The sequence below is a fragment of the Physella acuta genome, unplaced genomic scaffold (assembly GCF_028476545.2).
Source record: "Physella acuta isolate Inbredline_101_S28 unplaced genomic scaffold, ASM2847654v3 ptg001111l, whole genome shotgun sequence".
Lineage (NCBI taxonomy): Eukaryota > Metazoa > Mollusca > Gastropoda > Physidae > Physella > Physella acuta.
This window is the reverse complement of record NW_026732628.1, coordinates 104,627-242,847: the sequence shown is the minus strand read 5'-3', so window position 1 is coordinate 242,847 and position 138,221 is coordinate 104,627. Positions and strand designations below refer to the sequence as shown.

The following is a 138,221-nucleotide window of genomic DNA, read 5'->3' as shown; positions in this document are numbered from 1 at the left end:
GAGGAAGAAACAGCAGGTGTATCATGTTAACTCATTGAAAAAGTATTATGATGATTGTACCAATTTTCATTCCCCAGCTAAGGTTACTTTACCTGTATGTATATCAAATGTTTCTGATGATGTGATACATGACAAACTAAAGCCCCCAAAATTGTTGAACTCCTCGTTTTTGATCATTTAAATGACCACCTTATACATCTATCCACAGAGGAAAGCCAAAAATTGTCTCAGTTATTTGAGACCTTTCCCTCCATTTTTGGGGATGTTCCCAAAGAAGCAAAGGTACCCCCTCATGATGTTGATGTAGGTGATGCAAAAGCCGTAAAACAACACCCCTACAGAGTAAACCCAGAAAAAACTGTTTTGGTGAAAAATGAAATTGATTACATGATAAAAAATGATATCATTGAACCCAGTTTTGGCAATTGGAGTTCCCCCTGCCTTTTGGTCCCGAAAGACGGTGGATCTTTCAGATTTGTGACTGACTTTAGAAAAGTCAATGCACTCACCAAAGCTGATTCTTACCCATTACCTCGAATAGAGGATGTTATTGATAAAGTTGGTCAAGCAAAAATTATTTCCAAAATTGATTTGTTGTCAGGGTATTGGCAAATCCCCTTATCAGACCGTGCAAAATAAATCTCTGCTTTTGTAACCCCTAATGTTTTTTATAGATATAAACGTATGCCTTTTGGTATGCGAAATGCTGGGCAAACTTTCCAGCGTGTCATAAACTCTGTTTTTGCAGACATTGACAAATGTGAGGCCTACATAGATGATATAGTAGTATTTTCTGATTCCTTTAAAGAGCATATTGTTCAGTTGACTAACCTTTTCAGAAAATTGTCTGAAGTTAATTTCACTGTAAACCTGCATAAAAGTGATTTTTGTAAAGGTTCTATTACCTATTTGGGTTATCAAGTGGGAACTAACCAGGTTAGGCCCATTGAAGCTAAAGTAGATGCTATTGTGAAGTTGCCTCCTCCCAAAAATTGTAAGGAAATCAAAAAGTTCCTTGGGATGGCAGGTTACTACAGACGTTTTTGTAAGAATTTTTCAGATGTTGCTGAACCCCTGACTGCTTTATTAAAAAAGGGTGTTGATTTTGAATGGTCAACTAAATGTCATGAAGCTTTTTTGGACATTAAGTCATTTTTATCTAATGCCCTTGTTATGGCTGCACCAGATTTCAGCAAGCCTTTCAAACTTGCTATTGATGCAAGTAACTTAGCCATTGGCTCAGTCTTATTTCAGGAAGACAACCAAGGAATTGACCATCCTATCGCTTTTTTCTCTAGAAAGTTAAATGAGAACAAGAAAAATTACTCCACCTTTGAAAAGGAAGCCTTAGCTTTGGTTTTGTCCTTGCAACATTTTGAGGTTTATGTCACTTCTTCAATCAATCCAGTCATGGTATTTTCTGACCATGATCCTCTTAAATTCACCTCTAAGTTAGGACAAAAGCATAACAGAATTTTAAGATGGTGTTTATATATTTCCAAAACTTCAATCTGGTAATTTCCCATATTAAAGGAATTGATAATATTGTGGCTGACTGTTTGTCAAGAATGTAATTTTTTTGTACCCACATTGGACATGTGACATTTTTGTGGTTAGTTAGGACCATTTTGAAAGTAATTTGTTTGATTGTTCTACACTGTCTCATGAGTGTGAGCGGTCAGTGTTTGACATTTCATAATTACCATCTTGTTGGATATCCTTATTATTCTCAAATGAACCTTATTTAAAGGTGTTTTTCATTATATGTAATATTTTATGATAAAATGTCTCATATGACTCAGTTGATGTTGTAGCTAGTCATTGAAATAAAGGAATTACCCTGTCGGGTTTACCACTTATTTTATCCACATGGAAATATTGTATTACCATTGTCTGAGGGACTTTGATGTATTATTATTTTTTAAAAGGGTTATTCCCCTTTCACGAATTGTAAAAGATTGAATTACTTCCCTTTGATTTCCAAGGATGTTTTCACCTGGTATTGAAATTTTGGTTCGCTACATTTGTTGAACATTTTTTTTTACGCCAGATTGGTTCCTTATGTATGTTTTTCGTGGAACCTATCTGCCTCTTCAAAAGGGAGGGGATGTGACCTATTTAGGTCTTGTATTTTTTTAGTTTACATTTGTTATCCAACCATAAATGGCCTGTGGTGTAATCACCGGTATTTTTCCACTGTCTTAAGAAAGACTTATACCCAGTACTTTTCCATTGCGAAATTGTGTAATCCTTCTGTAATTATGATTGGTTGATTCGGACATCGGTGATGCCCCAACCAATAGCCTTATGATTTGAAGGTGACCTTCCATGTTGCCTAAGTCGATAAATAGTTTGCGCACACGTTTTTCTGGGCAGTCCCTTACCAGACATCTTTGAGAGAGTAAGCCGTGTGCATTGCCATTTTGCAGTTTATAAGTTTTAGAGCAGCATTTTCCTTCATTACTTGTGGTTTAAAGTAATACTGTATGCTTTAAGCAGTGTTGTATAAGCTGTGGTGATTTTTCTAAAGTGCTATATCCTGTGATAGTGTATCATAGTGTTTTTCCTACAACTTGTAAGTTGGGTTTTTGTTTATTCTGTAAATCTATTTTATTCTGTATAAATCTAGAATCCTGCCTTGAATTTGTACACTTATTAAAAGTTATATGTAGATTAAATGTGTTGTTGGCATCAGGAGTTTCTCGAGTGTATCCCCTAGATGTTAAGTACGAGTCCTCGTGAACTGTTGTGCCAGCTACCTTTTATTTGGGCGTTACGCCATCTGTGTATAACCATTTAAACGAACCCGGGTGCGTTCGCCAGCTCTGCAACTGTAGAGTGGTGTTCGTAACAAATTGACAAAAAATTAGCAACAATTAGTAATTAGTAAATCTAAATATTATTAATAAAGTCGAGTTTAGTAATTAATGTTTTTTTTAGAAACACAGAAAAAAAACCTGCAGAAGATTTGCGACCACTAGCTCTAGATTTCTAGTTTTTCTAGATCTAGTTCTGTTAGTAAAATAAGACGATTAGATTTACTAAAGTAAAAAGTAGTAAGAAGAACTAGAACGATGTTTAGTAGCAGCAATATTTAGCACATACACTTAAAATAATTAGTAATTAGAAATACAACATAATTAGCAACACACTATTTAAAATGCAACTAAAATCAATCCTTGCACATTTTAAAACATTTTGTATTAAAAATAATATGGCGGCAAATAAATAAGGGTTTACAGTATTTTCCGCGGTTTCCGGAACGGCTCGACAGACTACGCCATGTATTTACTGTTTTTTTTTTTTTTACTGCTGTACAGTTCCGGAATAATAACCGACGCTATATCGTGATTTTTCCCTTTTTTATGCAAACATTTATTTTATATTTAGGGCCTATAGATCTACTTTTACTTTAGCCTTAGTTTAGATAGGGGCCTAGGCTTTTCGATTCGTGAAGTCTCGGTCTCGCGGTTTCGTGGCCACCGTGTTTTGGGCGGACATATAAAATATCGAATAATTTCTTTCTCATGAAGTACATGATACTTATAAATAAGGATGGTATCGTAATTGGATAGATTCGTATCGAAACTGCCCATGTATTTACGGGGCGAATAATAATATAGCTTGTGCTTGAAGTCAAAATAAACTAAAGCAGGTGAGTATATATTTGACTTTTTTGTTTGTACATAATATTATAACATCTTCACTTTGATATAAAAATAGAATTGTATAATAAATCAACGGTCGAAACAAACCATTGCCCGTACAGATGACCAAATTAAAAGCCTCCTAGGACGCTTTTAGTATAATCTAAACGCCGATTCCGGAAACGATGTGTCTATTCACAGTTGACTGTGAATAGCCGTATTCGGGCTATTTACAGTCGTGACAGTTTTTGCTATACTTAATCAGTTAATGTTAAAAATAAAAAATACCCATCTTGGTATGAAGATATGTGGTCCAGTGGACATGCGGAGTGGCTATCTGGTCAGAAGTTGATGGTTCAAACCCATCAGATTGCTTGGTAATCTATCGTTTTGGGTACGTAAAATCGCCAGCGGCTATTAATCATATTAATGTACGAAAACGTTACCTCATTGTCAAGGCTTTAAATAGAATTGTATTGTCATATGTTTGTGTCGAATATTATAAATAAATAATAAACCTAAATCAATGGCTAAATATATCGATATAGGCCAGAAATTAACTTAAAACAGCAGTGTCTGAGAGCAAGATTTGCTATATAAACAGCAGCCATTTGTAAAATAGAGTGGCTTCCCCCTGAATCTAGCGCTATTAGCTTATAAAAATATAACTTAAACAAGATGGCTGCTATAGTAAATGAGAATGGTTGCATCTGTTGGAAACATCGCTAGTCTTCATTATGGAAAAGTTTTAATTCAATTGTTTAAAAACAGGTACATAAATGAAATAAGGAAACATTTTTGTATTTTAAAAAACATAAATCCTCCACAAAATGTGAAATATTTATTAAAATTTAAGGAGTCCCCTGTTTTTCACATTACAAGTCGCGGGCGATTTTACGTACCTAAAACGATAGATTACCGATTGCTTATTGCTTTACCTATGACTCTATTTGCCTTTAATTTTATAATAAAAAAATTAGTTTTTTATTATATTCATATTGTCTATCAGCTTGACAAAAAGCAAAAAAAAAAGGTGCTTTAATAATTTAAGTTTCTTCAAATATTGTTGCTGTTCTGCGGCCATCAATATGGCGGAAGATGTAAACATCACATGGTTTTGGTCATGTGTTCAACCTCTCTATTAGTTTGACCAGTTTGACCGAGAAAATTGTATACATTTCATAGTGTAGGTCTTGATAAGAAAATTTATAAAATCTAGATCTAAATCAAATTTGAATGAAAAAGTTCATTTCTTTATATTCTAAAACTGGAAGAGGACACCATTAGTATTGTGTTCTTTCGGTAGTTTAAAAAAGCTAAGCCACTTGAGTAGAGTAACAATAATGTCCCATAGCCTTCATTGCACTACCTGTAAACAAATTAATAAATCCATAAACACAAAACTTTATACATGCACATATATTAGTTCCCAGCCATAAGAATAAAATAGCATTGAAAGTTTTTACAATTGTTACATTATGGGAGCTGTTGATGATTTTTAAATCTTGAAGCTGCCATGTTTTTTTGTTATCAATATAAATCCTGTTCACAACAATTGATTTTGTTCCAATTTTTTTTATCTCTCCCCGGCTAACAGGACTTGAATTTAAGTGAGAGAGAAAAAGAACTTACAAGTCCTATTGTGTACAAATATTGTCACAAAACTAAAAAAAACATTAGTGCCAAGCTACCTGAAGAAAGCAAGTGTTTATTAAGTTGTTTATGACAGTTTAGACATGTAGTTAAAATTAATTTTAAAACTTTTATTACATATTTGGAAAAGATTAAGCACTTATTACTAACATATAAAGACTAACTAAAGCAAATCAAGTTTTGATTTTTTTGTTATTATTAATATCTTAGTATTTCTAATTTTTAAAATAATTTTTAAGAAACTGGTAGCTTAAGACATTAATCTGTTGTCATGATTGCTTTGCATTACTGGTTGTCTATTTTAAAATTACATCTAAGTAATCATTAGTAATCAGACTGACAAAAGTCTGGCATGTGTTACAAATTTTGCCATGTTGTTAGTAATAAGTTGTTTTGGTTATTTAATCACCAGTTTAACATTTATCTTTTTAAATCATCAGTTCATATCTAAGAAGCTGTTCAGCATGGAGTCGGAAACAGATGTGTTACCTGCAGTTTCATCTACTGTAGATATAAAGTCAAATGAGTTTTCATCTTCTGAAGATTTGAAACCAGATCTATCGACCATATTTTCATCTTCTGCTGGCATCAAAACAGAATTATTGTCATTTTTTAATTCTCAGAATATAAAACCTGACATGACATTTAAAACCACACTCAAGATGTTAAACCTGATGTTACACCAGACTTTTCTTCTTCTGCTGACATCAAAACAGAATTATTGACATTTATTAATTTCCAGGATATAAAACCTAACATGTCATTTAAAACTTCTCAAGATGTTAAACCTGATGTTAAATCAGAATTTTCTTCTTCTAATGACATAAAACCAGAATTATCATTTTTTAATGTTCAGGATATAAAACCTAACATGTCATTTTATACTTCTCCATATGTAAAACCTGAAATTACATGTTCAGTTGAAAAAAATAATAAGAAACCAGCAGCATCAGCAGTATTTTCAACATCTGAAAATTTAAAACCAGAATTATCATCTACTGAAAATTTAAAACAAGATTTCACAACAGAATTTTTATTTTTTGAGGATAAACAAGAAAATGGACTTGAAGAAAATCTACAATTGTCTAGGGACAACGAAAATAAAATTATTTATTATAACCAAACGTTTTCTCAAAGTTCTAAAAGTAATATGCAGAGAAATGTTCATTCTGAAGATAAGCCATATGAGTGTGAGGTTTCTCTTAAAAGGTTTTATCAAAGTTTTCATTTAAGAGAACATAAAATGGTTCATTCAGGAAAAAGGCCACATGATTGTGATGTTTTTCATAAAAACTTTGCAGATCAGAATGGTCTATTACGACATAAAATTGTTCATTTAGGAGATAAACCCCATGAATGTGATGTTTATCATAAATGGTTTTCTAAAAATTCTGATTTAAAAATACATAAACATGTTCATTCTGAAGATAAACCATATGAATGTGATGTTTGTCGTAAAAGGTTTTCTCAAAGTTCTGGTTTAAGTAGACACAAAAAAGTTCATTCTGGAGATAAACCATATGAATGTGATGTTTGTCGTAAAAGGTTTTCTCAAAGTTCTGGTTTAAGTAGACACAAAAAAGTTCATTCTGGAGATAAGCCATATGAATGTGATGTTTGTCATAAAAGGTTTTCAAATAGTTCTAACTTAAGTAAACATAAAAAGATTCATTCAGCTATTAAACCAGTAGAAAAGGCATATGATTGTGATATTTGTCATAAAATCTTTGCAGATAAGAATGGTCTATTGCGACATAAAATTGTTCACTCTGAATATGAATGTAATATTTGTCTTAAAAGATTTTTATATAGTTCTAAATTAAAAGAACATACAAAAGTTCATTCAGGAGATAAACCCCATGAATGTGATGTTTGTCATAAAAGGTTTTTTCAAGGTTCTCATTTAAGAGAACATAAAATGATTCATTCAGGAGAAAGGCCACATGAATGTGATGTTTGTCATAAAAGATTTTCTAGTTCTCAGTTAAGAGCACATAAAAAGATTCATTCAGGAGATAAACCCCATGAATGTGATGTTTGTCATAAAAGGTATTCTAGAAATTATGAATTAAAAATACATAAAAATGTTCATTCTGGAGATAAGCCATATGAATGTGATGTTTGTAATAAAAGATTTTCTCGAAGTTCTGGTTTAAGTAAACACAAATATGTTCATTCAGGAGATAAGCCATATGAATGTAATGTTTGTCATCACAAGTTTTCTGAAAGGTCTAACTTAAGTACACATAAAAAGAAGCATTCAGGAGTTAAGCCGTATGAATGTGATGTTTGTCATAAAAGGTTTTCTACAAATTCTTATTTAAAAAAACATAAAAAAGTGCATTCAGGAGATAAACCACATGAATGTGATGTTTGTCTGAAAAGATTTTCATATAGTTGTCATTTAAGAGAACATAAAAAGGTTCATTCAGGAGAAAGGCCACATGAACGTGATGTTTGTCATAAAAGGTTTTCTGAAAATTCTGATATAAAAAAACATAAAAAGACTCATTCAGATGAAAGGCCACCTGAATCACGATGAATGTGATGTTTGTCCTATTGGGTTTGATTGGAAGTGTGATTTATTAAGAGATATTTTGTTCTTTTGGGAAAAGAGCCATTTGAATTTGATGTTTGTCCTAAATGATTTACTTAGAATAGTTATTTTACTACACATAAAAACTTTGGCTATAAATGGTTTCTCAACATTCTTATTTAAGTGCACATAAAAAAGTTCGTTCAGAAGACAAGCTACATGAATGTGGTATTTGTCATTAAAGCTTTTCTAGAAGTCGTAGTCTAAATGATGTTTTTCTCGAAAGATTTTCTCAAATATCTAATTTAAATACTCTAAAAAATTCATTCTATAAGTAAGACAGAGGAATGCGATGTTGGTAAGGAAATGTTTTCTTTTCAATTTACTAATTATATTGTCAAAGAAAATCATTATGTAATTTCATTTTTTAACATAAGCAAACAATATCTATAGAAAATTATTATTACTAAATTTCTTATAATTTTTTCTCTGCACATAGCTTTAACTAGTGGTTAACCAATAGTGGGTCATAGTTAATACGTTTTTATATTTGTATTATAAAATGGTTCTTTTGTCAAAGAGTGTACCTCGACATTTATTATACATACTGTAAAAAAAGAAATTTATTCTATTATGTTACCTGCATGTGTACATTTTTTTCTTTTTTTATCCTACTTCTTTTTGTGTTATTTGTAAATATGTATGATAAAGAAGTAAGCTATCACTTTCGATACCCAGGGTTTTATTTTTATACCCGCATGGTTTTGTTCAGGCCACACAGTTAATTTGCCTGTTGTTTTCAAATTTTATAAAATTGACAATGCACATTCATTGGGACAAGGGAGTTTACCATTTCTGATCAAACCAATTACACATTAACAATAACAGAAGCTTACTAAAATAAAACACGCTGTTCAACTTCAATGTATTATTTACTAGATGTTTACAATATAAGTACTGTAATACAATTATCATTCATAACTTTACACATTTACACTACTCATAAACAGCTCAGTCATACATACAGCAACATGACAGAATATCAGGTTAACAGTTAATACAACCTCCATTAGACAAGTACAATAAACATCAGACCGGCAGTAACAAGGCCATCTAGCCAACAGGTACAGTGACATCAAAACTTCTGAGCAGACAATCTTTTGTTGTAAAAACTTTTTCATCTTTTGCTAAATGTCCTTAATCATTATATTTAGAGGTATAGAATCACAAATCATAGGATCAAACTCTACTGGATGCAATGTATAACTCAAACAGACCATATGTAAAAACTTCCTCTCCCTCCCCACTATTTACATGTCTTATGGAACTAACCCCAAGTTTCATGTTGCTCGAACCATTGCTAAAGCTTGTGGTTACTTCCTTATTTTTGCTAGATGTATTTTTTAGTTTATTTAAATGCATTTGTAATATGTTATATATAGATTTTTATCTTTCTTCACACCTTCTCAATATGAACTTTATGCTAAATCTCAGACTACTCTCTGCATGCTATTTGATTTAAAAGAGTATAAAATAATTTTCTTCACATATTCACATAGGCTATACAATTTAAAGATTAACCACACATTTCAATGTCGTAAAGTAACATTTTTTTTTACAAAAACAGCATAAAATAAACCGTGTGTGATCTCCCCTAAACTTTCTCGAATATTCTTATATAAAATAACAGGGGATGGGAACTCGGGCTATAGACATGATTTTTAATCCATTTTAAATACTTAAAGTTTTAAAAATAGAATAAAATCTCGTAGACAAATTAATTGCACACCAAGTGAACGCCAAATAAAAAAGCGCATAATAGTGCGCAATATTATTAGTACTTTTAAAATTTACATTAGTTTTTTGAGAAATCGGAAGTAGCGTAAAGTACTACTTCCAGTTAACGGAAATTACTCAAAATTTAACAGAAGGTAGATAATTAGATCTTTTACTTACATGTGAAATTTCATTTATCTATCTGAAATAGTACTCAAGTTATAGGCTTTTGAAAAATTCAAAGTAGGAAAAGTACCACTTCCGGTTATCGGAAATCGCTCAAAAGGATACGGATCTACGATTTTGATAAAATACTTATATATGAAATTTCATCAACCTAGCTGTAACGGTACTCAAGTTATCGTGTTTACACACGGACACACACACACACAGACAGACACACAGACATACGGAAAAGATTGCAAAATTATGTTTTTCCGTATCAGTGAGGTGTAAAACGTCGAGATTTGTAAAAATCTCGATTTTTTTTTGCACGATTACAAGACTTTCTCTATACTTCGTATATACGAGAAAGTAAAAAAAACGACAGAATTAAAAAAAAATGGCCTTCTGAAGTGATTGTGAACAACAACATGAGACCCAACCCATCGATTATAAAAGAAGGGCTTATGTTAAACATCTCAATCAGTATCTGTATGCTTCAACATTGTTTACTCTTCAATGAAGACTTCAACGGTTCTGAAAAAAATTATTGAGGGTACAACGTAAATTTATTTTATTGTTATCGCAGCTTGGCATTAAAGTACTAGACAGACCCTTGACATCATGTATTATATCATAATACGTGTTTAAACGCCAGCACACTTCAACCCCCCCCCCCCAATAGGTCTCCCAGTGGTCATTCCCAGACTCCCACTATCGCTACCAGCCTACCCACAAGTAAACAATACACCTATACAACCTACCAGCCTACCCACAAGTAAACAATACACCTGTACAACCTACCCACAAGTAAACAATACACCTATACAACCTATCCACAAGTAAACAATACACCTATACAACCTACCCACAAGTAAACAATACACTTATACAACCAGCCAACCCACCTACCCACAAGTAAACAATACACCTATACAACCTACCCACAAGTAAACAATACACCTATACAACCTACCCACAAGTAAACAATACACCTATACAACCTACCCACAAGTAAACAATACACCTATACAACCTACTCACAAGTAAACAATACACTTATACAACCAGCCAACCCACAAGTAAACAATACACCTATACAACCTACCCACTAGTAAATAATACACTTATACAACCAGCCAACCCACCTACCCACAAGTAAACAATACACCTATACAACCTACCCACTAGTAAATAATACACTTATACAACCAGCCAACCCATTTCCCTTTCTTTTGGTGTAATGCTTTTATTATGTAGATTTCTAAATGTATCTTTAATGTCTATTATATTGTGTTCCCTGGCCCAACTAATTCTCGTGTATAAGGGTGTCGCTTGTTGTTTGATTAGAATGTCGTATATTTTTTTTGTGTCTTCCCCAATAATGCTTTTGTTTCCTTGGAATGTTGCTAGCGTTTCTTTATAAAAGCTGCCTATGTCATTTCCCCCATAGTGTGGTGTTATGATGTTTAATTTTAAAATGCTCTTTATGTTTAACCCAATGTAGTATTGTGCTAATGGATGATAATGTGGTTCTATCCTTATTCTATCCAGGTGTTTTAATCGGAAGGTGTTTATTTTAGTTTGAATGTCGTGTAGCCCTATACCTCCATTTAATTTATTTTGTATTAAGGTTTTGTGGCTAATGTTTCTAATCGTATTTTTGAAAATGAACTCTCTAATGTGCTTGTTTGTTTTTTTAATAAATGAGTTGGGTATTGTAGAGTTCGTCGCTACGAAAATTATTTTTGGAATGATATGTCTGTTTACTAATGCAGCTCTGGCAAAAATGGTTGTATTGCAGTATTGGTATTTTTCCAGATTGTGATTTATTTTATTTTTCAGTGTGGTCCAGGTTTCTTGGTCGTTTATTGTGGGATCGCTAGTATAGGTTATTCCATAAATTTTGAGTTTGTCAGTTATTGTTATGTCTATGTGATAGTTATCTTTACCTTTCCATGTACCTATACCCATTACTTTTGATTTTTCTGCGTTTATTTTTCCCCCGCTCCCTTTCCCAAAGTTGTTGAATTTTTCTATTACAGTCTGTATTGCTTTTTCTGTTTGTACTAAGAAAGTAGTGTCGTCTGCGTATCTAAATCTTGTCTCTTTCCCCTCATCTTTCACACTGCAACCTTTTGAAAACTCAATGCGACCACTACAACACCCTTTCAACTAGTCAACTTAAGTTGTTTCCCTACATAGAAAATGCTTCACTGTCTCATTGACCCTCTCTGAAAAATTTCCTTTCCTCTCCCCACCCAGACTTCTGACACTTTCATTTGACCTTCACCTCTTTTACTGTCATCCTTTGCAATTTTTTTTTTATAATCAAATACATGACATCATGTAAATATTCATTATGTACATTTGCAAAACATTTCGTTTTCATTTGGTGTTCAAAATTATGTTACAAAATTTGATGTTGATGTACTTGTTTTAATTGCAAATAAAAGTATTTAAAAAAAAAAAAAAAAAAAAAAAAAGAAATATAAAAAAGTGGTTATAGCTAGTTGAAAACTATTCCCAATTCCCCGCACAGACGACCTTCATTGGTCGGCTCGTGCAATTTTAAACGGCTCTTACGGGAGCTTGATTTACTCAAATGAAACGTTTGGAAAGATCATAATAATATAAATCTAGAAGCTTGTTACAATATAGTAACAATAGTCCGTGGTTTAAACTATTTGACCTTCTCTAATGTAAATAGTGTTTTCTAAATCACACCGCAAACTACTTTATATAGAGTTTTTGGAAATAAAATACATAATAAAAAAAAACTTTAAAAGTTGAGTATTTAAGAGTTTTTCCTTGACAAGTTGAACCTGCGCTACTTTAAAGCTGTATAATGAGGTCATTTAAGAAGAGCAGTTGTTAATATCCGAGACAGTCTTATCAGTGGCGTAGCGAGGTCGGGTTTCACCCGGTACGGCACTTAATGGTGTCACCCCCCAGAGGCGTAGCGACCCTTCCCGGGACAAACTTTCAAACTTTCGGTTTGCACCCCCTTAAGTTTTTCTCTATATATTTTGCTATTTTTTTTTCTTGGTATCTGCCCCCTAAATGGTGTCACCCGGTGCGGTCCGCACCCCCCCCCCCCTCTGAGTCTTATGTTTCTTAATGCTTCAAACCGACATCGATATCTCCTCGACCGTAGAGATTGTTTTAACACATCAACGACTTTATTCAGCACACGTTGTGTTACTTGATGCTGTAAACCAGGGGTCTCCAAACTTTTCAGTCCGAGGGCCGCATTAACTATCAAATTTCAGTTCGAGGGCCAGTTTCTTCCAGGCATGTCGCGACTTTCTGAGCAAGTTCCTCAGCCAACTCCAACAAACGTTTTTTTCCGAGGACAAAAAGATCTCCGCGGGCCGGATGAGAGGACCTCGCGGGCCGCATCCGGCCCGCGGGCCGTAGTTTGGAGACCCCTGCTGTAAACTGAAGGGCATTCTCGTTAGCTCATTTACAGATCTACAACTCTACGGCTATTGGTTCACAGATAACCTTATCAGCAGTAATAAAGTTAAAGCTGTGTTTTATACCAGCATCTGTGTAGACATAGCTATTTAAACGAAAGTTTATGGTATGCGTGTATACATCGTAAGAATTCAACCTCTTCACCGGGTGTGGATCTGTAGCTTTGAGTTTAAAACAAAAATACAAGGTAATGCATGAGATTTATTTCTTCTTGGATTAAATCAACAACTTTCTCAGCGTTTGATTATTTTCACAAGTTAACTATCATACGCACATAGTTTATTTTTATGGTTTATACATAAAGTAGTAATTAGTCGTATTTTAAATGTGGATAGGATATAAAGTAAAGTACATACATATTTGTTAAGAAACGTTAAATACGTGCTATGCGATCAAGAAACATTACAATAGAATCAATAAAGTTACAATTTAAATAATGATGTTACTTTATGTTTTAGTATCTATGGAAAAGATACAATCACAATTAGAAACCGCTGAAATTACTGACGGAACAGATGGCACACGAGAAAAGAAAAACACTGAGATAGAAGAAAATGTCAACATATTCAATGATAAACTACACCGCGTAGAGCTAAAGATAACAGTGCAATCAAAACAACAAGAAAGACGGATAGAAGATATAGTGAAAAGCTCGGAGATGTTGAGAGTGAAACTAGACGGTCAAACTAAATTGATAACAGAACATTTAGACCAGATCAATCACATGATACATTCTGTAAAAGACATAAATATATCAGACTCTAAACGCAAAGAGCAGTTAGAGGAAGCGGATGTCATCGGTCAAGTTGTTGATAACATTTTTATCAAAGATAGTTCTGAGCAACGGCATACGGTGAGAAGTATTATTCTCTTGTCAATAATGGGAAATTGGGTCTTGCGTTGTTTAACACGTTGACGTATTTTATTTTGACAAAAATTCGGTTATGTTGATCAGAGGCGTAGCGACCCCTCCCGGCGCCCGGGGACAAAACTTTCGATTTGCACCTCCCCTCGAACTTTTCATGTGCACCCCCCACTTCAAACTTTCGATTTGCACCCCCCCCCCTCGTACTTTTCATTTCCACCACCCCCCTCAAACTTTCGATTTGCACCCCCCCCCCCCTCAAACTTTTCATTTGCACCCCCCCCCCCTCAAACTTTCAATTTGGCGCCCCCCCCCCCTAAGGTCGGCGCCCGGGGACATATGCCCCCCGCCCCCCCCTCCCCTCGCTAGAGAAACAAAAACAAAAACAAGAAACAACAGCTTATTTATTGAACAGCAGTTTTAATAGCACATCTTGTTTATTTATCTTTCAGTTTGCAGACAAATCGAGTCAAACAGGTTGGTACATAATTTTGTTTTAATTAATATAAAACATAAAGTAAAACTACAAACACAAAGTATATTCTATATAGATAAACACTTCTGCGCTTTAAGCTTTTAACTGTTTCATGACATAAAATAGCTGTACCCTGTATGTCTACTATTGTATTAAGATAGAACAACTATCCATATAGTGTTTCCGATTTGTACAACAGAGTCAATCCACATTTCACCAAACGTGGCGTTTAGCGTCAGGCTCAAAGACAACATAACAGTCAGCGCTGGGGACGTCATTACCCAGTTTGGGGGTGTGTTGTGTAACGTCGGCGGCCATTTTAATCCTGTTACTGGAACATTCACGGCGCCTGCCCACGGGATTTACAGCGTGAGCGTCACCCTTCACAAATATTCGAAAGAGTTAGTCACCGTTGGTGTTTGTCGCAGGCGTGGTGTCAAGAGATTGAAAGGCGTCGAGGGTGACTTGTCTTCCCATGTCGCGGATGAGTTGTCTTCCCATGTCGCGGATGAGTTGTCTTCCCATGTCACGGGTTACTTGTCATCCCATGTAGCGTGTGATTTGTCTTCCTATAGCATGGCTTGCGACTTCTCCGACGACGACGTCTGTGTAGCGGGTGTCGCTGTAGACACATCCGACACAAGTTCCTGCACGGCAGGTGCAACAGAGCTAAGCGCCGGTGACACTTTGAATTTATATGTGTATCACGGAGAACAAGTAAAATTGTCGGGGAATTCACTTTTTACATGCTTTAAGATTTAATTTTCCTTTATGTTTACTTGTTTTTATTTTTTTTTTTTTTTTAGATTTTTAATTAATATTGTAAGCTGTTTTTTTTAAATTCAGTTTTCAATTTTATATTTTGATTTTCAACGTCATGACTGGAACTAGACAAAATCTCTTAAGATAGTTGTATCTCCAAATACATTTTTTAAGTAGCTGGCCATGATTATCACCGATGTTAAAATAAAATGACAACCGATACTAATATATTATTATAAAATTATTTGCATTAGTTTGTAATACACTTATATTATATTCTATTCCTCGATTAATATTGTTAAAATTTTATCAGTACTCTTTGTCAGAAAATCTGTATATTTCAACTGTACATATAAGAAAATTATAAAACTGCCTTGCATTGTTTAATTATTTTCTTTTACTACAAGGCTTTTGTATGCTTATCCTTTTTATTTTTTAATTTTATTTTCTGTCGCTTTTGCCTGTCTCCTCGTGCCTTCTATATGTGAGCAAAAACAAACAAAAAAGTATTCTACATCCTATGCTATTCAGACCGGTAAAAGTTATCCTGCCTAACAAAACAATAATTTTTTTACTTATTTGATTCATAGACACTTTTCTTTTGACAATATATTCACCATTTTAAAACTGCATGATTATCTTTATAAACTTATTTTCAAATATGATTTTATGCACCAAGTCAAATTAAAAATAAAAATCAATTAATGTACGATCGAAATGTCTAGATCTACTTCAATAGTGCATGCATAGATTTCATTATTTAATATTTTTGTTTCTAACTTTCATAAGGATAAATTAAAAAAAACTTAAATTTCTATTTAGAACTACAAAATTATTCATTTACAAAATACACAATTTTAAGTTAACATCCATTCTAAGATATTTTTTTCATTTCTAATAAAGTGGTAGGAGACATAAATTACAGATACATTAAAAAATTGGACCTAATTTGCTACATTTTAACACTAGGCAAACAGCGTTTCTTTCAGACTTTTTCCTACTGGGGGACACTTGATATTTTTCGGGGGTGGGGGGGGGGGGGGGGGGGGGGGCGGTCAACAATTTCCGGGGGGGGGGGGGGGGCGGCTGGCGGACACTGGTAAAAGTATATGTTTTCTATATAAATTCCATTTCGTTCGGGGTGTGGGGAGTAGACTTTCTTCGGGTGGGGGTGGGGGGGGGGGGCAGAGCAAATATGTAGGCAAATATTTTTTCATCTTTCTTATAACACCCTCATCTCACAATGCATTAAAAATTAATACATTAGCCTAGAATGTTGCTATATATTTAAAAAATCAAGGGAGAGAACTATACTAATACTATAGCTATTTCCCTTGTTATAAACTAATTTGCTTATTTACAAGTGAATATACTTACAGAATTTAAAGAATAATGTATACAAACAGTAAAAATATATTTTCATAATGTGTTTTTTGTATGACCTTATGCTAAAATTTATCATATTACTTATTACCTTATAGAAAGTATTTACTAAATTATTACTTTTGACATCTGTTAACCATAAAGATCTATTAGATGTCATTACGCTGGGTGTAAAGTGTGCGCTTAATAAAGTTTTCTGCGCAATGGCGGTACCATTGCCAATGAGGTTTTATCGAGTTGATCATGTTCCAGAGTGTCTATTGGTTCCATCAGCTCCTTCTACGTTCTTAATAATAGAAAATAATTTAAAAAAACGTTTTTAAAAACTACGTTTTTCTTGTGGACTAAAAAGTAGAAAATAAATTTTTCTTTTGTGCTTCCTCGAGCTGTGAAGGTTCTTGTGATGACTGACAAAAAACGTGGGTACGTTCACCATCAAATTTCCCGACCCATCTGCCCGACCCACGTTTTTTTTGTCAGTCATCACAAGAACCTGCACAGCTCGAGGAAGCACAAAAGAAAAATTTATTTTCTACTTTTTAGTCCACAAGAAAAACGTGGTTTTTTTTAAAAGTTTTTTTTAATTATTTTATTTTCTCCTTTTTAGTCCGTTGCTACACATGAAAAACGTGGTTTTAAAAAAAGTTTTTTATATAGTTTATTTTCTACTTTATCTAATGACTTGATTAAGTATGACTTGACTAAGTGTTTATAAATACACGGACTAAAAAAATCTTGTGCGACCAGGATTCGAACCTGGGTTGTCGCGGCCACAACGCGAAGTACTAACCACTATACGATCACGGCCAGCGCGCTCACATCGATTGGGGCCGAAGTAACTGTGTCAATAGGCCTCCAGTCTTGTCGGTATCTTTAGAAATCATGTCCTCAATTTTATGGTCCTTGGGGCGTAATTAAATTAAGCTAATTACGGTCTCTAATTGCTAGTTTTTATGATTGCATCTGAAATTGTTAGGCGAAAGTAGCCTGTATGCCAAATTTCAGATCTCTAGAGCAATCAGAAGTGGGCTAATTTTCGATGTCAATTTTAACAACAAACAAATCCATCCACAAACGCGAAGCTGAGTTAAGAAAAACGTGTTTAAAAAAATCGAATTGATCGTGTAACTGGCTAATCTAGACTTTGGGCACATGTAACTCTCTAATCTAGACTTTGGGTACAAATACCAGCTAATCCACTCAACATCTCTCAAAGATCAACTCGATAAAACCTCATTGGCAATGGTACCGCCACTGATATCAAGACAACAATCACCATGGACCAGTCTGATGAAATAGCTCCTGAGCTTTTCGACTCGCCTACAGTAATTCAAGTCACCACCCAATCAACCAACCACCAGAGCATTCCTGGTCACCTCTTGCGCAATATCATTAGCCCACACCAGATCCTGCTACTCAACTATGGACAAGGGGATACCTGGTACTTCTCGCCCAATGAGTTTGATGCAGCGGATCTGGACGGCACCACCAAAACACACGGCCCATACACTTTGAATTTCGGCAGATACTACAAGGACAAAATCATCGGAACACTTAGATGGGTCCCGCCAGCCCTGATCAACGAAACACTGATTAAGGCACTGCAAACAGTCAGCAAATCTACACCTACAATAACCACAATCCCGCACACAAACAATCGCAGATTCACCATCCAGAACGACAATCCACAACACATCCCACACTACATCAAAATTACATACAAAGACACAACATGTAATATCCTCATCGCATTGCCAGGAAGACGCCAAGCCTGTCAGGTGTGCGGCTCGGACAGACACTGGACCAACCACTGCCAATCATCAACACCAGAGTCAACACCCAATGTTCACCTGTCAACAATACAGGAACCAACTCAACAACCATCCTCACAGACAATTTTAACAGAACCACCTAGAGCACCACCCACACCGCAGCAAACATTGGTAACCCCGAACCTGTCGAACCAAAAAACGATCCCAAGTACGTCTGCACCGAAGTCACCAACTACATCAACAAAAATCCAAATCACTGGAGAAACACAAAGCCCAGATTCAGAAATAGATGAAAAGAAAAAATGAAATCAGCCCCACAGAACAAGGAAAATTAACAAAAAAACTCGCGAATCAAATCTTCGATCGCCTGACAAACACATTAGAAACCCAGCCGCAACAAGAAACTACCACTGAACCAATTCAAATTCCCAAACCTGGAAAAGACAAGAGCTGCGGTTATTGCTTTCACAGTTTCAGTACTGCCAGCGAGTGTAAAACTCATATAAAAACTTCCCATCCTGATACGAGTAAATGCCCGCACTGTAACAATCTGATCAAAAGCAGAGGAGCAATAAAGCACCACGAACTAAAACACCCAGTGTGGATACTGCCTAACAAGTCTATACACCAAATACGACATAGAAAAACACCTCAACGACCAGCACCCCGACAACGACCTCTGCCACAATCAAATATTCTACATCCTCAACTCAGACAGATCCATTTCTTACATATATGCAGACGACAGAACATAAACAGCGAGAAGGACAACTCTTCAAATATGACACGCTGTACTCACCCCTTAAACGAGTTTTGTCAATCCCTCCTCATCCGGAATCCAACACCTTCATTTTACCTTAACCCTTTTTACTGCTTATCCCTTAAAATTTTGTATAATAACATATATAACAACATATACGATAACCATTTCACTTAATAAACAAGTTAATAAAAAGTCTAGTAACAATTTAAGCGCAATTTCCTTAATTTTTTTAAAAATGTGAAAAAATGATTAAGCCTAGCGAAACAAAACCTTGTAATTGTAACTCCCTATCACTCTCATATAAATTATAAATAAATTAATAGGGTACAAAAATAACGTTTGAATTAATAAGTAAAAAAAGACAACTATATTAACCTATATCAAAGGAAATAGTTTTATTTTAATGAGTAGGCCTACAAGATGCTCAGTTTAAAAAAGTAGTAAATATCATCCTAGGCCTACACGATGCTCAGTTTAAATGTTCTTAATTAATTTTTTGTGACCGAACGAAAGGATATTTTTGAAAACTTTCTTCGGCAATATTGGTTTAAATTATGGCAGGGATCGATTGGTAAATGTTTCAAGTCGCTAAGTGGTCTGGTTGCCGAGATATGGAGCAAAAACTGCATTTGTTCGAGGTTTTTTGGCTTTTCCGGGAAATCCAGGAAGGAATTCCGGGATTTTTTTGGCCCACAATCATCCTTGGAACTTGCTTAACATATTTGCTTTGGAACTAGTCCTCGATATTGCTTCGTTGTAGAGGAGATACGACTTAAAGGCTGCGGACACACATCCATACATCCAGAAATGACGAGTTAATAATCGCAATTGTCCGTACGGAAATTGCGCTAAAAAAAATTCGAGGCGTGGTTATTGCTAGTTGAAAACTACTCCCAATACCCCGCACAGGCGACCTTCACTGGTCGGCTCGTGCAAATTTTAACGGCTCTTTCGGAAGCTTGATATACTCAAATGAAATGACAGGAAAGAATGATTTGAATTAAATAATTATTGAGAAACATCAGTAATTTTTTTTATTTTTTTACGAAATCTATGTTATCATGGCTTCTTTTTGTTTAGTATTCTCAAGATAGTTACATGACATAACAAAGGTGGCTGTCACAAAGAAGAAAATTTACTACCTATATCCACTGAATGATGCTTTTTCTTTTCACCTACATCCATACAAATTGCAGTAATATACTCTTTTAGTGCATATTAATATAAGAGAGAGTGGGTAAGGAGGGAGGATGAGTGGGAGGGAGGATAACACCACAACGGATAAATAAACCAATCGATCTCGAATTTGTTACATAAAGAAATCAGTATTGCCTATGATTTCTTTCATTTGACGTCAAATCACATTATCTGCTTCCCCTTCATCATACATGATTACAAAATCCCTAACACTTCTCTCACTGCATGTGACGTCATTTATGTGCGACCCCCCCCCCCCCCTTAAGTGTAGGATAACCAATGTCTCGTCAGCTTAGAAGCCCTACAGTGCGGAACGGGAAAACCTGTAGCCGCTGTCCAGTGGACCGTTCACGCAGATTCGCACACAATAAAATAATACAAAATAAATCATCCATTCACCCGCTCACACTAACAAAATTAATATAGTCTGACACTGACCTTACCTAACTTGCAGGTACAGGCTTTGGAGCATCACAAGAGAGGAAAATACACCCCAGCATTCAAAACACATTGGCCTCATTGGAATTTACATACAGAAACTGTTGTTAGAAGAACAATAATAATAAAATTTGACACACTTTAGCCATTTTATTTCTTTAAATTTTCATGCTACAATTTCTAATGATTCATTACATTAGAATTTACATTACAAGGCTATTTTTTAATAGTAAGGAATACAAAATTAAATAATAACTAGCAAAAAATTACATTACGTTGAAACTAAGATACCAAAATGTAACAATTGCAGCTCTAGCCTTTCTTTTCTTCAAATTTATAATTTTATGCTGTTTTTGTAAAAAAAAATTAATGTTAATTTATGACATTGAAATGTTTGGTTAATCTTTAAATTGTATAGCCTTTTGTGAAGAAAATTATTTTATTATCTTTTCAATCACATAGTATGCAGAGAGGAGTCTGAGATTTGGCATAAAGTTCATATTGAGAAGGTGTAAAGAAAGATAAAATCTATATATAACATGTTACAAATGCATTTAATTTAATAAAATAAAAACATAGCAAAAATAAGGAAGTAACCATATTTTTCCCAAATAAACAAAATTGTCTCAATAATTCACACTAACAAGCAAACTTTATAGGACAAACATCACATTCATATGTGGCGTTTCATCTGAATGAATCTTTTTTTGTTCTTACATCAGAATATTGAGAAAACATTATATATAACATCACATTCATGTGGTTAATCTCCTGAATGAACCTTTTTATGTGTTCTTAAATGAGAACTATTTGACAATCTTTTCAGACAAACATCACATTCATATGGCTTATCTCCAGAATGAACATTTTAATGTTTTTTTAAATCAGAATTTCTAGAAAACCTTTTATGACAAACATCACATTCATGTGGTTTATCTCCTGAATGAACATTTTTATGTTCTCTTAAATGAGAACCTTGAGAAAACCTTTTATGACAGGACTTTCTCCTGAATGAAGCTTGTTATGTGTTCTTAAATTATCACTTAGAGAAAACTTTTTATGACAAACATCACATTCAAGCGGTTTATCCCCTGAATGAACTTTTGTATGTTCTTTTAACTTAGAACTATATAAATATCTTTTCAGACAAATATTACATTCATATTCAGAATGAACAATTTTGTGTCGCAATAGAACATTCTTATCTGCAAAGATTTTATGGCAAACATCACAATCATATGCATGTTCTACTGTATGAATCTTTTTATGTTGATTTAAGTTAGAACTTTGAGAAAACCTTTCATGACAAACATCACAGTCATATGGCTTATCTTCAGAATGAACATTTCTATGCATATAACTTTTAGAACTTTGAGAAAATGTTTGATTATAATAAACAATTTTATTTCCGTTGTCCCTAGACAATTGTAGATCTTCTTCAAGTCCATTTTCTTGTTTATCCTCAAAAAATAAAAATTCTGTTGTGAAATCTTGTTTTAAATTTTCAGTAGGTGATAATTCTGGTTTTAAATTTTCAGATGTTGAAAATACTGCTGATGCAGCTGGTTTCTTATTAATTTTTTCAATTAAAAATGTATTATCAGGTTTAACATCTTAATAAGTTTTAAATGACATGTTAGGTTTTATATCCTGAACATTAAAAAATGATAATTCTGGTTTTATTTTTATGTCATTAGAAGAAGAAAATTCTGGAAATTAATAAATGTCAATAATTCTGTTTTGATGTCAGCAGAAGAAGAAAAGTCTGGTGTAACATCAGGTTTAACATCTTGAGTGGTTTTAAATGTCATGTCAGGCTTTATATTCTGAGAATTATAAAATGACAATAATTCTGTCTTCATGCCAGCAAAAGAAGAAAATATGGCCGATAGATCTGGTTTCAAATCTTCAGAAGATGAAAATCCTGTTAATTCATTTGACTGTACATCTACAGTAGATGAAACTGCGGCTAACACATCTGTTTCCACCTCCATGCTGGACAGCTTCTTAGATATGAACTGATGATTTAAAAAATGTAAATGTTAAACTGGTGGTTAAATAACCAAAACAACTTATTACTAATAACATGGCAAAATTTGTAACACATGCCAGACTTTTGTCAGTCTGATTACTAATGATTACTCAGTCAGATGTAATATTAAAATGGACAACCAGTAATGCAAAGCAATCAGGACTGCAGATTAATATCTGAAGCTACATGTTTCTTAAAAATTGTTAAAAATAGAAATACTAAGATATTAATAACAAAAATCAAAACTTAATTTGCTTTTGTTAGTTTTTAAATGTATGTAATAAGTGCTTAATATTATCCAAATATGTAATAAAAGTGTTAAAATTAATGTTAATTACAGTTCTAAACTGTCATAAACTGCTTAATAAACACTTGATTTCTTCAGGCAGCTTGGCACTAATTTGCAGTTTTGTGACAATATTTGTACACAATAAGACTTGCAATTTCTTGCAACAATTGTAAAAACTTTCAATTTCAATGCTATTTTATTCGTATGGCTGGGAACTAATATATATGCATGCATAAAAGTTTTGTGTATACGGATTTATTAATTTATGTACAGGTAGTGCAAGGAAGGCTAGGGGACGATACTGTTACTCTGTTAAACTGGCTTAGCTATTTTAAACTACGGAATGAACACAACACCAAGGGTGTCCTCTTCCAGTTTTAGAATATAAAGAAATGAACTTTTTCATTCAAATTTAACTTAGATCTAGATTTTATAAATTTACTTATCAAGACCTACACTATGAAATGTATACAATTTTTTTTGGTCAAACTAATGGATAGATTGCACACACATGACCAAAACCACATGATGTTTACATCCACCGCCATGTTGATGCCCTAGCCTAGCACTGGACTTCTCTATGTATTTTATATTGCTAGTCCCTAAGTTTATTTTAAAAACTAGCCACCCACAGAACAGTAACAATATTTGAAGGAACTTAAATTATTCAGGAACCTATTTTTTTTTATTTTCGTCCTGCTGATAGACAATATGAATATAATAAATAACTGCCAAAATGTGAACATCTATCGGAATCTATCCAATCAAAAGTGAAAGCTACAACTCCAGAGAGTCAGCCTCAAGAATACCCAAGATTCTAGAAAGTTCGACCTCACAACAATTGTTGTGGTCTTGGATGCACACTATTAAGTATGAAAAGGTCTATTAGTCATTCATGTCAACTATATTGAAAAAAAAAGAAAAATTACTATACAGGCATAATATTAAAACAATATAAAATAACCGTAATAAACAACAAAATCAACACAACAGATATGCGAATAGACAATTTTTCAAGGGAAACTACTCTATTATTGTTTTTGAAACATGGCCACTGCTTGTATTTACTCATTGTTGTCTCGAACGGGGTAGTTTAAAGTTTATTCCAGGATATTTTTGGATGGTTTGGTCATAGATTGTGATTTGTTATTCAATTATCTGTTATATTATGTAAAATATGTCATAAATATGGCCAAACGAAAGAAATATTCATTAGTTACCTCCATCACACATTACTAGCTAGTAGCTACTTTGGATTTTATGATGCTAAACTAAGGTTTTACCGAGAAGAGTTATGATGACTATTATTGATTAATATTATTATTATTATGAGATCTCATCCAACTTTCTCAGCCATCGGCATAATTTTACCCCACTAAGTCAGTACTACTACTACTACATTAACTACACTACTTATACTACACTAAGTCACAATCCATTGATAATCCGGTTTTTAAATACTTAAATGTAAGCTCGAAAAACGTTTTTTTTTTTACTTTGGGGAAGTTTTTTATTATTAGTATTACTCAATCAATCAGTCCGTCAAAGCCCATCCCACCCTTTCACCTTTTCCGGAATCGGCGTTTAGATTATTATAAAATGGCGTCCTTGGAGATTTTATATGGTCGTCTGTACTGGCAATGGTTTGTTTCGAACGTTGATTTATTATATAATTCTATTTTTACTTTCTCATATATACGTAGTATAGAGAAAGTATTGTAATCGTGAAAAAAAAAACGTTTTACACCTCACTGATACGGAAAAACATAATTTTGCAATCTTGAACGTATGTCTGTGTGTGTGTAAACACGATTACGTGAGTACCGTTACAGCTAGGTTGATGAAATTTTATATATAAGTATTTTAACAAAATCGTAGATCCGTATCAACTTTTGAGCGATTTCCGATAACCGGAAGTGGTACTTTTTCTACTTTGAATTTTTCAAAAGGCTATAACTTGAGTACTATTTCAGATAGATAAATGAAATTTCACATGTAAGTAAAAGATCTAATTCTCTACCTTCTGTTAAATTTTGAGTAATTTCCGTTGACGGTAAGTACTAATTTACGCTATTTCCGATTTCTCAAAAACGCATCTAAATTTATAAAGTACTAATAATATTGCGCACCATTATGAACATCTTTATTCGGCGTTCGCTTGGTGTGCAATACTTTTTTCTATGAGATTCTATTTTATTTTAAATAGTTTATGTATTTAAAATGGATTAAAAATCATAACTATATCCCGAGTTCCCATCCCCTGTTGTTTTATATAAGAATATTCGAGAAAGTTTGGGGGAGATCACTCCCGGTTTATTATATCATAGTGAAGATGTTAGGCTTTAGTATTATGAACAAATAAAAAAGTCAATTATACACCTAATATTAATAAATTGTAATTCTAGTTCTAGATTTAGTTCTAGATTCTAGGAGGGCATTCTAAGGCAATATCTAGATCTAGAATCTAGTGCTAGGGAGGCCTACAACTAGATCTATTACTAATAGATCTAATACTTCTAGTGGACGTCCTACGAGTAGGAACCTTTATTTTATTACATTTACAGTACTATACAAAGAGGTTACAAAGGTCTTGTTTCATTTTCAAAATAGGGTAAGATCCGTTTCTAGTCACTTTTACTATTTTTGTAATCATTTAATTAATCATTTTTACTATTTTCGTAATCTAGATTTTTATGTACTTGGTCTAGGCCTAGCAGCTAGCTAGATCTAGATTTAATTAATTAATGGCCGCAAATCTGCTGCAAACCAAAAACGTTAAATTATTACATAAAGAATCAAAGATAGGCCTAACTTCATTATTTAATATTTATAGGCCTATTTAATTTATTAAATATAATAATATTAATAAATTTAGTATTTATTAGGCCTATCCTATATTTAATAAATTTAATATAGAGAATCTATAGTATTCTATAGGCCTATTTCTTTTCATTTTTAGATCTACTAATTTTAATCTACTATTCTATTATTCTTGTTTCCTTTTGTGACGCCTTTTGTCGATTAAACTTAATAAAATTAAAACATTAAAAAATTAATTTGCTACAATCGACTTTCACTTTATTTATATTTAATTAAATATATTTCAATGTTCAAATAAACCATGGTTTACCGTAACTCTAGTTACCGAAACTCAACAAACATCCGATAATTTCCGAAGCTAAACTAAGGTTTTACCGTTCCTAGATCTACGTCGTATCTAATCTAGATCTATACTTTATTACTTTATAGATTTGTAGATCTACTAGGGTTTTCGCTTCGTGAAGTCTCGTTCTCGCAGTTTCGTGGCCACCGTGTTTTGGGCGGACATATAAAATATCGAATCATTTCTTTCTGATTGTAATTTAATTGTATCGTAATCGGATAGATTTGTATTCGAAACTACCCATGTATTTACGTGGCTAATAATTAACATAATGATGCTAGCTTGACCTAATTTCTTTGTTTGTCTTTCACGAGGCCAACGAGAGAAAGTCACTCTTATACAGCTTGTGTTTGAAGTCAAAATAAACTAAAGCAGGTGCGTGTATAATTGACTTTTTTATTTGTACATAATATTATAACATCTTCACTATGATATAAAAATAGAATTATATAATAAATCAACGGTCGAAACAAACCATTGCCCGTACAGACGACCATATTAAACCTCCTAGGACGCCATTTTATAGGCCCTAATGGACACGAGCGAGAAAACTCTCAAACTCAAAGGTATTTGAGAGGTGTATAAATTAGTTTAAAAATCAGGCACGGCGTAGTTACAATTAATATGGTTATAAAATCCTGTCTGTCTGGTTTTTTTTGGACTTTACTAAAGATTGGATGTATTTGATGTTTATAATATTTTCGGTAACTAAATAAAAATTTTAAAAAAAGCAAAAACAATTTGGTTTTCACGTGTAATGGCGACATAAACAATGGCATCCTGCTATTGGATAGGCCGTCATTGATTTTATTGTACACATTGTAAGCTAAAAATAGAAAACTAGGTCATGGGTTTTTTAAATTTGCATTGTCATTTAAAAACTTGATCTGCAAAGTTTTGTAAACAAATAGTTATCGATCACTAAGTTACTGTACAGCCAATCAATATTTGTCTTACGAAAGTGAAACATCCGGTTATAACTTAGGCTTGATGAAAATAAATAGAAATGTAGCCTTAAACTCAACAAATTATTTTCAAGTTCTCTGGATTTGCAACTTTTATAGCATTTATTCTAAAAATATAAAATTTCTAAATTAATTTTAGGCTTAAGTTTTTATTTTTTATTTTTTTTTACGGTCTAAATCTAAAAAGCAAGTTTTTATTCCATATCAACAACATTATGGAAGGAATCTCGTCAACTCGCTCGTCTCCATTAATAATCTAAACGCTGATTCCGGGAAATGTGAAGGGGTGGGATGGGCTTTGACGGACTGGTTGATTGAGTAATAATAAAATACTTCCCCAGAGTAAAAAAAACATTTTTAGTAGTACTGACGTAGTGGGGGTAAATTTATGCCGATGGCTGAGAAAGTTAGATGAGAAGATCTCGGGTAATCTATCGTTTTGGCGTAAAATCGCCCGCGACTAGTAATGTGAAAAACAGGTGACTCCTTACATTTTAATAATTATTTCACGTTTTAAGGAGGATTTATGTTTTAAAAATACAAAAATGTTTCCTTGTTTCATTTATGTACCTGTTTTTAAACAATTGAATTAAAACTTTTCAGTAATAAATGAAGACTAGCGATATTTCCAACAGATGCAACCATGCTCATTTACTGACATTTACTGTAGCAGCCATCTTGTTAAAGTTTTATAGACTTATAGCGCAAGATTCAGGCGGAAGTCACTCTATTTTACAAATGGCTGCTGTTTATATAGCAAATCTTGCTTGCAGACACTGCTGTTTAAAGTTAATTTCTGGCCTATAGGCCTATTGATATATTTAGCCATTGATTTAGCTTTGTTATTCATTTATCTATAATATTTGATACAAACATATCACAATATACTTCTATTACAGCCTTGACAATGAGGTAACGTTTTCGTACATTAATAGCAGCGGGCGATTTTACGTACCCAAAACGATAGATTACCAGATCTCGTAATCCGTAATAGGTCTAATCTAATAATATTAAGGCCGCATTTGCGCCGTTCGCTCAGTGTTACGCGTAAGGCCATCTTTGCGCGGTTCGCTCCGCGTTACCCTTAACCCTTTGAGCCCGCCAGGCCGGTAAACCGGCTTCAACATTAGGCATATATGTCCGAAAAGCCGGTTTTCCGGGCCGATGATCTAGCGTCATATTCCTAGCGGCCGGTATACCTTCTAATTAAATATAATTAGCGGAAGACTGACTAAAACTGGGCATATGTATTTTTGTGCTGGATTATGATTCTAAAAATAGATTTTAGGAAAAGTGAAAGTGTTTATATTTCGTAGCGATGCCGCCGAAACGAAAAGCTGAGCCACAGCCATCGACTTCAGCACATAAAGTTGGTGCAAAAGATGAAGCAAAAGACCGAAATATCAACAAAAGAAGTGGAATGACTGCATCTCATCAATACAACTACTTATTGATTCTGATGAAGAAGATAATATTCCTGGTCTATAATGTGATGATAGTGACGTTGAATTTGAGACTGAACACAGTGACATTGAAATTGACAGTGACAATGAAACTGTTCGAGTACGTTCTAATGCACGTGGTGCCAAGGACAAAGACTTGCCGAAACGAAAAAAAAAAAACTGTTTACCTGTGCAAAACATGCGAAGTTTTTCTTTGCATCGGGTCCGGCAGTGATAGCTGTTTTGAAAGTTATCACACAAAAGTGGACTTCTGGCGATGAACTAGTGTGGCCAGGTATCAATAATAACAAAACATTTACTAAATGTAAATTGTTTTCTTCTATGTTCTATCAAAACAATAATTATGTGTTCGTTTAATATACATTGTTCTGTTCAAACATTGTAAAAAAATTTAAAGAATTTCAGAATCTTGCTGCATTGTTGTTTGATCCTGAGTCTGGATACCAAATTTGGCTTGATTATCTCAAACGGTTCAAAAGTTATAGGCAAAGTTAGAAGCAGATAAGTAAAAATTGGTTTGGCCCTGGGAGCTCAGGAAATGGGAGAAATTAGGCCAGGGAGGCCAGGGCTCAAAGGGTTAATCTTTACCCTAGGTGGCACGCGATCTAAAAAAACATTTCAGGACTGCCCGATTTTTTTTCCGTTGTAACAATTTAATGTTGACATAGATCTAGGTCGAGTTTTATATTATTTCAACACCTAAGAGTCTAGTACTAGTAAAAAAAAACAGTACAGTGTACTTGTAGTGTCAATAAGTGGGGCAAATGATAGTCCTAGATCTAGCAGCAATCTAGCTAGATCTAAATCAAACTGTCCTTTAATTTTTAGGCCTAGCTATCTAGCATGCGTGATAGTAGATCTAAGTCTATATTATTTATCCTATGTGAACTTAAAAAAAAATCAATTTGCTTGAGGAGGGGGGGGGGGGGTGGGAGGAAGAGAAGTAAAGACAGACGATCTCGTGAACTTGTGTTCATTCTATGACGTATGCTTTAGGCAGTAGCGTACGCAGGGGGGGAGCAGGGGGAGCGGCCGCTCTCCCTCTGGCCATTTTCAGAAAAGTGGCGCCTTTTTGGAAACTCAAAGTTTTAACCAATGATATTTGTTAAAAAAAATTTTGGTCGGCACATCTATGTAAATCACAAGATTTCTTTTTATGCAGAAATTAGCATTATTGTACTAGTCTAGTAGTGTCTACGTTTACAACACGTATTAACAGCTGCATCAGTTTGCCATTCTAAAAATAACCACTACGATGCATTGTAACGTTTAACAAAACCTCTACGGGTAGTACCACTTAGCAAGAGGGGTGTTAAGTTTAAGGCAACTGTATAATGTATTTGCTTACGAATAATTGAATTACAAAATGTTATACATAAAATTTCACACATAATTACTTTATATATACAGTTTGAATCGTGTGATTAATTAAAAAAAAATTACAATAGAGAAACAAATACAACTGATGTGGCACCTCTATTTAAATTTACTTATGAGCAAACTGCGTAGTGGTGGGGAAATTTTGACAAGGTCAACAACGTCATCACGATGAAGTAGTAGTATTCTTACAGTCTGGGCGACAGTGATTACGATTACAAAGTATATGAAACAGTTACAACCCCCCTCCCCCATGGACCCCTCTGTAAAAATAAACATTGTCATAATACCACTACTACTTATTTAAATCTATTTCTGTAATATATATTTGTGTAATATATATGTATGTTTAGAACAGTCATCTAAAAACTGACGCTATGTTCACTCTGAGTTGGTTATCTCCCCCCCCACCTCACCACCACAATTGTGTAGAGCGACATTAACGTCGCCCCGCTAAGTATACACTGGGTTGGATAACTGACCTAAAGTGACCGGACAGTGGTGAATGAAGTTGAACCCCCCCCCCCCCCCCAACCCACCCCGAACTGATCTGTTAAGTACATGTAGAAAAACGCGTAATGATGTACCAAAGTACCATGCCGCCAGAAAATAAGCTTTTTTGACGTAAAACTCTGAATATTGTTTTAGCAATTACCAGTAAAAAGGCGTGTGAGCAATACAGTGATCTAACCCATACCTATCACTATGTTAAAAAATGATCTTTAAAGAACACAAAGAAGCAGTAGTTAATTAAAAATGTATGATCTGAACTAAAAGACCGTTATTTAGTTAAATGTAGGCTGTTAAACTGTTATTCCGAATGTTTTTCTATTATATCGAAAAGCGTGATTTTATACAAACTCTGATTTTAAAAACTTTTATTATGCTGTATTACTTTAGCATTTATGATGACGATATATTAAATTCTGATTATAGACAAAAACATTTTATAAACACGAATAGTGTTAAATAATTTCATTATATTCTAAAGTAATTATTTATTTGTTTTGATATTTATAATTAAATGTGTAGATATATACATATTTATATTAAGAGAGTGATTATTTCCCCTTATTCACTTGTCTTAAATAATTTCCCAGGAATTATTATGTAAGAAATTTTTTTTACACGAATTACAAAACAGATTGTGTTACGTTCATTGTTTTTGGTTTTAGTGTGTGTATACATTTTTGTTTTTGTTTAGATTGATACAATTTATGGTTTGTCGGCCTACATTGCGTGTTTTTTCTTATTTCTTCGGAGTGCTACTTTCAATTTATTTTACATCATAGCGAAGTAATGACATACAGCTAGTAATTATATATATATATATAATACACGTATATAATACACATATATAGAACGTGTTAAAACTTCGGCGCCTTTTTGTTGCTCTTTTCGCTCCCCCTACAACGAAAACCTGGATACGCCTCTGGCTTTAGGCCTACTGAACTCAGTGACCTCGTGGGCAGTGGTGGGATTTTCCAGTCACGGTATAGTAAATGTAATGCAAGCAATCAATTACGCCAGTGACGATGTTTGACATTTTTTTTAAAAACAAAAGAATCATACGTCATATTTTCATTATGAAAAAAAAATGTAAAAAATAAAAAAAAAAACCAGTCGTGCTAACTGGGGTCTATGACTACAGTCTACAGCTGGCACACTGTTGACTCAACCACACAGCATGTGACGGAATAGTAAAAAGTAAGCATTTTCAATTACAAGATGGCAAATCCAACCTGCAAGACAAGTAGTCTATTCCTTAGGGGCCACGCTTTGCGAGACGCGTAGTCACTTCGTAATATTAATTATTATTAGTTCTAAGCATAATACTAATATTAATAAATCATAGTCATCATAACTCTTCTCTTAGCTAGTTAATTAATAATTATTAATTAGCCTACATACCACTTCCAACAGTTAGTGATACCCTAACCCTAGCCATAGGTCACTGCACATGTGCAGAGCTATCTTTTGCCGACTAAGTGGAGACATTGGGGAGAAAAATTAATCTTCTTCTGAGTAGTCACTTCGGAGAAAGTTAGATGAGAAGATCTCATAATATTAATAAATTATAGTCATCAATTCTTCTCTTAGCTAGTTAATGGACACAAGCGAGTTGGCGAGATTCCTTCCATAGTGTTGTTGACATGGAATTAAAAACGTGCTTTTTAGATTTAGACCGTAAAAAAAAATAAAAACTTAAGCCTAAAATTAATTTAGAAATTTTATATTTTTAGAATAAATGCTATAAAAGTTGCAAATCCAGAGAACTTGAAAATAATTTGTTGAGTTTAAGGCTACATTTCTATTTATTTTCATCAAGCCTAAGTTATAACCGGATGTTTCACTTTTGTAAGACAAATATTGATTGGCTGTACAGTAACTTAGTGATCGATAACTATTTGTTTACAAAACTTTGCAGATCAAGTTTTTAAATAACAATGCAAATTTAAAACCCCATGACCTAGTTTTCTATTTTTAGCTTACAATGTGTACAATAGAATATATGGCGGCCTATAGAATAACAGGATGCCATTGTTTATGTCGCCATTACACATGAAAACCAAATTGTTTTTGCTTTTTTTTTAATTTTTATTTAGTTACCGAAAACATTAAAAACATCAAATACGTCCAATCTTTAGTAAAGTCCGAAAAAAACCAGACAGGCAGGATTTTATAACCATATTAATTGTAAATACGCCGTGCATGATTTTTAAATTAATTTATACACCTCTCAAAAACCTTTGAGACTTTTCTCGCTGGTGTCCATTATTAATTACATACCACTTCCAACAGTTTTGTATTATTTTACAAAGTGACTACGCATCTCGCAGAGCGTGGTCCCTAAAGAATAGACAACGCGTCTCGCAAGTTCGATTTGCCATCTTGTAATTGAAAATGCTTACTTTTTACTTCTCTATTACATCCGATGTGGTTGAGTCAACAGTGTGGCAGCTGTAGTCTGACGTTCATAGACCCATAGTTCGAACCCGTGGTTAGCTCGGCCGGTACTAGTCTTTTTTTTTTTACTTTTTTTTCATATTGAAAATATGACATAGACTAGACCTATGATTATTTTTTTTTAATAAAATTTCCAAACATCGTCACTGTCGTGATTGCTTGCTTGCCTTACGTTTACTATCCAGTGAGTGGAAAATCCCACCACGGTCGGCTAGGTCACTGAGAGTTCAGCAGGCCTAAAGCATACGCCTTAGTCGTTCACATGAGATCGTCTGTCTTCACTTCTCTCTTCCTCCCAACCCCTCACTCTTCAAGCAAATTGAATTTTTTTTTTTAAATTCACACAGGATAAATAATTTAGACTTAGATCTACTATCACCCATGCTAGATAGCTAGGCCTAAAGGTTAAAGGACAGTTTGATTTAGCTAGGTTACTGCTAGATATAGGACTATCATATGACCTCACAAATTTTCCTTGACACTACACTGTACTCTGTACTGTTTTTTTTACAAGTACGAGACTCTTAGGTGTTGAAATAATATCAATACACTTAAACTCGATCTAGATCTATGTCAACATTTAATTGTTACCATGGAAAAAAAATCGGGCAGACCTGAAATCTGTTTTTTTATAGATTGCGTGCCACCTAGGGTAAAGATTAAGCGTAACGCGGAGCGAACTGCGCAAAGGCGGCCATTATTTTATTACTTCTGGAGTAATTCTTACCTGAATTAATAATTTGCTAATTTAAATAGCATCCAGAAGAGGGTATTACAATAAATCTTCTGGAAGGGGGTGGGCTGGGTGCTTAAGAAATGTCACATTCATAGTATGTTATTTTGTCTTTCTTTTGGGGAAATTGTGATTTTTGTAATGGGGGGGTGGGACATAGTGAGAATTTGGGTGGTGGCTTTTTATGACATTGGTGTTTAGTGAGAATAACTAGTAATATGTCAGCTACCTTTTTGTTTGCTGTAGCTTGTTGATTATACTAGACTAACATTGAGTACCCGTTTCACTAGAATTATAGGCCTATATATTTTTACTGTTATACTAATTTGGAAAAAATATTGTATAAAATAGTTACTGGTCAAAACATTATGTACATTACTACTTGTTGAAAGATATTAGTGAAAGAGCAAAGAAATAGCTAAAAAATTTGACACATTTAAAATAACATGGCTACCAATACCTATAAGAAAAATTAAAACAAAATTGTATACATTATTAGTCAACACAACACCATATTAAATGCACACATTTAAATTATTCCATCCCGAGTATCACGAGATTTGAACTGGGCATATGCCTATCCAATCGGTAGTCTCGCTTCGTCTTGTGATCTGCCCATCACGCATACCTACATGGTACATCTACTGCTATGCTAGCTTAGGGCTAGGCCTTAGGGTTATTCAATATTGGCATGACGTCATTTTTTTTTTCAGGATTGGCTTAAAATTTAGTTTAGTCAACACGTGATTTTTTTTTTGGCTCATTTGAACTCGCCGTGTAGTCTAGAGATAGGCCTAAATAAACTTTATTAAAGGACTAGGATCGGGTGCGAGTAGTCTTATTTAATATTATCATCTATTTTAAGGATAACCGTTCTAGCAGAATGTTTCATGGTTATCCAGCGATACTGAATTAGGGAGAAACACAGATTTAAAAAAATTAATTTGCGAAAACCAGCATTTCTTGCTGGGGAAAAAAAGGCCAGTGACGTCACCAACAATCGCATAATGGTTGGTATACATAACAATTGTCTTCACCATATCCACTGTAAAGTACAGCTTGACGAAATGACACAGGGCTCAGGGATTCACTATTTTAATTTATTTTATATTTAATAAATAATATAAATACTTCATATTATATCGATATTTCCAGAACAGGCTGGTGTAATTAATATGAGTGTTTGTTATAATGATTAATTTCATAGTGGGGCAATTTAATTAAACATGTTCAGTCTTATTCTTAACATTGAAAAAAAAAGTTGTCAACTCACCGCTTCATGTCCCTATGTTGTGTTGAGTTATTAACTGAGATATTTCCCAAATCATCGTTTGAATCTTCGAATTCTGTTTCCACAATATCTTCATCAGACAATTCATCACAAAATCTCATATCACTTGCGGTGTTAAACATTTTATTTTCATTTAATTCAAAGAGTCTGTCTCAAATCGACTTCACTAAAAATCCGAAATGGCGTAAGCAAGGCATGCTCGGTTCAAGCGTTTTCTTTCGCTTTTTTCATAATAAGAAAATAAGTTTCGCATTTTATGTGTGTTTTTTATAAATGCTAAAACAATTAGGAAAATAATGCAATTTTAAAAAAATAAAAAAGCTTAGGGATTATTATTAAAAAATACACATTTCTGCGTCGATCTTATAAGAACGATAGCTAAGGGAGAGAATTGAAAAGAGTTAATAAATGACTGTAGTACCCCAACTTATTCATAGTCTTTTGCGCTCATTTAAACGAACGCGCCCGTTTCAATTTAATTAATGAACAATTATAATACTCCAAGCTTATCCGTAAAATACCTACAACATTTGCACTTGATCAATCCCCGCTAATTATGTAATTATATTTTTTTCCAACACCAAAACAAAGTAATAAAAAGTAAATTCTTTTCCACTAATGCAATGTTTTTTATAAAGGGAAGTAATTGTGTTTTCCTAATTTATCAAAGGGAAGTAAGTGCTAAAGGACTAAATAAAGACATATTTGAAATTTTTTTAAAAGATGATATTTTTTAAAACTTGTGTTTAATGAACATGCCGACAATTATTACTTTCAGTTTGAAAAATGAAAATTATTTCCCAACACTTTCAATATTAATTTTTTAACTCATAAATTTAGACCATAAGGACTTTAAGAATTTAACACTTGAAGTATCTACGACAAACTTTTTACACTTTACATATTACATGTTACATACAGAATTGAGCTTTATATATTAGATTACTAGATCCTTAATTAAATTTAAAATATATTTGGCCTTCAGAAATACTAAGAGAGAAAAAGTAATGATAAAATTTTAATTTAATTAGGCTTAGGCCTATGAGTCTAACTTTAACTAAACTATTACTGGTGAAGTATACTAACTATCAACTATCAATATACTCTAGGTTCTAATTGTTAATTAAGTAATTATAGTCTAATACTCATAAACTATACAATTAAATAATTGTATTTACTATATAATTTAGTGATAGCAATCAAGAATAATGTATTGGTTGAATGACTGGTTACATTAACATTAGGCTAGAGTCTAGCAGATATACAGAAATACTATGACATAGATTTAATTAATCTAATTAAATTTAAAGTAGCTAGGCCTACTTTAGCCTAGTCTTGGCCTATATTTTTTTAATTAGTATTAGCTTCTTCTAGATTTTAATAGGTAAAGAAGAGCAAGTAGTAAAATATCTTTTTTTTTTACATTTGTATCTCATACATAGTCAATCTTTATTTAATGTGAACTACTACTAGATCTAGTAATTAGGCTACTAAAAGTGCCTTTAGCATGATTAAATATTAGTAGTACTTCTAGATCTAGTCAGTCAATATTACAAGTAAGCACATTATTGTAAAATGTAGTATGTTTTAATTGTCATATTTCTGCTATTCAACTAAGCCAGGTAAACCCACTATTCATATCTTATCTTTATTTATTTTGAATTTCATTTATCAAAGTAGACTTGAAAAATTTCACAGTTGAAAACAAGCATCAACTTGGCTCTCACTCTTTTTCTTAGACATAATCATATTACTTTGCAAAAAGTAATCAGTTGAAAAACACACACATATATTACAAAGATGAGCAAAGAAAAACGTTAACGAAGAAGCGGAGGTCCTTTAGGTACAATTGTTGGCTGAATAACCAAATATCAAGTGCAGCTGTAATCAGGCAATCAAGACTACCCCATTGAATATGGGTGTAAGTAATGCAAATATTCAATGCCGCAGTAATCAGGCCCTCAACACTTACCCATTAGATATTAGCTGTCAACATGAACATTTATTTGAATTTTAAAATGCACTGACCTACACAAAGTGTTATTTTTTAAAATAATTTTATCTAGTTCATTAAGATATGCTTCTTTTATTTTTGCCATTCAACTTTTTAAAGGTTCAGTTTGTAAATTTTTAAATATAAAGCAAATAAAATCAATTCATTTATTTTGGGTTTTTTTATTGATAATTTTACTACATTAGAAAAAGTTTTGCATATCCGTCCAGACAATTGGAGCAGGTGGCAATAATGAGTCCACCTTGGTCACTCAAAATTCATGGCTCAATACAGCAGGCTTTTATAATGCTTTCAGTGAATACCCAGACCTGCAAAATAAATCAAGTAGGCTTACTAATTACCCTGCTGTGGCTATAATTATAAATAGAATTCAAGCAATTAAAATTATTGATGTCTGCTGTAAGTTAACTGGGTATGAATAATTTAAAAAGACACATATTTAGGCCTATTATTAAATATAGAAATATATAGTCTAAATATTTTGAGTAGCAAATATAAGTGCTAACATTAGTATTAGTCTAGAAATCCAGTAAATTCAGAGGACAAGGCAAAATTTAAGAAATTGTGTGATCTTAAGTCATGCTTTAAAATTTAAGTTTTAACAGTGTTCATCAAGTAAATGGTGTTTCATAGTTAATGTAGTGTGACTTGAGTTAATCATCTAGATCTATCTACTGAGTATCTAACACTTTGACAGTGTGACAGCTTACAAGTGTATTACTGGGCACTAGAATATAATAAAATAAATTAAATATGCTAGCAAACTAAATATTACTAGATCTAAATAATAAAGAATGATCTTACTTTGGCCACAACTACTAGCCCTGGGCTTCCAATGTCTTCATAAATAATCACAAGTCCATCTGTAAAGTCATGTTAAGTGCATTTTTGCGTATTTAAAATGAACTAGTATATGGTATATAGCTAAATCTAAATTCTAGAATCTTGAGGCTGACTCACTAGAGTTGTGGTTTTTGATTGGATAGATTCCGATAGATGTTTACATTTTTGTCAGTTATTTATTTTTATTCATATTGTCTATCAGCTGGACAAAAAGCAAAAAAAATAGGTTCCTGAATAATTAAGTTTCTTCAAATATTGTTGCTGTTCTGCGGGTGAATGGTTTTTAAAATAAACTTAGGACTAGCACTATAAAATACATAGAGAAGACCAGTGCTAGGCTAGGGCGTCAACATGGCGGCGGATGTCAACAGGTGGTTTTGGTCACGTGTGTGCAACCTCTGTTAGTTTGACCTAGAAAATTGTATACATTTTATAGTGTAGGTCTTGATAAGTTAATTTATAAAATCTAGATTTAAATCAAATTTGAATGAAAAAGCTCATTTCTTTACATTCTACAACTGGAAGAGGACACCATTAGTGTTGTGTTCTTTCCGTAGTTTACAAAGGCTAAACCAGATGAGTAGAATAACAATAACGTCCCCTAGCCTTCATTGCACTACCTGTAAACAAATTAATATATCCATATACACAAAACTTAACACATGCACATATATTAGTTCCCAGCCATATGAATAAAATAGCATTGAAAGTTTTTACAATTGTTGCATTAAGGAAGCTGTTGATGATTTTTAAATCTTGAAACTGCCATGTTTTTTTGTTATCAATATAAATCCCGTCACAACAATTGATTTAGTTCCAATTTCTTTTATCTCTCCCCGGCTAACAGGACTTGAATTTAAGTGAGAGAGAACAAGTACTTACAAGTCCTATTGTGTACAAATATTGTCACAAAACTAAAAAAAAAATTAAGTGCAAATTAGTGCCAAGCTACCTAAAGAAAGCAAGTGTTTATTAAGTTATTTATGACAGTTTAGAAATGTAGTTAAAATTAATTTTAAAACTTTTATTACATATTTGGAAAAGATTAAGCACTTATTACTAACATTTAAGGACTAACTACAGCAAATCAAGTTTTGACTTTTTGTTATTATTAATATCTTAGTATTTCTATTTTTAAAAATAATTTTTAAGAAACTGGTAGCTTAAGATATTAATCTGCAGTCCTGATTGCTTTGCATTACTGGTTGTCTATTTTAAAATTACATCTTAGTAATCAGACTGACAAAAGTCTGGCATGTATTACAAATTTTGCCATGTTATCTATATATATAATTCTCCTCTGCAAGCCATTAGAAAACAAGCTGCAAGCTCCTCCTTACAGTCCCCTCTCTTTCTCTCTATCACTATCACTACCACCCTACCCCACCCCCACATGGTCTGCTGAGCTGTGGTCACGTTAATGTTTACAAACCGTACAGCCAGGTTTAGTGACGGCTATTAGGGGCAGATAATTAAGTTTGAACCGACTTTAAACTTACAGGAGGTAACTAAGAGGAGGCTGCTTTCACGGGTGGGGGGGGGGGGGGTGTAGGGTTGGGGTTAGGGGAAAGGAGGGGGGTTAGTGTTTTAAAGCAAATATTTTCAGTGGCAGCATTGGTACTGTCGAATTCACAAATTATGAATTACTGAAAAGTAGAAAATAAATCAACTAAATAGCGGTGTATGATACGCCGCGGGTCTGCTCGTTAGTAATAAGTTGTTTTGGTTATTTAATCACCAGTTTAACATTTACATTTTTTAATCATCAGTTCATATCTAAGAAGCTGTCCAGCATGGAGGTGGAAACAGATGTGTTAGCTGCAGTTTCATCTACTGTAGATGTACAGTCAAATGAATTAACAGGATTTTCATCTTCCGAAGATTTGAAACCAGATCTATCGACCATATTTTCATCTTCTGCTGGCATCAATACAGAATTATTGTCATTTTATAATTCTCAGAATATAAAACCTGACATGACATTTAAAACCACTCAAGATGTTAAACCTGATGTTACACCAGATTTTTCTTCTTCTGCTGACATCAAAACAGAATTATTGACATTGATTAATTTCCAGGATATAAAACCTAACATGTCATTTAAAACTTCTCAAGATGTTAAACCTGATTTTAATTCAGAATTTTCTTCTTCTAATGACATAAAACCAGAATTATCATTTTTTAATGTTCAGGATATAAAACCTAAAATGTCATTTAATACTTCTCAAGATGTTAAACCTGAAATTACATTTTCAATTGAAAAAATTAATAAGAAACCAGCTGCATCAGCAGTATTTTCACCATCTGAAAATTTAAAACCAGAATTATCATCTTCTGAAAATTTAAAACAAGATTTCACAACAGAATTTTTATTTTTTGAGGATAAACAAGAAAATGGACTTAAAGATAATCTACAATTGTCTGGGGACAACGAAAATAAAATTGTTTATTATAATCCAACATTTTCTCAAAGTTCTGAAAGTAATATGCATAACAATGTTCATTTTGAAGATAAGCCATATAACTGTGATGTTTGTCATAAAAGGTTTTCTCATAGATCTGGTTTAAAATATCACAAATATGTTCATTCTGGAGTTAAGCCGTATGAATGTGATGTTTGTCATAAAAGGTTTTCTCAAAGTTTTCATTTAAGAGAACATAAAATGGTTCATTCAGGAGAAAGGCCACATGAATGTGATGTTTGTCATAAAAGATTTTCTAGTTCTCAGTTAAGATCACATAAAAGGATTCATTCAGGAGATAAACCCCATGAATGTGATGTTTGTCATAAAAGGTTTTCTAGAAATTTTGATTTAAAAAAACATAAAATGATTCATTCAGGAGATAAACCTCATGAATGTGATGTTTGTCATAAAAGGTTTTCTCAAAGTTTTCATTTAAGAACACATAAAATGATTCATTCAGGAGATAAACCCCATGAATGTGATGTTTGCGGAAAAAGGTTTTATTCAAGTTCTGATTTAAGATCACATAAAAAATATCATTCAGCAGATAAACCACATGAATGTGATGTTTGTCATAAAAGGTTCTCTAGAATTTCTGATTTAAAAAAACATAAAAATGTTCATTCAGGAGATAAACCATATGAATGTGATATTTGCCGTAAAAGGTTCTCTAGAAATGCTAATTTAAGATCACATAAAAAAGTTCATTCAGCAGATAAACCACATGAATGTGATGTTTGTCAAAAAAGGTTTTATTCAAGTTTTGATTTAAGAGCACATAAAAATTTTCATTCTGGAGATAAACCATATGAATGTGATGTTTGTCATAAAAGGTTTTCTCAAAGTTCTAACTTAAATCAACATAATAGGATTCATTCAGGAATAAGGCCATATAAATGTGAGGTTTGTCAGAAAACGTTTTCATATAGTTCTAGCTTAAATCGACATATTATGATTCATTCAGGAATAAGACCACATAAATGTGATGTTTGTCATCAAAGATTTTCTAAAAATTCTGATTTAAAAAAACATAAAAATGTGCATTTAGGAGATAAGCCACATGAATGTGATGTTTGTCATAAAAGGTTTTCAAATAGTTCTAGCTTAAGTAAACATAAAAAAGTTCATTCAGCTATTAAAAGTAGAAAAGGCATATGATTGTGATGTTTGTCATAAAATCTTTGCAGATAAGAATGGTCTATTGCGACATAAAATTGTTCATTCTGAATATGAATGTAATATTTGTCTTAAAAGATTTTTATATAGTTCTCAATTAAAAGAACATACAAAAGTTCATTCAGGAGATAAACCCCATGAATGTGATGTTTGTCATAAAAGGTTTTCTAGAAGTTCTACTTTAAGAGAACATAAAATGGTTCATTCAGGAGATAATCCCCATGAATGTGATGTTTGTCATAAAAGATTTTCTAGTTCTCAGTTAAGAGCACATAAAAAGATTCATTCAGGAAATAAACCCCATGAATGTGATGTTTGTCATAAAAGGTTTTCTAGAAATTATGTTTTAAAAAAGCATAAAAATGTTCATTCTGGAGATAAGCCATATGAATTTGATGTTTGTCATTAAAGGTTTATTTGAAGTTCTAACTTAGGTAAACATAAAAATATTCATTCAGTAGTAAGGCCACATGAATGTGGTGTTTGTCATAAAATCTTTGTGGAGAAGAAAGATCTATTACAACATAAAATTATTCATTTTGCAGATAAACCACATGAATGTGATGTTTAATATAATGTTTTCTCAATATTCTAATTTAAGAACACAAAAAAATATTCATTCAGATCAGGGGTCTCCAAACTACGGCCCGCGGGCCAGATGCGGCCCACGAGGTCCTTTCATCCGGCCCACGGAGATCTTTTTGTTTACGGAAAAAAATGTTTGTTAGAAGTGGTTGAGGTACTTTGCTTTGGGTTTAAATACCTTTGCTCTCCGTGTTGCAAACATCTATGAAAACATTGTAATTCAAATAGAGTCGCTGGACAGCTGTTCCATGTTTTTGGAACAAGTACAGGGCAACAACTTGACGCACTTTCAGTAAAGTTGAGTTCCCCACATCATTTGAATGCAAGATCATCAAAGACCTGCAGTTTCAGTAACGGTTTTCTGACTAGGATTCAAAGGCAGAAGAAGTGAGACTGCTTCAAAACCCATTTAAAGCAAATGTAACCAGTTGCCCAGATGAGTTCAGATGGAGGTCATTGAATTGCAAGCAAATGACCTCCTTAGAGATAAGTTTAAAAAATAGCGGCAGGGTTTTTGTGTTTGCCCAAGGAGAACAAACTTGGACCTTGAGTGTGTTGTCGGCCGGACAGTGTTTCTTTCAGACTTTTTCTCCTGGAAGGAGGGGGGGTTGCATTTAAAATGTGTTTTTATTTCTATATTAATTCTATTTCTTTGGGGGGGGGGGGCACGGTGGACACAGCCACCCCAAAGGATGCATGGAAGAAACTCTACTCTGGCCCGCGAACTGATTTTTGATAGTTAATGCGGCCCTCGGGCTGAAAAGTTTGGAGACCCCTAATTCAGATGAAAGGCCACATGATGAATGTGATGTTTGTCCTATAAAATTTGCTCGTAAGTGTGATTTATTAAGACAATTTTGTTCATTTGGAAAAAATCCAAATGAATTTGATGTTAATCCTAAATGATTTACTCAGAATAGTTTAACTACACATAAAAAAACTTTTTTTGGCTATAAATGGTTTTCTCAACGTTCTCAATTAAGTGCACATGAAAAAGTTCATTTATGAGACAAGCTATATGAAAGTGGTATATGTCATTAAAGGTTTTCTAGAAGTTGTAGTCTAAATGATGTTTTTCACAAACGATTTTCTCAAATTTAAATACTCTAAAAAAATTCATTCTACAAGACAGAGGAATGTGATGTTGGTAAGGAAATATTTTCTTTTAAATTTACTTCATATAGTCAAAAAAATTCATCATGACTTAAAACCAATTTAAAGTCATTTTTTAACATAAAAAATTAATATCTATAGCAAATTATTATTATTAAATTTCTTATAATTTTTCTCTGCACATAACTTCCAATAGTGGGCCATGATTAATAAATGTTTGTATTATAAAAAGGTTCTCTTGTCAAAGAGTATACCTCGTCAATTATTGTACATACTCTAAAAAGAAATTGTATTCTGACTGTAAAAGGAAATAGCATCCTATTGTCAGCTGCATGTGTACATTTTTTCTTTAAGTATCCTACTCTTTTTTGTGTTATGTGTAAATATGTATGATAGGAGAAGTAAGCTATCACTTTAGGGACCCAGGGTTTTATTTTTATACCCGCATGGTTTTGTTCAGGCCACACAGTTAATTTGCCTGTTTCAGATTATATAAAATTGACAATGCACATTCATTGGGACAAGGGAGTTTACCAATTCTGATCAAACCAATTACACATTAACAATAACAGAAGCTAACTAAAATAAAACACGCTGTTTAACTTCAATGTATTATTTACATTTACTAGATGTTTACAATATAAGTACTGAAAAACAATTCTCATTCATAACTTTACACATTTACACTACTCACAAACAGCTCAGTCAGACATACTGCAACATGACAGAATATCAGGTTGACAGTTAATACAACCTCCATTAGACAAGTACAATGACATCAGACCAGCAGTCACAATGGCATCTGGCCAACAGGTACATTGACCACAAAACTTCTGAGCAGACAGCAATTTTTTTTGTAAAAACTTTTTCATCCTTAGCTAAATGCCTTTAATTATTATATTGAGAGGTATAGTATCTCAAATCATATGATCAGACTATACTGTCTGCAATGTATAACTCAAATAGACCATATGTTAAAACTTCCTCTCCCTCCCCTATTTACATGTCTTATGGAACTAACCCCAAGTTTCATGTTGCTCCAACCATTGCTAAGGCTTATGGTCACTTCCTTACTTTTGCTAAATGTTTTATTTTATTAAATTAAATGCATTTGTAACATGTTATATGTAGATTTTATCTTTCTTTACACCTCAAGTCAATATGAACTTTATGCCAAATCTCAGACTCCTCTCTGCATACTATGTGATTGAAAAGATAATAAAATAATTTTCTTCACAAAAGGCTATACAATTTAAAGATTAACCAAACATTTCAATGTCATAAATTAACATTAATTTTTTTTTACTAAAACAGCATAAAAATTATAAATTTGAAGAAAAGAAAGACTAGAGCTGCAATTGTTACATTTTGGTATCTTAGTTTCAACGTAATGTAATTTTGGCTAGTTATTATATAATTTATTATTCCTTACTATTAAAACAATAGCCTTGTAATCTAAATTCTAAAGCAGTGAATTATTACAAATTGTAACGTGAAAATTTTAAGAAATAAAATGGCTAAAGTGTGTGTCAAATTTTATTATTATTGTTTTTCTCACAACACTTTCTGTATGTAAATTCCAATGAGGCCAATGTGTTTTGAATGCTGGGGTGTATTTTCCTCTCTTGTGATGCTCCAAAGCCTGTACCTGCAAGTTAGGTAAGGTCAGTGTCGGACAACATTTGTTTGTTACTAATGTTAGTGTGAGCGGGTAAATGGATGTCTTATTTTGTATTATTTTATTGTGTGCGAATCTGCGTGAATGGTCCACTTGACAGCGGCTACAGGGTTTCCCGTTCCGCACGAAGCGGTCAGTATAAAAACTTACCGCTTGGATAATTTCTTTCTTTTGACCCGAGGCGAGATGTAGATCAGGTCAGTTTCTGTGTGGGCTCACCTCGTGCATGAAGGTATTTGTGTTTTTTATTGTATTTGTATATGTGTGATTTGTATGAAAGCGCCTGCCGATGTTTCTCGTTTTCTTTCTTTTTCGTCTAAAAAGAGATAGTGGGCATCGGCTTGCCTGGTATACTCGTGGTGTGTGTTCTTTTTTTGAAAGATTTGAAATGTATTTTGGTATTTTCTAAAACCCTTGGCGTGTTTTAGACCACGTGGTTTAGGTCACTATGTTTAGGATGGTTTCCAAAACTGGTTTGAGTGTGTTTGTGTATTTTACTTTTTTATTTTAAAGTATTGTTATTGTGGGTTCCCCACAATGACTAAGTTGGGCTCAGTCACAAGTAATTTTGTTGTGGTTGTCTTAGACAGTAATGAGTGTATTTTAGTTTGCCTCGAGTTTTAGGTTGCTGTAAAATTAATGTGTGTGATGTTTATTACAACGTCTTGTTGAGTCACTTGCTTTGTGTCTACCTCTATTTGGGGCCTTAGCGGGGTGTGTTAACTTTATTGTTATCAGTGTGGATGTTGTATAGGTAGACCAATGGCTTCGTGCTGCTCATTGTGTAGGATAAATTGGTTCTATAATGATGATTTTTATTGCACGTTATTTTTAATTGGCTAATTTCTTGGTTAGACAGTGATTTATTGTGGTTTTGAGAATTGATTTAGTATTCTAGGATTAGTGGTAGTAGTAGTTATTAGTATTTTACTCGAGGCTTTAGATATCTTTAGTAGTAGTCAGTAGTATATAAACATATGTATATTGATGTATATATATTTTTCCATGCATTTTCTTGTTTTCCTTTTCTTTTTTCTCTCCCCTCCCCCTTCCAGTGAAGTTGTTTGTGCAACTTGGCTTGATTTGTATGGATTGTTTTGTTTGATGTTTGGTGCGGATATTAGATGGCGTTTCGGTGGCAGTACTGGTAAGGATGGTTGTCTGTGTTTTCAGAGCCTAGACTCCGAGGTACCGAAGGTACATAATATTCCATTGAACGTTGTTTTGTTTGTTTGGTGATTGTTTAGTGTTGCATTAGGATGTTTTGAATTTGACTTAATGTTTACGTTTTTTTTTGTTCCATTTTATTTCATGCAATAAATTCTGTAAATTGTTAAAGTTTTTTTGTTTTATTTTTAGTGGTTTGTGTTTTTATTTAGACTAAGGTTAAGGATAAGATTTAACCACCGTGGGTTTCACCACGGTTGCACTGACCTAGGGAAGGGTATATAGATAATATGGTCAATTACATAGGTTTAGTCTCATCAAATGAAATATGGTCATTTATTCTTAGTCTTTATGTGAATCATCATCTTCTTTTCGTGTCCAAGAACATGAAGTAGAGTTCATTTTTCAGAGACTTCAGCACCTAAAGGGTTAGTGTGGTCAGCACTATGCCCAGCCGTCTTTGCTTTCCATAATGTGAGTCAGGTACACATCAGAGCTGGGTGAACTCTGGAACGTTCTACTGACTTTAACCTGCATTCAAACTCGAGACTTATTTTAGTAAATACTGTTAGTTTATTTAACCACATGCCACATACATTAATTTAACCTGCATTCAAGTTCGAAACTTAATTTTGTAAATACTATTAGTTTATTTATCAAAACAGTTAATAGCTGGCCACATACAATATGAAAAATACAACCTCAACACAAACGCAATTAGAAATGAATCTCAACAATATTGTTTACATCTGAGAAAAAAATTTATGTCACAATTTATAAACATAATTAACAAATTTAAAGAATCCAACAGGTAAATAAAAAAACAGAAATAGGCATATATTTAAGATTAGACAGAATTTAAGTATTTAATTTACAATTTAAAACCAAATTAATGTAAATTTAAAAAAAAATTTAAAAAAAAATATTTGTGTAATAATTAGCTCTTTAGAAATAAAGAGGAGAATTTGGTTAAGATAGTGTTAAAAGACTGCTAATTGTGACATCACTTCTACTGATGCACAAAGCCCAGTACAAAACATTAAGACCTTAATTGTGCAAAATACTAATGCTTTTTAAAATTGATAGAAATTGTGGTAATTTAAATAAAGTTTGATAATTTACAGGAACTTAAATAAATAACTTAAATAATATTAAGAGTTTAAAAGAAAAGCAAGTGTAACAGTCATCATCCAAAATTAAACTGTCACTACTATCAAAATGCTTTATTGGTTTGATAACTACATATAAAGTTGATACGATGACATAAAGAATCAAGTGTGTAATTTTTCAACACCATTTGTCTCGTTATGGGTTTAAATTAATCCTATGATGTAGCCTCAACAGAGATTGACGAGGTGTTACATCGCTGCAGATATTTCAGAAGAACTGTTAATTAACAAGTTTATTTTCTTATGTGTCCAATAAATTTCAATGTATATCATAAGCAATAGAAAAGCTTTATCATATGTTAAAGAAAAGAACATAAAAGCCTATACGGCTTAGCTATTACTAGTAAATGTGTTTACATAAATCAAATTACTAGTTATATAAGAAAATACAGTTACCAAAACTTCAGATAAGCTTCAAATAGAAAGAAGATAACACAGACTTCCAATAAATAACACAATACATTTCTTGATATGTGACAAGCAGATCTAAAAAAACTTTTAAAAAGTAAAAAAAACAAACTTTGCAGTATGATGGTATTGAAAGAGACACAAGCCCATTGTTGGAAATAGCTGTAACTTGAGCAAATTAAACATTTTACAATCCCCCCCCCCCCCCTCATCTAACTGTGATTGGGTATAAACAGAATTGGAGCCATGCAAAAAAAAAAAAAAAACACCAGTGTTTTTACTACCAATGTCAATAAAAAAAATTAAAAATTGCAGCATAAATTTACATTTCTTCAGTCACATCAGTTTTATAATATACGAGCCGGCCCGCGGCATAACATACGCCGCTTATTAGTTGTTGTTATTTCTACTTTTCAGTAATTCATAATTTGTGAATTCGACAGTACCAACGCTGCCACTGAAAATATTTCTTTAAAACACTATAAGTGGCTCGTTAAGGACCATAACCCCCCCTCCTCCCCCCCCCCCCCCCTACGTTTAAAATCGTTGGCTCTGCTTGTAAACATTTAGAGTGAACACAGCTCACTAAAACCATGTAGGGGTGGGGAGGTAGGGAGCGCGTTTGCAGCTTGTTTTCTAACAGCTCGCAGAGGAGAATTATATATATAGATTTTTCGATTGTGAGAGGGTTGAACTACTTGGTTCATTACCATGTGAGAATATCAGACAACATAGGCAGTCATTATAACATTACACGTCTAGACGACACAGGTGACAATTTATTGACAAGATGAAAATAGGTTTTTCTTCTGATATTTATTAAACACATTCTGCTTATAATCGTCATCCACATGAACGTCTCACGATTCACTCTACAGAGTCACACTGGTCATATACACCCTTTCACCAAGACTAAGATTAACGCACACAATACACAGCAACCAGTTTCTACACAAAACGTCACTATCTTTCATCATTATGTCATCATCACATCTTTCGCACCAACACCAACATACCTTGATTAACTACACATGATAACATTGTTCGTAGTGTGTCTTCAGTAGTATGGTTAAACTAGATGAATATGCCGTTTGTGTGAGATTAAATGTACCTGAAATGTCTCTTTACAAGGTGCAGGTCATATTCATCTGGTAAGTTAAAGCCTGTCACAATGACTACATATGTAAAGCTGCAAAGGTGTATGTATCAGTTGATGGGACAAATGGTGAGCTATAGAAACAAAGCTTTTTTTGGCAAATATCACAATTTTGTACATTTTCAACACCCTCAACTGATTGAAGGTTTAGATGAATCTTTTGATGTTGTTTTAGCCGACACAGATAAGGTGACGTGTAATGGCACTTCTCACATTTGTGAATTGATTCTCCATTATGTAATCTAATGTGAGCTTTTAGGTATTGTTTATCTGCATAACATTTTTCACAAATTTCACATTTAAATGGCTTATACCTAAAATGTGTTGCTAAGTGTAGATCATATTCATCTCCAATGTTATAACTTTTATCACAGTGGCAACATATGTAACATTTCAATGGAGTGTGTACAATTTTATGAGAAGCCAAATGAGATAAGGATTTAAAACTTTTTTGGCAAATGTCACACACAGAAATCTCAGTTGGAGGATCACTGCCTCTCTGTTCATCATTATGGTATAGTTGACAAGTTGTATAATTCTCCAGACCACATTCACATTTTTGCCCAGTTAAAGTCTGTAACTTTTGAGGTCCAGTTGTTTTATTTTCATGATTTAACTGCAACTTTTCACATGTTTTGAACATATTGTGGTACAACTCAGCTATCTTTTCATTAGTTAATGATACATTTTCTTTCTCCTTCAGTATTGAGCACTTGACTTCTACATTTCCACAATTTGAAGAAGTGGATCTGTAATCTGGTGGGTATTTACATGAAGATATCATGGTTTCCTCTCTGAAATTGTCCTTTAGTAAATCAGAAACAATGTTTTCTTTTGATAGAGCCACATGAACTTTTATGTGATGTTTTTTCAGCTTACTCTATTTTCCTGTGGTATATGCACAAAACTCACAGGCCATCCTATCCTTTGGATGAAATTCCTTTTTATGTGTAGCAAACAATGGCTCCTCTGCAACTATAAAATCACAAAAACAACAGCTTATAGCTTGCACTTCTGTGTGCTTTTTATTCCAACGAGCCGACCCGCTGCGTATCATACGCCGCTATTTAGTTGTTTTTTTTCTACTTTTCAGTAATTTATAATTTGTGAATTCGACAGTACCAATGCTGCCATTGAAAATATTTGCTTAAAAACACTACCCCCCCCCCCCCACGTGAAAGCAGCCTCCTCTTAGTTACCTCCTCTAAGTTTAAAATCGTTTCAAACTAAATTATCTGCCCCTAATAGCCGTCACCAAACCCGTCTCTGTGATTGTAAAATGTAAACAGAGTGAACACAACTCACCAGACAATGTGGGGGCGGGGTGGGGGTGGTTGTGATATTGATATAGAGGAAGAGAGGGGACTGTAAGGCGAGGTTGCAGCTTGTTTTCTAACGGCTCGAAGAAGAGAATTATATATATAGATGTGTTCGTAATCTTTCAAAAGATGAAAATGTTCTTGAACAGATGTCACAGTGACCTACTTGCTCTCTCATTTTCTGTTTGTTCTATAACACTAGAGTTATTAAATTAATCAGAGGTATCCACTTGACCAAACATTTAGAGCTGAAAGATAAATATTTGATACTCTTTAATTATTTAAAATTAAAAATGTAATTAAAAATCTTGTAATATTATTAGTAATAATAGAAAATGTTACTGACAACTAAGGTTCTTCTAATAAAAGTCTGAATGAGAAATATTTTTATAGTCCTTGCAGGGAAACACAAACAATGATATTGAACAACAAGACTTTCTTCAAGGCTAGACAGTCTAAATTTTACAACAGTTGGGCTCCATTACTGCTTAAGCAGCTTAATATAAACATGGTTAATTTTATTATAATCTATATATATAATTCTCTTCTGGGAGACACTAGAAAACAAGCTGTAAGCGCGCTCCCTATCACCCCACCCCTACATGGTCTGGGGAGCTGTGGTTCACGCTAAATGTTTACATTAGTAGAGCCGGGTTTAGTGACGTCTATTAGGGGCAGATAATTTAGTTTGAAACGATTTTAAAGAAAAGCGTGGGTCACTTTAGTATCTATTGGATACCTTTACTAATGTTAAGGAAGACACCCACGCTTTTCTTTATAGTTATTTAAATAGTAGTCTATAATTTATTTTCTACTTTTTAGTGCATTGTTACATAAAAGCTTGTTATTAAAACGTTTTTTATGAATTTTTTTTTACAAGCTTTTATTTAACTCACTTCCTCTGTCTGTCGTCAGTCGTCAGTCTAGATAGAAACGCAGGAGTGAAAATTCGGACAGTTCTACTTGACCGATACGATTCACACTTGGAACGTGGGTCAAGACATGAAGACAATGCAATCTGAAATTAAATTTGACTTAATTGGATGCCTAATTAATTTTTTATGAATTAATTAAAATTTGGACCGAATTAGTAGGCATGTCTAGCCAACCATACAACACGCGTCATCACGTTTAATAGCTGCGCCATCACGGTACGTTCAATAGCTGCGCCACCACGTTCAGTAGGCGCGCAATGGTTTTTAGTCATGTAACTCTATTGTAAATAAAACATGTAAAGTACTGAAATTTTTTTTCATAAAAAACGTTTTTATAACAAGCTTTTATGTAATAATGCACTAAAAAGTAGTAAATAAATTATAGACTACTATTTAAATAACTATAAAGAAAAGCGTGGGTCTCTTCTCAAATATTAGTAAAGGTATCCAATAGGTACTAAAGTGACCCACGCTTTTCTTTATAGTAATTTAAATAGTAGTGTATAATTTATTTTCTACTTTTTAGTGCATCATTACATAAAAGCTTGTTATTAAAACGTTTTTTATGAATTTTTTTTTCAATGTTTACTCGAGAATCAATGACGTCATATTACTCAGGCTTGATATTATTTTCTACTCTATGCTCAATATGACGTCATATTTCGTTTTCTTTTCACTGTGAAAGTTTTTAAATTGCTTGTGTTTAACTGTTTTCTCTAGAGCGTTCTTGTCAGATAGATACATAGATAGATAGATACACAGACAGCGAAACTATTATGTAGAATAGTTACTATTTAGTAAGTTTGTAAATAAATAGTAAATAGCAGGCCTATAGTATAGTAAATTTAATAAAAAAAAGGTTCCTACTCGTAGGACGTCCACTAGAAGTACTAGATCTAGTTCTAGATGTACAAAATCTAGTAGTAGGCCGATAATCTATCATTTAAGTTACGTAAAATTGCCCCCGGCTAGTAATGTACGAAAAAGTTACCTCATTGTCAAGGCTTTAATAGAAGTATATTGTGGGTTATCTATCGTTTTAGGTACGTAAAATCGCCGCCACTAGTAATGTGAAAAACTGGTGATAAATGAAATGAATAATAATCCTAAATCAATGGCAAAATATATCAATATAGGCAAGAAATTAACGTTAAACAGCAGTGTTTGCGAGCAGGATTTGCTATATAAAAAGCGCCCGTCTAAAAGTTAGAGTGGCTTCCCCTGAATTTTGCACTATAAGTTTATGATAAGAAAAAATAAACAAGATGGCTGCTATAGTAAATGAGCATGGTTGCATCTGTTGGGAACATCGATAGTTTTCATTTAGGCTGCTAATACTGAATAGTTTTGATTCAATTGTTTAAAAACAGATACATAAATGAAACAAGAAAACATTTTTGTATTTTTCAAAACATAAATCCTCCCCAAAATATGAAAGAACTATTAAAATTTAAGGACTCACCTGTTTTCACATTACTAGTGGCGGGCGATTTTACGTACCCTCATTCTAGCCCTAACCCTAGGTCACTGCGCATGCGCAGAGCTATCTTTTGCCGACCAAGTGGAGACGTTGGGGAGAAAAATCTTCTTCCAAGTAGTTACTTGGTAAAATTTAAGTAGTCACCTGTTTTTCACATTACTAGTCGCGTGCGATTTTACGTATCTAAAATGATAGATTACCAGTAAGCCTCCCTAGCACTAGATATTGCCCTAGAATCTAGATTTTCTAGAACTAGATAGATCTAGACAGTGGCGTAGCCAGGATCGTCTCATGGGGGGGGTTCAAATTTTGTCCAGCATTTTATATATATATATATATATATATATATATATATATATATATATATATATATATATATATATATATATATATATGTGTGTGTGTGTGTGTACATATGCATGTGTAAGTGCGTGCGTGTAAAGTATTGGTGGCTGGTGACAATAGAAACTCGTGGGTGCCACCGACTAACTTATCTTAGTATTAGCTATTGTTTTGTAACAAGTAACACATGTACACTATCGTAAAAAAATTATAAAAATCAAATTTCCATCATTTTCAGCAGTTTTCTCCAACTAAAAATTTCCTTGTCGGCCGCAAAATATTAGAGATTCTATTATGGGCGCTAATCTTAAACGATTTTCTTGAATTTGTTGACTTATGATAAATTTAAGGAGATTTTAATAAGTTAATTTTTTTTTCTCCATCACCGATTTACGATTTTGGGAAAGTAAAATTGCTCTTTTATGATACTCACATTGCTGGTGCTCATTAAACTTGTCTGTTGCCTTTTTCCAGTTTGAAAATGAAATTTTTGATAGCTTATCCATAGGCTGACTACCTACACCACGATAATTCAAACTAATCAAAACACAATATTTGCAAAATGCGCCATCAAGTAATTTGGAATAAGTCAACCAGTTCCACCTAAGTAGCCACAAATATTGAAACTTTAAATTTCTTTGTCCGCTTGCTGGAAATTTTAAAAGTTCATCAGGACGCCAGATGTTTTCTAATAAATACAACCGTGTATCGTCTGTTATAACTCCTTTGATAAAATTGCCGATATCATTTGCGTAAGAAACAGTCGAAGGTGCTGAATTTATGGAAATTTCTTGATGTAATGTACTTTGAAAAGCAATAGTACCATCTTCATTTTTATCATTTTCAGTTTTACTTTTCTTTGTAAAGAAATCAGTTAATAAAGTAGTTTTTAATTTCCTTTTTCCTTCCGCCATCATTAAAATGAATTTAAATTGCTTGAAGTAGTTAAAAGATACACATTAAAACACGACTATACGAAGAAGAAAGCAAATTATTATTGGTCTTCTATTCTGTCTAAATTGACTACTGTAGGTTCCTGGCTTTACATCTATATTTAACCAAATACGCAGTTTTTTTTATATAGCCTACCAACACAAAGTTTTGTGTCAACAATTGTGGGTCAAGCCCACGCCTTCCTGCCAGATGTGCATCCGGTAGTATTTTATAATTGATACGTACCAATATTCATCCCACCCTCACCCCCTTTTACACCCCTTAACTGATAACCTTGTTCAGCTTTCCCTTCGACTATTGCGACCCTGAGTGTTTGTTGTTTAAGCACTGAATGATAGCGACACAAGTCCATCGTCGTCAATAGCTGTAACTTAACGTAAAGGATTGTCATTTTGAAGGTTCTACCCCCCCCCCCCCTCCCCTCACCCCTGCCTACTCCTCCCTCTGCCATCTTTATCATTTTCAGTTTACTTATCTTTTTAAAAATTAAGTGAAATGAATTTCAAATGGTTTGAAGTAGTAAAAACATACACATTATAGAACCTCAATGCGAATAATAATCAATTCCTTTGTTTGTTTTTCATTTCTAGACGCTTTCCGATTGCACTACAATCATATTAGACAACAAAGGCCTACCCACGTAGCCCACCCCTCCCTTTCGACACTCCTTAACTGATCTAACCTTGGCCAACTTTCCCTTGGCCTACTGCGTTCCAGATTATTATACTTTACTTTAGCGCGATAATAAAATTCATAACTAAATTCTACAGGCAATTCTCATCACAATGATATACATTGTTGTTCTAGAGGCTGCCAGGCTTAAGTGTTTAGTGTTTAAGCCCTAAATAATATTGACACAAGTCAATAGCTATAGCTTAACGTAAAAAAGTAGTCATTTTGGGGGTCCATGGGGGGGTTATAACCCCCCCTAACCCCCCCCCTGCCTACGCCACTGGATCTAGATTCTAGAATTATAATTTATTAGTAGATCTAGAAATCTAGAGATTTAGATAGATCTAGATCTAGATCTAGGTGAGTAGAGTAGTAGATCTAGATCTAGTAGCCTACTAATACTCTAATAATATTAATAACTAATAAATAAAGTAAAGTAGTTAGAATCTAAGAAATACTAAGTAACTAAGAATCTATATCTAGTAGTTAGTTATTAATAGAGTCCTTGCAAACACGTGACCTAAATCACGTGATACCTACGCCCGCCGCCACAGTGGTGTACATCAGACGTAAACACAATCAGCTGTTCACCAGCGCTGGACGCGTTCACTGTGTGTAAAGAACGGCACCCGCGGAAAAGGAAAAATATGTTAAAAAACTTGAACTCTTAGGAATTGAAGATCCTTATACAGTTATTGACAGTTTCGTGGATAATATAAATATGTGGCCGAAATTTCTAAATAAAAATACTGTTAGTAATACCGTTTGCGTTTAGAGTTTAAGTAGACGAAGCTGATCAAATGCAGTAATATATTATACGTTATCTACTGTAGCAAACGTGAGACAACTTAACTCCTACAAAACCCACACTACAACAACGACTAATATAATCCATGGGTAATAACCAATCTGGGTAGCATGTTATACAATTTAAGACCTTATAATCCAACAGGGAAGTGATCAGACACATTAATACTGACGTTCAACCCTCATGATGGCTGCCCCCACCTGTATCTAGCCCACAATAAAACCTAAGAGGAGTCTGCCCTGCCCTCCCCTGAAAATGTCTCACCTCCGTGATACCCAGCCCCACAGAGATAGTATTTCTTATATAATTTTGACCCTCAGGGCCCAGCAGGGGGAACAAAGGGGAAAGTCCCACTGCTCTCCCCTCAACACTTCTCACCTCGGTGTCATGTTATGTCATTTATAGCACACATGGCTTATCAGGGGAAAGCACGTAAGGCATTAAGAATCTTAACTCTGGACAGCTACACACTAGTATACTAGCTACACTAGGTGCCTACTGTAAACTACTAGACTGTAGGCCCTATGTAGACCTGCAATTGTATCAATTGTAGACTGGGTCCATTGTTATTATTCTAAACCATCTCACTTATGTTTCTAGCTTGATTTGTTTCTTTTATAAACAGTGGATTTTTTAAAAAAATTAGCCTAATCATTAACCAAATAATAATAATGTGGTTATTTGTTGTTGGCTGGTATTATCTAGATTGTACTACTAGGCTACAAAAACTTAGTAGACCAATTACTAGATATGAATTTGAATTTAATTAAACTCAGTCCAGTATCAGATACATATTGCTGTAAAAAGACAACAAAGTAGGTAGGCCTTAGTAATTTATTAAAGCCTTCTACTACAATAATATCAACTACATGCTTGTATAAAGTTTTTACAATTTAATTTAAGTAGCAGATTCTAGATCTAAGTCTAGTCATACAATCCATTTCAATTTCAGAAAATTTCGTTTGCTAAAAAAATGATTAGATAATAGAGCGAGATTTTAGATCTTAGAGACAATTAAATGCTTTATTAGGCCTATTATGACTACTTTTGATTTATTATGGGTGTATTTTGAATCGAATGTAGATCTAAAGTTATTAAATTTAAGTAAAGAAGTAGATTCTAGATTCTATGTCTACCCAGCGGAGCCAGGTATTAGGCCTACTATTAGATCTTATTATTCTTATTATTACTTTTGACTTTGTCTTTTACTATTTGTATTTGTGAAGGTCGAGCATATTTGTTTTATTAATAGTTATCTTTTATAATTAAAATGAAGTTTATTATTTTACTGTCCTTACCTGAAACAAAGTATCGAGAACTGCATTTGATCAGATTCGGCTACTTTAACTCTAAACGCAAACAGTATTACTAACAGTATTTTTATTTAGAAATTTTGTCCACATATTTATTTATACGAAACTGTCAATAACAGTATAAGGATCTTCAATTCCTAAGAGTTCAAGTTTTTTAACGTATTTTTCCTTTTCCGCGGGTGCGGTTCTTTACATACAGTGAACGCGTCCAGCGCTGGTGAACACGTCCAGCGCTGGCGAACAGCTGATTGTGTTTACGTCTGGTGTACACCACTGTGGCGGCGGGCGTAGGTATCACGAACGGACGTGACGTCATATGAAAGGACTCTATTAAGTTTGAGTTAGGCCTAAGTAGTTAAGTAGAGATTGGGACTCATTTCTGGTCATTTCAGATTATGCAGAAAGATCAAACTTCTTTTTTTACAAACATTTATTTTATATTTATAGATCTAGATCTACTTTTACTTTAGCCTTAGTTTAGATAGGCTTTTCAATTCGTGAAGTCTCTGTCTCGCGGTTTCGTGGCCACCGTGTTTTGGGCGGACATATAAAATATCTAATCATTTCGTTCTCATGAAGTACAAGATACTTATAAATAAAGATCGTATCGTAATCGGATAGATTTGTATCGAAACTGCCCATGTATTTACGGGGCGAATAATTCTGATTTCTTGGAAAATCACTCTTATATAGCTTGTGCTCAAAGTCAAAATAAACTAAAGCAGGTGCTTTTTTGTTTGTAAATAATGTTTTAACATCTTCACTTTGATGTAAAAATAGAATTGTATAAAAAAAATCAACGGTCGAAACAAACCATTGCCCGTACAAATGACCAAATTAAAAACCTCATAGGACGCCATTTTATAATCTAAACGCCGATTCCGGAAAAGGTGAAGGATTTTAGTTTTGACGGACTGATTGATTGAGTAGTAAGTAATAATAAAAACACACTGACGTAGTGGGGTAAAATTATGCCGATGGCTGAGAAAGTTAGATGAGAAGATCTCATAATAATAGGGCCTAATAATCTAATATTAATATATAATATTTTTAATAGTCATCATAACTCTTCTCTTAGCTAGTTAATTATTAATTACTAGTGCTTCTCGCTAAGTTGGAGGCGTGGTCGGTTGCTAACAACAATATGGCGTCTGGACCGGACGCATGATTTCCGACGAAATTTTGGCCAAACTCCAGAGACATTTTACGAATTACTTTTAAAAATGTTTACCACGAGCAAATTGGCGAGGTTTTCACACTATAACAACAAACTATAGGTGGCAAGGCTATATATGCCAGAAAAGCATTTCAAAATTTGCGTTGGAGAATGAAGGCTAAATTTAAAAGTTGGTTTCATTAAACATACTACTTTTTAAATAGGCCGATTCTAGCTGGAATAAGATACGCATGCGCAATGGAGAGAACCTACGACTTGCCTTAGCGGCGATGTTTTCGATGGTACTGCGCATGCGTGTGTTTACAACCGCAGAACCCTAACACCAACCCTAATCCTATCCTTAACCCTAACCCTAGCCCTAATCCTTTCCCTAACCCTCATTTTAACCCTAGCCATAGGTCACTGCGCATGCGCAGAGCTATCTTTTGCCGATTAAGTGGAGACGTTGGGGAGAAAAATCTTCTTCCGAGTAGACACTTCGTTTTTAATATCAACCTGAAAAGTACAAAAATGAAATGAAGTCTGTAGAACTAATAGGTTTATCAGTCTATGTAAAAAGAAATCAAATATAGCTAACCACTTTTATATAAACGATGGCTTTTGAATGACAACCAAATTTATTTATTTTTTTAAACCATGTGACCGCTATTTGATGATCACTAGTGGGGAACTCTGGGTACATGGCCACTTAAAAAGTCTAACCTGATTTGTGGTTTTTTTTAGCTTCAAGCGTAAGAAGAGTTGTCATGGATAGATGTGTTGGGCATGGCAGTGAGTGTCAATGAATATTAAATTAAGTAATTTAGTTTAAAACGAACTAAAACCTTCAAAATTAGTGCCTAATAGATTAAATATGGATGTCTATCATTCAATAGTCGTGTTTAATTTGAACTTTGGGTAAATTCTAGATTTAGTAATAAAAACTATTAACTACATACCACTTCCAACCGTTAAGTGAGACACTAACCCTAATCCTAACCCTTGCCATAGGTCACTGCGCATGTGCAGAGCTATCTTTTGCCGACTAAGTGGAGACATTGGGGAGAAAAATCTTCTTCTGAGTAGTCACTTCGGAGAAAGTTAGATGAGAAGATCTCATAATATTAATAAATAGTAGGCCTAGTCATCATAACTCTTCTCTTAGCTAGTTAACTAGTAATTACATACCACTTCCAACTACTTACTATTTGTTGAACGATATTAGTGACAGAGTAAAGAAAAAGCTAAAAAATTATACACATTTAAAATAACATGGCTACCAATACCTATAAGAAAAATTAAAACCAAATTATATACATTTTTAGTCGACACATATTATATGCACACACTGATTAAGAGACTTAAATTGTTCCCTTAAAAACTTGGCTGTTCAATTGTCATTATGTTGTTTTTTAAAGTAATTTGTATAGAGAGGTTGTTATCCAAAAATTAAAAAAGGTGATCTGCTGTGTGAAAGGCTGTTGTACTCGTACTGGAAATTCTAAATAATTTCTTAATTCCACTGCAAAAAATTATATTACACCAATGGGAAAGAGATCGACAGCTATGAGAGTGTAAACACTATCAACTTTTGGCGAATATTTATAGAGGTGGTGTGATGTTTTAGCAAATTATAAACATTTTAATTAGGCCTATTAAATTAACTCAGAAAATTTTTTATAATGTATTAAGCCTACTAGATTTATTATAAAATTTAAAATATATTTGGCTTCACAAATACTAAGAGACAAAAAGTAATAATAAAATTTTAATTTAATTAATTAATCAGGCTTGGGCCTATGAGTCTAACTTTAAATAAACTATTACTGGTGAAGTATTCTTACTATCAATATACTCTAGGTTCTAATTAATAATTAAGTAATTATAGTCTAATATTAATAAACTATACAATTAAATAATTGTATTTACTAAATAATTTAGTGATAGCAATCAAAATTAATGTATTGGGTAAATGACTGGTTCTATTAACATTGGGCTAGAGTCTAGCAGATATACAGAAATACTCTGACATAGATTTAATTAATCTAATTAAATTTAAAATAGCTAGGCCTACTTTAGCCTAGTCTTGGCCTATATTTTTTTAATTAGTATTAGAGTAAAGTTCCGCTTGAGATCAAAACCTCGGTGGGATCACATTCCTGTTTATCGCTTTTTATAATATTTGTTTGGATGTTTTATACGAAACTACCAATATCTGCTGTAAACATGTCCATTTCTAAATATATCCAGGTCAAATTCTTTTGTTTCCCTCCTTCTGGAAGACGAGTTTTTAAATTTTCAAGTTTCGAGGTATGACGTCGTAGGCCATGCTAGTTCCCCCCTATGAAAAGCACTAGGTCCCGGATGAGATGAATAAAACCAACCAATCAAAGCTTTTTATAACTAGGTTAACTATAAATAGCTTCTATTTATGTGCGGGTAGGGTTGCCAGATCTAGTAATTAGGCTACTAAAAGTGCCTTTAGCATGATCACATATTAGTAGTACTACTAGATCTAGTCAGTCAATATTACAAGTAAGCACATTATTGTAAAATGTAGTATGTTCTAGTTGTAATATTTCTGCTATTCAACTAAGCCAGGTAAACCCACTATTCATATCTTATCTTGGATATGGATGTAGGTAATAAAAAATATTCAATGCAGCAGTAATCAGACCCTCAACACTTACCCATTAGATATTAGCTGTCAACATGAACATTAATTTGAATTTTAAAATGCACTGACCTGCACAAAGTGTTATTTTTTAAAATTAATTTTATCTAGTTCATTAAGATATGCTTCTTTTGTTGTTGCCATTCAACTTTTTTAAGGTTCAGTTTGTAAATTTTTAAATATAAAAATAAAACAAATAAAATCAATTCATTTATTCTGTTTTTTTTTATTGATAATTTTACTACATTAGAAAAAGTTTTGCATTTCCGTCCATACAATTGGAGCAGGTGGCAATAATCATTCCACCTTGGTCACTCAAAATCCATGGCTCAACACAAAGGCTTTTATAATGCTTTCAGTGAATACCCAGACCTGCAAAAAAAATCAAGTAGGCTTACTAATTACCCTGCTGTGGCTATAATTATAAATAGAATTCAAGCAATTAAAATTATTGATGTCTGCTGTAAGTTAACTGGGTATGAATAATTTAAAAAGACACATATTTAGGCCTATTATTAAATATAATCCAGTAAATTCAGAGGACAAGGCAAAATTTAAGAAATTGTGTGATCTTAAGTCATGCTTTAAAATTTAAGTTTTAACAGTGTTCATCAAGTAAATGGTGTTTCATAGTTAATGTAGTGTGACTTGAGTTAATCATCTAGATCTATCTACTGAGTATCTAACACTTTAACAGTGTGACAGCTTACAAGTGTATTACTGGGCACTAGAATATAATAAATTAAATATGCTAGCAATCTAAATATTACTAGATCTAAATAATAAAGAATAATCTTACTTTGGCCACAACTACTAGCCCTAGGCTTCCAATATCTTCATAAATAATCACAAGTCCATCTGTTAAGTCACGTTAAATGCATTTTTGCGTATTTAAAATGAACTAGTATATGGTATATAGCTAAATCTAAATTCTAGAATCTTGGGTATTCTTGAGGCTGACTCTCTGGAGTTGTGGCTTTCACTTTTGATTGGATAGATTCAGATAGATGTTTACATTTTTGTCAGTTATTTATTATATTCATATTGTCTATCAGCTGGACAAAAAGCAAAAAAAAAAAGGTTCCTGAATAATTTAAGTTTCTTCAAATATTGTTGCTGTTCTGCGGGTGGCTGGTTTTTAAAATAAACTTAGGGACTAGCTTTATAAAATACATAGAGAAGACCAGTGCTAAGCTAGGGCATCAACATGGTGGCGGATGTAAACATCATGTGGTTTTGGTAACCTCTTTTAGTTTGACAGGGAAAATTGTATACATTTCATAGTGTAGGTCTTGATAAGTAAATTTATAAAATCTAGATCTAAATCAAATTTTAATGAAAAAGCTCATTTCCTTATATTCTAAAACTGGAAGAGGACACCATTAGTGTTGTGTTCTTTCCATAGTTTACAAAGGCTAAACCAGATGAGTAGAGTAACAATAACGTCCCCTAGCCTTCATTGCACTACCTGTAAACAAATTAATAAATCCATATACACAAAACTTTATACATGCACATATATTAGTTCCCAGCCATACGAATAAAATAGCATTGAAAGTTTTTACAATTGTTGCATTAAGGAAGCCGTATGATTTTTAAATCTTGAAACTGCCATGTTTTTTTGTTATCAATATAAATCCCGATCACAACAATTGATTTAGTTAAAAAAATTTCATCTCACCCCGGCTAACAGGACTTGAATTTAAGTGAGAGAGAACAAGAACTTACAAGTCCTATTGTGTACAAATATTGTCACAAAACTAAAAAAAACATTAGTGCCAAGCTACCTGAAGAAAGCAAGTGTTTATTAAGTTATTTATGACCGTTTAGAAATGTAGTTAAAATTAATTTTAAAACTTTTATTACATATTTGTAAAAGATTAAGCACTTATTACAAACATTTAAAGACTAACTAAAGCAAATCAAGTTTTGATTTTTTGTTATTGTTAATATCTTAGTATTTCTATTTTTTGGTAGCTTAAGATATTAATCTGCAGTCCTGATTGCTTTGCATTACTGGTTGTCTATTTTAAAATTACATCTAAGTAATCATTAGTAATCAGACTGACAAAAGTCTGGCATGTGTTACAAATTTTGCCATGTTATTAGTAATAAGTTGTTTTGATTATTTAACCACCAGTTTAACATTTACATTTTTTTTAATCATCAGTTCATATCTAAGAAGCTGTCCAGCATGGAGGTGGAAACAGATGTGTTAGCTGCAGTTTCATCTACTGTAGATATACAGTCAAATGAATTGACAGAGTTTTCATCTTCTGGAGATTTGAAACCAGATCTATCGACCATATTTTCATCTTCTGCTGGCATCAATACAGAATTATTGTCATTTTATAATTCTCAGAATATAAAACCTGACATGACATTTAAAACCACTCAAGATGTTAAACCTGATGTTACACCAGATTTTTCTTCTTCTGCTGACATCAAAACAGAATTATTGACATTGATTAATTTCCAGGATATAAAACCTAACATGTCATTTAAAACTTCTCAAGATGTTAAACCTGATTTTAATTCAGAATTTTCTTCTTCTAATGACATAAAACCAGAATTATCATTTTTTAATGTTCAGGATATAAAACCTAAAATGTCATTTAATACTTCTCAAGATGTTAAACCTGAAATTACATTTTCAATTGAAAAAATTAATAAGAAACCAGCTGCATCAGCAGTATTTTCACCATCTGAAAATTTAAAACCAGAATTATCATCTTCTGAAAATTTAAAACAAGATTTCACAACAGAATTTTTATTTTTTGAGGATAAACAAGAAAATGGACTTAAAGATAATCTACAATTGTCTGGGGACAACGAAAATAAAATTGTTTATTATAATCCAACATTTTCTCAAAGTTCTGAAAGTAATATGCATAACAATGTTCATTTTGAAGATAAGCCATATAACTGTGATGTTTGTCATAAAAGGTTTTCTCATAGATCTGGTTTAAAATATCACAAATATGTTCATTCTGGAGTTAAGCCGTATGAATGTGATGTTTGTCATAAAAGGTTTTCTCAAAGTTTTCATTTAAGAGAACATAAAATGGTTCATTCAGGAGAAAGGCCACATGAATGTGATGTTTGTCATAAAAGATTTTCTAGTTCTCAGTTAAGATCACATAAAAGGATTCATTCAGGAGATAAACCCCATGAATGTGATGTTTGTCATAAAAGGTTTTCTAGAAATTTTGATTTAAAAAAACATAAAATGATTCATTCAGGAGATAAACCTCATGAATGTGATGTTTGTCATAAAAGGTTTTCTCAAAGTTTTCATTTAAGAACACATAAAATGATTCATTCAGGAGATAAACCCCATGAATGTGATGTTTGCGGAAAAAGGTTTTATTCAAGTTCTGATTTAAGATCACATAAAAAATATCATTCAGCAGATAAACCACATGAATGTGATGTTTGTCATAAAAGGTTCTCTAGAATTTCTGATTTAAAAAAACATAAAAATGTTCATTCAGGAGATAAACCATATGAATGTGATATTTGCCGTAAAAGGTTCTCTAGAAATGCTAATTTAAGATCACATAAAAAAGTTCATTCAGCAGATAAACCACATGAATGTGATGTTTGTCAAAAAAGGTTTTATTCAAGTTTTGATTTAAGAGCACATAAAAATTTTCATTCTGGAGATAAACCATATGAATGTGATGTTTGTCATAAAAGGTTTTCTCAAAGTTCTAACTTAAATCAACATAATAGGATTCATTCAGGAATAAGGCCATATAAATGTGAGGTTTGTCAGAAAACGTTTTCATATAGTTCTAGCTTAAATCGACATATTATGATTCATTCAGGAATAAGACCACATAAATGTGATGTTTGTCATCAAAGATTTTCTAAAAATTCTGATTTAAAAAAACATAAAAATGTGCATTTAGGAGATAAGCCACATGAATGTGATGTTTGTCATAAAAGGTTTTCAAATAGTTCTAGCTTAAGTAAACATAAAAAAGTTCATTCAGCTATTAAAAGTAGAAAAGGCATATGATTGTGATGTTTGTCATAAAATCTTTGCAGATAAGAATGGTCTATTGCGACATAAAATTGTTCATTCTGAATATGAATGTAATATTTGTCTTAAAAGATTTTTATATAGTTCTCAATTAAAAGAACATACAAAAGTTCATTCAGGAGATAAACCCCATGAATGTGATGTTTGTCATAAAAGGTTTTCTAGAAGTTCTACTTTAAGAGAACATAAAATGGTTCATTCAGGAGATAATCCCCATGAATGTGATGTTTGTCATAAAAGATTTTCTAGTTCTCAGTTAAGAGCACATAAAAAGATTCATTCAGGAAATAAACCCCATGAATGTGATGTTTGTCATAAAAGGTTTTCTAGAAATTATGTTTTAAAAAAGCATAAAAATGTTCATTCTGGAGATAAGCCATATGAATTTGATGTTTGTCATTAAAGGTTTATTTGAAGTTCTAACTTAGGTAAACATAAAAATATTCATTCAGTAGTAAGGCCACATGAATGTGGTGTTTGTCATAAAATCTTTGTGGAGAAGAAAGATCTATTACAACATAAAATTATTCATTTTGCAGATAAACCACATGAATGTGATGTTTAATATAATGTTTTCTCAATATTCTAATTTAAGAACACAAAAAAATATTCATTCAGATCAGGGGTCTCCAAACTACGGCCCGCGGGCCAGATGCGGCCCACGAGGTCCTTTCATCCGGCCCACGGAGATCTTTTTGTTTACGGAAAAAAATGTTTGTTAGAAGTGGTTGAGGTACTTTGCTTTGGGTTTAAATACCTTTGCTCTCCGTGTTGCAAACATCTATGAAAACATTGTAATTCAAATAGAGTCGCTGGACAGCTGTTCCATGTTTTTGGAACAAGTACAGGGCAACAACTTGACGCACTTTCAGTAAAGTTGAGTTCCCCACATCATTTGAATGCAAGATCATCAAAGACCTGCAGTTTCAGTAACGGTTTTCTGACTAGGATTCAAAGGCAGAAGAAGTGAGACTGCTTCAAAACCCATTTAAAGCAAATGTAACCAGTTGCCCAGATGAGTTCAGATGGAGGTCATTGAATTGCAAGCAAATGACCTCCTTAGAGATAAGTTTAAAAAATAGCGGCAGGGTTTTTGTGTTTGCCCAAGGAGAACAAACTTGGACCTTGAGTGTGTTGTCGGCCGGACAGTGTTTCTTTCAGACTTTTTCTCCTGGAAGGAGGGGGGGTTGCATTTAAAATGTGTTTTTATTTCTATATTAATTCTATTTCTTTGGGGGGGGGGGGCACGGTGGACACAGCCACCCCAAAGGATGCATGGAAGAAACTCTACTCTGGCCCGCGAACTGATTTTTGATAGTTAATGCGGCCCTCGGGCTGAAAAGTTTGGAGACCCCTAATTCAGATGAAAGGCCACATGATGAATGTGATGTTTGTCCTATAAAATTTGCTCGTAAGTGTGATTTATTAAGACAATTTTGTTCATTTGGAAAAAATCCAAATGAATTTGATGTTAATCCTAAATGATTTACTCAGAATAGTTTAACTACACATAAAAAAACTTTTTTTGGCTATAAATGGTTTTCTCAACGTTCTCAATTAAGTGCACATGAAAAAGTTCATTTATGAGACAAGCTATATGAAAGTGGTATATGTCATTAAAGGTTTTCTAGAAGTTGTAGTCTAAATGATGTTTTTCACAAACGATTTTCTCAAATTTAAATACTCTAAAAAAATTCATTCTACAAGACAGAGGAATGTGATGTTGGTAAGGAAATATTTTCTTTTAAATTTACTTCATATAGTCAAAAAAATTCATCATGACTTAAAACCAATTTAAAGTCATTTTTTAACATAAAAAATTAATATCTATAGCAAATTATTATTATTAAATTTCTTATAATTTTTCTCTGCACATAACTTCCAATAGTGGGCCATGATTAATAAATGTTTGTATTATAAAAAGGTTCTCTTGTCAAAGAGTATACCTCGTCAATTATTGTACATACTCTAAAAAGAAATTGTATTCTGACTGTAAAAGGAAATAGCATCCTATTGTCAGCTGCATGTGTACATTTTTTCTTTAAGTATCCTACTCTTTTTTGTGTTATGTGTAAATATGTATGATAGGAGAAGTAAGCTATCACTTTAGGGACCCAGGGTTTTATTTTTATACCCGCATGGTTTTGTTCAGGCCACACAGTTAATTTGCCTGTTTCAGATTATATAAAATTGACAATGCACATTCATTGGGACAAGGGAGTTTACCAATTCTGATCAAACCAATTACACATTAACAATAACAGAAGCTAACTAAAATAAAACACGCTGTTTAACTTCAATGTATTATTTACATTTACTAGATGTTTACAATATAAGTACTGAAAAACAATTCTCATTCATAACTTTACACATTTACACTACTCACAAACAGCTCAGTCAGACATACTGCAACATGACAGAATATCAGGTTGACAGTTAATACAACCTCCATTAGACAAGTACAATGACATCAGACCAGCAGTCACAATGGCATCTGGCCAACAGGTACATTGACCACAAAACTTCTGAGCAGACAGCAATTTTTTTTGTAAAAACTTTTTCATCCTTAGCTAAATGCCTTTAATTATTATATTGAGAGGTATAGTATCTCAAATCATATGATCAGACTATACTGTCTGCAATGTATAACTCAAATAGACCATATGTTAAAACTTCCTCTCCCTCCCCTATTTACATGTCTTATGGAACTAACCCCAAGTTTCATGTTGCTCCAACCATTGCTAAGGCTTATGGTCACTTCCTTACTTTTGCTAAATGTTTTATTTTATTAAATTAAATGCATTTGTAACATGTTATATGTAGATTTTATCTTTCTTTACACCTCAAGTCAATATGAACTTTATGCCAAATCTCAGACTCCTCTCTGCATACTATGTGATTGAAAAGATAATAAAATAATTTTCTTCACAAAAGGCTATACAATTTAAAGATTAACCAAACATTTCAATGTCATAAATTAACATTAATTTTTTTTTACTAAAACAGCATAAAAATTATAAATTTGAAGAAAAGAAAGACTAGAGCTGCAATTGTTACATTTTGGTATCTTAGTTTCAACGTAATGTAATTTTGGCTAGTTATTATATAATTTATTATTCCTTACTATTAAAACAATAGCCTTGTAATCTAAATTCTAAAGCAGTGAATTATTACAAATTGTAACGTGAAAATTTTAAGAAATAAAATGGCTAAAGTGTGTGTCAAATTTTATTATTATTGTTTTTCTCACAACACTTTCTGTATGTAAATTCCAATGAGGCCAATGTGTTTTGAATGCTGGGGTGTATTTTCCTCTCTTGTGATGCTCCAAAGCCTGTACCTGCAAGTTAGGTAAGGTCAGTGTCGGACAACATTTGTTTGTTACTAATGTTAGTGTGAGCGGGTAAATGGATGTCTTATTTTGTATTATTTTATTGTGTGCGAATCTGCGTGAATGGTCCACTTGACAGCGGCTACAGGGTTTCCCGTTCCGCACGAAGCGGTCAGTATAAAAACTTACCGCTTGGATAATTTCTTTCTTTTGACCCGAGGCGAGATGTAGATCAGGTCAGTTTCTGTGTGGGCTCACCTCGTGCATGAAGGTATTTGTGTTTTTTATTGTATTTGTATATGTGTGATTTGTATGAAAGCGCCTGCCGATGTTTCTCGTTTTCTTTCTTTTTCGTCTAAAAAGAGATAGTGGGCATCGGCTTGCCTGGTATACTCGTGGTGTGTGTTCTTTTTTTGAAAGATTTGAAATGTATTTTGGTATTTTCTAAAACCCTTGGCGTGTTTTAGACCACGTGGTTTAGGTCACTATGTTTAGGATGGTTTCCAAAACTGGTTTGAGTGTGTTTGTGTATTTTACTTTTTTATTTTAAAGTATTGTTATTGTGGGTTCCCCACAATGACTAAGTTGGGCTCAGTCACAAGTAATTTTGTTGTGGTTGTCTTAGACAGTAATGAGTGTATTTTAGTTTGCCTCGAGTTTTAGGTTGCTGTAAAATTAATGTGTGTGATGTTTATTACAACGTCTTGTTGAGTCACTTGCTTTGTGTCTACCTCTATTTGGGGCCTTAGCGGGGTGTGTTAACTTTATTGTTATCAGTGTGGATGTTGTATAGGTAGACCAATGGCTTCGTGCTGCTCATTGTGTAGGATAAATTGGTTCTATAATGATGATTTTTATTGCACGTTATTTTTAATTGGCTAATTTCTTGGTTAGACAGTGATTTATTGTGGTTTTGAGAATTGATTTAGTATTCTAGGATTAGTGGTAGTAGTAGTTATTAGTATTTTACTCGAGGCTTTAGATATCTTTAGTAGTAGTCAGTAGTATATAAACATATGTATATTGATGTATATATATTTTTCCATGCATTTTCTTGTTTTCCTTTTCTTTTTTCTCTCCCCTCCCCCTTCCAGTGAAGTTGTTTGTGCAACTTGGCTTGATTTGTATGGATTGTTTTGTTTGATGTTTGGTGCGGATATTAGATGGCGTTTCGGTGGCAGTACTGGTAAGGATGGTTGTCTGTGTTTTCAGAGCCTAGACTCCGAGGTACCGAAGGTACATAATATTCCATTGAACGTTGTTTTGTTTGTTTGGTGATTGTTTAGTGTTGCATTAGGATGTTTTGAATTTGACTTAATGTTTACGTTTTTTTTTGTTCCATTTTATTTCATGCAATAAATTCTGTAAATTGTTAAAGTTTTTTTGTTTTATTTTTAGTGGTTTGTGTTTTTATTTAGACTAAGGTTAAGGATAAGATTTAACCACCGTGGGTTTCACCACGGTTGCACTGACCTAGGGAAGGGTATATAGATAATATGGTCAATTACATAGGTTTAGTCTCATCAAATGAAATATGGTCATTTATTCTTAGTCTTTATGTGAATCATCATCTTCTTTTCGTGTCCAAGAACATGAAGTAGAGTTCATTTTTCAGAGACTTCAGCACCTAAAGGGTTAGTGTGGTCAGCACTATGCCCAGCCGTCTTTGCTTTCCATAATGTGAGTCAGGTACACATCAGAGCTGGGTGAACTCTGGAACGTTCTACTGACTTTAACCTGCATTCAAACTCGAGACTTATTTTAGTAAATACTGTTAGTTTATTTAACCACATGCCACATACATTAATTTAACCTGCATTCAAGTTCGAAACTTAATTTTGTAAATACTATTAGTTTATTTATCAAAACAGTTAATAGCTGGCCACATACAATATGAAAAATACAACCTCAACACAAACGCAATTAGAAATGAATCTCAACAATATTGTTTACATCTGAGAAAAAAATTTATGTCACAATTTATAAACATAATTAACAAATTTAAAGAATCCAACAGGTAAATAAAAAAACAGAAATAGGCATATATTTAAGATTAGACAGAATTTAAGTATTTAATTTACAATTTAAAACCAAATTAATGTAAATTTAAAAAAAAATTTAAAAAAAAATATTTGTGTAATAATTAGCTCTTTAGAAATAAAGAGGAGAATTTGGTTAAGATAGTGTTAAAAGACTGCTAATTGTGACATCACTTCTACTGATGCACAAAGCCCAGTACAAAACATTAAGACCTTAATTGTGCAAAATACTAATGCTTTTTAAAATTGATAGAAATTGTGGTAATTTAAATAAAGTTTGATAATTTACAGGAACTTAAATAAATAACTTAAATAATATTAAGAGTTTAAAAGAAAAGCAAGTGTAACAGTCATCATCCAAAATTAAACTGTCACTACTATCAAAATGCTTTATTGGTTTGATAACTACATATAAAGTTGATACGATGACATAAAGAATCAAGTGTGTAATTTTTCAACACCATTTGTCTCGTTATGGGTTTAAATTAATCCTATGATGTAGCCTCAACAGAGATTGACGAGGTGTTACATCGCTGCAGATATTTCAGAAGAACTGTTAATTAACAAGTTTATTTTCTTATGTGTCCAATAAATTTCAATGTATATCATAAGCAATAGAAAAGCTTTATCATATGTTAAAGAAAAGAACATAAAAGCCTATACGGCTTAGCTATTACTAGTAAATGTGTTTACATAAATCAAATTACTAGTTATATAAGAAAATACAGTTACCAAAACTTCAGATAAGCTTCAAATAGAAAGAAGATAACACAGACTTCCAATAAATAACACAATACATTTCTTGATATGTGACAAGCAGATCTAAAAAAACTTTTAAAAAGTAAAAAAAACAAACTTTGCAGTATGATGGTATTGAAAGAGACACAAGCCCATTGTTGGAAATAGCTGTAACTTGAGCAAATTAAACATTTTACAATCCCCCCCCCCCCCCTCATCTAACTGTGATTGGGTATAAACAGAATTGGAGCCATGCAAAAAAAAAAAAAAAACACCAGTGTTTTTACTACCAATGTCAATAAAAAAAATTAAAAATTGCAGCATAAATTTACATTTCTTCAGTCACATCAGTTTTATAATATACGAGCCGGCCCGCGGCATAACATACGCCGCTTATTAGTTGTTGTTATTTCTACTTTTCAGTAATTCATAATTTGTGAATTCGACAGTACCAACGCTGCCACTGAAAATATTTCTTTAAAACACTATAAGTGGCTCGTTAAGGACCATAACCCCCCCTCCTCCCCCCCCCCCCCCCTACGTTTAAAATCGTTGGCTCTGCTTGTAAACATTTAGAGTGAACACAGCTCACTAAAACCATGTAGGGGTGGGGAGGTAGGGAGCGCGTTTGCAGCTTGTTTTCTAACAGCTCGCAGAGGAGAATTATATATATAGATTTTTCGATTGTGAGAGGGTTGAACTACTTGGTTCATTACCATGTGAGAATATCAGACAACATAGGCAGTCATTATAACATTACACGTCTAGACGACACAGGTGACAATTTATTGACAAGATGAAAATAGGTTTTTCTTCTGATATTTATTAAACACATTCTGCTTATAATCGTCATCCACATGAACGTCTCACGATTCACTCTACAGAGTCACACTGGTCATATACACCCTTTCACCAAGACTAAGATTAACGCACACAATACACAGCAACCAGTTTCTACACAAAACGTCACTATCTTTCATCATTATGTCATCATCACATCTTTCGCACCAACACCAACATACCTTGATTAACTACACATGATAACATTGTTCGTAGTGTGTCTTCAGTAGTATGGTTAAACTAGATGAATATGCCGTTTGTGTGAGATTAAATGTACCTGAAATGTCTCTTTACAAGGTGCAGGTCATATTCATCTGGTAAGTTAAAGCCTGTCACAATGACTACATATGTAAAGCTGCAAAGGTGTATGTATCAGTTGATGGGACAAATGGTGAGCTATAGAAACAAAGCTTTTTTTGGCAAATATCACAATTTTGTACATTTTCAACACCCTCAACTGATTGAAGGTTTAGATGAATCTTTTGATGTTGTTTTAGCCGACACAGATAAGGTGACGTGTAATGGCACTTCTCACATTTGTGAATTGATTCTCCATTATGTAATCTAATGTGAGCTTTTAGGTATTGTTTATCTGCATAACATTTTTCACAAATTTCACATTTAAATGGCTTATACCTAAAATGTGTTGCTAAGTGTAGATCATATTCATCTCCAATGTTATAACTTTTATCACAGTGGCAACATATGTAACATTTCAATGGAGTGTGTACAATTTTATGAGAAGCCAAATGAGATAAGGATTTAAAACTTTTTTGGCAAATGTCACACACAGAAATCTCAGTTGGAGGATCACTGCCTCTCTGTTCATCATTATGGTATAGTTGACAAGTTGTATAATTCTCCAGACCACATTCACATTTTTGCCCAGTTAAAGTCTGTAACTTTTGAGGTCCAGTTGTTTTATTTTCATGATTTAACTGCAACTTTTCACATGTTTTGAACATATTGTGGTACAACTCAGCTATCTTTTCATTAGTTAATGATACATTTTCTTTCTCCTTCAGTATTGAGCACTTGACTTCTACATTTCCACAATTTGAAGAAGTGGATCTGTAATCTGGTGGGTATTTACATGAAGATATCATGGTTTCCTCTCTGAAATTGTCCTTTAGTAAATCAGAAACAATGTTTTCTTTTGATAGAGCCACATGAACTTTTATGTGATGTTTTTTCAGCTTACTCTATTTTCCTGTGGTATATGCACAAAACTCACAGGCCATCCTATCCTTTGGATGAAATTCCTTTTTATGTGTAGCAAACAATGGCTCCTCTGCAACTATAAAATCACAAAAACAACAGCTTATAGCTTGCACTTCTGTGTGCTTTTTATTCCAACGAGCCGACCCGCTGCGTATCATACGCCGCTATTTAGTTGTTTTTTTTCTACTTTTCAGTAATTTATAATTTGTGAATTCGACAGTACCAATGCTGCCATTGAAAATATTTGCTTAAAAACACTACCCCCCCCCCCCCACGTGAAAGCAGCCTCCTCTTAGTTACCTCCTCTAAGTTTAAAATCGTTTCAAACTAAATTATCTGCCCCTAATAGCCGTCACCAAACCCGTCTCTGTGATTGTAAAATGTAAACAGAGTGAACACAACTCACCAGACAATGTGGGGGCGGGGTGGGGGTGGTTGTGATATTGATATAGAGGAAGAGAGGGGACTGTAAGGCGAGGTTGCAGCTTGTTTTCTAACGGCTCGAAGAAGAGAATTATATATATAGATGTGTTCGTAATCTTTCAAAAGATGAAAATGTTCTTGAACAGATGTCACAGTGACCTACTTGCTCTCTCATTTTCTGTTTGTTCTATAACACTAGAGTTATTAAATTAATCAGAGGTATCCACTTGACCAAACATTTAGAGCTGAAAGATAAATATTTGATACTCTTTAATTATTTAAAATTAAAAATGTAATTAAAAATCTTGTAATATTATTAGTAATAATAGAAAATGTTACTGACAACTAAGGTTCTTCTAATAAAAGTCTGAATGAGAAATATTTTTATAGTCCTTGCAGGGAAACACAAACAATGATATTGAACAACAAGACTTTCTTCAAGGCTAGACAGTCTAAATTTTACAACAGTTGGGCTCCATTACTGCTTAAGCAGCTTAATATAAACATGGTTAATTTTATTATAATCTATATATATAATTCTCTTCTGGGAGACACTAGAAAACAAGCTGTAAGCGCGCTCCCTATCACCCCACCCCTACATGGTCTGGGGAGCTGTGGTTCACGCTAAATGTTTACATTAGTAGAGCCGGGTTTAGTGACGTCTATTAGGGGCAGATAATTTAGTTTGAAACGATTTTAAAGAAAAGCGTGGGTCACTTTAGTATCTATTGGATACCTTTACTAATGTTAAGGAAGACACCCACGCTTTTCTTTATAGTTATTTAAATAGTAGTCTATAATTTATTTTCTACTTTTTAGTGCATTGTTACATAAAAGCTTGTTATTAAAACGTTTTTTATGAATTTTTTTTTACAAGCTTTTATTTAACTCACTTCCTCTGTCTGTCGTCAGTCGTCAGTCTAGATAGAAACGCAGGAGTGAAAATTCGGACAGTTCTACTTGACCGATACGATTCACACTTGGAACGTGGGTCAAGACATGAAGACAATGCAATCTGAAATTAAATTTGACTTAATTGGATGCCTAATTAATTTTTTATGAATTAATTAAAATTTGGACCGAATTAGTAGGCATGTCTAGCCAACCATACAACACGCGTCATCACGTTTAATAGCTGCGCCATCACGGTACGTTCAATAGCTGCGCCACCACGTTCAGTAGGCGCGCAATGGTTTTTAGTCATGTAACTCTATTGTAAATAAAACATGTAAAGTACTGAAATTTTTTTTCATAAAAAACGTTTTTATAACAAGCTTTTATGTAATAATGCACTAAAAAGTAGTAAATAAATTATAGACTACTATTTAAATAACTATAAAGAAAAGCGTGGGTCTCTTCTCAAATATTAGTAAAGGTATCCAATAGGTACTAAAGTGACCCACGCTTTTCTTTATAGTAATTTAAATAGTAGTGTATAATTTATTTTCTACTTTTTAGTGCATCATTACATAAAAGCTTGTTATTAAAACGTTTTTTATGAATTTTTTTTTCAATGTTTACTCGAGAATCAATGACGTCATATTACTCAGGCTTGATATTATTTTCTACTCTATGCTCAATATGACGTCATATTTCGTTTTCTTTTCACTGTGAAAGTTTTTAAATTGCTTGTGTTTAACTGTTTTCTCTAGAGCGTTCTTGTCAGATAGATACATAGATAGATAGATACACAGACAGCGAAACTATTATGTAGAATAGTTACTATTTAGTAAGTTTGTAAATAAATAGTAAATAGCAGGCCTATAGTATAGTAAATTTAATAAAAAAAAGGTTCCTACTCGTAGGACGTCCACTAGAAGTACTAGATCTAGTTCTAGATGTACAAAATCTAGTAGTAGGCCGATAATCTATCATTTAAGTTACGTAAAATTGCCCCCGGCTAGTAATGTACGAAAAAGTTACCTCATTGTCAAGGCTTTAATAGAAGTATATTGTGGGTTATCTATCGTTTTAGGTACGTAAAATCGCCGCCACTAGTAATGTGAAAAACTGGTGATAAATGAAATGAATAATAATCCTAAATCAATGGCAAAATATATCAATATAGGCAAGAAATTAACGTTAAACAGCAGTGTTTGCGAGCAGGATTTGCTATATAAAAAGCGCCCGTCTAAAAGTTAGAGTGGCTTCCCCTGAATTTTGCACTATAAGTTTATGATAAGAAAAAATAAACAAGATGGCTGCTATAGTAAATGAGCATGGTTGCATCTGTTGGGAACATCGATAGTTTTCATTTAGGCTGCTAATACTGAATAGTTTTGATTCAATTGTTTAAAAACAGATACATAAATGAAACAAGAAAACATTTTTGTATTTTTCAAAACATAAATCCTCCCCAAAATATGAAAGAACTATTAAAATTTAAGGACTCACCTGTTTTCACATTACTAGTGGCGGGCGATTTTACGTACCCTCATTCTAGCCCTAACCCTAGGTCACTGCGCATGCGCAGAGCTATCTTTTGCCGACCAAGTGGAGACGTTGGGGAGAAAAATCTTCTTCCAAGTAGTTACTTGGTAAAATTTAAGTAGTCACCTGTTTTTCACATTACTAGTCGCGTGCGATTTTACGTATCTAAAATGATAGATTACCAGTAAGCCTCCCTAGCACTAGATATTGCCCTAGAATCTAGATTTTCTAGAACTAGATAGATCTAGACAGTGGCGTAGCCAGGATCGTCTCATGGGGGGGGTTCAAATTTTGTCCAGCATTTTATATATATATATATATATATATATATATATATATATATATATATATATATATATATATATATATATATATATGTGTGTGTGTGTGTGTACATATGCATGTGTAAGTGCGTGCGTGTAAAGTATTGGTGGCTGGTGACAATAGAAACTCGTGGGTGCCACCGACTAACTTATCTTAGTATTAGCTATTGTTTTGTAACAAGTAACACATGTACACTATCGTAAAAAAATTATAAAAATCAAATTTCCATCATTTTCAGCAGTTTTCTCCAACTAAAAATTTCCTTGTCGGCCGCAAAATATTAGAGATTCTATTATGGGCGCTAATCTTAAACGATTTTCTTGAATTTGTTGACTTATGATAAATTTAAGGAGATTTTAATAAGTTAATTTTTTTTTCTCCATCACCGATTTACGATTTTGGGAAAGTAAAATTGCTCTTTTATGATACTCACATTGCTGGTGCTCATTAAACTTGTCTGTTGCCTTTTTCCAGTTTGAAAATGAAATTTTTGATAGCTTATCCATAGGCTGACTACCTACACCACGATAATTCAAACTAATCAAAACACAATATTTGCAAAATGCGCCATCAAGTAATTTGGAATAAGTCAACCAGTTCCACCTAAGTAGCCACAAATATTGAAACTTTAAATTTCTTTGTCCGCTTGCTGGAAATTTTAAAAGTTCATCAGGACGCCAGATGTTTTCTAATAAATACAACCGTGTATCGTCTGTTATAACTCCTTTGATAAAATTGCCGATATCATTTGCGTAAGAAACAGTCGAAGGTGCTGAATTTATGGAAATTTCTTGATGTAATGTACTTTGAAAAGCAATAGTACCATCTTCATTTTTATCATTTTCAGTTTTACTTTTCTTTGTAAAGAAATCAGTTAATAAAGTAGTTTTTAATTTCCTTTTTCCTTCCGCCATCATTAAAATGAATTTAAATTGCTTGAAGTAGTTAAAAGATACACATTAAAACACGACTATACGAAGAAGAAAGCAAATTATTATTGGTCTTCTATTCTGTCTAAATTGACTACTGTAGGTTCCTGGCTTTACATCTATATTTAACCAAATACGCAGTTTTTTTTATATAGCCTACCAACACAAAGTTTTGTGTCAACAATTGTGGGTCAAGCCCACGCCTTCCTGCCAGATGTGCATCCGGTAGTATTTTATAATTGATACGTACCAATATTCATCCCACCCTCACCCCCTTTTACACCCCTTAACTGATAACCTTGTTCAGCTTTCCCTTCGACTATTGCGACCCTGAGTGTTTGTTGTTTAAGCACTGAATGATAGCGACACAAGTCCATCGTCGTCAATAGCTGTAACTTAACGTAAAGGATTGTCATTTTGAAGGTTCTACCCCCCCCCCCCCTCCCCTCACCCCTGCCTACTCCTCCCTCTGCCATCTTTATCATTTTCAGTTTACTTATCTTTTTAAAAATTAAGTGAAATGAATTTCAAATGGTTTGAAGTAGTAAAAACATACACATTATAGAACCTCAATGCGAATAATAATCAATTCCTTTGTTTGTTTTTCATTTCTAGACGCTTTCCGATTGCACTACAATCATATTAGACAACAAAGGCCTACCCACGTAGCCCACCCCTCCCTTTCGACACTCCTTAACTGATCTAACCTTGGCCAACTTTCCCTTGGCCTACTGCGTTCCAGATTATTATACTTTACTTTAGCGCGATAATAAAATTCATAACTAAATTCTACAGGCAATTCTCATCACAATGATATACATTGTTGTTCTAGAGGCTGCCAGGCTTAAGTGTTTAGTGTTTAAGCCCTAAATAATATTGACACAAGTCAATAGCTATAGCTTAACGTAAAAAAGTAGTCATTTTGGGGGTCCATGGGGGGGTTATAACCCCCCCTAACCCCCCCCCTGCCTACGCCACTGGATCTAGATTCTAGAATTATAATTTATTAGTAGATCTAGAAATCTAGAGATTTAGATAGATCTAGATCTAGATCTAGGTGAGTAGAGTAGTAGATCTAGATCTAGTAGCCTACTAATACTCTAATAATATTAATAACTAATAAATAAAGTAAAGTAGTTAGAATCTAAGAAATACTAAGTAACTAAGAATCTATATCTAGTAGTTAGTTATTAATAGAGTCCTTGCAAACACGTGACCTAAATCACGTGATACCTACGCCCGCCGCCACAGTGGTGTACATCAGACGTAAACACAATCAGCTGTTCACCAGCGCTGGACGCGTTCACTGTGTGTAAAGAACGGCACCCGCGGAAAAGGAAAAATATGTTAAAAAACTTGAACTCTTAGGAATTGAAGATCCTTATACAGTTATTGACAGTTTCGTGGATAATATAAATATGTGGCCGAAATTTCTAAATAAAAATACTGTTAGTAATACCGTTTGCGTTTAGAGTTTAAGTAGACGAAGCTGATCAAATGCAGTAATATATTATACGTTATCTACTGTAGCAAACGTGAGACAACTTAACTCCTACAAAACCCACACTACAACAACGACTAATATAATCCATGGGTAATAACCAATCTGGGTAGCATGTTATACAATTTAAGACCTTATAATCCAACAGGGAAGTGATCAGACACATTAATACTGACGTTCAACCCTCATGATGGCTGCCCCCACCTGTATCTAGCCCACAATAAAACCTAAGAGGAGTCTGCCCTGCCCTCCCCTGAAAATGTCTCACCTCCGTGATACCCAGCCCCACAGAGATAGTATTTCTTATATAATTTTGACCCTCAGGGCCCAGCAGGGGGAACAAAGGGGAAAGTCCCACTGCTCTCCCCTCAACACTTCTCACCTCGGTGTCATGTTATGTCATTTATAGCACACATGGCTTATCAGGGGAAAGCACGTAAGGCATTAAGAATCTTAACTCTGGACAGCTACACACTAGTATACTAGCTACACTAGGTGCCTACTGTAAACTACTAGACTGTAGGCCCTATGTAGACCTGCAATTGTATCAATTGTAGACTGGGTCCATTGTTATTATTCTAAACCATCTCACTTATGTTTCTAGCTTGATTTGTTTCTTTTATAAACAGTGGATTTTTTAAAAAAATTAGCCTAATCATTAACCAAATAATAATAATGTGGTTATTTGTTGTTGGCTGGTATTATCTAGATTGTACTACTAGGCTACAAAAACTTAGTAGACCAATTACTAGATATGAATTTGAATTTAATTAAACTCAGTCCAGTATCAGATACATATTGCTGTAAAAAGACAACAAAGTAGGTAGGCCTTAGTAATTTATTAAAGCCTTCTACTACAATAATATCAACTACATGCTTGTATAAAGTTTTTACAATTTAATTTAAGTAGCAGATTCTAGATCTAAGTCTAGTCATACAATCCATTTCAATTTCAGAAAATTTCGTTTGCTAAAAAAATGATTAGATAATAGAGCGAGATTTTAGATCTTAGAGACAATTAAATGCTTTATTAGGCCTATTATGACTACTTTTGATTTATTATGGGTGTATTTTGAATCGAATGTAGATCTAAAGTTATTAAATTTAAGTAAAGAAGTAGATTCTAGATTCTATGTCTACCCAGCGGAGCCAGGTATTAGGCCTACTATTAGATCTTATTATTCTTATTATTACTTTTGACTTTGTCTTTTACTATTTGTATTTGTGAAGGTCGAGCATATTTGTTTTATTAATAGTTATCTTTTATAATTAAAATGAAGTTTATTATTTTACTGTCCTTACCTGAAACAAAGTATCGAGAACTGCATTTGATCAGATTCGGCTACTTTAACTCTAAACGCAAACAGTATTACTAACAGTATTTTTATTTAGAAATTTTGTCCACATATTTATTTATACGAAACTGTCAATAACAGTATAAGGATCTTCAATTCCTAAGAGTTCAAGTTTTTTAACGTATTTTTCCTTTTCCGCGGGTGCGGTTCTTTACATACAGTGAACGCGTCCAGCGCTGGTGAACACGTCCAGCGCTGGCGAACAGCTGATTGTGTTTACGTCTGGTGTACACCACTGTGGCGGCGGGCGTAGGTATCACGAACGGACGTGACGTCATATGAAAGGACTCTATTAAGTTTGAGTTAGGCCTAAGTAGTTAAGTAGAGATTGGGACTCATTTCTGGTCATTTCAGATTATGCAGAAAGATCAAACTTCTTTTTTTACAAACATTTATTTTATATTTATAGATCTAGATCTACTTTTACTTTAGCCTTAGTTTAGATAGGCTTTTCAATTCGTGAAGTCTCTGTCTCGCGGTTTCGTGGCCACCGTGTTTTGGGCGGACATATAAAATATCTAATCATTTCGTTCTCATGAAGTACAAGATACTTATAAATAAAGATCGTATCGTAATCGGATAGATTTGTATCGAAACTGCCCATGTATTTACGGGGCGAATAATTCTGATTTCTTGGAAAATCACTCTTATATAGCTTGTGCTCAAAGTCAAAATAAACTAAAGCAGGTGCTTTTTTGTTTGTAAATAATGTTTTAACATCTTCACTTTGATGTAAAAATAGAATTGTATAAAAAAAATCAACGGTCGAAACAAACCATTGCCCGTACAAATGACCAAATTAAAAACCTCATAGGACGCCATTTTATAATCTAAACGCCGATTCCGGAAAAGGTGAAGGATTTTAGTTTTGACGGACTGATTGATTGAGTAGTAAGTAATAATAAAAACACACTGACGTAGTGGGGTAAAATTATGCCGATGGCTGAGAAAGTTAGATGAGAAGATCTCATAATAATAGGGCCTAATAATCTAATATTAATATATAATATTTTTAATAGTCATCATAACTCTTCTCTTAGCTAGTTAATTATTAATTACTAGTGCTTCTCGCTAAGTTGGAGGCGTGGTCGGTTGCTAACAACAATATGGCGTCTGGACCGGACGCATGATTTCCGACGAAATTTTGGCCAAACTCCAGAGACATTTTACGAATTACTTTTAAAAATGTTTACCACGAGCAAATTGGCGAGGTTTTCACACTATAACAACAAACTATAGGTGGCAAGGCTATATATGCCAGAAAAGCATTTCAAAATTTGCGTTGGAGAATGAAGGCTAAATTTAAAAGTTGGTTTCATTAAACATACTACTTTTTAAATAGGCCGATTCTAGCTGGAATAAGATACGCATGCGCAATGGAGAGAACCTACGACTTGCCTTAGCGGCGATGTTTTCGATGGTACTGCGCATGCGTGTGTTTACAACCGCAGAACCCTAACACCAACCCTAATCCTATCCTTAACCCTAACCCTAGCCCTAATCCTTTCCCTAACCCTCATTTTAACCCTAGCCATAGGTCACTGCGCATGCGCAGAGCTATCTTTTGCCGATTAAGTGGAGACGTTGGGGAGAAAAATCTTCTTCCGAGTAGACACTTCGTTTTTAATATCAACCTGAAAAGTACAAAAATGAAATGAAGTCTGTAGAACTAATAGGTTTATCAGTCTATGTAAAAAGAAATCAAATATAGCTAACCACTTTTATATAAACGATGGCTTTTGAATGACAACCAAATTTATTTATTTTTTTAAACCATGTGACCGCTATTTGATGATCACTAGTGGGGAACTCTGGGTACATGGCCACTTAAAAAGTCTAACCTGATTTGTGGTTTTTTTTAGCTTCAAGCGTAAGAAGAGTTGTCATGGATAGATGTGTTGGGCATGGCAGTGAGTGTCAATGAATATTAAATTAAGTAATTTAGTTTAAAACGAACTAAAACCTTCAAAATTAGTGCCTAATAGATTAAATATGGATGTCTATCATTCAATAGTCGTGTTTAATTTGAACTTTGGGTAAATTCTAGATTTAGTAATAAAAACTATTAACTACATACCACTTCCAACCGTTAAGTGAGACACTAACCCTAATCCTAACCCTTGCCATAGGTCACTGCGCATGTGCAGAGCTATCTTTTGCCGACTAAGTGGAGACATTGGGGAGAAAAATCTTCTTCTGAGTAGTCACTTCGGAGAAAGTTAGATGAGAAGATCTCATAATATTAATAAATAGTAGGCCTAGTCATCATAACTCTTCTCTTAGCTAGTTAACTAGTAATTACATACCACTTCCAACTACTTACTATTTGTTGAACGATATTAGTGACAGAGTAAAGAAAAAGCTAAAAAATTATACACATTTAAAATAACATGGCTACCAATACCTATAAGAAAAATTAAAACCAAATTATATACATTTTTAGTCGACACATATTATATGCACACACTGATTAAGAGACTTAAATTGTTCCCTTAAAAACTTGGCTGTTCAATTGTCATTATGTTGTTTTTTAAAGTAATTTGTATAGAGAGGTTGTTATCCAAAAATTAAAAAAGGTGATCTGCTGTGTGAAAGGCTGTTGTACTCGTACTGGAAATTCTAAATAATTTCTTAATTCCACTGCAAAAAATTATATTACACCAATGGGAAAGAGATCGACAGCTATGAGAGTGTAAACACTATCAACTTTTGGCGAATATTTATAGAGGTGGTGTGATGTTTTAGCAAATTATAAACATTTTAATTAGGCCTATTAAATTAACTCAGAAAATTTTTTATAATGTATTAAGCCTACTAGATTTATTATAAAATTTAAAATATATTTGGCTTCACAAATACTAAGAGACAAAAAGTAATAATAAAATTTTAATTTAATTAATTAATCAGGCTTGGGCCTATGAGTCTAACTTTAAATAAACTATTACTGGTGAAGTATTCTTACTATCAATATACTCTAGGTTCTAATTAATAATTAAGTAATTATAGTCTAATATTAATAAACTATACAATTAAATAATTGTATTTACTAAATAATTTAGTGATAGCAATCAAAATTAATGTATTGGGTAAATGACTGGTTCTATTAACATTGGGCTAGAGTCTAGCAGATATACAGAAATACTCTGACATAGATTTAATTAATCTAATTAAATTTAAAATAGCTAGGCCTACTTTAGCCTAGTCTTGGCCTATATTTTTTTAATTAGTATTAGAGTAAAGTTCCGCTTGAGATCAAAACCTCGGTGGGATCACATTCCTGTTTATCGCTTTTTATAATATTTGTTTGGATGTTTTATACGAAACTACCAATATCTGCTGTAAACATGTCCATTTCTAAATATATCCAGGTCAAATTCTTTTGTTTCCCTCCTTCTGGAAGACGAGTTTTTAAATTTTCAAGTTTCGAGGTATGACGTCGTAGGCCATGCTAGTTCCCCCCTATGAAAAGCACTAGGTCCCGGATGAGATGAATAAAACCAACCAATCAAAGCTTTTTATAACTAGGTTAACTATAAATAGCTTCTATTTATGTGCGGGTAGGGTTGCCAGATCTAGTAATTAGGCTACTAAAAGTGCCTTTAGCATGATCACATATTAGTAGTACTACTAGATCTAGTCAGTCAATATTACAAGTAAGCACATTATTGTAAAATGTAGTATGTTCTAGTTGTAATATTTCTGCTATTCAACTAAGCCAGGTAAACCCACTATTCATATCTTATCTTGGATATGGATGTAGGTAATAAAAAATATTCAATGCAGCAGTAATCAGACCCTCAACACTTACCCATTAGATATTAGCTGTCAACATGAACATTAATTTGAATTTTAAAATGCACTGACCTGCACAAAGTGTTATTTTTTAAAATTAATTTTATCTAGTTCATTAAGATATGCTTCTTTTGTTGTTGCCATTCAACTTTTTTAAGGTTCAGTTTGTAAATTTTTAAATATAAAAATAAAACAAATAAAATCAATTCATTTATTCTGTTTTTTTTTATTGATAATTTTACTACATTAGAAAAAGTTTTGCATTTCCGTCCATACAATTGGAGCAGGTGGCAATAATCATTCCACCTTGGTCACTCAAAATCCATGGCTCAACACAAAGGCTTTTATAATGCTTTCAGTGAATACCCAGACCTGCAAAAAAAATCAAGTAGGCTTACTAATTACCCTGCTGTGGCTATAATTATAAATAGAATTCAAGCAATTAAAATTATTGATGTCTGCTGTAAGTTAACTGGGTATGAATAATTTAAAAAGACACATATTTAGGCCTATTATTAAATATAATCCAGTAAATTCAGAGGACAAGGCAAAATTTAAGAAATTGTGTGATCTTAAGTCATGCTTTAAAATTTAAGTTTTAACAGTGTTCATCAAGTAAATGGTGTTTCATAGTTAATGTAGTGTGACTTGAGTTAATCATCTAGATCTATCTACTGAGTATCTAACACTTTAACAGTGTGACAGCTTACAAGTGTATTACTGGGCACTAGAATATAATAAATTAAATATGCTAGCAATCTAAATATTACTAGATCTAAATAATAAAGAATAATCTTACTTTGGCCACAACTACTAGCCCTAGGCTTCCAATATCTTCATAAATAATCACAAGTCCATCTGTTAAGTCACGTTAAATGCATTTTTGCGTATTTAAAATGAACTAGTATATGGTATATAGCTAAATCTAAATTCTAGAATCTTGGGTATTCTTGAGGCTGACTCTCTGGAGTTGTGGCTTTCACTTTTGATTGGATAGATTCAGATAGATGTTTACATTTTTGTCAGTTATTTATTATATTCATATTGTCTATCAGCTGGACAAAAAGCAAAAAAAAAAAGGTTCCTGAATAATTTAAGTTTCTTCAAATATTGTTGCTGTTCTGCGGGTGGCTGGTTTTTAAAATAAACTTAGGGACTAGCTTTATAAAATACATAGAGAAGACCAGTGCTAAGCTAGGGCATCAACATGGTGGCGGATGTAAACATCATGTGGTTTTGGTAACCTCTTTTAGTTTGACAGGGAAAATTGTATACATTTCATAGTGTAGGTCTTGATAAGTAAATTTATAAAATCTAGATCTAAATCAAATTTTAATGAAAAAGCTCATTTCCTTATATTCTAAAACTGGAAGAGGACACCATTAGTGTTGTGTTCTTTCCATAGTTTACAAAGGCTAAACCAGATGAGTAGAGTAACAATAACGTCCCCTAGCCTTCATTGCACTACCTGTAAACAAATTAATAAATCCATATACACAAAACTTTATACATGCACATATATTAGTTCCCAGCCATACGAATAAAATAGCATTGAAAGTTTTTACAATTGTTGCATTAAGGAAGCCGTATGATTTTTAAATCTTGAAACTGCCATGTTTTTTTGTTATCAATATAAATCCCGATCACAACAATTGATTTAGTTAAAAAAATTTCATCTCACCCCGGCTAACAGGACTTGAATTTAAGTGAGAGAGAACAAGAACTTACAAGTCCTATTGTGTACAAATATTGTCACAAAACTAAAAAAAACATTAGTGCCAAGCTACCTGAAGAAAGCAAGTGTTTATTAAGTTATTTATGACCGTTTAGAAATGTAGTTAAAATTAATTTTAAAACTTTTATTACATATTTGTAAAAGATTAAGCACTTATTACAAACATTTAAAGACTAACTAAAGCAAATCAAGTTTTGATTTTTTGTTATTGTTAATATCTTAGTATTTCTATTTTTTGGTAGCTTAAGATATTAATCTGCAGTCCTGATTGCTTTGCATTACTGGTTGTCTATTTTAAAATTACATCTAAGTAATCATTAGTAATCAGACTGACAAAAGTCTGGCATGTGTTACAAATTTTGCCATGTTATTAGTAATAAGTTGTTTTGATTATTTAACCACCAGTTTAACATTTACATTTTTTTTAATCATCAGTTCATATCTAAGAAGCTGTCCAGCATGGAGGTGGAAACAGATGTGTTAGCTGCAGTTTCATCTACTGTAGATATACAGTCAAATGAATTGACAGAGTTTTCATCTTCTGGAGATTTGAAACCAGATCTATCGACCATATTTTCATCTTCTGCTGGCATCAATACAGAATTATTGTCATTTTATAATTCTCAGAATATAAAACCTGACATGACATTTAAAACCACTCAAGATGTTAAACCTGATGTTACACCAGATTTTTCTTCTTCTGCTGGCATCAAAACAGAATTATTGACATTGATTAATTTCCAGGATATAAAACCTAACATGTCATTTAAAACTTCTCAAGATGTTAAACCTGATTTTAATTCAGAATTTTCTTCTTCTAATGACATAAAACCAGAATTATCATTTTTTAATGTTCAGGATGTAAAACCTAACATGTCATTTAATACTTCTCAAGATGTTAAACCTGAAATTACATTTTCAATTGGAAAAAGTAATAAGAAACCAGCTGCATCAGCAGTATTTTCACCATCTGAAAATTTAAAGCCAGAATTATCATCTTCTGAAAATTTAAAACAAGATTTCACAACAGAATTTTTATTTTTTGAGGATAAACAAGAAAATGGACTTGAAGAAAATCTACAATTGTCTGGGGACAACGGAAATAAAATTATTTATTATAATCCAACATTTTCTCAAAGTTCTGAAAGTAATATGCATAACAATGTTCATTCTGAAGATAAGCCATATAAGTGTGAGGTTTGTCTTAAAAGGTTTTCTCAAAGTTCTAACTTAAATCAACATAAAAATATTCATACAGGAGAAAAGCCATATAATTGTGATGTTTGTCATAAAAGGTTTTCTCATAGTTCTGGTTTAAGTAAACACAAATATGTTCATTCTGGAGTTAAGCCGTATGAATGTGATGTTTGTCATAAAAGGTTTTCTCAAAGTTCTAACTTAAATCAACATATTATGATTCATATAGGAAAAAGGCCACATAAATGTGATGTTTGTCATAAAAGATTTTCTACAAATTCTTATTTAGAAAAATATAAAAAAGTGCATTCAGGAGATAAGCCACATGAATGTGATGTTTGTCATAAAAGGTTTTCAGAAAGTTCTGATTTAAGAAAAGATAAAAAGATTCATTTAGGAGATAAACCACATGAATGTGATGTTTGTCTGAAAAGATTTTCATATAGTTATCATTTAAGAGAACATAAAAAAGTTCATTCTGGAGATAAGCCATATGAATGTGATGTTTGTCATAAAAAGTTTAGTCAGAAGATAAATTTATCATATCACAAAAATGTTCATTCTGGAGATAAGCCATATGAATGTGATGTTTGTCATAAGAAGTTTTCTCAAAGGTCTAACTTAAGTACACATAAAAAGAAGCATTCAGGAGAAAAGGCATATAATTGTGATGTTTGTCATAAAAGGTTTTCAGAAAGTTCTGATTTAAGAAAACATAAAAAGATTCATTTAGGAGATAAACCACATGAATGTGATGTTTGTCTGAAAAGATTTTCATCTAGTTATCATTTAAGAGAACATAAAAAAGTTCATTCTGGAGATAAGCCATATGAATGTGATGTTTGTCATAAAAAGTTTAGTCAGAAGATAAATTTATCATATCACAAAAATGTTCATTCTGGAGATAAGCCATATGAATGTGATGTTTGTCATAAGAAGTTTTCTCAAAGGTCTAACTTAAGTACACATAAAAAGAAGCATTCAGGAGAAAAGGTATATAATTGTGATGTTTGTCATAAAAGGTTTTCTCAAAGTTCTGGTTTCAGTAAACACAAATATGTTCATTCTGGAGATAAGCCATATGAATGTGATGTTTGTCATAGAAGATTTTTTTGTAGTTCTAACTTAAAAAAATATAAAAAAGATTCATTCAGGAGAAAGACAACATGAATGTGGTGTTTGTCATAAAATCTTTGTGGAGAAGAAAGATCTATTACGACATAAAATTATTCATTCTGCAGATAAACCACATGAATGTGATGTTTGTCATAAAAGGTTTTCTAGAAATTCTGATTTAAAAAAACATAAAAAATTTCATTCTGCAGATAAACCACATGAATGTGATGTTTGTCATAAAAGGTTTTCTAGAAATTCTGATTTAAAAAAACATAAAAATGTTCATTCTGGAGATAAGCCGTATGAATGTGATGTTTGTCATAAAAGGTTTACTCGAAAATCTAACTTAGGTAAACATAAAAAGATTCATTCAGGAGAACAGGTGTATAATTGTGATGTTTGACCTAAAATCTTTGCAAATAAGAATAATCTATTACAGCATTAAAAAGTTCATTCATTAAAAAGGTCACATGAATGTTATGTTTGTCATAAAACATTTGTGGATATGAAGTATCTCTTTCGACATAAAATTGTTCATTCTGGAGATAAGCCATATGAATGTGATGTTTGTCTGAAAAGATTTTCAAATAGTTCACATTTAAGAACACATAAAAAGGTTCATTCAGGAGATTAACCTCATGAATGTGATGTTTAATAAAATGTTTTCTCAATATTCTAATTTAAGAACACAAAAAAATATTCATTCAGATGAAACGCCACATATGAATGTGATGTTTGTCCTATAAAGTTTGCTTGTAAGTGTGATTTATTAAGACAATTTTGTTCATTTGGGAAAAAATCCAAATGAATTTGATGTTAACCCTAAATGATTTACTCAGAATAGTTTAACTACACATAAAAAACTATTTTTGGCCGTACATGGTTTTTTCAACGTTCTCAATTAAGTGAACATGAAAAAGTTCATTTATGAGACCAGCTATATGAAAGTGGTATATGTCATTAAAGGTTTTCTAGAAGTTGTAGTCTAAATGATGTTTTACACAAACGATTTTCTCAAATTTAAATACTCAAAAAATTCTTTCTATATGTAAGACAGAAATGTGATGTTGGTAAGGAAATATATTCTTATAATTTTACTTTATATAGCCAAAGAAATTCATCATGACTTAAAACCAATTTAAAATCATTTTTTAACATAAACAATTAATATCTATTGCAAATTATTATTACATTTCTTATAATTTTTCTCTGCACATAACTTCCAATAGTGAGCCATAGTTAATAAATATTTGTATTATAAAAAGGTTCTTTTGTCAAAGAGTATACCTCGTCAATTATTATAAATACTCTAAAAAGAAATTGTATTCTGACTGTAAAAGGAAATAGCATCCTATTGTCAGCTGCATGTGTACATGAGCTGCAATTGTTACATTTTGGTATCTTAGTTTCAATGTAATGTAATTTTGGCTAGTTATTATATAATTTTTTATTCCTTATTATTAAAAAAATAGCCTTGTAATCTAAATTCTAAAGCAGTGAATTATTTTTAATTGGCTAATTTCTTGGTTAAACAGTGATTTATTGTGGTTTTGAGAATTGATTTAGTATTTTAGGATTAGTGGTAGTAGAAGGGATTAGTATTTTACTCGAGGCTTTAGATATCTTTAGTAGTAGTCAGTAGTATTTAAACATATGTATATATTGATGTATATATATTTTTCCATGCATTTTCTTATGTTTCTTCCAGTGTAGTTGTTTGTGCAACTTGGCTTGATTTGTATGGATTGTTTTATTTGATGTTTGGTGCGGATATTAGATGGCGTTTCGGTGGCAGTACTGGTAAGGATGGTTGCCTGTGTGTTCAGAGCCTAGACTCCGAGGTACTGAATGTTGTGTTTTGTTAGTTTAGTGATTGTTTAGTGTTGCATTAGGATGTTTTGAATTTGACTTAATGTTTGTTTTTTTTTTGTTCCATTTTATTTCATGCAATAAATTCTGTAAATTGTTAAAGTTTTTTTGTTTTATTTTTAGTGGTTTGTGTTTTTATTTAGACTAAGGTTAAGGATAAGATTTAACCACCGTGGGTTTCACCACGGTTGCACTGACCTAGGGAAGGGTAGATAGATAATATGGTCAATTACATAGGTTTAGTCTCATCAAATGAAATATGGTCATTTGTTCTTAGTCTTTATGTAAATCATCACCATCTTCTTTTCGTGTCCAAGAACATGAAGTAGAGTTCATTTTTCAGAGACTTCAGCACCTAAAGGGATAGTGTGGTCAGCACTATGCCCAGCCGTCTTTGCTTTCCATAATGTGAGTCAGGTACACATCAGAGCTGGGCGAACTCTGGAACGTTCTACTGACTTTAACCCGCATTCAAACTCGAGACTTATTTTAGAAAATACTGTTAGTTTATTTAACCACATGCCACATACATTAATTTAACCTGCATTCAAACTCGAGACTTATTTTAGTAAATACTGTTAGTTTATTTAACCACATGCCACATACATTAATTTAACCTGCATTCAAGTTTGAGACTTAATTTTGTAAATACTATTAGTTTATTTAACAAAAGAGTTAATAGCTGGCCACATACAATATGAAAAATACAACCTCAACACAAACGCAATTAGAAATGAATCTCAACAATAATGTTTACAGCTGAGAAAAATTTATGTCAAAATTTATAAACATAATTAACAAATTTAAAGAATCCAACAGGTAAATAAAAATAAAAAAACAGAAATAGGCATATATTTCAGATTAGACAGAATTAGAGGAGAATTTGGTTAAGATAGTGTTAAAAGACTGCTAATTGTGACATCACTTCTACTGATGCACAAAGCCCAGTACAAAACATTAAGACCTTAATTGTGCAAAATACTAATGCTTTTTAAAATTGATAGAACTTGTGGTAATTTAAATAAAGTTTGATGATTTACAGGAACTTAAATAAATAACTTAAATAATATTAAGAGTTTAAAAGAAAAGCAAGTGTAACAGTCATCATCCAAAATTAAACTGCCACTACTATCAAAATGCTGTATTGGTTTGATAATTACATTTAAAGTTGATAAGATGACATAAAGAATCAAGTGTGTAATTTTTCAACACCATTTGTCTCGTTATGGGTTTAAATTAATCCTATGATGTAGCCTCAACAGAGATTGACGAGGTGTTACATAGCTGCAGATATTTCAGAAGAACTGTTAATTAACAAGTTTATTTTCTTATGTGTCCAATAAATTTCAATGTGTATTATAAGCAATAGAAAAGCTTTATCATATGTTAAAGAAAAGAACATAAAAGCCTATACGGCTTAACTATTACTAGTAAATGTGTTTACAGAAATCAAATTACTAGTTATATAAGAAAATACAGTTACCAAAACTTCAGATAAGCTTCAAATAGAAAGAAGATAACACAGACTTCCAATAAATAACACAATACATTTCTTCATATATGACAAGCAGATATAAAAAACTTTTAAAAGTTAAAAAAATACTTTGCAGTATGATGGTATTGAAAGAGAGACAAGCCCACTGTTGGAAATAGCTGTAACTTGAGCAGATTAAACATTTTACAACCCCCCCCCCTCATCTAACTGTGATTGATTATAAACAGAATTGGAGGCATGCAAAAAAAAAAACACCACTGTTTTAACTACCAATGTCAATAAAAAAAAAATTAAAAATTGCAGCATAAATTTACATTTCTTCAGTCACATCAGTTTTATAATATATTTTTCGATTGTGAGAGGGTTGAACTACTTGGTTCATTACCATGTGAGAATATCAGACAACATAGGCAGTCATTATAACATTACACGTCTAGACGACACAGGTGACAATTTATTGACAAGATGAAAATAGGTTTTTCTTCTGATATTTATTAAACACATTCTGCTTATAGGCCCTAATCGTCATCCACATGAACGTCTCACGATTCACTCTACTGACTGAGTCACACTGGTCATATACACCCTTTCACCAAGACTAAGATTAACTCACACAATACACAGCAACCAGTTTCTACACAAAACGTCACTATTTTTCCTCATTATGTCATCATTATATCTTTCACACCAACATACCTTGATTAACTACACATGATAACACTGTTCGTAGTGTGTCTTCAGTAGTATGGTTAAACTAGATGAATATGCCGTTTGTGTGAGATTAAATGTACACGTTGACTGAATCGTTTGTCACATAGGCTGCAATAAAATGGCTTCTCACCAGAGTGAGTCCTCAAGTGTCTTTGTAGAGTACCTCTAGAAGCAGCTGAATAGTCACAAGAATTGCATGTGAAAGGCTTACTGTTTATGTGAACTCTCCAATGTTCTAAGAAAGGACTTTTATCGTTTGTTGTGTAGTCAAAATTTGAACACATATACAGTAAATTCCTAGTGTGTATGTTCGTATGAATTGTTAAATTTTTGTTCCTGCTAAAAGTTTTCTCACACAATGAACATCTGAAAGGTCTGTACCTGAAATGTCTCTTTACAAGGTGCAGGTCATATTCATCTGGTAAGTTAAAGCCTCTGTCACAATGACTACATATGTAAAGCCTCAAAGGTGTATGTATCAGTTGATGGGACAAATGGTGAGCTATAGAAACAAAGCTTTTTTGGCAAATATCACAAGTTTGTACATTTTCAACACCATCAACTAGTTGAAGGTTTAGATGAATCTTTTGATGTTCTTTTAGCCGAGACAGATGAGGCGTAGTGTAATTGCATTTCTCACATTTGTGAATTGATTCTCCATTATGCAATCTATTGTGAGCTTTTAGGTATTGTTTATCTGCATAACATTTTTCACAAATTTCACCTTTAAATGGCTTATACCTAAAATGTGTTGCTAAGTGTAGATCATATTCATCTCCAATGTTAAAACTTTTATCACAGTGGCAACATATGTAACATTTCAATGGAGTGTGTACAATTTTATGAGAAGCCAAATGAGATAAGGATTTAAAACTTTTTTGGCAAATGTCACACACAGAAATCTCAGTTGGAGGATCACTGCCTCTCTGTTTATCTTTATGGTATAGTTGACAAGTTGTACAATTCTCCAGAGCACATTCACATTTTTGCCCAGTTAAAGTCTGTAACTTTTGAGGTCCAGTTGTTTTATTTTCATGATTTATCTGCAACTTTTCACATGTTTTGAACATATTGGGTACAACTCAGCTATCTTTTCATTAGTTAATGATACATTTTCTTTCTCCTTCTGTATTGAGCACTTGACTTCAAAATTTCCACAATTTGAAGAAGTGGATCTGTAATCTGGTGGGTATTTACATGAAGATATCAAGGTTTCCTCTCTGAAATTGTCCTTTAGTAAATCAGAAACAATGTTTTCTTTTGAAAGAGCCACATGAACTTTTATGTGATGTTTTTTCAGCTTACTCCATTTTCCTGTGGTATATGCACAAAACTCACACGCCATCCTATCCTTTGGATGAAATTCCTTTTTATGTGTAGCAAACAATGGCTCCTCTGCAACTATAAAATCACAAAAACAAAAGCTTATAGCTTGCACTTCTGTGTGCTTTTTATTCCAATGTGTTCGTAATCTTTCAAAAGATGAAAATGTTCTTGATCAGATGTCACAGTGACCTACTTGCTCTCTCATTTTCTGTTTTTTCTATATCACTAGAGTTATTTAATTAATCAGAGGTATCCACTTGACCAAACATTTAGAGCTGAAAGAGAAATATTAATTATTTTAAATTAAAAATGTAAAGTTCTTGCAATATTAGTAATGACAGAAAATGTTACTGAAAACTAAGGTTCTTCTAATAAAAGTCTGAATGAGAAATATTTTTATAGTCCTTGCAGGGAAACACAAACAATGATATTGAACAACAAGACTTTCTTCAGTGCTAGACAGTCTAAATTTTACAATAGTTGGGCTCCATTACTGCTTAGATAAGCAGCTTAATATAAACATGGTTAATTATATTATAATCTATATATATAACTAGCCGTCCCGGCCAGGCCCTGCTCTGGCTTCTGTGAAAAACCTTTCTGTTAACGACCACTACCTGTGTGTTTAGTAATCATCATAAACCCGGCATTGCCCACCCAAACCACAACCAACCAAAACAACAAAACGCAAACATAACGCTAACACAATTACAAATACAAACGAAAACAAAAACCTAACAACAAACCCAACCACAACCACAAACACCAATACAAACACAAAGAAAAAACAAACAAAAAAGCAAACGAAAACAAAAACCTAACAACAAACCCAACCACAAACACCAATACCAACAAAAAAAAAAAAAAAAAAAACGAAAAAGCAAACGGAAACAAACCAAATCCAAACGCAAAACCAACCAAAAACACAAATACAAACCCAAACAAAAAAACACAAACAAAAACGAAAAAAGAAAGAACGAAAACAAACCAAATCCAAACGCAAAACCAACCAAAAACACAAATACAAACCCAAACAAAAAAAACACAAACAAAAACGAAAAAAGAAAGAACAAAAACGAACCAAATCAAAACGCAACCACTAACGCAAACCCACCTAAACACAAAGAAAACACTAACGCGAACATAAACGCCCGGGGCAGAATCGCCTGTTTTAGCTTAATAAACGACTATAGTACCCCAACTTATTCATAGTTTTTGCACTCACTTAAACGAACGCGCCTGTTTCAATTTAATGAGCAATTATAATACTCCAAGCTTATCCGTAAAATACCTAAAACATTTGCACTTGATCAATCCCCGCTAATTATGTAATTATTTTTTTCCCAACACCAAAACAAAGTAATTAAAAAGTAAATGCTTTTCAACTAATGCAATGGTTTCATAAAGGGAAGTAATTGTGTTTTGCCTAATTTATCAAAGGGAAGTAAGCGCTATAGGACTAAATAAAAACATAATTAGAATTTTTGTAAAAGATGATATTTTTTTAAAACTTGTGTTTAATGAACATGCCGACAATTATTACTATAATTTGAAAAATGAAAATGATTTCCCAACACTTTTAATAGTAATTTTTTAACTCATAAATTTAGACAACTGCGCACGATAATTGATCTAACACTTAAATCCGTAGAAATGCCAACGACAAACATGCGTTACAGAATTGAGCTTTATATATTAGATTCTCTTCTGGGAGACACTAGAAAACAAGCTGTAAGAGCGCTCCCTATCACCCCACCCCTACATGGTCTGGGGAGCTGTGGTTCACGCTAAATGTTTACATTAGTAGAGCCGGGTTTAGTGACGGCTATTAGGGGCAGATAATTTAGTTTGAAGCGATTTTAAACTTAGGGGAGGTAACTAGGAGGAGGCTGCTTTCACTGGGGGGGGGGTGTAGGGTAGGGGTTTGGAGGAAAGGAGGGTGGGGGTTGGGGAAGTATCATTCTTAACGCCCTACTGATAGTGTTTTAAAGCAAATATTTTCAGTGGCAGCATTGGTACTGACGAATTCACAAATTATGAATTACTAAAAAGTAGAAAATAAAAACAACTAAATAGCGGCATATGATATGCCGCGGGTCGGCTCGTAGTAAATAATTGCCTTATGATAAATGCAATTGCAAGTAATGGTTAGGCCCAATTATGTTGTTATGCTATATGGTCATTATTCAAAAAATAAATTAATTAATTTAAAAGCCTAATAAATATCATCTGGACATTTAAAATTATGCTCAATATTTAGTTTACTAATTGATTATTTAATATAAGTCATGATATCTAAGTTTTTATAAGTTATTTTTTATAACAGATAATGACAATTTAAAAATTCTATATTGACAATTTACACTCTTCTTCAGTTATATTACTTACTATCAGTCTATAACTCAATTATGTATTTGTGATGAAACTTTTTTTTAGGATAGAATTTTTATAATTTTGATTTAGGCCTATAAATTATTAAAATTAATAGTTACCAATACTATCTATACTATTCTATACTCCTGATAGGCAACCTATTTTTAGATTGCACTCAACGTAATTTTAAAAATATCATTATCAAGAGCACTGGACGTTTTAATCAGTCACTGGATGTGAACTAACATAAGGTAATCTATTGCTTTAGCGTAATCAATTCGGCCGGTGCTAGTAATGTACTAATGTAGGGATAAAGTAACTAATGAATATGGCTTAAAATTAAATATGAATATATTTTTGCATATTCTACTAAAACACTAAAGATAATTGAATATCAAACTACATTTAAGGGTTAAATCAATAAAAATGTCATGAAATTAAGGTTTAACAACGATGTTCCAGATACTAAATTTGCTATTAAAAACAGCGGCCGTCTTCAGAAAATATTATTTTGAGTCATTTCCCTTTAATTTCTATTTGTATGGAAATGTATTGATGTTTGCTATTAAATACGATTGTCTTGTGTTTAAATACAAAACATGCAGTTTTTTTTTTTACTTCTTCACTTTAAACAATTTAATTGACTGACAATAAACACCAGTTCTAGAATTATTATTATTATGAGATGTAATTTTTATATATTAAGAGACTCCCTATTTGTATAGAGCTACCACTACATATCTAATGTTTATTTAAATATTAGTTTGAGTAAAGTGTTGTTTGTGTTGTTTGTTTGCTATTCTCATTTCATGTCCATGCATTTTTCCTTTAATTAGTGATTTAATGATAAATGACGTCACGTTTTTGACCTCTCTTCACATTAACCACCCCCCTCGCACCCATCCCCATCCCCCCCCCCCCATTTTCGCCGTCACGAAATAGTCGTAATGTCGAAAATTACCTTTTTGCCCTGCCTGTTAAAAAGTCAAGCCATAATTCAAACGAAAAAGAATTTTTTAAGCATTTTTGTATTAGGCGATATACATAACATTTCATGTTTCTTACCCCTCCCCTTTCCCACGTAAAACGTCGTCTCAAAACCAGTTACTCCACCCCTTAAGTGCGTGATGTCATTTATCGTAGATGTCAAGTCCTAACCTCCAATACACATTTTGAACAACCTTTGTTGTCAAAATGTTGATACCAAATACCCAAAATGAGTTATATGGGGTTGTCCATAAACGATGTCACATATGCTATGCTAATGTGATGTAAACTTACGCAGGACCGCAATTTATGACCTATAATAAAGGGGTGATCGGGGGGGGGGGGGCAGGGGTGAGTGACGTCAATTATAAAAGACTTCTATAAAGCTGTGCTCAATGAAAATGAGGAACATAAAGCGTTCGTTTTCACGCATACCTTTGCTCATAACGACATGGGGCATAACAAAGGATCAACTCTTAATACGATAGCAGCTAATGTAAAGCCAGAGCTCAGTAGAGTTTAATATAGAAATAGTGTTAGCAGTTGACAGCCTCTAAGACGGTGCATTAGGAATACTGCCGTCGGCTAAAAGCCCAAATCTGAACATCAATTTTGTCTTTTATGAAGAGAGGAACATTTTTAAGAGCGGAGCTTAAGTGGGGGGGGGGGGGGGGGGGGTCCCTGTTGACACCGCCACTAGCGCGGCTTATGTCCACATATTAATCACAAGTTTTGCGTGGAGCTTAATGGACATACAAAGTTTATAGGTGGGACCGGGAGCCTAAATGCATTTACCTAAGCCGCTGTGTCACGGGCATTTTAGAGCCGAACGTCTCAGGGCAGCAGGTTGCAGAAATTAAAAGCACGTGAATTTGTATAGTAGAGGGAGAACACCATGCCACTGTAATAAATTAAACAACAATTTAATTCACCGAACTAAAGTCATTTAGATCTATTCGTCAGGCTAAACGTCGCTTAAGTCTCATCGCCAGTCATTTAGTGCCTGTTTTGATTTATTTTTTTTAAATTACGCATTACGCGTTATTTCTTTCTTTAACATTAGCCTAATGACAAATGACGTCACGCGCGCCGCAAACTTTGTGACGTGCTTAGAGGGGGATGAAACTGCATGGTTGAGAAAAATGACGTGTTTCTTTTTTTTTTACAGACGAATAAGTGATAGATTCTAATTTTCCTACGAACTATAGGTTGATCTAGTTTTTTTCTAGAGGGATATATCACTATATTGTGATGGGGGGGGGGGGGGGATTATATATAATCTCAATATATTCTGATCTACTACTATTTATACTCGTGAGGAGGACGGGAATCACTCTTATGTTCCGCAGACACTACCCAAATATTTTATTTAACGCGCACAATACTCTCGCACCAAATCGTCTACCGTCAAGTTCCCACCGTCCTTAGTAACCTCTACTCGTCTAGTCTAATTCTATATACCTACGCTATGACATATATAGTGGGTGTTTTTTTGTTTTTGTAATAATGGATGGTGGGGAGGGGTAAACATTGACTACTGAACAAATCAAAAACTGATGACAGCAGAAGGCAAAGAAAAGAAAGAAAAAAAAACAACCATGTGGTATTCAAATGTAACTAATTAAAATTTGCACCTATTTTAATAAACACAATAATCTTAATTCAGAAAAAGTGTAGGCCCTAATGTCTACAGACAAAATAAACAAGTAGGCTTAATCAAATCGATCGCCAATACATGACGTCATACTTTTCTCGACTGTTTCCCTCTCATCCAAATAGTTACTAAAAGCAAGATGATGATTTAATATCATATTGTAGTTATACTATACCCGAACCCTTAATCACAATTTCTAACGAAAACGAATTATATTCTTCATCATTTTTGAAAAAAATATTTTACAGGGTCCCATATTTTGAGTCTAACATCATTTATGAAGAATATGGACGACCTAATAATTGACAAGTTAATCAGTACAAAAGGGTTTAATAAATGTTGGATAGCCTTCAATCATTTCACTTGAAATTAAAGATAAGAAGACTGCCCTATGTCCTACTTATTATTAAACAAGACAGGTATGTATATTAAACAACAAAGTCAACACAATATACATACGAATAGACATTTTTAATTTTTTATCAAGGGAAACTACTCTAAATTTTATTTGGAAAGATGGCCGCTGTTTTTTTTTTCTACTAATATTTATCTCGAACACCTAGTTTAAAGTTAGTTTCATGTTATTTTAAATTGTTTGGGTCACTGATTGTTATTTTAAATCACTTATCTGTTATATTTTGTAAAATTTGACTTAAATAAGAAATAAACTTATTTAAACAAATATATTTATAATAATTTATATTTTATATTAATTTATATCATATCAGTTACCTCTCCCGCACATTACTACTGCAGCCGAATTGATTACGCTAAAACGATAGATTCAATTACCTTAACATAAATCCTCCTAACAATTACTAAAATTAATGAGTCACCTTCCATTCATATTACTAGCCAGCCGATTTTACGTACTTAAAATGATGATAGATTACCTATAAATTATAAATGTATAGACTATTAGCAGTATTTAATTACCCTATCTCTATTGGGCTTGTAAGAAGTTGTTAAAGTAGCTTACCAAGTTCTCGCTCCGGTAGTTGCCAGCTAGCGTTTTTTTTTTTTGTTTTTTCAAACCAAATGTGAATATTTTTTTTAAGTTATGAAATCTACTTTCGCTTTTGGAATCAAAACAAACTCCGACGAAAAGTTGTTTTAAGTAAATTAACTTTAAAATAACACACACACAAATATATTATATTTTATATAGATAGATCTAGAGTACACATGTTTTTTGACGTAGGACTAGACCCTGTATAATAATAATAATTTTTTAATAAAATATGAGATTTATAAAAGATTTCAATAGTAAATCAAGCCTAAATTTAATTATTAAGTATAGCCTAGATCTAGAGTCTAGATTTCTAGATCTAGAATTCTAGATGTAGACTAGATCTAGATCTATGACTAAAAAAAAGTCCTCTTGAAAATTCCGACGTAAACAGTAACATACGACATACAGGATTTTTTTTTTAATGTATAGACTCTAGAATAGTCTAGTTTCTAGATCTAGTTTCTTTTATTTTACAGTGTAGTTGATTGTAGACTTAAGAATTAAATACTAAATTAGGTCTATTAAATAGGCTACTTACTTTATTTTTTTAAGACAAGTAGACTAGAAGGGCCGGTGCGGCACCCCAGAGGCGTAGCTTCCCTTCCTGGAGAAAAATTTCAATTTTCGATTTGCACCCCCCCCCCCCCCATCAAACTTTCGATTTTCACCTCTGAAAAGACTATTTAACACTCCAATTAATCACTTAATTAAGTGGAATTATCATTTTTTTTATATATATTGCTATTTTTTTGCATTGGTGTCACCCCCTAAATGGTGTCACCGGGTGCGGTCCGCACCCCCCGCCCCATATCGATCTCTCTACGCCTCTGATATCAATTTATATAGAATTTAGATTTTTCTAGATCTAGTGGAGTTGAGTGTAGTCTTGTTATAGATTAGAACTTAAGAACTAGATCTAGAGTAGTGAACTGTAGTAATTTAGATCTAGAATCTAGTAATGCAAATTATGCAGTAATTGTAGATCTAGAATCTAGACACAAACTAGATTCTTCTAGATTTAGAATCTAGATTCTACGAAATTTATTATATTATTATTAGGCCTATTTGTTAATTTATATTATCAGATAATTGTGGTAAATGAAAGTCAACGCATCTAGCCTAACAAAATGCCATGAATTTAAAATATATTATGACTTAGAGAAAGTTTGGTGAAATGGAAATGTAATTTATTGATGTGTAACTTATTCGTATTATTCCTTTGGAACTGATAGTAGTTATAGTAATAAAAAGTTAATGAAATTATAGAGTTTTATCCAATTAATGTTTCTAAAGCCTTGCATGAACTTAATTTAAATATATTTAGCTGCCCAGACAAAGAACCCAATGAATTTTCCAGAATTGGCTTGTCATTTGACTGATGGTAACAAAGAGAATCACCCAGGATCTTTGCTGATAAGAAAATCTGAAGACGTACCTTATTCTTCTATACCTAAATGTGATTTGTCTAATGAAAATATTAATTCAGTGACCACTGCCAAAAATATTTTATCATTATTTCATACATCATCTTCTGAAATGTTGTTTTCTATCTCTAAACCTTCCACAATTTCTTCAAGAGATATTTTAACATCTTTACCTACTTCCCACAGTTCTTATGTTCAAAATTTGCAATGTTCTAAGAAACAAAGTAATAATAAATTTGTACCCAGTGTTTCAGTTTCAGCTCTATTAAAATGTAATAAATCAAACAATTTCAAAATTAAATGTTTCTTATCCCATATGAAAGTAGTCTGTTTTATTTAAGAAAAATCACCTTTAAAAAAATTTAATGTTTGGATGTCAATAAAACATAAGGACATGGACTGGTTTGTGGGTAAGCTTTTATACTTAATGTACAATGAAGATTCAGTTTTGATGTCAATATAGTTGCTTCTGAAAGAATAAACTATAAACAATAGCATTTATGTAAATATCTCAATGGCAGTTCAGCATACTCATCATTGATTTCAAATAACAAAACAGAACTACATTTTTAAAATTTAAAAAAAAAAATGAAAAGAATTTCATAAATGGATGTTTTTTAATTACTTAAAACAGAAGATGCATCAATACAGCATTACAAAGTATATAATTTATATTTGTTTTCATGGACAATCTTTAATTCTTAATTAAAAGTTAACTTCAGCTTCCTTGTGTCTAAAATTCCACATCCATGCTGTTCCATTTACCTAGAAATTAAATAAGGCTGCGGCTATTCGTAGTGAACTACAAATAGCCCTATGAAGGCTATTCGTACTCTGACCAATCAGCGTGCGGCATTTTTTTTTTAATTCTTGAATTCCCTTTTACATCTTTTACAAGCTGTATAGATATAGAACAAATTATTTTTTAGATCTCCCTAACCCTATACCTAACCCTATACCTAACCCTAACCCTATGCCTAACCCTTACCCTAACCCTAGCCTTAACCCTAACCCTAACCCTATCTCTAACCCTATACCTAACCCTAACCCTAATGCTAAACCCTAATCCTTAAAAAAAAAATTAAAAAAAAAAACCTCAGAGCCAGCGGGAATCGAACCCACGCCTCAAAAAATAGTAAGCCAATGCGCTACCACCACTTCGACCACCGGAACAGTTACGACAAACTACAAAATTTGAATCTCATACATAAACTGCAGGACAATGAATTTAAAAATAAATTTGATTGGTCGGCTAAAAATAGCGAAGTACGAATAGCCCTCTGAAGGCTATTTGTAGTGAAGTACCAATAGACACTTTAAACAACTTTCAGTAATATGAAAAAATTAATCATTGATTAAAACAGACAGTCAAATATAGCAGTTGAAGTTGAATTAAATTTCACCTGTTTCTGTGGCATTTACATGTTACAGGGTTTTCAGGTATATACCCAGCCACCTTTAATTTCCCTATCTTGAGCCAGGTACTCATGAGAGCTGGGTGGACTTAGGACATCATACTAGGACTAAAGCCAGGGATCTGAACTCTAGTCTATTGGGTTAGAAATGTGAAAGCTACTGTCTGAAAGTCCCACTATTGGGCCATATCAAGCACTGTTACATAAATTAAATCAATAATTAATAGTTACATAATTAATACTTACAGTAAATAATATTAGTAGCAGCATATTCTTTAAGAATTAGAACACTGAATTGGTTTCAAACTTGTGCTTAAGCTGAAGAATGGCTTATTATAAAAAAAACTCAGCTCACCTTTAGTTTAGCTCAAGATCAGCACCTATAGCCACAGTCAAGTGTGAGAAAATTGCTTGCCATGTACCTAGAGAATTTGGATATTATAAATTAGTAAGTTTATGCATATATTATATTAAAATAATTATTTAATTAATATGTGATATTATATAGGCCCTATATATAAGATTTCATTTAACTAACTACTAATTAAACTCTATTGTAACTTGATTAAGATCTATCATCTTGCTCTTCTAGTAGTCTACACTACTTACTACTTAGAAACTAAATTTATTGTAGATTTCTAGATCTACTAATTGCAAAACTGTAGTCTGTAAGCCCTAAATTTAAAATGTATCTAGATCTAGGTCTCTGCCGCAAAGCAGAAGAAGGGGGGTAACAGAGTATTATTCATATACTTGTTCAGTAGCCTATGCTATTTATATTTATTTTATCCTGGACAGTCTGCTCAAATACTGGACTGTCCAGTTCAAAACTGGACACCTGGCAACCCTACCATCCATGTAGCCATGTAGCCTATTGACACTATTGTCTCTATTGTTAATAAATACTAAATAGTATAGTAATAGACCTAGCTAGATTACTAGACTCTAAATTGTCTAAATCTAGATTAGTACTGATTACTAGTGATTACTAGATCTAGAATCTAGATCTATTTAATTAGATCTAATAAGATGTAGATTGTGGATAGATGATAGCTAGTCTAGATCTAGATCTAGATCTACTAGGGTTTAGCTTCGTGAAGTCTCGTTCGTGGCCACCGTGTTTTGGGCGGACATATAAAAAAATATCGAATCATTTCTTTCTCATGAAGTACATGATACTTATAAATTAGGATCGTATCGTAATCGGATAGATTTGTATCGAAACTGCCTATGTATTTACGGGGCGAATAATTAACATTTTAATAATGCTAGCTTTACCTAATTTCTTTCTTTATCTTTCACGAAGCTGACGAGGGAAAGTCACTCTTGTGCTTGAAGTCAAAATAAACTAAAGCAGGTGTGTGTATAATTGACTTCTTTTAATTTGTACATAATATTATAACATCTTCACTATGATACAAAAAAAGAATTGTATAATAAATCAACGGTCGAAACAAACCATTGCCCGTATAGACGACCATATTAAAAACCTCATAGGACGCCATTTTATAATAACCCTAACTAAACGCCGATTCCGGAAAAGGTGAAAAGGTTGGATGGGCTTTGACGGACTGATTGATTGAGTAATAATAAAACACGCCCCCAGAGTAAAAAAAAAACATTTTTCGAGCTTACATTTAAGTATTAAAAAACCGGATTATCAATGGAGTGTGACTCTGTGTAGTATAAGTAGTGTAGTTAATGTAGTAGTAGTAGTACTGACTTAGTGGGGTAAAATTATGCCGATGGCTGAGAAAGTTGGATCAGATCTCATAATAATAATATTAATCAATAATAGTCATCATAACTCTTCTCGGTAAAACCTTAGTTTAGCATCATAATTTCCAAAGTAGCTACTAGCTAGTAATGTGCGATGGAGGTAACTAATGAATATTTCTTTCATTTGGCCATATTTATGACATATTTTACATAATATAACAGATAATTGAATAACAAATCACAATCTATGACCAAACTATCCAAAAATATCCTGGAATAAACTTGTAAACTACTCCGTTCGAGACAACAATGAGTAAATACTTACTAAATACAAGCAGTGGCCATGTTTCAAAAACAATTATAGAGTAGTTTCCCTTGAAAAATTGTCTATTCACATGTCTGGTGTGTTGATTTTGTTATTTAATATGGTTACTTTGTATTGTTTTAATATATGCCTGTATAGTAATTTTTTTTTTCAATATAGTTGGCATGAATGACTAATAGACTTTTTCATACTCAATAGTGTGCATCCAAGACCACAACAATCATTGTGAGGTCGAACTTTCTAGAATCTTGGGTATTCTTTAGGCTGACTTTCTGGAGTTGTGGCTTTCACTTTTGATTGGATAGATTCCGATAGATGTTTACATTTTGGCAGTTATTTATTATATTAATATTGTCTATCAGCTGGACAAAAATAAAAAAAAAATAGGTTTAAGTTCCTTCAAATATTGTTACTGTTCTGTGGGTGGCTAGTTTTTAAAATAAATTTAGGGACTAGCAATATAAAATACATAGAGAAGACCATTTGCTAGGCTAGGGCATCATCATGGCGGATGTAAACATCATGTGGTTTTAGTCATGCGTGTGCAACCTCTCTATTAGTTTGACCAAGAAAATTGTATACATTTCATAGTTAGGTCTTGATAAGTAAATTTATAAAATCTAGATCTAAGTCAAATTTGAATGAAAAAGTTCATTTCTTTATATTCTAAAACTGGAAGAGGACACCATTGGTGTTGTGTTCATTCCGTAGTTTAAAATAGCTAAGCCAGTTTAGTAGAGTAACAGTGTCGTCCCCTAGCCTTCCTTGCACTACCTGTAAACAAATTAATAAATCCATATACACAAAACTTTTATGCATGCACATATATTAGTTCCCAGCCATACGAATAAAATAGCATTGAAAGTTTTTACAATTGTTGCAAGAAATTACAAGTCCTATTGTGTACAAATATTGTCTCAAAACTACAAAAAGTGCAAATTAGTGCCAAGCTGCCTAGAGAAATCAAGTGTTTATTAAGCTGTTTATGACAGTTTAGAACTGTAATTCAAATTAATTTTAACTCTTTTATTACATATTTGGATAAGATTAAGCACTTATTACTTACATTTAAAATCTAACAAAAGCAAAGTTTTGATTTTTGTTATTAGTATCTTAGTATTTCTATTTTTAAAAAGAATTTTAAGAAACTGGTAGCTTCAGATATTAATATGCAGTCCTGATTACTTTGCATTACTTTGCATTACTGGTTGTCTATTTTAAAATTACATCTGACTGAGTAATCATTAGTAATCAGACTGACAAAAGTCTGGCATGTGTTACAAATTTTGCCATGTTATTAGTAATAAGTTGTTTTGATTATTTAATCACCAGTTTAACATTTACATTTTTTTAATCATCAGTCCATATCTAAGAAGCTGTCCAGCATGGAGGTGGAAACAGATGTGTTAGCTGCAGTTTCATCTACTGTAGATATACAGTCAAATGAATTGACAGAGTTTTCATCTTCTGAAGATTTGAAACCAGATCTATCGGCCATATTTTCATCTTCTGCTGGCATCAAAACAGAATTATTGACATTTATTAATTTCCAGGATATAAAACCTAACATGTCATTTAAAACTTCTCAAGATGTTAAACCTGATATTAATTCAGAATTTTCTTCTTCTAATGACATAAAAATAAAACCAGAATTATCATTTTTTAATGTTCAGGATATAAAACCTAACATGTCATTTAAAACTTATCAAGATGTTAAGCCTGATAATACATTTTCAATTGAAAAAATTAATAAGAAACCTGCTGCATCAGCAGAATTTTCAACATCTGAAAATTTAAAACCAGAATTATCAAATACTGAATATTTAAAACAAGATTTCACAACAGAATTTTTATTTTTTGAGAATAAACAAGAAAATGGACTTGAAGAAAATCTACAATTGTCTGGGGACAACGAAAATAAAATTGTTTATTATGATAAAACATTTTCTCAAAGTTCTAAAAATTATATGCATAAAAATGTTCATTTTGAAGATAAGCCATATGACTGTGATGTTTGTCATAAAAGGTTTTCTCAAGGTTCTAACTTAAATCAACATAAAAAGATTCATACAGTAGAACATGCATATGATTGTGATGTTTGCCATAAAATCTTTGCAGATAAGAATGTTCTATTGCGACACAAAATTGTTCATTCTGAATATGAATGTAATATTTGTCTGAAAAGATGTTTATATAGTTTTAAGTTAAAAGAACATACAAAAGTTCATTCAGGAGATAAACCACATGAATGTGATGTTTGTCATAAAAATTTTTCTCGGAGTGATCATTTAAGAGAACATAAAAATGTTCATTCAGGAGAAAGGCCTTATGAATGTGATGTTTGTCATAAAAGGTTTTCTCAAAGTTCTATTTTAAGAACACATAAAAAGTTTCATTCAGGAGATAAACCACATGAATGTGATGTTTGTCATAAAAGGTTTATTAGAAATTGTGATTTAAAAAAACATAAAAATGTTCATTCAGGAGATAAAGCACATGAATGTGATGTTTGTTATAAAAAGTTTTCTCGAAGTGATTGTTTAAGAGAACATAAAAATCTTCATTCAGGAGAAAGGCCTTATGAATGTGATGTTTGTTATAAAAGGTTTTCTCAAAGTTCTAATTTAAGAACACATAAAAAGATTCATTCAGATGAAAGGCCACAGGAATCATGATGAATGTGATGTTTGTCCTATAAGGTTTGCTTGGATTTGTTAAGAGAGAATTTTGTTCTTTTGGGAGAAAAGCCATATGAATTTGATGTTTGTCCTAAATGATTTACTTAGAGTAGTTATTTAACTACACTTACAAAACTTTTTGGCTATAAATGGCTTCTCAACATTCTTATTTTAGTGCACATAAAAAAGTTAATTCAGGATACAAGCTACATGAATGTGGTATTTGTCATTAAAGATTTTCTTGAAGTTGTAGTCTAAATTATGTTTTTCTCAAAAGATTTTCTTAAATATCTAATTTAAATACTCTAAAAAATTAATTCTATAAATAAGACAGAGGAATATGATGTTGGTAAGGAAATGTTTTCTTTTTTTTGTCAAAGAAATTCATCATGACTTGAAAGCAATTAAATGTCATTTTTTAACATAATATCTATAGCAAATTTTATTATAAAATTTCTTATAATTTTTTTCTCTGCACATAAATTTAACTAGTGGTTAACCAAAAGTGGGTCATAGTTAATACATTTTTGTATTTGTATTATGAAAAGATTCTTTAGTCAAAGAGTATACCTTGACAATTATTATACATACTGTAAAAAATAAACTTATTCTATTATTTCAGCTGCATGTGTACTTTTTTTTCTTTATGTATCCTACTTCTTTTTGTGTTATTTGTAAATATGTATGATAGAAGAAGTAAGCTATCACTTTAGAGACCCAGGGTTTTATTTTTACACCCGCATGGTTTTTTTAGGCACACTGTTAATTTGCCTATTCTTTCCAAATTTTATAAAATTGACAATGCACATTCATTGGTACAAGGGAGTTTACCAATTCTGATCAAACCAATTACACATTAACAATAACAGAAGCTAACTAAAATAAAACACACTATTCAATTTCAATGTATTATTTACAAAACTTCTGAGCAGACAGTAATTTTTTTGTAAAAACTTTTTCATCTTTTGCTAAATGCCTTTAATCATTATATTGAGAGGTATAGAATCACAAATCCTATGACCAAACTCTACTGGATGCAATGTATAACTCAAACAGACCACATGTAAAAACTTCCTCTCCCTCCCCACTATTTACATGTCTTATGGAACTAACCCCAAGTTTCATGTTGCTAGATGTTTTTTTTTAAGTTCATTTAAATGCATTTGTTACATGTTATATATAGATTTTTATCTTTCTTCACACCTCAATATGAACTTTATGCCAAATCTCAGACTCCTCTCTGCATACTATGTGATTGAAAAGATAATAAAATAATTTTCTTCACTTATTCATATAGGCCATTCCATTTAAAGATTAATCACACATTTCAATGTCATAAATTTACATTAATTATTTTTACAAAAACAGCATAAAAATTATAAATTTGAAGAAAACAAAGACTGGAGCTGCAATTGTTACATTTTGTTATCTTAGTTTCAACATAATGTAAGTTTTGGCTAGTTATTATTTGATTGTGTATTCCTTACTAAAAATAGTACTATTAATATTAAGAAAATAGCATTGTAAAGTAAATTCTAATGTAGTGAATTATTAGAAATTGTAACATGAAAATTTTAAGAAATAAAATGGCTAAAGTGTGTGTAAAATTTTATTATTGTTTTTCTAACAACACTTTCTCTATGTACATTCCAATGAGGCCAATGTGTTTTGAATGCTGGGGTGTATTTTACTCTCTTGTGATGCTCCAAAGCCTGTACTTGCAAGTTAGGTAAGGCCAGTGTCGGACAACATTTGTTTGTTACTAATGTTAGTGTGAGCGGGTAAATGGATGTCTTATTTTGTATTATTTTATTGTGTGCGAATCTGCATGAATGGTCCACTTGACAGCGGCTACAGGGTTTCCCGTTCCGCACGAAGCGGTCAGTAAAAACTTACCGCTTGGATAACTTCTTTCTTTTGAGATGTAGATCAGGTCAGTTTCTGTGTGGGCTCACCTCGTGCGTGAAGGTATTTGTTTTTTAATTGTATTTGTACATGTGTGATTGGTATGAAAGCGACTGCCGATGCTTCTCGTTTTCTTTCTTTTTCGTCTGAAAAGAGATAGTGGGCATCGGCTTGTCTGGTATACTCGTGGTGTTTTCTTTTTTGAAAGGTTTGAAATGTATTTTGGTATTTTCTAAAACCCTTGGCGTGTTTTAGACCACGTGGTTTAGGTCGTTATGTTTAGGATTGTTTCCCAAACTGGTTTGAGTGTGTTTGTGTATTTTACTTTTTTATTTTAAAGTATTGTTATTGTGGGTTCCCCACGATGACTAAGTTGGGCTCAGTCACAAGTAATTTTGTTGTGTTAGTCTTAGACAGTAATGAGTGTATTTTAGGTTGCTGTAAAATTAATGTGTGTGATGTTTCTTACAACGTCTTGTTGAGTCACTTGCTTTGTGTCTACCTCTATTTGGGGCCTTAGCGGGGTGTGTTAACTTTATTGTTATCAATGTGGATGTTGTGTAGGTAGACCAATGGCTTCGTGCTGCTTCTTGTGTTGGATAGATTGGTTCTACAATGATGATTTTTATTGCACGTTATTTTTAATTGGCTAATTTCTTGGTTAGACAGTGATTTATTGTGGTTTTTGAGAATTGATTTAGTATTCTAGGATTAGTGGTAGTAGTAAGGATTAGTATTTTACTCGAGGCTTTAGATATCTTTAGTAGTAGTCAGTAGTATTTAAACATATGTATATATTGATGTATATATATTTTTCCATGCATTTTCTTATGTTTTCCTTTTCTTTTTTCTCTCCCCTCCCCCTTCCAGTGAAGTTGTTTGTGAAACTTGGCTTGATTTGTATGGATTGTTTTGTTTGATGTTTGGTGCGGATATTAGATGGCGTTTCGGTGGCAGTACTGGTAAGGATGGTTGTCTGTGTGTTCAGAGCCTAGACTCCGAGGTACCGAAGGTACATAATATCCCATTGAACGTTGTGTTTTGTTTGTTTGGTGATTGTTTAGTGTTGCATTAGGATGTTTTGAATTTGACTTAATGTTTACGTTTTTTTTGTTCCATTTTATTTCATGCAATAAATTCTGTAAATTGTTTTTTTTGTTTTACTTTTAGTGGTTTGTGTTTTTATTTAGACTAAGGTTAAGATTTAACCACCGTGGGTTTCACCACGGTTGCACTGACCTAGGGAAGGGTAGATAGATAATATGGTCAATTACATAGGTTTAGTCTCATCAAATGAAATATGGTCATTTGTTCTTAGTCTTTATGTAAATCATCACCATCTTCTTTTCGTGTCCAAGAACATGAAGTAGAGTTCATTTTTCAGAGACTTCAGCACCTAAAGGGATAGTGTGGTCAGCACTATGCCCAGCCGTCTTTGCTTTCCATAATGTGAGTCAGGTACACATCAGAGCTGGGTGAACTCTGTAACGTTCTACTGACTTTAACCCGCATTCAAACTCGAGACTTATTTTAGTAAATACTGTTAGTTTATTTAACCACATGCCACATACATTAATTTAACCTGCATTCAAGTTGGAGACTTAATTTTGTAAATACTATTAGTTTATTTAACAAAAGAGTTAATAGCTGGCCACATACAATATGAAAAATACAACCTCAACACAAACGCAATTAGAAATGAATCTCAACAATATTGTTTACATCTGAGAAAAAATTTATGTCAAAATTTATAAACATAATTAACAAATTTAAAGAATCCAACAGGTAAATAAAAAAAAAACAGAAATAGGCATATATTTCAGATTAGACAGAATTTAACTATTTAATTTACAATTTAAAACCAAATTAATGTAAATTTAAAAAAAAAAAATTAAAAAAAAATATTTGTGTAACTAATTAGCTCTTTAGAAATAAAGAGGAGAATTTGGTTAAGATAGTGTTAAAAGACTGCTAATTGTGACATCACTTCTACTGATGCACAAAGCCCAGTACAAAACATTAAGACCTTAATTGTGCAAAATACTAATGCTTTTTAAAATTGATAGAACTTGTGGTAATTTAAATAAAGTTTGATAATTTACAGGAACTTAAATAAATAACTTAAATAATATTAAGAGTTTAAAAGAAAAGCAAGTGTAACAGTCATCATCCAAAATTAAACTGTCACTACTATCAAAATGCTGTATTGGTTTGATAATTACATTTAAAGTTGATAAGATGACATAAAGAATCAAGTGTGTAATTTTTCAACACCATTTGTCTCGTTATGGGTTTAAATTAATCCTATGATGTAGCCTAAACAGAGATTGACGAGGTGTTACATAGCTGCAGATATTTCAGAAGAACTGTTAATTAACATGTTTATTTTCTTATGTGTCCAATAAATTTCAATGTATATCATAAGCAATAGAAAAGCTTTATCATATGTTAAAGAAAAGAACATAAAAGCCTATACGGCTTAACTATTACTAGTAAATGTGTTTACAGAAATCAAATTACTAGTTATAAAAGAAAATACATTTACCAAAACTTCAGATAAGCTTCAAATAGAAAGAAGATAACACAGACTTCCAATAAATAACACAATACTTTTCTTGATATGTGACAAGCAGATATAAAAAAAACTTTTAAAAAGTAAAAAAACAAACTTTGCAGTATGATGGTATTGAAAGAGACACAAGCCCACTGTTGGAAATAGCTGTAACTTGAGCAAATTAAACATTTTACAACCCCCCCCCTCATCTAACTGTGATTGGGTATAAACAGAATTGGAGGCATGCAAAAAAAAAAAAAAACACCAGTGTTTTTACTACCAATAAAATTTTTTTTTTTTAAATTGCAGCATAAATTTACATTTCTTCAGTCACATCAGTTTTATAATATATTTTTCGATTGTGAGAGGGTTGAACTACTTGGTTCATTACCATGTGAGAATATCAGACAACATAGGCAGTCATTATACCATTACACATCTAGACGACACAGGTGACTTTTTATTGACAAGATGAAAATAGGTTTTTCTTCTGATATTTATTAAACACATTCTGCTTATAATCGTCATCCACATGGATGTCTCACGATTCACTCTACAGAGTCACACTGGTCATATACTATAATATATTGAGATAATTGTGAGGTCAAGGAAACTCACTCTTCTTGTGTTGGTTATATTTATAATGTTGTTATTATGAGTGATGTCCCTTGTGTATTCTTCTTCCTCTTCCGGTCTACAAATAAAGATGTCTACATGCTAATGGCTTCTATCTCCGTTGTGTATTCCTAATCTATCACATTGGCGACGAAGATAAATAATCCACTAGAAAGAGCACCTACTTACGCAAAAAAGAGGTTTGCTAGAGCATATTTGCTAAGTATTTCTAGGAAAATGGCGCTGTATGGCCAAATAAAAGAATTTGATTCGAATGATGAAATCATTCATGATTATCTAGAGAGGTTAAGCTTTTACCTTGAAGCAAACGACGTGACGATAGAAGCCAAAAAGAGAGCTGTTTTGTTAACAGTCATAGGGCCTCAACAATTTAGGCTACTAAAAGACTTATGCGCACCAGCTAGTCTAACTACCAAGAGCTTTAACGAGCTGAGCAAATTGCTAACAGACCACCATGCGCCTACCCCATCAAAGTTTCTATGTAGAGCTAGATTTGACAGTAGGACTCGTCAACCAAACGAGTCAATATCAGAATATGTTGCTGCTTTACGTCATTTAAGTAGATTCTGTGAATTCGGAGACACGCTGTCTGACAGACTATGTGAAAAGTTTGTGACAGGTGTAAACAGCCCTGATATTCAAAGAAAGTTGCTGCTCGAGTCAGATCTAACATTAGAAAAAGCATAACAACTTGCAACTTCATACCAGCAGTCATCCGATGCGGCGAGATCTCTAACGTCTTCAGATCCATGCAGTAAACAGCAGGTTAGTCAATAAACACCAACCCCATCAGAGCATTTCAACTTATGCTAAACAGCCTGCACGTTCAAATCCTAGATCTAAATCTAGTAATAATTATCAAAAATGTCATCGATGCAAAGGTCCCCATGCATCTCATCGGTGCAAGTTTAAGTCTGCAACTTGTTATAAGTGCAGTAAGCAAGGTCACATTGCCAAGGCCTGCTTTGCAAAGTCTTCGTCTGTTGCTAAATCTAGCCAGTCAAGACAGTACTGCAACCATAGGCAGCACTATGTTAACTCTCACCAAGACTACCTAACCCAACCAATGAACCACTCTACCAGTGAAAATACTCAAACTGATTCGCAGCCGGATTTCAGCCTGTTCTCTGTGAAATCAATAAGTCGTGCTCCCATCAATGTACCAGTTAATATCAACGGTAAGAGCATCAGCTTCCAACTTGACACTGGAGCATCTCTAACAGTCATCACAAAGAAGGACTTTGACGCTGTCACAGGAGGATCAGTGCCTCTACAGCCATGTCACAAGTGTCTAACAACATACACTGGTGACAATGTTCCGGTGATAGGAGAGTGTATGGTTCATGTAAGTTATAATGGTCAAAGTGTTAAACTTCCTCTTCTTGTGGTTGAAGGAAATGGACCACCATTACTAGGTAGGAACTGGTTAAGTGATCTTAAGTTAAATTGGGAGAGTATATGTTCATTGAACATTGCAAGAGAATCTAGTCTTACTTCAATAGATAAAGTTATATCTGAAAATAAATGTGTTTTTGGTAACTCTGGATTACTAAATGATAGAACAGTGAAGTTAAGCATTAAAGACACAAATCCAAGATACTGCAAAGCTAGAGTTCCACCTTATGCAATGAGGAATAAAATTGAAAATGAGCTAAGTAGATTGGAATCTAATGGCATCATAAAGAAGGTAGACTATTCCGATTGGGCAACGCCCATTGTGCCAGTGTTAAAGAAGGATGGTTCTATAAGAATTTGTGGAGACTATAAAACTACACTGAATAAGCAAATAGAGCTAAATAGGTACCCTATTCCTAACATTGAGGAAATTTCTTTGAATTTGGCAGGAGGAGACAAATTCACTGAATTAGACTTTAGTCATGCTTACACTCAACTAGAACTGCATCCAGATTCAAAAGTCTATACGACAATAAACACACATAAAGGACTCTACCAATATGAAAGACTATGTTTTGGTATATCATCCAGCCCTGGAATTTTCCAGGCTGTCATGGACAGTATTTTTAAGGATATTCCAAATGTTTGTGTTTACTTTGACAATGTGTACATAACTGGTAAGAATGACACTGAACATCTTAAAACACTAGATAAAGTCTTGAAAATAGTTGGTGAAAAAGGTTTAAAGATAAACAAAGATAAATGTCAATTCATGTTGACAGAAATTAGTTTTCTTGGTTATATATTGAGCAAACAAGGCATCAGACCTCAACCTGAGAAAACAAAAACCATTAAAGAAAGAAAGAGTAAACAGGTTCTTAGCCAAATACCGCACAACTCCTCATATAACAACAGGTGTTGCACCATGCGAATTGCTATGTGGTAGGAAAATTAAAACTCATCTTGACCTACTACATCCAACTGTTCAAAGGTCTGTTTCCCAACATCAACATACACAAAAAGTAAATCATGACAAAACATCCATTGAAAGAGAATTTGCAGTTAATGATAATGTGTATTTGAGAAATTATGGGAGAGAGGAAAAATGGATACCAGGTCAAATTGTTCAATGTACAGGACCTGTGTCTTATAAAGTAAAAACAAATGATGGACTTATTGCCCGTAGACATGCAGACCAGTTAAAAATAACTTGTGCAGATAATAAGTGTGAATCTCTCAATCCCACCAAATCTGATCAGTTCACACCAACTCAGTTTGTTCCACAACCAAGTTCTGTTGATATGAGTGAACCAAGTAGTCTTGAGTCAGAAAATGTAAATTCTGGAATTAATGATTTAGATCCTAGACCTCCTGAGATAGAGAATTCATATGGTCAGAATCTTGAGTCACCAAATCAAAAGCCACTGAGAAGGTCAAACAGGACAATCAAAGTCCCAGATAAGTTAGACCTATGATTTTAAAGGTCAAAAGGACTTTGACATCATTGTTTTGTATCTTGATTATGTTGTAGCATATTGTGCATTGTTTGTAAGGGTGTAATCTACCATAATGTTCATGTTACAATATATTTGGTGATTTTAGGATACTATCAATTGTTCTATTGAGAGATGTGTTGTTGTTTACTAAGGGTAAAGGGATGTAATATATTGAGATTTGTGAAGTCAAGGGAACTCACTCTTTTTGTATTAGTTATATTTGTAATGTTGTTATTGAGTGATGTCCCTTGTATTTATCTATCGTTGCTTCCTGTTCCGGTTTCCATCATGTTAGCTGAGGCCCAATAAAGTATGATATACAAACAGCATGGTTTCTGTCGTCAGTGTTTCCAATCTATTACATTCTGTAAAATGATTATGGGATGGCTTGGCCAAGCAGTAAAAAACCGGACTTCTCACCCGAAAGTCTCTAGTTTGAATCCCTGTTCAAGTCAGTAGAATGGCCATGTGTACACCCAGCTCTGATAGGTACCAGGGGGGGGGGGGGGCGGAATGCGGCTGGTCATACTGCTGACAAGACTTTCCTTTCATATACTGAGGTCACTGAAACAGATGAACTCTACTTCATCTACCTAGTGTGTCTTGGTTACGAACGTGAAAAGGCTAAATAAAAACGTGTATTTTTATTATTTTTATTACCATTTCATTTAACATGTTTGATCATGCAGTGTAAAAGTCACTGCTTGTAGGAGTGTCAAACTGATTTTTCAAAACCTTCCTAGAACTTTTTTGAAAGTTGCTATGTCAAGAACTCATGATTCTAAGATAGTGGGCACTAAATTTGTTCATATATCTCAAGTAGTAAAAAAAAAGTATGAATTGGTTTTTAACTTTTTTTCCAACACCCTAAAAAGTGCCATGTTTGAGAGGTTATATCTGTAAAAGTATATATCACAAAGACAATCTTTTGAACTCAACACAAACATACATACAGAGAGAACAGACTCAATTTTTTTCAAAGCTCAAAAATAAATACATCTTAAATTAATTGCCTTGAAATTGGCTTTTCTCACTTTTGAAAAAATTAGAAAGGGAAGTATACATGCTAGGTGTGGGACGGGGGAGGGAGGGGAAGAAGGGGAGGGTTTCTATTATAGGGGGAAATAGAAAGGGCAGTGACTGCAAATTTTCTCAAACAATTCACGATATTAAAAAGCCGTTCTGTACAATCGGACAATTTACATCTGTGCTACAGTCGCAATTGTGTAGTTATTTTTATTGCATCTCAGTAGAAAATTACTGCCTAGGGTTAGAATGAGGAATTATATGTTTAATATTTTTAAAAAGCCATCCTTAATCCTAACAGAACATTAATATGGTCTATTACATAGGTTAAGTTTCATCAAAGAAAAATTGTCATTTGTTCTTAGTTTTTTATTTGAACAATCATCTTCTTTCCCCATTTGTGCCCAAGACAAATGAGCAGATGAAGTGGAGTTCATCTGTATCAGGAACCTTGGCATATTAAAGGGTAGTGTGGTCAATACTATTCCCAGACGCCTCTGCTTTCCATAATGTGAGTTGGGTACCCATCAAAGCTGGGTGGACTCAGGAACGTTCTACTAACTTAAATCCTAATTCAAACTCGAGACTTATTTGTGTAAATACTGTTAGTTTATTTAACAAAAGAGTTAACAGCTTGCCACATACAACATGAAAAATACAATCTCATCACCAACACAACTAGAAATGAATCTCAGCAATAATGTTTTACTGCTGAGAAAAACATTATGTCAAAATGTATAAACATAATTAACAACATCAAAGAATCCAACAGGTAAATAAAAAATAATAAGAAACAAAAATAGATTAGACATAATGTTATTTATTAATTGACAATTTAAAAATAAACAAAATGTACATTTAAAAAATTAGAAAATTTTTAAAAATCTTTTTGTAATAGTTAACAAAGAGGAGAATTAGGTTATGGTAGTGTTAAAACACCTTCTGATGGACAAAGCTCAGAAAAAAAAATAAAGTTTCTCATTATGCAAAATATTGATCCTTTTCAAAATTGATAGAATTTGTGGAAATTTAAATAAAGTTTGATAACTTAAATGAACTAAAATTAGCCTCATTAACAACCTTACAAACAAAAATACATTGGCCTAATACAATTAACACATCAGATTATCTCCTGTTTCTAGACACATTTTACCCCCCTAACATTTACACCTTATACAAATTAGTATAAAAATATATAAAAGGCATATATATTTGTCATCAATAATGTTATCCACTTAAAATTAAACTGTCGTAATGCTATATTGGTTTGATGATTAACATGATACACCAATAAAACTGGTAACAAAAACCCAGTTTTGTTTCATTAAATCATCAGACTAGATGAATGAGTTGCAAGAGGTGAATTAAAGCTAGACACTGGCTGCATTGTTTAACACATAGGTTGCAATGACTTTCAGAAGATGTAAATAAGTGACAAGCATTGCAGGTGTGAGGTTATATGTTCTTGTGAATTCACTGATGGACAGAGAATCCAGTTTGTTTTTGTTGTGTAGGCCCTAATTACATTTTGAACATTATAAGTAGATCTCTGATGAGTACACTCGTGTGAACTCTTAGTTTAACTGTCCAAGTAAAATATGTTTTACACAGTGTATATTTAAAAGGGTAAACTTATAATGAGTGTCTATCAAGTGTGGATCTTATTCGTTAGATAAATTAAAACCTCTCACAATGACTACCTAGTAATATTATATATAGTTACATAGGTGTATGTACAAGTTGATCAGATGACAGGTGAGAATCAAGTGTATAAGTATAATTTTCAAAATCATTTGTATTGTTGGGAGTTTAAATGAATCCTCTAGTCCAGGGGTTGGCTACCTGCGGCTCGCGAGCCGCATGCAGCTCTTTTGATGTCAAGATGCGGCTCTCCAGCTCCTTGCACAAATATTAATAGTTGTATTATTTCATTTTCAAAACTAATAACAAACATTAAAATGTAAAGACACACACATTTAAACAGAAGAAAAAACTTGTCAGAGAACAGTGAGAATAGGTGCAATAGAAAGTATACGGACAGCCGCTTGGGCACCAGGCCCAGCCCCACAGCCATGCTGTAGCCAGCCCCGTGGCAACAATACCATGCTTACCACTGCCCATGTGCCGAATTTTACGAATATCGTTAAATGGGGAATGTTATTTTATTCAGAATGCATTTCCCTATCGGTCAATAATCATTAATGAGTGACGTAGTTATTTAGTTATTAGCTTTCTACTGTTGAGCCGGGTACTGGACGGTTGGGTACAATGGTGGGGACACATTTCTTAGCCTGTGATGTTTGTCAAGAAAAAAAAAAGTTAACAGCTTCTAAAATTGATTGGGATTGTCCTATAGTTTTATTTTTTGTATACTTATTTCATAACTTGGCGAAACAAGAGTATTTTTTTTTATTTGAATAAACATTATTTCATATTTAATGCTATTTATTTTAAATAAAAAAATCCATTTTTTCCTAATCCTTATAAAATATTTGAAATAAAAATGTTAATGGCTCTTTAAAAAATGGGAACTTTTGAAAATTGTAACTTTTGGCTCTTCCGTCTCAAAAGGTTGCCAACCCCTGCTCGAGTCCATAGTGCCACCTGAATAGAAATCTGTGAGCTGTTATGTTATTGAAAATATTTCATAACTACTGATTAATTAGCAAGTTAATTTATAAGCCTATGTAGCACAAACTATTACTACTAGACATTGTGTTGCAACTGATAAAACAAATGAGTGTCGTTATTTGAAGTTTTTTTGAACACATTATATTCTTTAAATAATGTCTGAAATATTTTTACATCATATATGATTTTATACATCAAATTAAAAGTTGAATTAATGACTCTCTGAGTGATATAAGAAAAATACACTTACCAAAACTTAAGATAAGTTTCAAATTAGAAAGAAAATAACATAGGCTTACCATGGACTGTGACTTTGCTGATGACTTGGCTTTACTCTCACATGCCCAAAAAGACATCCAAGCAAAAACAACAAAAATAGAGCAAATTGCTAAAAGCGGTGGGCTAATGATAAACTTAAAATAAAAACCAAAAGTGCTCTCAAGACCTTTGCGAATGGAGCAGAGCTAGAAGAGGTAAAAGACTTTAAGTACTTCAGCAGCTATATATCAGTTAATGACAGCATGGAGAAAGAAATGGCCACCAGAATAGCAATGGCAGCACAAGCTTTTAACAGACTCGCTAAGATCTAGAAATCATCCTCACTGCAGCAGAGAACTAAAATAAGGATCTACAAGTCTAATGTATGTTCTGTACTCCTCTATGCTGCACAGTCATGGAAACTAAACAAGAAAGGAGAGAGCCGACTCAGAGGCTTTGAAAGAAGATCCCTCCAATGCATCCTCAGAATAAAGTGGGATGACAAAGTCCTGAACAAGGAAATATGGCGAAGGACAGGATTAAACGACATTGTTTCAGAAGTTTGAATGAGGAGATGGAGATGGCTGGGCCATGTCCTACGCAAAAAGAAGACTCCCCAACATGGCGCTAAAGTGGACTCCGCCTGGAAAGCGAAAGGGAGGAAGACCACTGGGAACATGGAGGAGAGAGATGGAAGAAGAAGTGCAGGCTACTGGCAAGACCTGGCATGAACTAAAGTGGCTCGCTTAAGACAGAGTGGAATGGCGGAGATTTGTTGTTGCCCTATACTCCAATTAAGTATTAAGGATTAAGTAAGTAAGTACCATGCATAACAAAATCTATATCTTGACATATGACAAACAGTTAAAAAAAAATACTATAAAGTTAAAAAATGAAAATGTGTGGTATTATGACATTGAAAGAGACACAAGCCAACTGTTGGAAATACTGTAACTTGTGTATCTTAAACATACCCCAAGTGTTTTATTGATTGGTATAAACAGAATAATTGGTATGCAAAAAGATCATTAGTATTTTTCTACCAATACCTATAAAAATCAAACAGCAGCATAAAGTTAGATATCAATAAAAATTCAGAAGCCATATATTGTTTTCAGTGAAAACATTAGACTAAATGAATACGTTGTTTGTGGCGGATTAAGATTATACGCTGGTTAAATCGTTTATCACAAATGTTGCAGCAGTATGGCTTTTCGCCAGAGTGAATCCTTAAATGATTTACTAGAGATCCTCTAGAAGCTGTTGAATAGTCACAAGCATTGCATTTGTGAGGCTTTGTATTCATGTGAACTCTCCTGTGAACTAAGAAAGCAGTTTTTTCATTTGATGTGTATTCACATGTATCACACTTGTATAGTAAATCCCTGGTATGAATGCTTGTGTGAACTCTTAGTGCATCTTTCCTGGTAAAAGATTTCTCACATACTGAACATTTAAAAGGTTTGTGTCTGAAGTGTGTTTTTGTAAGGTGTAGATCATATTCATCTGATAAGTTAAAACCCCTGTCACAATGGTCACATATATAAAACTGCATATTTGTATGTATTAGATGATGGGATGACAGGTGAGCTAAGGAATCAAAACCTTTTTGGCAAATATCACAAGTATGTAATTTATCAACACCATCTACCTGAATTATAATTGATTGAGGATTTGAATGAATCTTTTGATGTCTTTTAAGCAGAGATAAATAAGGTGTTGTGTAATTGCATTTCTCACATTTGTGAATTGATTCTCCATTATGCAATCTAATGTGAGCTTTAAGATAACGTTTATCTACATAACATTTTTCACAAATTTCACATTTAAATGGCTTATACCTAAAATGTGTTGCTAAGTGTAGATCATATTCTTCTCCAATGTTAAAGCTTTTATCACAGTGGCAACATATGTAACATTGCATTGGAGTGTGTACAATTTTATGAGAAGCCAAATGAGATAAGGATTTAAAACTTTTTTGGCAAATGTCACACACAGAAATCTCAGTTGGAGGATCACTGCCTCTCTGTTTATCATTATGGTATAGTTGACAAGTTGTACAATTCTCCAGAGCACATTTACATTTTTGCCCAGTTAAAGTCCGTAACTTTTGAGGTCCAGTTGTTTTATTTTCATGATTTATCTGCAATTTTTCACACATTTTGAATATAGGGGGGTACAACTCAGCTATCTATTCATTAGTTGATGATACATTTTCTTTCTCCTTCTGTATTGAGCACTTGACTTCAACATTTCCACAATTTGAAGAAGTGGATCTGTAATCTGTTGGGTACTTACATGAAGATATCACGGTTTCCTTTTTGAAATTGTCCTTCTGTAAACCAGTAGCAATGTTTTCTCTCTGTTTATCATTATGGTATTGTTGACAAGTTGTACAATTCTCCAGAGCACATTCACATTTTTGCCCAGTTAAAGACTGTAACTTTTGAGGTCCAGTTGTTTTATTTTCATGATTTATCTGCAACTTTTCACATGTTTTGAACATATTGGGGTACAACTCAGCTATCTTTTCATTAGTTAATGATACATTTTCTTTCTCCTTCAGTATTGAGCACTTGACTTCTACATTTCCACAATTTGAAGAAGTGGATCTGTAATCTGGTGGGTATTTACATGAAGATATCAAGGTTTCCTCTCTGAAATTGTCCTTTAGTAAATCAGAAACAATGTTTTCTTTTGATAGAGCCATATGAACTTCTGTGTGATGTTTTTTCAGCTTACTCCATTTCCTGGTGGTAAAAGCACAAAACTCACACGCCATCCTATCCTTTGGATGAAATTCCTTTTTATGTTTAGCAAACAATGGCTCCTCTGCAACTATAAAATCACAAAAACAACAGTTTATAGATTGCACTTCTGTGTGCTTTTTATTCCAATGTTTTTGTAATCTTTCAAAAGAAGAAAATGTTTTTGAACAGATGTCACAGTGACCCACTTGCTCTCTCATTTTCTTTTGTTCTATAATGCTAGAGTTATTAAATTAATAGGATGTATCCACTTGACCAAACATTTAGAGCTGGAAGAGAAATATTTGATACTCTTTAATTATTCTAAATTAAAAAGTAATTAAAGATCTTGTAATGACAGAAAATGTTACTTACAACTAAGGTTATTCTAACAATTTAAATGAGAAATATTTATGTGAGCCATGCTGGAAAACACAAATAATATTTTAACTATAAGCAATAACCCTAGCCTAAGATTATCTTCAGTGCAAGACAGTCTAGGGGTCGTCCATAAATGACGTCACACTTGTAGGGGGAGAGGGGGTCCGTAATTTTGTGACGGTGTGTGATGAGGGGGAGGGGTGTTCAGATGGTGCGACGTCACACTTTTGCATTATAAAAAAGAAATGTTAGAAAACGAATTTTAGACGTTATTTAGCGTTTTAGAAAACTAAATAAATTGTAATAGGAATTGAGTTCAGACAAGATTTTGGAAAAATAAAAATTCAACTGCAATTTTGAGGGGGGGGGGGGGTTGTAGGCTGAGGTGTGACATCATTTTAGGGGGGGAGTCTGGCTTTTTTGTGACAATGTGTGACGGAGGGGAAGGGGGGGGGGGGGGGTAAAATCGTCAAAAAATGTGTGACATCATTTATTGATGACACCCTAGCTGCCTAGCTCTAGTCTTTAAAATAGGCTTCATCACTAATCTAGACTTTTAGTAATTAATTAAAAAAGAGGCTTAATATAAGTAATAGTTAGGCCCAATTATGTTATTAATATTACTATTATGCTATTACATTATACACAATATATAGTATATAGATCTAGGTCAGGGGTCGGCAATCTGCGGCTCATGAGCTGCATGCGGCTCTTTTGATGTCAAGATGCGGCTCTCCAATTCCATGCGAAAATATTGATTATAATATTTTATTTTTCAAACTCGTTAAAAAGAATTATACTGTAAAGAAAAGCATCTTAAACTTTAAACAGGATAAAAACACTCATCAGAGAACAGTGAGAATAGGTGGAGTAGATAGTTTACGGACAGCTTACAGCCGCTTGGGCACCTGGCCCAGGCCCACAACCGTGGCAAGAAACCCATGCTTGCCACTGTCCAAGTTCCGACGTTTTAGAACACGTATTTTAGTTGCTAGCCTCCAATGGTTGAGGCAGGTACTGGACAAATATTGATTGGCTGTACAGTAACTTAGTGAAGAGAATAGATTTGACACTTTTGCATTGTATAAAATATGTATTGTCACACAGAGGCGTTGCGTGCCGGGGGCGTTATGTAGGGACCGCACGGGTGACACCATTTTTCAAGGGGAGGGGAGTCACACTATGGCGAAAATATGCAACATTTTAATATGTTTTTGCCAGTTCAATTAATGATTAATTAGAGTTCATCCACGTACATTAAACTTACTATAGATAAACCTCTTTACTATTGACTGTACACAGTGGCGTCGCCAGGTTGGGCGTCACCCGATGCGGTACTTCGTAATCTCACCCCCCCCCCCCTCAAATATGTGTCACTCCCACCACCTTGTAATATTTGTCAATTTGTACGTAAAAGACTGTTTAACTTTAATTAATGATTAATGGAACTGGTTATTTTTGCCATGATGTCACCTCCTTAAATGGTGTTTTCCAAATTAATTAATTGGTGGATTAATATAATGCTTGCAGAAATTGACGCCATAAGCAACTCGGGGGGTGGGGGGTGACACCAATTGCAACTATATTATAGGCCTATAATGTAGACCTTATAAATTTTATATATATATATATATATATATATATATATATATATATATATATATATATATATATATATATATATATATATATATATATATTTATATATATATTTATATATATATATATTTATATATATATATATATTTATATATATATGGTGCGCTGTCTAAACGGCCCGGGACAAAACGGCCCAGTCAAAATAGCCTCGCGAAAAGGGCCCCGACTTATTGGCTCCCGTCAAATGGGCTCCCGTTATATATATATATATATATATATATATATATATATATATATATATATATAATTTATATCGAACTTGTGAAATTATTCGAGGAAATAAAAAACGCTTAAATCTTTAATCAATATTTGACATTTTAAAACTCAAAAAAGAATGTTGCCAGCGCGGACAATATTAAAATTTCATTAGATCTAGAGACCCGTAACAATGTATCATTTTTAAAAAGTGTTCATAAAGTAAATTGTGTTCATACTTAATGTAGTGTGACTTGAGTTAATCATCTTGATCAGTGTTTCTTCCAGACTTTTTTCTCCGGGGGGGCACTTGAAATTTTCGGGGGAGCGGTAGACTTTCTTCGGGGGGGGGGGGGGGGCGGACACTGTTAAAAGTATATATTTTCTATATAAATTATATAAATTTTATTTCGTTCGGGGGGGGGGGCGGTAAAAACTGGAAGAAACTCTGATCTTGATCTATTTACTGAGTATCTAACACTTAAACAGTGTGACAGCTTACAAGTGTAGTACTGCGCACTAGATCTAGAATATCATATAAGAAATTAAATATAACAACTACTACTAGATCTAAATAATAAAGAATTATCTTACTTTGGCCACAACTGCTGGCCCTAAGCTTCCAATGTCTTCATAAACAATCACAAGTCCATCCGTAAAATCAAGTTAAGTGTATTTTTGTGTATTTAAAATGATCTATCATACAACTAAATCTAAATTCTAGAATCTTGCGTATTCTTGAGGCTGACTCTCTGGAGTTCTGGCTTTCACTTTTGATTGGATAGATTCAGATAGATGTTTACATTTTTGTCAGTTATTTATTATTATTCATATTGTCTATCAGCTGGACAAAAAGCAAAAAAAAAAAAAATGGTTCCTGAATAATTTAAGTTTCTTCAAATATTTTTGCTGGTCTGCGGGTGGCTGGTTTTTAAAATAAACTTAGGGACTAGCATATAAAAGGCCTCATGAATGTAATGTTTGTAATAAAAGGTTTTCTCTAAGTTCTAATTTAAGAATACATAAAAAGATTCATTCAGATGAAAGGCCACCTGAATCTTGTTGAATGTGATGTTTGTCCTATTGGGTTTTCTTCGAAGTGTGAATTATTACGAGATATTTTGTTCTTTTGGGAAAAAGAGCCATTTGAATTTGATGTTTGTCCTAAATGATTTACTGTGACAATTATTATACATACTGTAAAAAAGAAATGTATTCTATTATGTCAGCTACTTGTGTACATTTTTTTCTTTATTTATCCTACTTCTTTTTGTGTTATTTGTAAATATGTATGATAGAAGAAGTAAGCTATCACTTTCGAGACCCAGGGTTTTATTTTTATACCCGCATGGTTTTGTTCAGGCCACACAGTTAATTTGCCTGTTTCAGATTATATAAAATTGACAATGCACAATTATTGGGACAAGGGAGTTAACCAATTCTGATCAAACCAATTACACATTAACAATAACAGAAGCTAACTAAAATAAAACACGCTGTTCAACTTCAATGTATTATTTACATTTACTAGAGTAGATATTTACAATATAAGTACTGTAATACAATTATCATTCATACTTTACACATTTAAACTACTCACAAACAGCTCAGTCAGACATACAGCAACATAACAGAATATCAGGTTGGCAGTTAATACGACCTCCATTAGACAAGTACAATGACATCAGGCCAGCAGTCACAGTGGCATCTGGCCAACAGGTACAGTGACATCAAAACTGAGCAGACAAAATATTTTTTGTAAAAACTTTTTCATCCTTAGCTAAATGTCCTTAATCATTATATTGAGAGGTATGAAATTTCAAATCATATGATCAAACTCTACTGGCTGCAATGTATAACTCAAACAGACCATATGTAAAAACTTCCTCTCCCTCCCCACTATTTACATGTCTTATGGAACTAACCCCAAGCTTCATGTTGCTCCAACCATTGCTAAGGCTTATGGTTACTTCCTTATTTTTGCTAGATGTTATTTTTAAGTTTATTTAAATGCATTTGTAACATGTTATATATAGATTTTATCTTTCTTCACACCATCTCAATATGAACTTTATGCTAAATCTCAGACTCCTCACTGCATGCTATTTGATTTAAAAGAGTATAAAATAATCTTCTTCACATATTCATATAGGCTATACAATTTAAAGATTAACCACACATTTCAATGTCGTAAAGTAACATTTAAAAAAACAAAAAGCATAAAATAATAAATTTGAAGAAAAGAAAGACTTAAGCTGCAATTGTTACATTTTGGTATCTTAGTTTCAACATAATGTAATTTTTGGCTAGTTGTCATTTAATTATGTATTCCTTACTATTAAAAAACAAGTTAATAAAAAGTCTAGTGACAATTTAAGCGCACTTTCCTTAATAAATTTTTTGTGACCGAACGAAAGGATATTTTTGAAAACTTTCTTCGGCAATATTGTTCTAAATAATGACAGAAATCGATTGGTAAATGTTTCAAGTTGCTAAGTGGTCTGGTTGCCGAGATATGGGTAAAAAATTGCATTTTTTCAAGGTTTTTTGGCTTTTACAGGAAATCCAGGAAGGAATTCCGGAATTGTTTTGGCCCACAATCATCCTCGGAACTTGCCTAACATATTTGCTTTTGGAACTAGTCCTCGATATTGCTTCGTTGAGGTGATACGACTTAAAGCTGCGGACACACATCGGACACACATCCATCCTTGACGAGTTAATAATCGCAATTGTCCGTATGGAAATTGCGCTAAAAGTAGCATTGTAATGTAAATCTAATTTAGTGAATTATTAGAAATTGTAACGTGAAAATTTTAATAAATAAAATGGCTAAAGTGTGTGGCAAATTTTATTATTATTGTTTTTCTAACAACACTTTCTGTATGTAAATTCCAATGAGGCCAATCTGTTTTGAATGCTGGGGTGTATTTTACTCTCTTGTGATGCTCCAAACCCTGTACCTGTAAGTTAGGTAAGGTCAGTGTCAGATAACTCTTGCTTGTTAGGTCTCCAGTTACAAAGGAAACATTTGACATTTTAAACACTAGTTTTACTATTTTTATCAATTACAAGTAAAAAAAAATTATAAAAATGATTGACTTATGGATGTTTTGCAGTAGTGAGTCGTTTTCTCAAAAAATATGGTTTTGCTATAAACTTCTATAGCCCAACTGCACAAGAAGTGCACAATCTGTGCTCAGATAATACTAACAATTTTTACCTATAGTCGGTGATAAATTCAGCTGGATGTAGCATATTTTCTCTATCATTAGCAGGTTTATGTCATTGTGTCACCCTCCCCACCCCCTCTACGCTCTTGTCGTCGGGATTTGTCAACTTTCCTCTTAAAAGACTATTTAACTTACTCTAATTATTATGTAAGTGGAATTATCATTTTTCTGTATGCATTTTGCCCTTTTTTTCTTGGTGTCACTCCCCTAAATGGGGTCACACGGTGTGGTCTGCATTTAAAACCAGCCTGTTTTATCCTGACTGAGCAATGGAGTTAACTCATTTGTAAGTTTGTTCTTGCCACATGAAATTAAGTTATTTAATTTTAGTATTGTTGTGAAAATTGTTGGTTCATTTAACAACACAGCTAAAAGCATGCCACATACATAATGGTGAAATAGAAATCGATTGCAACACACAACTCAAATAGAATCTAAAAATAATCCGGGAGTGATCTCCCCTAAACTTTCTCGAATATTCTTATATAAAACAACAGCTGATGGGAACTCGGGCTATAGACATGATTTTTAATCCATTTTGAATACTTAAAATTTAAAAATAGAATAAAATCTAGTAGACAAAAGAATTGCACACCAAGTTAATGCCTAATAAAAAAGTGCATAATAGTGCGCAATGTTATTAGTACTTTAAAAATTTACATTAGTTTTTTTGAGAAATCGGAAGTAGCGTAAATTACTACTTCCGGTCAACGGAAATTACTCAAAATTAAATAGAAGGTAGAGAATTAGATCTTTTACTTACGTGTGAAATTTCATTTATCTATCTGAAATAGTACTCAAGTTATAGGCTTTTGAAAAATTCAAAGTAGAAAAAATACCACTTCCTGTTATCGGAAATCGCTCAAAAGTTGATACGGATCTACGATTTTGATAAAATACTTATATATGAAATTTCATCAACCTAGCTGTAACGGTACTCAAGTTATCGTGTTTACACACGGACAGACAGACACACAGACATACGGACAGAATTGCAAAGCCCAGTTTTTCAGACTGGATTACGCATAAAACCTCTTAATTTTGATAAATCTGGATTGATAATTTTTGCCCGATTAAAATAAGTCCTCTATACTTCGGATGTGATGAAGGACTGAGGTGTAATACCGTGAAAATTGTTAAAATTTCAAATGATTTTTGTGCACGATTACAATACTTTCTCTATACTTCGTATATACGAGAAAGTAATAATCACATTTTATTGCTATGACAAAAGTAATGTCAATATTTATTTAAGAAATTAACAATAACTAAAAAGCAAACAGGAAAAAATATTGATAAACAAAACTATCTGATTATTCATAATACCGCTTATTAGTTGACAATTTAAAATACAATACACATTTTCGATAATAAAAAATGATTATTAATTTTAAAAAAATAACTTTATAGATACAATGACAAAAATAAGTTTAAACGTTACTATTTTTAGTCGTGATGGCTGCCAGTAATAACAAAGCCTAGAGAAAAATTAAAATTTTATCATTGTGGAAAACTGTGATGCTTTTCCAATTTTACATGACATTTTATAAAAATATGGTAAATATATATAAATGTATAATAAGTTTTATTAATAATTCTTAATAAAAATACTTCTAATACTATCGGTAACACTGCAGATTAATTAACATGAGTTTCTACACACATTTTTAATATAATTTTTAAAAGTGAAGGCTTAAATCCTCATTAAAAATGTGCATCAAGTTAGTTGAAAAATTACAGAATCAGCAATATGAAAAAATTTAGTAAGGAAAAGCAGAAATACTTTTGTTTTCATTATGTTTTTTTTTCGTTTAAATTAACAGTACACAATGCATATGTAAATGTGCATAAAGACCTAATATCAACCTTAGCTAATTTAGTAATTTAGTAAAATGTTGTGTTGGATATGACAAGTGATAAAAGAAACACATATTTGAACTAAGGTACAGTATACACTTTAAAATCTAACTGTTTAAGCACAAGTTTGATACATACCAACATAGATCAATAAAAATGGGGTTTAAGTCTTGATTGCTAAGCTCAGCTTGCTGTGAATCATTAGACTCAATGGTAATTTATAGAAGTGTGATAGGTGAATTTATTTCTCATGTTTTTTTAAACTACATAAATGTATAAAGTTGCAAAGGTGTATGGACAAACTGATGTAATGACAAGGGTACTAAACTATCAAAAACTTTTATGTAAGTATTACAAATGTGTAGTTTTTTAACAACCTCAACTTGACATTTTCCTATTTCAGGATCTTATTTATCTTACAGTATGGCTTTATGGCAGTAACTCCAGTTACAAAAGAAATATTTGACATTTTAAACACTTGTTTTACTGTGTTTTTATCAATTACAAGTAAAATAAAATGTTCTGCAGTCGTGAGTCGTTTTCTCAAAAACAATTGTTTTGATATAGGCCTAAACTTTATAGCCCAACTGCACAAAAAGTGCACAATCTATATATATATAATTATCTTCTTGAAGACGATAGCAAACACCAAGCTGTAAGCACGCTCCCTACCCTACCACCCCCACCCCTACATGGTCTGGTGAACTGTGGTTCACACTAAACTAAATGTTTACAATCGTAGAGTCAGGTTTAGTGACGGCTATTAGGGGCAGATAATGTAGTTTGAAACTATTTTAAACTTAGGGGAGGTAACTAATAGGAGTTTGCTTTCAGGGGGGGGGGTGTATCGTCCTTAACGACCATCTGATAGTGTTTTAAAGCAAATATTCTCAGTGGCAGCATTGGTACTGTCGAATTCACAAATTATGAATTACTGAAAAATAGAAAATAAAACAACTAAATAGCGGCGCATGATACGCCTTGGGTCGGCTCGTCCAAATTATTACTATTATAAAAGCTTATAGAGTAAGTTTAAGGTGTCAGAAAGTAGGTTCGAGTATCCATAACTTAGGATACTCCTTTTTTATGATTTTTACCTCCCCTCCATCCAAAATCGTGTCTGAACTCTGTCAACAGAGTATTTTAATTTATTTCTATTACAATTTATTAGAAAAGTTTTCTAAATTGCAAATTATCGGCTAAAATTCTTCGTTTTCTAACATTGCTTTTTTAATAATGCAAAAGTGTGACGTAACACTATCTGACATTCCCCCCTCCCCATCATCATACACCGTCAAAAATTACGGACCTTCCTCCTCCTTACGAGTGTGACGTCATTTATGGACGACACCTTGGCCTGTGGCTGTATGGATCCTGGATGTTACTTGTTTGTGTAGTTGTATAACATAAGTGCGCTTAAAACAGTGGGTGGAGAAGCATTTTTAGGACACTTGTGCCTTAATTGGGAAACGGAAAATTAATTATATCAAACAACTACATATAAAGTCGGTGATGAATGACTAAACTAATGAAAATGAAATACATGAGCTTATTTTGTGTTCAGCGTTTGTCAGAATAAAGAGGAAGTATTATGATCGTGCTGGATAATTAACAGATATTTTGAAAGATTTTACAATCTTTCACCTCTCTACTTGATCATGGAAAAGGAAACACTTTGCGATTTTGCCTGTATGTCTGTAAACACGATTACTTGACAGAGGCGTAGCGATCTCTCCCGGCGCCCGGGGACGAACTATATATATATAGGGGTCCATGGGAGAGGTTATACCCCCCCCCCCCCACAGGGCCGGCGCTACATATAAGGCGAACTAGGCCGTCGTCTAGGGTGCTGTCCGTAGGGGGGCGCCTAAATGGGTTGGAAAAACAAATTGAAGTTTGAGGGGGGTGCTAATCGAAAGTTTGACGGGGGTGCAAATCAAAAGTTTTTTGAGGGGGGTCCTAATCGAAAATTTGTCCGCGGGAAGGGTCGCTACGCCTCGATAATACGGTGGTACGGGGGGGGGGGTGGCGCTTTTAATAAGTTTTGCCCCAAAATTAGGTGTTTTGAACGGACACGAATTTTGAAAAATCATAATAAATTGTTTTGAAGATATGCACTTGAAATTTTTAGCTCCGTGCCCCAAAGTATGGAAGAAGATTATGAATTCATTATTTATTGGGCTTAAAATATAATATTTTATGGCTGGTGGAAAACCTACGAAGGGGTTAGTTTTTCAAGATGGCCGCCGTTGTCATAGTTACCAAGAAATTTCCAAGAATTTTTTTTAGTGGAAATGCATATGCGGATGTATCTTAATAAAGCTGTAAAGAAATAACTGTTTCTAACGAGTATTAAAAAAGTTTTTTTTCTACCTGAGCCCCCCCCCCCCCCCCCCCCCTTAAGCTATCCTCGAAGAACTGGATGATCTAGTATGATCTAGAAAAATTATCGGAGGACTCAACTATGACGCATTACATATTTTCTTATAACTTGCGGTAACAATAAATGCTTGATTGCACATTAACTCGAATAGTTTTTTGTTATTTTTTAAACTTCAATTCTTAACTTTGCCTTGGAGGTCAGTACAATGTGTTGCATATGTTTAATGTTTAAAAGAAATTTTAAATAATTCAACATGTTGGGGCTTAATCAGCATTTCCATGTTTCAGATGGTGTAGTTCAACTATCTGCCAACCCATGTGTGATAGACCTGGGTCTGACGTCATTGACCGTTAGGTGTGACGTCAACCAGACCAGCCAGCAGAACATGTCCGCCATCTTGTCCAGCATCGTATCACGTGCTGCCAACAGTTCCAGCCCCTACACAGAGCTGGCCTCAGTGGTCATGTTTCTAGGTCAAAGGGTCAGTGTGCTGTCGTCTGAAGGTCTCACCGCCAACGGTTCCATTCAACCCACTGGTCACTCTTTTCTAGAGCTACACTGGGACCATCCAAGAGATTTGCAGGCTGGACACTACTTGTGTACAGTGCAAGGTCCAGATGCTGTCGGACATAATATCGATTGGATTGCTGTAACTGACGTCACAACAAGACATCCTGCCAACGACGAGCTCCAGGAGGAGATCCGACTAGATCAGGACTTGAAGCTGGCCAATAAAAAAACTGGCTTATCTTACTCTCGACCTTTCCAACATCAACCAGACAACACGACATTTGTTGTTTGGTCCAGGTTTCAGTCATAACAACTCCACCTTCGCAATTTCCAGAAACGTCTACATGAATGTCGGCGCTGCGGAGAATGTGTGCAAGTTTTACGGAGGTTACCTTGTGGAGATAGACGACGCTGAAGAATACGCGGCAGTACTGGCGTACATAAACACCACTAGCTATGTGAACTCTGTCTATATCGGGATCTACAGAGATGCCCTACCAGGAGAACTTAACTTAGGCAAAGCGGGACAACAGCACCTTTTTTATGTTGGCCGAGGAAAAGCCGATGAATGATACAGAATATGAATGTGTGTATCTTTTTAAGAGATTTAACTGGAAGATGGTCACGTATTTTTCCATTAACCATTATCAGGTTTTGTGCGAGTTTCCGCGTGCCGTTTAAATATTGTTTAAATATTGTTTAAATATTTTTTAAATAGGCCTATTTTTTAAATATTGTTTAAATATTGTTTAAATATTGTTTAAATATTGTTTAAATATTGTTTAAATATTGTTTAAACATTGTTTAAATATTGTTTAAACATTGTTTAAATATTGTTTAAACATTGATTAAATATTGTTTAAATATTGTTTAAATATTGTTTAAACATTGTTTAAATATTGTTTAAACATTGTTTAAATATTGTTTAAACATTGATTAAATATTGTTTAAATATTGTTTAAATATTGTTTAAATATTGTTTAAATATTGTTTAAATATTGTTTAAATATTGTTTAAAAATTGTTTAAATATTGTTTAAATATTGTTTAAATATTGTTTAAATATTGTTTAAATATTATTACATCTTGCACAATTCAACCAATATAAAAATGTTAAAAGTATCGCTAACATTTTGACACTTCTACTTTTTATTACGTATCTATGTTTCATATACATAACTTTAAAAAAAAAACACTACTATATGCGAGCGGGTGAATGGATGATTTATTTTGTATTATTTTATTGATTGCGAATCTGTGAGTGAATGGTCCACTGGGCAGCGGCTACGGGTTTCCCCTTCCGCCCGAAGCGGTCAGTATAAAAGCTGACCGCTCGGATAATTTCGTTCTTTTTGACCGCAAGAATGTAGGTCAAGTCAGTTGTGTGTGGTATTTTTTTTTTATATTGTATCTTTATGTGATTTGTATGAATGCGACTGCCGATGTGTTCTCGTTTTATTTCTTTTTCATCTAAAACGAGATAGTGGGCATCGGCATGTCTGTTCCACACGTGGTGTATTCTTTTTGTTAGTTTAAAATGTGTTTTTGGTATTTTCTAAACCCTTGGCGTGTTTTATACCACGTGGTTTTTGTCGTTTATGTTTAGGAGGGTTTCCTAAACTGGTGCGAATGCGTGTGTGAATATACTTGATTGTTTTACTTTGATATGATGTGTTATTGTGGGTTCCCCCACGATGACTAAGATTGGCTTAGTCAATAGTCGGTTGTGTTAGACAGTAATGAGTATTTTAGTTTGCCTCGACTTTTAGGTTGTTTAAAATTAATGTGTGTGCTGTTTCGTGCAATGTAATGTTGAGTCACTTGCTTTGTGTCTGCCTTCATTGGGGCCTTAGCGGAGTGTGTTAACTTCAATGTTATCAATATGGATGTTGTATAGGTAGACCAATGGCTTCGGGATGCTCCTGGTGTAGGAAAGATTAGTTCTACAATGAATTTGTTTTACTCGTTATTTTTAAGTTGCTAGTTCTTGGTTAGACAGTGGTTAGTTGTGTTTTTGAGAATTGTTTTTAGAATTGTAATAGTAGGGATTATTTTACCTCAAGGCTTTAGATATCTTTAAAAGAAGTTAGTAGTATTTAAACATGTATATATTGCTGTTTATATTTATCCATGCATTTTCTTATGTTCCCCTTTTTTTTTATCTCTCCCCCCCCCCCCAACTTGGTTGGGTGTTTTGAATATATTGTGTTTTGTTTTGTCGTGTTTTGTCACGTTGAGTTTTGCTTAGTCGTGTTTTGTTGTATATAAATTGTTTTGTTACATTCGGTTTTATGTCAGTAGATTTTTATCTATTCTTTATTTTATTTGATTTTATCATCGGTTCCATGTGTAAAATAAATTTGATTAATTGTTAAAAGTTTTTTTTTTTTCATTTAGACTAAGGTTAAGGTATTAAACAGTCTGGGTTTAGCCGGGCTTGCACTGACCGGACAGTAATAGATAAGCCAGGGAAGGGTAGATAGATTTTTGTGATCCCCTCCCCCCTAGCAGGGCTTACACTCAAGAGGATTTTTTGTTTTTTAAGCATAAGGATAACTTCCACGCTGAGGATAGGTTGGACGTGAATATTGCGCTTACACAAGTAGGAAGTGGCGAAAAATTAAAAAAACATCAAATCAAAATGCACTAATCATCAGGAGAATCTGTCTCATCTTCAGAACTATGTCGTTCGATTCTAGAGGACAAAGAAAATTTAGTCCAGCCTGAATTGACAGCTGAACCGGTTTTAACATTATCAAAACAAAGAACCAAAAAACCTGCAGTTCAGACATTTGTTTGTGATGTTTGCCACAATGTGTGTTTTTCATCCGCCCATTTGTCATCTCATCAAGTAGTGCACACGCCAATGCAATGTTACATTTGTAGCAACTGTAATAGGATCTTCAGCAGTGGTAATGATTATGACAAACACATTAAAACACATTATAGACCCAAAACTTTTAAATGTGTCAAATGTGAACAATATTTTACAAGCAGGGATGGTCTTAACAAACACATGAGGACACATAATTCTCGTCAGATGTATTAATGTGATCTTTGTGATTTCAAATCAATTTCAGATACGATGTTTGCAGCCCATTGCAGAACTCATTTAATCACAAAACCCTCTGAAGCAACAAACCGAAATGGATCAGAATTGTGTGATGTATGTCATTATGTGTTTAAATCAACAGCACACTTGTCCATGCATAAATTAGTACACACTCCCTTGAAATGCTACATTTGCACCATGTGTAACAGGGGATATGACAATGATTACGATACGCACATTAGAACACATTTTAAATTCAGACCGTTCCACTGTGAAATATGTGAGAAATCATATACAATGAGAAAGTGTCTTGAAGTTCACATAAGGATACATACTGGAGAATTCTATTACACATGCGACAAGTGTGACTTCACATCGAACACAAGCAGCAGTTTTGCACAACATAAGAAAAGACAACACTCCAGCACAAATCCGTTTAAATGTGATACCTGTGACTACGCAGCTGTTGGCAAATCTTCTTTAACTAGGCATTTAATAACTCACACAGGGGAGAAGCCATATTGTTGTGGTCAATGTGAGTACAGGTGCAATAAGCTTGTTAACTTAAACAAACACAAGAAACAAATGCACAGCATGTGATTGTGTTATAATATTATGGCACATCAATAATATACAAACATTTGTACTAAGTTTATTTTTTATTGAGTGCTACATGATGGATTTTATAATCAATAAGTTTCTGCTAAGCAATAAACTAAATCGCCTCCATTAAAAAAACATAAAAGACCCCTGTTATGCAGAAAAAAGCAGGAACATTTCTTTAGTTATAATTGATTTTACTTTCTGATTTAGTATTGCCTTTTACAAACTGTAAATTTTCTGCATATAAATGTATTATCTATTCACATTGCCTGATGGTTTACTATTTATTGTTAACCATTATTTTATTAAGCAAAGATCAATTACTTTTTTTAACTAGGTTTCAAATCTGAATTTAAAAAAAAAACTTACAATAGGTTTATTACAGAAAATGTTACATTCATTAATTTATTATAATGATTTTCACATGACAATGTTACCTCATGGAATGTTATTTGTTATTAGACCTACACGTTGTGAAATAAATAAATTCAATCATTGGTATTTGATTTGTTAAATTTCAATTTAATAACTTATATTTATATAGCAAGAAGCTAAAGGCTTGTAATATTTGTATACCCCGCACAGACGACCTTCATTGGTCGGCTCGTGCAATTTTTAACGGCTCTTACGGGAGCTTGAACATCACAAATGAAATGATTAGAAAGAATGATTAGAATTAAATAATTATTGGGAAACATCAGTGATTATTTTGCGAAAGGCTTTTTTATTTGAAAGTTCTGTAATTGCGTTATTTATTTGCATTGCCATACACAGCTAGCTCTATATTGTGAGCAGCAGCTGTCAATAGACATATTATAAGCATGTTAATTTTGTTTTGTAATTGGATTGTTGTATCATTTGTGAGGCTGTCAAGCACGAAAAGCTGTTTTCGTTTCATACATCTTTTGTTCATGCATGTATCACCTCTTTAAAAAAGCCATGCATTCGAGATCTCCCTTTGTCACCAATGATGGATATCCCTAATAGTACTGTATCACATGAGACAGGAGGATTTATCTCCCCTCTTGGCAGTCATGTCACACAACAACGATCCCGCTGCCTGGCCCGCCTTACCCAACCAACCTCCACCCTCCCCGCTCCACCACTGTCCTTACTTTCAATTTTGTTTACCCCTGTAACTCATCGGCAGAATTTAGCAGGGTGTAAAATTATGTTATTTGAAAGTATTGTAATTGCATTATTTATTGACGTGTCCATACTCGGCATTTTCTTTTTTTGCTAGCAGCAGTTATAAATAGATATATCACTATAAACATGTAAAACAATTTCGGTTTTTTATTTGTATTATTGCATCAGTTTTGAGGCTGTCAAACACGACACGCTCTTTTTATATCAAACATTTGTTATTTATACATGTAATTTATTAATATTAACTTATCTCCTGTGATGATTAAATAAGATGTTACTAGTTTTATACTCGTCTCATGAGACTGGGAGAGATAACTCCCCTTTTAGCAGCCATGTCACGCAACAACAATCGCACTGCCTGACCAGCCTTACCCAACCAACCCCTACCTACCCCTCCCTGTCCCACCACTGTTCTTTTCCTTTAAATTTGTTCACCCATGCATTTTTTCGGCAAATTTAGTAAGTTTTAAAAATCTGTTATTTGAAATCACTGTAACTACATTTGTTGACGCTGCCATACACGGCAACTTCTTTTAGTGTTAACAGCAGTTGCTAATAGTTATATCACTATAAGAACGTAAAGCATCTAAGACTTACACCCAGAGGCGTAGCGAGGGGGGGGACATATGTCCCCGGGCGCGGACCTTAGGGGGGCGCCAAATTGAAAGTTTGAGGGGGGTGCAAATGAAAAGTTCGAGGGGGGGGGGGGGTGCAATTCGAAAATTTGCTCCCGAGGGGGGGCGCCAAATTGAAAGTATGTCCCCGGGCGCCGGGAAGGGTCGCTACGCCTCTGCTTACACCACTAAGCATGATTTTCTTGATACCCCAGGTAAGCATATATCCCCGTGTGACTACACACTGCTATGACCCCGCCCACCTCACCGATACAGTGAAACATTCTGTCGAAACGAAACAGTTTCTGGTTTCTTCTTGGTCCCGGTGCCCGGGGACAAACTTTTCGATTTGCACCCCCTCCCCCCCCTCAAGATTTTGATTTGCACCCCCCCCCCCCCTCAAACTTTCGATTTTCACTCCCCTCAACCTTTCAATTTATTTTTCCAACCCATTTTGTCGCCCCCTATGGTCGGCGCCCGGGGACATGTGTCCCCCCCCCCTCGCTACGCTACTGCCTTCACTGGTCGGCTCGTGCAATTTTTAACGGCTTTTTCGGGAACTTGATTTACTCCAATGAAATGACAGAAAAGAATGATTTGAATTAAATATTTATTGAGAAACATTAGTAATTATTTTACGAAATCTGTTATCTTCGCTTTTTTTTTGTTTAGTTATCTCAAGATAGTTACGAAACATAATAAAGGTGGGTGTCTCAAAGAAAAAAAAATTACTACCTATATCCAATGAACGATGATTTTTCTTTTTTCTCCTACATCTATACTAATTTCAGTAATATACACTTTTAGTGAATATTAATATAAGAGAGAGTGGGTGGGGAGGGATGAGGGAGGAAGAGGATAACACCAGGGTAAAACTCCATTTTAGCGTATTTTATTCTCCGCTTGTCGTTTACCTCCAGTTGAGCGTATTTTATTATAATAACCAAAAACACACCAAAACACTAGGAAAACACGATTTATTTATCTGTATTTTATTGTTGTTTTTCATAAATGAATAAAAATGAATATTTAAAAAACACGACTTATTTATTTGTTTTTGTATTTTTGTTTTAAAAAATGAATAAAAACAACAAAGAGACTGACTGAAATGCTTTGTTCGTTGGTTACAAAAATAGAGATGCACACTTTGTACAAATAAGTGTTCCAATTTCAACTAAACATAATAAAAGTATTAAAAGGCATAAAGGGTCATCCATAAATTACGTCACACTAGTAGGGGGGAGGGGGTCCGTAATTTTGTGACGGTGTGTGATGAGGGAGAGGGGGGGGGGGTTCAGATATTGTGACGTCACAC

At 33.2% G+C, this 138,221-nt stretch overlaps 9 protein-coding genes, 2 long non-coding RNA genes and 1 pseudogene across 26 annotated transcripts; 7 read left to right on the top strand and 5 right to left on the bottom strand.

Annotated features, from left to right (window-relative positions):
* Positions 1-6,450: 6,450 nt before the first annotated feature.
* Positions 6,451-8,273, top strand: LOC131955854 (zinc finger protein 436-like). Its single transcript, XM_059320138.1, has 2 exons — positions 6,451-6,747; positions 7,405-8,273. The coding sequence occupies exons 1-2, from the start codon at positions 6,451-6,453 to the stop codon at positions 7,840-7,842; spliced, it is 735 nt and encodes a 244-aa protein (XP_059176121.1). The 3' UTR covers positions 7,843-8,273.
* Positions 8,274-20,100: 11,827 nt separating this feature from the next.
* On the top strand, positions 20,101-20,232 carry LOC131955872 (uncharacterized; annotated as a pseudogene).
* A 6,403-nt stretch (positions 20,233-26,635) lies between these two features.
* LOC131955866 (zinc finger protein 883-like) lies at positions 26,636-46,473 on the top strand. Its single transcript, XM_059320155.1, has 2 exons — positions 26,636-26,768; positions 39,816-46,473. The coding sequence occupies exon 2, from the start codon at positions 39,840-39,842 to the stop codon at positions 41,667-41,669; it is 1,830 nt and encodes a 609-aa protein (XP_059176138.1). The 5' UTR covers positions 26,636-26,768; positions 39,816-39,839; the 3' UTR covers positions 41,670-46,473.
* Positions 46,474-48,982: 2,509 nt separating this feature from the next.
* Positions 48,983-49,747, bottom strand: LOC131955853 (zinc finger protein 181-like). Its single transcript, XM_059320137.1, has one exon. The coding sequence runs from the start codon at positions 49,745-49,747 to the stop codon at positions 48,983-48,985; it is 765 nt and encodes a 254-aa protein (XP_059176120.1).
* A 7,750-nt stretch (positions 49,748-57,497) lies between these two features.
* Positions 57,498-69,372, top strand: LOC131955867 (zinc finger protein 883-like). Of its 4 annotated transcripts, none has more exons than XM_059320160.1 (2): positions 57,498-57,511; positions 62,787-69,372. In XM_059320160.1, exon 2 carries the CDS (start codon positions 62,811-62,813, stop codon positions 64,638-64,640), a length of 1,830 nt encoding a protein of 609 aa, XP_059176143.1. In that variant the 5' UTR covers positions 57,498-57,511; positions 62,787-62,810; the 3' UTR covers positions 64,641-69,372. The 4 variants fall into 4 exon arrangements, with proteins under 4 accessions (XP_059176143.1, XP_059176142.1, XP_059176141.1 ...); XM_059320159.1 differs by lacking the exon at positions 57,498-57,511 and adding an exon at positions 57,691-57,715; XM_059320158.1 differs by lacking the exon at positions 57,498-57,511 and adding an exon at positions 59,429-59,516.
* A 2,581-nt stretch (positions 69,373-71,953) lies between these two features.
* Positions 71,954-72,718, bottom strand: LOC131955851 (zinc finger protein 181-like). Its single transcript, XM_059320136.1, has one exon. It carries the CDS (start codon positions 72,716-72,718, stop codon positions 71,954-71,956), a length of 765 nt encoding a protein of 254 aa, XP_059176119.1.
* Positions 72,719-82,418: 9,700 nt separating this feature from the next.
* LOC131955850 (zinc finger protein 271-like) lies at positions 82,419-89,600 on the top strand. The gene is given in 3 exon segments (XM_059320135.1): positions 82,419-82,523; positions 85,758-87,686; positions 87,688-89,600. Coding segments are annotated over 2 exon segments (2,256 nt in total). The 5' UTR covers positions 82,419-82,523; positions 85,758-85,781; the 3' UTR covers positions 88,039-89,600.
* Positions 89,601-91,532: 1,932 nt separating this feature from the next.
* On the bottom strand, positions 91,533-99,049 carry LOC131955862 (zinc finger protein 271). 4 transcript variants are annotated; one of them, XM_059320152.1, is made up of 2 exons: positions 99,030-99,049; positions 91,533-93,311 (listed from the first exon to the last, which is right to left on the bottom strand). In XM_059320152.1, the coding sequence occupies exon 2, from the start codon at positions 92,778-92,780 to the stop codon at positions 91,749-91,751; it is 1,032 nt and encodes a 343-aa protein (XP_059176135.1). In that variant the 5' UTR covers positions 92,781-93,311; positions 99,030-99,049; the 3' UTR covers positions 91,533-91,748. The 4 variants fall into 4 exon arrangements, with proteins under 4 accessions (XP_059176135.1, XP_059176132.1, XP_059176133.1 ...); XM_059320149.1 differs by lacking the exon at positions 99,030-99,049 and adding an exon at positions 95,813-95,894; XM_059320150.1 differs by lacking the exon at positions 99,030-99,049 and adding an exon at positions 95,529-95,620.
* Positions 99,050-101,093: 2,044 nt separating this feature from the next.
* Positions 101,094-103,429, bottom strand: LOC131955864 (uncharacterized). Of its 8 annotated transcripts, none has more exons than XR_009388902.1 (3): positions 103,361-103,429; positions 102,257-102,323; positions 101,094-101,251 (listed from the first exon to the last, which is right to left on the bottom strand). It is a non-coding gene; the product is annotated as an uncharacterized LOC131955864 (long non-coding RNA). The 8 variants fall into 8 exon arrangements; XR_009388905.1 differs by lacking the exon at positions 103,361-103,429 and adding an exon at positions 103,180-103,305; XR_009388899.1 differs by lacking the exon at positions 103,361-103,429 and adding an exon at positions 102,982-103,089.
* Positions 102,022-109,679, top strand: LOC131955858 (zinc finger protein 583). Of its 3 annotated transcripts, XM_059320146.1 has the most exons (4): positions 102,022-102,349; positions 103,208-103,258; positions 103,843-104,022; positions 105,307-109,679. In XM_059320146.1, the coding sequence occupies exon 4, from the start codon at positions 105,331-105,333 to the stop codon at positions 106,618-106,620; it is 1,290 nt and encodes a 429-aa protein (XP_059176129.1). In that variant the 5' UTR covers positions 102,022-102,349; positions 103,208-103,258; positions 103,843-104,022; positions 105,307-105,330; the 3' UTR covers positions 106,621-109,679. The 3 variants fall into 3 exon arrangements, 2 of the variants coding, with proteins under 2 accessions (XP_059176129.1, XP_059176128.1); XM_059320145.1 differs by lacking the exon at positions 103,843-104,022; XR_009388898.1 differs by lacking the exons at positions 102,022-102,349; positions 103,843-104,022 and having other exon boundaries at positions 102,977-103,258; positions 105,307-108,352; positions 109,399-109,679.
* A 9,950-nt stretch (positions 109,680-119,629) lies between these two features.
* Positions 119,630-120,737, bottom strand: LOC131955860 (zinc finger protein 714-like). The gene has a single exon (XM_059320148.1). The coding sequence runs from the start codon at positions 120,683-120,685 to the stop codon at positions 119,651-119,653; it is 1,035 nt and encodes a 344-aa protein (XP_059176131.1). The 5' UTR covers positions 120,686-120,737; the 3' UTR covers positions 119,630-119,650.
* Positions 120,738-122,702: 1,965 nt separating this feature from the next.
* On the top strand, positions 122,703-126,424 carry LOC131955865 (uncharacterized). Its single transcript, XR_009388907.1, has 3 exons — positions 122,703-122,784; positions 125,113-125,225; positions 126,067-126,424. It is a non-coding gene; the product is annotated as an uncharacterized LOC131955865 (long non-coding RNA).
* The last annotated feature ends 11,797 nt before the right edge of the window (positions 126,425-138,221 follow it).

Excerpts from the sequence above, each read along its gene's own strand:
- LOC131955858 (XM_059320145.1), top strand. The coding sequence starts at position 105,331 with ATGGAGGTGGAAACAGATGTGTTAGCTGCAGTTTCATCTACTGTAGAT.
- LOC131955866 (XM_059320155.1), top strand. The coding sequence starts at position 39,840 with ATGGAGGTGGAAACAGATGTGTTAGCTGCAGTTTCATCTACTGTAGAT.
- LOC131955862 (XM_059320152.1), bottom strand. The coding sequence starts at position 92,780 with ATGTTCAAAACATGTGAAAAGTTGCAGATAAATCATGAAAATAAAACA.
- LOC131955860 (XM_059320148.1), bottom strand. The coding sequence starts at position 120,685 with ATGTGTGAAAAATTGCAGATAAATCATGAAAATAAAACAACTGGACCT.
- LOC131955851 (XM_059320136.1), bottom strand. The coding sequence starts at position 72,718 with ATGATATCTTCATGTAAATACCCACCAGATTACAGATCCACTTCTTCA.
- LOC131955853 (XM_059320137.1), bottom strand. The coding sequence starts at position 49,747 with ATGATATCTTCATGTAAATACCCACCAGATTACAGATCCACTTCTTCA.
- LOC131955867 (XM_059320160.1), top strand. The coding sequence starts at position 62,811 with ATGGAGGTGGAAACAGATGTGTTAGCTGCAGTTTCATCTACTGTAGAT.
- LOC131955854 (XM_059320138.1), top strand. The coding sequence starts at position 6,451 with ATGCAGAGAAATGTTCATTCTGAAGATAAGCCATATGAGTGTGAGGTT. Across the intron at positions 6,748-7,404 it reads ATAAACCATATGAATGTGAT|CCATATGAATGTGATGTTTG; the intron begins GTTTGTCGTAAA and ends TCTGGAGATAAG.